General features: G+C 41.2%; 3 protein-coding genes and 1 long non-coding RNA gene across 8 annotated transcripts; 2 read left to right on the top strand and 2 right to left on the bottom strand.

Moving 5' to 3' along the window:
• ERP27 (endoplasmic reticulum protein 27) lies at nt 36256–63397 on the bottom strand. 3 transcript variants are annotated; one of them, XM_001926542.5, is made up of 7 exons: nt 62712–63397; nt 62226–62323; nt 59821–59958; nt 44929–45045; nt 39860–39985; nt 37718–37915; nt 36256–37007 (listed from the first exon to the last, which is right to left on the bottom strand). In XM_001926542.5, the coding sequence occupies exons 1-7, from the start codon at nt 62803–62805 to the stop codon at nt 36960–36962; spliced, it is 819 nt and encodes a 272-aa protein (XP_001926577.2). In that variant the 5' UTR covers nt 62806–63397; the 3' UTR covers nt 36256–36959. The 3 variants fall into 3 exon arrangements, with proteins under 3 accessions (XP_001926577.2, XP_013853262.1, XP_013853264.1); XM_013997808.2 differs by having other exon boundaries at nt 62226–63397; XM_013997810.2 differs by lacking the exon at nt 37718–37915 and having other exon boundaries at nt 62226–63397.
• On the top strand, nt 45054–69855 carry LOC110260734. Its single transcript, XR_002344098.1, has 3 exons — nt 45054–45517; nt 54144–54228; nt 68471–69855. It is a non-coding gene; the product is annotated as an uncharacterized LOC110260734 (long non-coding RNA).
• Nucleotides 64499–86140, bottom strand: ARHGDIB (Rho GDP dissociation inhibitor beta). Its single transcript, NM_001244240.1, has 6 exons — nt 86057–86140; nt 76190–76373; nt 75276–75359; nt 72316–72392; nt 67806–67869; nt 64499–65246 (listed from the first exon to the last, which is right to left on the bottom strand). The coding sequence occupies exons 2-6, from the start codon at nt 76365–76367 to the stop codon at nt 65047–65049; spliced, it is 603 nt and encodes a 200-aa protein (NP_001231169.1). The 5' UTR covers nt 76368–76373; nt 86057–86140; the 3' UTR covers nt 64499–65046.
• Nucleotides 80570–107446, top strand: PDE6H (phosphodiesterase 6H). 3 transcript variants are annotated; one of them, XM_021090956.1, is made up of 5 exons: nt 80570–80795; nt 82161–82265; nt 101604–101778; nt 103148–103188; nt 106663–107446. In XM_021090956.1, the coding sequence occupies exons 3-5, from the start codon at nt 101645–101647 to the stop codon at nt 106737–106739; spliced, it is 252 nt and encodes an 83-aa protein (XP_020946615.1). In that variant the 5' UTR covers nt 80570–80795; nt 82161–82265; nt 101604–101644; the 3' UTR covers nt 106740–107446. The 3 variants fall into 3 exon arrangements, with proteins under 3 accessions (XP_020946615.1, XP_020946614.1, NP_001231173.1); XM_021090955.1 differs by lacking the exon at nt 80570–80795 and adding an exon at nt 81122–81194; NM_001244244.1 differs by lacking the exons at nt 80570–80795; nt 82161–82265 and having other exon boundaries at nt 101645–101778; nt 106663–106745.

The following is a 144179-nucleotide window of genomic DNA, read 5'->3' as shown; positions in this document are numbered from 1 at the left end:
TACACCACAGCTCACGGCAATACCGGATCCTTAACCCAATGAGCAAGGGCAAGGACTGAACACGCAACCTCATGGTTCCTAGTCGGATTCGTTAACCACTGCGTCACAATGGGAACTTCTGCCATGGCTTATTCATACAACATTTGTTATGTTACCCTGGTTTAGTCGCTAATCCCCAATCATTAAGACTTGAAACAAGTTCACTTCCAATGTTTCACCTTAAAATGAGTAGCTACTTACCTCTCACCCCCACCCCATCTCCAGAATTAAAGAGGAGTCTCTCTTCTCCAGCCACAAACATGTGCTTTGTAATGTACATTAGTTTGATCTTTGCCCCCAATTCTCTTTACTCCCAAGTTCAAATGGCAACTGTGCTTTGTCAAGCCTTCTGTCTTCAGAATTGTTTATTTTTTTACATTCTCTAAATCCAAACTTGAAAATCTTATAACTTCTCTTTTCAACTTAAGCTTCACCCTTTTCATGAGTCATTTTAAACACTGCTGCCACCGGATTTTCTAAACTTTTAAGCGTTTGTCTTTATTGCCTTGCTTTTGTAAGGCTAATACTTTCTGTTAGAAACTGTCTCTCACAAGTCCCTCACCTTTCCTTTCCATGGTTTCCATCTATTCCTGGGTTTTTCTATGCTCCATCCCATTTACATGTGACTTATAAAAATTATTAACAGGTGTGAGAATTCAGAGCTCTTCTTTTTCTCTCCTCCCATATCACTCCAGATCTCAAAGACAGTTTTGTGTGTGCCGTCTCCAACCATGTGTTCTTGTGAAGAAGATTTGGGCTAACTTGATGGGGCCCTTGTAATCAGAAAAGGCCAGATTGACTCATCAGAGAGAAGTGAGAGAGAAAAAGTGGAAGTAGAAAAAAAGTGGAGGGAGAGAAATGAGATCTTTGTAGAATTGGTTTGCTGGATGGGGAAGTTTTATGATGAGAATGAGTTGTAGAGACAAAAGCTTTGAGGCAGCTGCAGGACAGGAAATGTTAAAAGTGAGACATGGGAAAAGATAAGTAAGAATGGATTTGGTTATGAATAGCATTGTTTAAGATTATACATATATATATTTTTTTCTTTTTTCTTTCTTGATTTTAGGGCCGCACTCATGGCATATGAAGTTCCCAGGCTAGGGGTCTAATCGGAGCTACAGCTGCTGGCCTATGCCACAGCCACAGCGATGCCAGATCCAAGTAGCATCTGCAACCTACACCATGGCCCATGGCAACACCAGATCCTTAACCCACTGAGTGAGGCTAGGGATAGAACCCATAACCTCATGGTTGGTAGCGTTTCCCCTGCACCAGGACGGGAACTCCTGTTTGGGATTATAAAATGTTGCTTGAGAATTGCCAAAAAAATCGAAATTTTAAAAAAATTAATGTTGACTGCTAGTTTGTATTTTCTTAAGTTGGAAAACCTATAAAGACTAGAGCACACAAAGCTTTAATTTATATTTGTATTTTAGATAATTATGAAAAACATTTAAGCAGATATTACCCCCTAACTCAGGAGAAATATTTTTTTTTTGGTCTCTTTTTTTTAGGACTGCATCCACAGCATATGGAAGTTCCCAGGCTAAGGGTCTAAGGGTCTAATCAGAACTGTAGCTGCTGACCTATGCCACAGCCATAACAATGCAGGATCTGAGCCACGTCTGCAACTTACACCACAGTTCATGGCAATGCCGGATTCTTAACCCACTGAACAATGCCAGGGATCGAACCTGCATCCTCATAGATACTAGTTGGATTCATTTCCACTGTGCCACCACGGGAACTCTGAAGAGACATATTCTTTAGTTAAGAGAATATTTGAAGATACTCCCAGAAGTGACAGCAAAGCTATGAGAGAGTTAATGATATGATTGCCAGATTTTTTAAGATTGTATGGGAATTTCCTCATGCGAGTTTTGCAGTGTGGTATAACCCAGGCAACAGAAGCCAAAATGCAATACAAAGTCTCCTATTCCACCTGCCCTCAGAAAGAAAAGAGAAGCATGGCCACACCTTCCAGAGCCATTCTTCCATCCATCCATTCGTTCTATCCATCCATGCATCCAGTCAGCCAGCCAGCCAGCCAACTATCCATTCATCCAATTATCAATCCATCTTACAAATGTTTTGAGCATTTACTATGTGTCAACTCTAAGCTGGAAATATAGTGAAGAAAAATGTAGGTATGGACCCTACTCTCACAAATAAGTGTGTTCTTAGGTCATAAATCAGGGGTTCTTCTTTAAAATATTTGTTTAGGCAGCCCATTGGCCCTAGAGAAGACCGAGTGATATGCTTTCTCATTGGACTGACCTATTTATGGACACTCAGGAGTACCTTTGTTTGCAGAACATTACAAAAAGGACAGATGACAAGCTCAGAGTTCAGGGAGAGAATGGAGAAGGGGGATGGGTAGCACAGCTGCTAGGAATTACTGTGGGGAGAAGCTTCTCAGAGCATATACTAAAAGAATTGTCCCTCTTCTATAGTATTTCTGTGACTAAAACAAAGATACAGTAATAATAAAGTTAGTATATTTCCCCACAAACTCTACATCTTCCTCTCTCCGATCTTTCTTATCCCTTCTCTAATGCCTTTTTAGACCTTGAGGCATTTGTCTTTTTGAGAAATTTTCCTGGCTCCAGTTAGAAATTTTTTTTTCTATTCCCTGAGATTCAGCTTTATTTACAGAATGTTGGTTTTATGAGTGCATGTTATTATTTTACTGGCAGCACTAAAATCCTTACTCTTGTCATAAAGGAAAAAGGCAAAGAAGAGGAATTAGGAATCAGCAGCCCTGAAAATAAAGGCAGAAATCACTTTCTAGGACCTCAAAAGGCAGTTAATTGAGATAAATCTAGCCAGCTTCATGGGACAGTGCCAACCTCTTCATTCTCATCTTTTAATGGAAGCTCCTCAAATGGATTCTACATCTCAGATTTATTGATTGGCACAGCTTCCCATGCATCCAGCCCCTCAACAATCCTTTTCTTAATTTGTCTTGGCTGAACTAAGTGAAAATCAATGTTTGTCAAACTCAAGAGTGGGAGGAGCATCTAGGGAAGCCTGGGCACAAACGTCTGGGAAAAAAGTGAAGAAATATTGATATTAAATACACTGGACTCCTGGTTGGGAAGAGCTATTATTTTTTTTCTATTTTTTCCAAAAAAGATGATTTCCCCTACCCTTTTCTTTTCTAGTAAAAGTTTCATTTTTAAATTTATTTTTTATTAAAGTATAGTTGATTTACAATGTTTCTTCAATTTATGTTGTCCAGCAAAGTCACTCAAATCACACACAGTTCCTCGTACTGTGCAGTAGGACCCCATTGTCCATCCATTCCAAATGTTACAGTTTATATCCACTGAACCCAGACTCCCCATCTATTCCACTCTCTCCCAAACCTGCCCCACCCCAGCAACCGTAAGTCTGCTCTCCATGTTTGTGATCTGTTTCTGTTTTATAGATAGGATCATTAGGATCATCTGTGCCATATTTTAGATTCCACATATAAGTGATATCATATGGTATTTGCCTTTCTCTTTCTGACTTACTTCACTTAGTATGAGAATCTCTAGTTCCATCCATGTTGGTGCAAATGGCATTATTTTGCCCATTTTTATGGCAGAGTAATATTTCATTGTGTATATGCACCACAACTTCTTAATCCATTCATCTGTTGATAGATATTTAGGTTGTTTCTAAGTCTTGGCTATTGTGAATAGTGCTGTAATGAACAAATGAAAGTTTTTGAATGAAAGTTTTGTCTGGATATATGCCCAGGAGTACAATTTTTAAGTACCATAGAAGATGTCAAATAAAAGTATACAACTATCCAAATAATAGTATCCTACTTCAAGCCTTTGCTACATACTAGGTACTATACAATCCCTTTTTATTCACCATGTTCTTTACTTCTCATAATAAGACCATAAATTGTGTAGACTTATTCACTTGTATATAAGAAAATGAAGACTAAAAGCCAAGTAATAATTAATTATTTGTGTGTTATGTGTGAGAAAATTAAGACTCAAAGAGGTTACATATTTAATTCAAGCCCACAAAGCAATTAAGTGACAAAGATGGGATTCAAACACATGCATGTTTGATTTTGAAGAATATGATTTTAACTACTGATCCAATCATGCAATATTCCCTAATGCTCTGACACTTGCTTAAATAATTCTGTGATTATGTTTACAGAGATCCTTGAGTTCCAAGTTTCAGAGCTAAAGATAGAATTATACAAAGATATACATATTTAATATAAAAATTTCCTCACTGTTCTTTATTTTTATTTTTTGAGTCTTTTTTAGGGCTGCAGCTGTGGCATATGGGGTTTCCAGTCTAGGGGTTGAATTGGAACTGTGGCCCCCGGCCTATGCCACAGCCACAACAATGGCTATTGTGAATTGTGCTGGCAACAGATCATGGCAACACCGGGTCCTTAACCCACTGAGCGAGGTCAGGAATTGAACCTATGTCCTCATGGGTGCTAGTCAGATTTGTTTCTAAGTCACAATGGGAACTCCTCAATGTTCTTTAAAATCATAGGAATTCATGATATGCATATTGCCACTTAATCCCATTTAGTTAAATGACTTGTAAAATCAGAGAAAGGAATGGGTTTGATTTTGGTACCCAGGTCCCTGACTTCTCCATCCAGTGCTCTGCACACTAAATTTTCTATCCAAACAAGCTACAGCTCAAATATGTTGCTTTCCGGAACCTTTGAGCTTACCTCAGGCATCACCAAGTCTCATTCCAGTTTATGAATGCATGTTTGCTGACTGTCATTTGGTTTGGTATAAGAATACAGGCTCCACAGCCTCTACAAAGCCTATTTCTACAGTTACTTAGACTCCAGCAAAACCGGAAATGTAGGCTCAATTTTCAAGATGCTCCTTCAACTCAAAGCAAAATAGAAAACAGCTAGTCTCTTCCAGCCTGGCTAGAGATGATGTTGGGAAAGCCTGGCCATTTACTCATCAGATCCTAGCTGCTTCCTCCAGGAGAGATGTGAAGTTAATGTCTGGGGAATTTCTCCCCTGGTACCACAGCCTTAGCTGGAAGGGAAAGGGGATTTTTATTTTTTTATTTTAGTTTTGTCTTTTTGCCTTTTCTAGGGCTGCTTCCCTTAGCATATGGAAGTTCCCAGGCTAGGGGTTGAATCAGAGCTGTAGCCACTGGCCTACGCCAGAGCCACAGCAACTCGGGATCCGAGCCAAGTCTGCGACCTACACCACAGCTCACGGCAATACCGGATCCCTAACCCACTGAGCAAGGCCAGGGATAGAACCTGCCACTTCATGGTTCCTAGTCGGATTCGTTAACCACTGTGCCACGACGGGAACTCTGGGAACGGGGATTTTTAGTTTGATTCTCCTGTCATCCCACACTCTGCCATATCTTTGCATTCTCCTTTCCTTATTCCAACTCTCCAACATGAAAATACTCCTTCCTGTAGTCAGGAAATTGACAACTTGTAGTCACTTACTGGAACTGAAGGAGATATTGGTGACTGGCAGAAACAGGAGGCTTGAAGATGAGACTGTGAGAATGGGATTATGAGAAGGATGAAGGGTGTCTCTATGTGTCAGATGGAAGCAGAGTAGGGGCCTGTTAACCATTTGTTACGATATGAAGGGAAGGGAGTGGAGGATAGCTTTGTTCACCAAATCACAGTACTTAAGAACTTGAGGGAGTTCCCCTTGTGGCTTATCAGGATGTGAACCTGATTAGTATCCATGAGGATGTGGGTTCAATCCCTGGCTCTGCTCAGTGGGTTAAGGATCTGGTGTTGCCTTGAGCTGTGGCATACACCGCAAACGCGGCTTGGATCCTGTACTGCTGTGGCTGTGGCGAAGGCTGGCAGCTGCAGCTCCAAGTCTACCACTAGCCCGGAAACTTCCATGTGCCATGGGATTGGCTCTGAAAACAACCAACCAACCAAACTTCAGAGCACCGGTTAAATTTTAAAAAGTAGTTTTAGGGGTGATAGAACCTTAGCCTTAAACAGTGGTGAATGATTCCAGGGAAATTTAAGTAAACATAATAATGATAGCATTAGTTATTAAGAGAATTTAGGGTTTACTCCTTTAAAAATTTTTATTGGAGTCTAGTCGACTTACATGTTGTGTTTGTTTCATGTGTACAGCTAAGCAACTCAGTTATACACATACTTCTATCCATCCCTTTTCAGATCCTTTTCAAATATATGTTATTACACAGTATTCAGTAGATTTCCCTGTGCTATACAGTAGGTTCTCTTTACTTAACTATTTTCTGTTTAGTAGTGTGTATATGTTCACCCCAACCTCCTAATTTACCTCTCCCCCGAACAACCCATGTTTCCCCTTTGGTAACCATAAGTTTGGTTTTGAAATCTTTGAGTCTGCTTCTGTTTGGTAAGTTCTTTTGTATCATTTTTTTCTCTTTTTAGGCTGAAATTTCCCAGGCCAGGGATTGAATTTGAGCTAGAGCTGCAACCTACACCACAGCTGTAGCAACACCATGTCCTCAACCCACTGTGCCACAGTGGGAACTCCTATATCATTTTTTATTAAATTCCACATATTAGTGCTCTCAAAAAATTTACTTAAAATGAATGAAAATTTAGTTTGGAAAGATTATAAGGGATTTTTATAATGCCACCTAACTTTGGAACATTTTAAAGAATCCTGAAGCAGGAGATCAGAATAAGTGGCTGAGAGCTGCATTGACAACAAAAAGATGATGCATTTTTCCTTAATGACAAGTTCTGAGTACGGCAATCCTAAATGTGTCCATTTTCTCCTCAGTAGATCATAAGATTGTGATTACTAAAAGATGATTTTTGAAACTAACTTTGTAAAGCAAAAAGAGAGAGAGAATTTAAAAGTAGCCACTTTTTAATGTTTTTACATTTTAGGGGTGCACCTGAAGCATATGGAAGTTCCCAGGCTAGGGGGTGAATTGGAGCTTCAGTTGCCAGCCTACACCACAGTCACAGCAATGCCAGATTTGAGCCGCATCTGCAACCTATGCTGCAGCTTGCTGTAATGGCAGATCCTTAACCCACTGAGGGAGGCCAGGGATCAAACCCACATCCTCCTGGATACTAGTCAGGTTAGTAATCTGCTGAGCCATAAAGGGAACTCCAAAGTGGCCAGTTTTAAAGTTGACATGAGAAGTAAACACATGTTCTTCTTTGAACCCCCTCAGTCAGAGGTAGCTATCTGGATGGACCTTGTTTCTAATCCAAAGGTACCTCATTTAAATGGACATTTAAATCATCCTTAAAGTGATTTTAACTTTAGGTAACAGATAGTAGAGGAAAGTCTGGTAGCTGAATGATTCAAATCTACCAAACTTTCTATACGCCAGCCTGAATCTTTTTCACCTGATCTTTCATTGTTTCCTCAACCAAAACAAATCAATTGGGAGGAGTGACAACCCCCCATCTTTTTTTTTTTTTTTTTTTTTTTGTCTTTTGCCATTTCTTGGGCCGCTCCCGCGGCATGTGGAGGTTCCCAGGCTAGGGGTCTAATTGGAGCTGTAGCCACCGGCCTATGCCAGAGCCACAGCAATGTGGGATCCGAGCCGAGTCTGCGACCTACACCACAGTTCATGGCAATGCCAGATCCTTAACTCACTGAGCAAGGGCAGGGACCGAACCCGCAACCTCATGGTTCCTAGTCGGCTTCGTTAACCACTGAGCCATGACGGGAACTCCAACAACCCCCCATCTTTATTCCATCTCGGGGTTCCCTCTATACTTTTGGTACTTCCGCAGTCAAATCATTATCTTACAAGCTAGACTGAAATCTGAAGATAGGTCCTGTAGAGGGTAAATAGCCATCCTGGCTGAGGGATAAGATCTTTGGAAACAACCTAAGTGTCCATCAACACATGCCTGGATAAAGCGAATGTGGTATTTATACAATGGAGTATTATTGTGTGACATTCCACAAATCATTTCAGTTCCTGAGCCTCACATTTCTCAGTGACACAGTTAGGGATTATAAAACTTGACAGGACTGTTGGATGGATTAAATAAGACAAAACATGGAGATGGAGGGCCGTGTCCAGTGCTGCAGGGCAACAGGGAATCCTGGAAGAGGGACTCCAGGCGGTGTGGTATAACAAAACACACAAGACTCTTACATTAAGAAAATGGGGGACCAGGAGGCACTCTGTTCTGCAGAACAAAGGCACCTAGGCCTTTGTTAGCCCACATGACTTTTATTAAGGAAGGTGACAAGATTAGTGGGGGAGGTGACGAGATTAGTATTAGTGGGATTAAGGAGGACATTAGAGGGCTAGAATGGCATAGGCAATGAAGAGGTCTTAGTGATATCAAAGGGGTGTACCCCTAGGACATAGTTCAGCTGTTTATAGAATAACGTGGTTAATGCATCAGTCCCTTATCTTGTCTTTGAAGGAGACCTGTACTTTAGAACTTTGCATCCACAAATATTTGCCTTCTTCAGAGTTCAGCTGTTTAGTGGTCTCCAACAACGGAGACCCTTAATGGCTGGCATGTAATGCTATAGTTTATATACACACACACAGAATGTTGTTTTCAAAAAATTTGTTTAACTCTATTGGTTTAGTGTTGTTTTGATTTTCTCACAAGAGTCAAGGAATAGATTCTTTTCTTTCTTTCTTTCTCCCCTTTACACTGAGAAGATGGCTTATGTATAAATGTATGACATGTACAACTGAAACTGACACAACACTGTAAATCAACTATACTCTGATTAAAAAAAAAAAAAAAAAACGAAAAATAAACCTCCTAGCTGCGAATATTAGCATGAACTCTTAGCGAAAGTACCCCATGGCAAAAAATAAAAAATAAAAATAAAAGGAATAGATTCTTAACAATGACCAAAGTGGGAGCTCCTGTTGCAGCTCAGTGGGTTAAGAACCTGACTAGTATTCATGAGGATGCAGGTTCGAACCCTGGCCTCACTGGTTTAAGGATCCAGCATTGCTGCAGCCAAGGTGTAGGTCACAGATGTGGCTGGGATCTGGTGTTGCTGTGGCTGCTGCCTAGGCCTGCAGCTGTAGCTCTAGCTCTGATTCAACCCCTAGTCTGGGAACTTCCATATGCTGCAGGTGCAGCCTTTAAAAAAAAGAAAAGAAAAGAAAAGAAAAAAGTCAAGAAAATGTATGAATAAAAAATCAATTAAGAGAATTCTGTTAAAAAAAAAAAAAAAGAATGAGCAAAGAGGAGAAGGCAAAAAGTGGGAGTGATTGAATCGGCAAGGTCTCATCCAATGGGAACCAAATTGGGAGCTGGAAGAACTCAAGTTAGTTCTAACACTGCCATGTAATGCCTGTGTGACTTTTGAACACGTTGTTTAATTCTCTTTCCGAGCATGAGTTGGAATAGGCTTCAATAATTTTGTGTTTCTAGATTATTTCATCCTTGAAATAAACAAGATAGAGAAATAATTATATAATCCAGTGTTTGAAGGAACACTGTGTTCTTAATGCTATTTTGCAAGTGGTTCTTCCAGGACTGACTGGTGTTTACATGTCCACCCCTAGGCTTGAAAACCACTAGCAAGATGCCTTGCAAAAACTTCACTCAAATCACTGCCTCCCAGTAGGCCTTGTCTGCTGTCATTACCCAGTGTTGTCAAATAACTTCATTAATTCATTCAAGTTGGGCCTCGATAATGCATTGAAATTCTTCAGACAGAAAAGACAGTCTTTTTAGCCAGGATGTGGTCAGTAGAGAAAAATCTCATGGCAGAGAACTGAAGCTCTGCAATTCCTCTCCTATGTTTCATCATCACTGTAAACCCCTGGAAGTGGGAAGAAATTCAGAAAAAGAAAGTTGAAAGAGGACATAAAGGAAAAATATCTAGCTTAATAGCAGGGAGAGTAGAATGTGGAACATATCTTTGCTGATCAAGCTAAAGGTGAACAGGGTGGGAGTTTCTGATATAGCTTGGCGGGTTAAGAACCTGACAGTGTCCATGAGGATGTGGGTTCGATCCCTGGTCTTGCTCAATGGATTAAGGATCTGATGTTGCCTCAAGCTGTGGTATATGTCACAGATGCAGCTTGGATCCACTGCTGCTGTGGCTGTGGTGTTAGGCCTGCAGCTGCAGTTCCAATTCGACTCCTAGCTTGGGAACTTCCATGTACTGTAGGTGTGGCCATAAAAAGAAAATTTAAAAAGGGAAAAAAGGAAGTGAACAGGCTGTGAAATAAGAGATTAATTCCATATCTGACTTCTCCTTGATAGAACTGGGATGGAAAACATTGCAATGAAATGGTGGGTTGGGATGACCTATAGAAATTTAATTCCACCTGTCTGTTGTCGTTCACTTAAATGGTCCTCTAACAAGTGCTTGTCTGAATTTTGATGCCTTCATCCCTGACTCTGATGCTTCCAATTTATCCTTCTCCCTGTTTCACATCTTTTTCAGAATCCTAGATTATTTCTTTCCTGCCAGTATGAAATTTTGGAAGAGACTTGTTTTGTTGAGGAGATGAAAGACTTTTTCCCTGGAGTTCTTTCTCTGACTTTTGGTAAGAGATAAATGAGAGGAAGAAAGGGATCAAAAGGAAGGGAAGATAAACTGAAAGGAACAAGATGTAATGTAATTTTTGGTCTAGTTTGATTTTGAGGGAGCCACAGAAGGGCAGGTGAAATGGATATGGGTGTGGCTGAGTGAGGATGAAAGTCAGGCATGAACACTTGTTTGTCTGCTTTCCCACCAGACTGGGAGGGGTTTGAGGTTAGCTGCTGGATCTTATTCATCTTTAAAACATGACACCAGCTGCCCAGTGCATGAACTGAGCTTATCCCTCTTATATCCCTAATTCTCTAGTTTACTTGACAGATAAGGGAAAAGAGCATGGACTTTGGAGTCAGCAGAATGAATGTGAATTCTGCTCTGTTCCTTAATGATCTCTGCCAGGTCTCAAATTCTCATTTTTTTTATCTTAAAAAAAAAAAAAATGGTGGTGCTAATGGAAAGAAGCTCTAGGGTTGTAGTGAGGATTAAATGAGATAATGCATGTGAGTCTTGTGAATGCCTAGCAGGCACAGTGCTGGCATTTAGTGAGTATTCCACGAATGTAGCTCTTATCATTATTACTAACTAGCTCTGTGACCCTGGATAAGTTATTTCCTCACTGTAGTGTACGAGATGACAACTGTTACATAATTTTTGCAGAGATTTAATGAGATATTCCTTGTAGAATAAGCAATAAGTGTCTGTGGTACAGCAGTTGCTCATTAAATGTCAGTTCCTTTCATATTCCCAGCCATCTATTCCAGTCTCTTCTTTCACTTTTCCCCTGCATATAACCAATCTTGTAGCCAAACCGAGCAACTTGTTCCAAGAGGTCCCTCGGTGTTTGACATCCCATCTTTGTTCATTCTGCTGCATATTCTCTTTTTCTGCTTTCCCCTTCAGTCTTTGGCAACCTTGGGCACCTTTTAAGGCCTATCTCAAACACCACCTCTTTTTTTTTTTTTTTTTTTTTTTGTCTTTTGTTGTTGTTGTTGTTGCTATTTCTTGGGCCGCTCCCTCGGCATCTTTTTTTTTTTTGATAAATAAAACCAAATGTTTATTTACACCAAAGAATTCCAACACTGGATCTTTCACATATGAAGGACAAAGTATTATATATATATACACACAGCAAGGGGTGGCAGGGCTGTAACAAGAGAGTTTAGTTTTCCCACAATTACAGGTCTACCATTTCAGTTTCACTGGAGATAGTGGCTCTGCTCCTACCTCTCAGCTACATTTACAAGACTGAGGGGCAGGTCTTCTCACCGGATGTGGCATGTGAGGGAAGGGGAAGGTAGGAGGAAAAGAAGGTAGAAAGCCTAAAATAAAATTCGGTGTGGCCACATCTCTCATTAGTTCTTAAAGAATTGCTAGCATGAAACATACATAGATGATTTTTTTTTCCTTTTGTCAAAAGCAATAAGTTATGCCCAGTAACTAACTGAAATCAAAATGGCTGAGTCAAAGAAAACTGAAAAAGACTTTGCCTTCCCCTCTCCTACCAGCGTGTTGGGAGATGAAAGGGGAGAGGACTAAGGTAAGGAGCCTGGGAGGTACAGTATTAAAGTTTGAAACCAAACTGAAACTAAATTATGAGTTGAATTTAGAGTTAGGTCAATAAGACATGATTCACTTATTACATAAGTAAGCTTCCCAACTGGGTTATTTCTCCTTGCTTTAAATACTCCCTCAGCTTTCTGTTTTATTTCTTTACTAGCACATCCCTTCTTCCTTTTTGAATGACAGGTATTTCTGTTCTCTGTATTTGCCACACCCCCTCTCCTCAACTCTTAATAGTCCCATCTGAGGTCTCCTCCTTTTCCACTCCAGACACAGTTAATCACCAGACTCCAACTTATTATCTAGGAAACTGTCATCTCTAGAAAGATGACGTCTTACTTTCTTGCTGAATTCACACATTGAGTTAAATGCCTCTGGTGTGTTCTCGGTGTAACCCTAGGATACCCTTTCATAAATTACACCCAATTGCATTGCAAAATACTAAAATCATGGCTCTGTTTACCTGACTGTGTCCTATACTGAATTGTAAGCTCCACAAGGGAAGTCAGGGCATGTATTCTATTCATCTTTGAAGCCCTGGCCCCATATACATTTTCTTATTGCAAACCATGCTCAGTGCTTGAAAACCATAAGAGCTCAGTGAAGTTATGCTTAATAATCCGCCCCAGCAGTCTCATGACACACAGTCAATATGTCCCTGCCATTTAGTTGAAGTATACATTTAATTTCTTGTAAAGTTAGGAAACTGCTATAATTTGAAACACTAAATAATTATAAGTATGCTTAAAGAAGGAAAAAATAATATTTCACTCATTTTTCCTACCTTTGACTTATATGGTAATCCAACTTTTTTTTTTTTTTTTTTTTGTCTTTTTGCTATTTCTTTGGGCCGCTCCCGTGGCATATGGAGGTTCCCAGGCTAGGAGTCGAATCGGAGCTGTAGCCACTGGCCTGCGCCAGAGCCACAGCAACGCGGGATCCGAGCTGCGACTGCGACCTACACCACAGCTCACGGCAATGCCGGATCGTTAACCCACTGAGCAAGGGCAGGGACTGAACCCGCAACCTCATAGTTCCTAGTCAGATTTGTTAACCACTGCGCCACGACGGGAACTCCGTAATCCAGCTATTTACATTAACCTATTATCCTCTTTTGTGTGTGTATCTTTTTAGGGCTGCACCCACAGCATATGGAAGTTCCCAGGCTAGGGGCTGAATCAGAGCTGCAGCTTCTGGCCTACACCATAGTTCACAGCAACCCAGATCCTAAAACCACTGAGTGGGACCAGGGATCGAACCCGCATCCTCATGGGTACTAGTCGGGTTTGTTACTGCTGAGCCACAACAGGAACTCCCTATTATACTCTCTATGAAATAGCAATATTCCTGAAAATTTTCCAATTGATAACATTGTAAAATTAAGTTATGGTGAAAATAGATGAAAAAGTATACTCTCTCTTCAAGGAAAATCATTTGAATAGCAAGAATTCCTCTGGAAGAGTGAAACAAGACATGTACCTTACTGTGTATGCTTTAAGTTTTCTTCTTATGTGTTTTTCTTTTTCTTCCTTCCTTTTTTTTTTTTTTTAAATTTTATGGTTGTACCCATGGCATATATAAGGAAGTTCCCAGGACAGGGGTTGAATCTGAGCCACAGCTGTGATGTATGCTTCCCCTGAGGCAATGCTGGATCCTTTAACCCACTGCCCTGGGCCAGGGATCTAACCCATACCTCTGTAGCTATCCAAGCTGCTGCAGTCAGATTCTTAACCCACTGCGCTACTGCAGGATCTCCTATGTGTTTGTCTTTACATCTAGATTTTTTACATATTGATCTACTAGAGCACTGTGCATGTAAATTGAAGTCATATAAAGAAAGTGACTCCATTTATAGCGCCAAATGCCGGCAGATTATGGATATAAGAAGTTCAGTGGTGGAGTTCCTGTTCGTGGTGCAGTGGAAATGAATCCCACTAGGAACCATGAGGTTGCAAGTTCAATCCCTGGCCTCGCTCAGTGGGTTAAGGATCCAGCAATGCTGTGAGTTGTGGTGTTGATCACTGATGTGGCTCGGATCTGGTGTTGCTGTGGCTCTGGCTGTAGGCAGGCAGCTACAGCTCTGATTAGACCCCCAGCCTGGGAACCTCCACATGCTGTGAGTGCAGCCATAAAGGACAAAAAGCCAAAAAAAAAAAAAAAAAAGTTCAATGGACAGAAAACTAGAATATATGAAAGACTGCCAAAAGGAAGAATTAAGTAATTAAATAAATTCATTAAGTTAAAATGAATGATTAATATTTATTAATTAAAAAGTGTTTCCTTTCTTTTTTGCCCTCATTTTTTGCTGGTTCACCAAAACAAGCCTGTCATCTATGCCAAATAACTTAAAACAAAGCATACTTTTTGTTTGAAAAGGAAGCATAGGACTGTCTTACCTATAAGTAATATACAAAAAGTTAATTCATGAAAAAGAGAGAGTGAGGCTATCCAAAATCTTCTTTCTCTCTATGAATTTTTTTTTTTTTTGGCACATTCACTGAACATTTGCTGAGTAGCAGAAATTAAGAAAATTTTGTACCATTTTCCCTTTTCCCAGAAGTTGTGCTGTATTTCTTGGAATGAATTTCAGTACTTTCTTTCCATCTTCAGACGACAATGATATATGAACTTTCTCACAAGGTCAGCAGCCTGAGCTGGAGGATTTGTGCGGATACATATTTTGAAGCCAAAAATTCTTGGGAATGAGAAGGAACTTGAGCAGATACTGGCTGTTCTCTATACCATGGACTCTCGAGAAAAGCAGTGCTTAAGTACTTAATATTTTGGTGCCAGAAATAAATCAGATGGGTTTGATTTGATTTATTAAATCCCACTGGTGGTGCAAAAGTAAAAGTGTTCCTGGAACAACTGGAGGTCAATCTTGACTTTAGCTAGTCTGGCAACTTCAACTTGGATTTCTCAGCCCCACATTTGGTCTACATATTATGCTTTGTACCTAGACTCACCCCTTCAAGGGCCAAGCACAGTTCATCTGGCTGGGATTTTTCCTGTGTATGCTCAAAGATAAGTACAAAAACTGACTCACTGCTCTTCTGGCCAGAGTGCCTTCTGTTGCACAAAAAGAAAGCAACGACATGGGCTGCCACGAATAGATTTGGCCAGGGTGGCTTGTAGAGATGATTTCCATATGGTGTAAAATTAGAATTAATTATTCAAACAAGGGTAGTTAAAAAGGCCTCAGGCATTTTGAGTGTTCTGAAAAAAAAAAAAATCAAGGAAGAAAAAGATACTACAACATTGGAGTTCCTGTCACAGTGCAGTGGAAACAAATCCGACTAGGAGCCATGAGGTTGCAGGTTCGATCCTTGGCCTTGCTCAAGGGTTAAGGATCTGGTCTTGCCATGAGCTGTGGTGGAGGTCACAGACACGGCTCGGATCCTGTGGGCTGTGGCTGTGGCACAGGCCAGCAACTGTAGCTCCGATTGAACCCTAGCCTGGGAACCTCCATATGCCAAGGGTGCGGCCCTAAAAAAAGCAAAAAAAAAAAAAAAAAAAAGAAGAAGACACACCACAACTTTTCAGTACTACTAAATAAATGTATACAGGCCCTGGCATAGAGCCTATTAAACTATCTAGGACTGAAATGACATTTTAAGGAAAAAATTCCCACTAATGGCATGCACAAAAATTGAAAAAAAAATAGAATATATACATCAACAAAGAAGCAAGTCTTAGTACTCATCAGAGAGGTTCAGAGAGGAATAAAAGCAACTGAGCAAGGCTATAGGAAAAATTCACCTTTGCACCTGAACACAAAATATAGTCCAAAATGTTATCTCTATAAAAAGAGAATATAGTTTATTTTTATGAAGTTCTTATGGGGAAAGGGATGCTCGGAGCTGCCAACTGACCTGTCCAAAAGGGTACCGTGGGTGTGGATGCCTTGGGCTCTTTTTGACTTTCAAAAGTTCTCTGTGTGCATATTTATATGTGACTGTATGTGTCATTTGTATTGGATTATATATTTTTTAGATTATAGGTTTCTAAAGAGTGAAGATAATGTATTCTAATACACATAATATCTATATTAAAATGGCACATGGCTTGTTGCCTGGCAAATAGGAAGCACTTAATAATTACTTGCTAAATAGAATTTATAAAAACAAGTTAACATATTACTGATAAGGCAAATTCTAAGTACAAAAATGGTAATTCAATTGTCTGTTAATTTTTTTCTATGAATACTTTTAAACTGTCTATTTTATTCCAGATACTGTATTAATTAGAATTCATAGCTGTCCTCAAGAAAATTATAGTTCATAGAGAGATAGGAAGATATATAAACAAATAATTACAAATACTGTGAGAAAGTCTTTAATCAGTTATGTAAAAAGTATGTTTCTGTAGAAAACGGTCTTAATAACATGATAATTCTAGTTAATGTAAATGGGCCAAACTCACCAATTAACATATAGATTATTAGAATAAATTTTTAAGGAGACTTCTAATAATATGTGTTCTCTCAAGACACATTTAGGATAAAAGATACAGGAAAGTTTGAAAGAATGAAAAAATTATTTTGAGCAAATATAAGCTCACAGAAAGTATCAGTCTTAATGTCTGACAAAATAGAAGCTAAGAAAAAATGTTATAAAGAAAAATGGAGTATTTTTTTCCTGGAAAAAAACGCCAGTAGAGTCGAAAAAATAAAAACTTCTTGAACATGAGTGCACCAAAAATTTCAACACATCTACATCCAACCATGCAAGCTGAGAACAGATCAAGCAATAAATTTCAAAAGTTCAGGGATAAACATATAAATTCTAAAACTGGATTTTTAGCATACCTTCTTTGAAATTCAGAAACTGTTACCAAATTAAGAATACTCATTGTTTTTCTACCATATTTTCAAAAAAATTTGTATCATGCTGCAAAGAAAACTTCACTAAATTCCAAAGTAGTATCAATAGCAGATAAGCTATATTTTATGATGAAAATGCAATATAATTAGAAATTAATGTCAAAAGGATAGCAATAAATCCCTCACCAATTAGAAAATAAAAATGTACTTCTAAATAATCCCTAGAATAAAATGAAATAAAGAATGAAAGGGAATCAAGAATGCTTAGATCTGAAATATGAGGAGGCACATTTCGAAATTTGTGAGAGTCAAATTAGGGCTGAGAGATGAGTGCATAGTTTTATACATATTAAGTAGAAAATAAGTGAGTTAAGTAAGCAACTCAAGAAGTTCAAAAAAAAGAGCAACAGAATAACTCAAAAAAAGGAGTGAAATAGTAAAGATATAGTAGGAAAACAATAAAATAGGGAACGAAAATATAATCTAGAAGACGTGTAGAAATTTATTGTTTGGAAAATCAATGAGAGCTACCTCTGCAAATACAAAAGCATTAGACCCAACACTGGCACAAGAAGAAAGAGAAAATTTGGACAGGTTAGAAAAGTCAAAGAAACTAAAATGTCAGCCAAATTCCTCCCTTCCAAAGTCCCCCATGCCTGAATGGCTTTACGGTTCAGACCTACAGATCTTTTGAGACTGAATTTCTATTGTATATAAGTTATTACACACACACACACACACACACACACACACACACACACAGTTGAAGATGTTAATTTCATTTTATAAGACTAGTGAACTTTGATTTTTTTTCTTCTCCCTCTGAGTCTGAGCTATCCTTCTCTCTTTCTCTCTCTCTCTCTTTTTTTTTTTTTGCTCTTTTTAGGGCCCAGCATGAGTCACAGGGGTTGAATCCTAGCTGCAAGTGCTGGCCCATGCCTCAGCCACAGCAATCGAGATCTGAGCGGCATCTGCTATCTACACCACAGCTCACAGCAACAGTGGATCCTTAACCCACTGATTGAGGCCAGGGCTCAAACCCGTATCCTCGTGGATACTAGTTGGGTTCGTTACCGCTGAGCCACAATGGGAACTCCTTGAGTCTGAGCTCTTGATATTAAAGCCAGATAAAAACTACTGAAGAAAACAAAATTATAGGCCTGTTTCAGTTATGAATGTGGATACTGGAATCCTAAATAAAATAGCTAATGTATTCTGAAAAAGTATTAAAAATATTCATAATGATCAGCAATGATCAGGGGTGCAAGCATTTTTAACAGCTAAAAATAGATCATTGTTATCCATGGCAATCATAGGTCAAAAGAAAAAATTGTTAAATCTTGATGCAGAAAAAGCATTTCATGTAAGTCCTTTGATTTTATATATATTCTACATCTCGATTTTATATTTATGTATTAAACTATATATTTATATAATGTAATACATTTATAAGTAATAGTAAACATATAAACATTTATATAGATTATAATATATGTATATAGTATATATCAAATCTTATCAAATTAGGATAGATGGAAAATTCTTTTCTTTTTTGTTTTTTTGTCTTTTCTAGGGCTGCACCCACAGCATATGAAGGTTCCCAGGCTAGTGGTCTAATCGGAGCTGTAGCCTCCGGCCTATACCACAGCCACAGCAACGAGGGATCTGAGCTGCATCTGCGACCTACACCACAGCTCATGGCAATGCTGGATCCTTAACCTACTTAGCAAGGCCAGGGATCGAACCCACAACCTCATGGTTCCTAGATGGATTCATTAACCACTGAGCTACGACAGGAACTCCTAGATGGGAAATTCTTCAAATTGGTAAAGGTTTTACCAATTGGTAAATTGGGATGCCAAAAATTTAGAGCAAACATTGTTTAATGGGGAAAGTTAAAAATCATTTCCCTTCAAAGTAGGAATAGGAAAAAAATGCTCACTGTTAGCACTAATAGTTATTATAGGATTGGAAGGCCTGGCCAATGTTAGATGGAGAGGAAAGAAATAAAACTTGCTAGGCCTAGAAAGGAAGATATAAACAACCTTGTAATAAGACAAAATTATCTAAATAACAAAAAATAATCATCCAATTGACAAACAATTAGAATCAGTGAGAGGTTAGCAAACTTACCTATACAAAAACAATTCATAAAAGCAGTAGCATTGCTCTTCATTGGCAGTATCTAATTGGAAAATATATTTGGAAATAGAATACATTTCATAACAAGTATGTTATGTGGAAAATTATCTTGGATAATTAAAAATTAAATTATTAAAAATCCAAAAATAATTATAAAATATCCAAATATCTTCGAATTACTTTAACCAAGAATACATACAATCTCTATGAAGAAAATTCAAAGACTTCAACAATAATTATGGAAGATAATCTGAATGGATGGAAATTTTTATTTTTTACACCCAGATATAGCAAGCATCCATGCAATTTCTCTCTGCTGCTCGAAGAATTTTTTTTCCTAGTCACTTATTAACTTGTTTTTTCTTTTTTTCTTTCTTCTTCTTCTTCTTCTTTTTTTTTTTTTTTAGCTTTTTTAGGGCTGTACTGTGGCATATGGAAGTTCCCAGGCAAGGGATCAAATTGGAGCTGTACCTGCCAGCCTACACCACAGTCACAGCAACACACCAGATCTGAGTCAGGTCTGTGACCTCTACTACAGCTTAGGGCAAAGTAAGATCCTTAATCCACTGAGCAAGGCCAGGGATTGAACTCACATCCTCATGGATACTGGTTGGATTTGTTACCCCGAGCCATGACGGGAACTCCCTGATTTGGTTTTTCAACAATATTTATTACTTATTAACTATGTGCTATTATATTGCATATTAACACCCTGTGCTCAGTGCTACCTGTTTTCAGTCAAATATATACCTGACACAGACATCAAGAAACCTGGAATGGAGTTCCCTGGTAGCTCAGTGGGTTAAGGCTCCAGCACTGTCACTGCTGTGGCTCAGCTTGCTGCTGCGGCAAGGGTTTGAGCCCTGCCCCAGGAACTTCTGCATGCCATGGGAACTGCCAAATATATGTATCTTATGTGTGTATATATATATATATGTATTTGCATGAACATCCCTGGTCCACAGAAGCTGCTCATTTCTCTAGCCTCTAAGAAGTCCCATAGCTCAACCAAACCTAGAATAATGACCCCAACCTGTCCTCCTAGTTCATAGGCCAGAGCAGTTATAAAATTTAGGCTGCTTCAAATGTATAAAAGGGTTGGACAGATATTAGAGGCTCACTCTTCACTGAAGTGGTTAAATGGGGGTGAGGACCTCAAAAGATCATACAGCTTCTTTACTTCTCTGTCTATTATTAGTTAGTTTTACTAATCCATAGCTTTGGAGTGATGATAATGATGATGATGATGAAAGCTTACAAAGATGTATTCGACAACTGTACAGTTGTAACCACACACGCACAGCTTCTTCTATGCCTAGTGCCCCCTCCATAGTTATCTTTCTACTTATTCCCACTTTCCAGTCATACATAGTATTCTCAGACACTGACCAGCCTTATACATTTAGACTGGTTTCTAATTAAAGACATAATTTCCTTCTTTCCTAGGGCACACATTCATTTTTTGACCTAAGAGTCACTTCTTTTGACTAGGCTCTTTAAAACCATTTTTTTAAAAAATTTCAGCATGAAATTCACTTTCCTTTATTGCTCAAATCATTTATTTATCAAGTCACTACTACATATAGGTACAGGTCTAGCTGCTGAGAATACACCACTGAGCAAAGCAGGAAAAAACCCTGCTTCCATGGAAATTAATTCTAGCAGAGGAGACGGGCAATAATACAAGTGAATAAATAATTTCATATGGGAGCGTGGTAAATGCTAAGAGTAAATGGAAAGATTTTAGGAATGGTTTTGAGGGTCTGTACCTCTTCTACACCCCCTGCAGTTCACCTATTCATATTTAGATGTTTCTTTGGATTAACCCACCTCCCTGTGCCCCCAAAACATATTCATTAATGTGTTGTCCTTTGCTAATGAGCAAGATGGATAGACTTTTACCTTTGCAGAATGGAGTTTTATGGAATGAGATAATCATGAAAATGCATGATTATTGATTTTGATAAATATCATGAAGGAAAAATCTGTGAGTTAAGAAACTGTATGACAGAGGATCCAGACTTAGTTCAAGGGGTTTGGGAACAAAGTTCTTGAAGAAGCTTTGATCTGCAATTTGAAGTATAAGTAGGAGTCAAATGTGTAAAAGGGGCAGTAAGAGCAATAATTAACTAAGTTGTAAGGTGGAATGTACATTTTAAAGGACACAGGTCTTAAGTGTTCTCACCACACACACACAGACACACACACACACACACACACACACACAAACACAGAGTAGCTATGTGAGGTGAAAATAGGTTAATTTAGTTGATTATGGTAATCATTTCACACATTGTACACGTCAAAAATCACATTGTACCGTCTAAATGTATACTTTTTAGTTTTTGATCATAACTCAGTAAAACTGGGGAAAAAAACACAAGACAAGGCTGGGGAATGAGGCAGGGCCATGTGAAAATGCCAAAGATCTAACTTCTTTTAATCTTAAAGGTAATTGAAAACCATTGAAAAACTTTAAAAAGAAGTGACATAATCATGTTGTTTTAAAAAAATGAGTCTGGCTTCAGCAAAGAGAATAGATTGGAAAGGAACAAGAGGATGTGGGAAAGGAAGAAAGGAAGAGAGAGATGAAACATTTTTAAAAGGTCATCTATACCCACTCTTGTGGGATAACCTCTAAGGGAAAATATCTGAAAAAGAACAGATGTGTGTATATGTATAACTGAATCACTTTTTTGTACAGCATAGATGATCACAACATTGTAAATCACTATACTTCAATATAACTTAGAAAAAAAAGAAGGTGATGCTGAGCCAATGAAGGTAGAGGTAAAGTTGTGGGCCCAAAGATGGCTCCTTTTTTGATTGGTTTGCACAGTTGGTGCTGATTTAGAGCAGTTCCCCTTTTGTGGGAGAAACGAAAATGGGTATGAGCTGACATGCTTTTGTGCTATCTAGCTAGAAATATAGAGGAAGTTGTTGGGCTTCAGTGTCTGAGCTGAACTGGAAATTCAAATTTGGGAGTCATGAGCCCATGTAAATAAAATGCTTACATTTATTTTTCAAAATAAATGAAAATAGGAGTTCCTGTTGTGGCTTAGCTGGTTAGGGACCCAATGTTGTCTCTGTGAGGATGAGGGTTTGATCTCTGGCCTCGCTCAGTGGGTTAAGGATCCGGTGTTGGTACAAGCTGCGGTACAGTTGCAGCTGCAACTCTACTTCGACCTCCAGCCAGGGAACTTAGGCTGCAGGTGTGGCAGTAGAAAGAAAAAAATAAATGAATACACACCTTTTCTTTCTTTCATAGAATGAACATCTTTGTACTCAGGGACGGATGAAGGGGATGAGCCCTTAGTTGTAAGTGAATGTTATTTCCTTTTGCTTACTATTTTTCAACTCTTTATGAGTAATAATAATAAACCAAATAATAATAGTAATAATAACAAAACCAAACAATATATTGCACAGTCTCAACAAAATCGAGCTTTATATGGAGTTTAAACCACATAACTCCATTGGGATGATTTGCTTAGAGTAGGCGATCAATACAATATTTGCTGTTTGACCAAGTCACACTGAAAGTATTGCTAAATCAGTTTTATAATGATGGCCTATAATTGAGTTTGTTGTAAGCAACTTAACTGTGACCATAAATACTTTGACACTCCCATTTGAGAAGACAAGAAAAATCCCTTCCCACTCTGGAAAGGCTGACTTTGGCTACATACAGTGACCTAGCATAACCTCAGACCCAAAGTTTCAGTCTGTCACTTAGTCTCTGTGGGGCCATGATCCTTCTGGCATACACAGAGTGTTTTAGGAGAAAGGCAAAATGGAAAGAACTTGGTAATTTTACAAAAGATTTTGCCAATCTTTTTAACCACTTACCTTCCCAAATACTCTGCCTCAGTCAAATTAATTTACAAAGATCTTGTATTTTCCATGTCTTTTTCCATCTCCTCTCTAGGGACCAAGGACTTGGCATGAACCCTAGCTCTAGTAGCTCCATGGGATCAGACTGAATAGTCATCTGGAAGAACCAGAAAAAGACACTGTAAGAGACAAGCTCAAATTATTATCAAGGAAAGGAAGTCAAGGGGTAAAACCAGAAGAGACAGTATATTATACATTGGGTCCTAGGGTAGAGTTTGGAGCAGTAGACAGGAAATGAAGCAAGAAATCAAGAGATCAGTAATAGGTCTCCCAGCCTGGTGCAAGAATACTACAATATATATTTAAAAAATGTTTAGCATGTAGTTGTGAATAAAGCAAGGGTGTCAGGAGTTTCTTTTATTGGAGCTGGGAGGATGGTGGCATTTAAAAGCTCAGGATCATTTCAGATACATGTGTCCTTTTGCATCACACCCCTCCTTCCTTTTGGAAACCTTCCTTCTTCCTTTACCTACCTAAATCCTTTCTATTTTCCGTGGAGCAGCTCACATCCTATGTCTTGTGTAACCATTTATGTAATATTTAATTGTTCCTGAGAACCAGTGGGCAAAAATCTATTTCCTAATAAAAATGCCAAGTTGTTGTAGTATGTTCGTTTTAGGGGTAGTTTTTGCCATTTTTATGTGTCCTAAAGCATTTTGTTCCCTTTTCCCCAGAACTTTCAGGGAGTTTTTCTCTTCTCTCACTTTTGAAAAAATTCAATTTTCAGGAAATAATTACTGAAGATTTTTAGTAGATTATACTTAATGTATCATACACTTATTGCTTATAAACACCTTAAAGTTAATAATCATGTTTAACTTATATTGCTTTATACACTTTTAATAATAATACTATCTATTATTTATGAAGTACCTATTATATTCCAGATATTTCACCTTTATTACTTCTAATTTTCATAAAACTCTTCCATATATGCATGTCACTCCCATTTTGGGTTTAGAAAGATTAATTTGCTCAAAGATTGAACCAGTAAAGGTTGGGGTTGAGATCAGAACTCAGATTTGAGTTCTTTCTACTACCCCAGGCTGTCTGGGAATATTTGTTGATTTGATGAATCTGAATTGTTGATTATTTAGTTTATATTCTCCATTTCCTACAGCTTCTGTGACCATCTCTAGAGTCAGCCTACACAGGAGCCAATGAGAGAAAGTGAGAGAGAGTGAGAAAGAGAGAGAGAGATTTTGTGTCTCCCCATTTCAGATGAGAAAAATTTTAGTTTCTTTCCTGTTCATTGATTTTCTGTCTTTTATGCCTTCACTATTCTTTGTCCTTTTACTTGTCCATAAACATTCATTTATTTAAAAAGAAGAATTTTCTCAGAGTTCCCATTGTGGCTCAGTGGGTTAAGAACCTGATGTTGTTTCTTTGAAGATGTAGGTTCAATACCTGGCCTCACTCAATGAGTTAAGGATGTGGCCTTGCCCCAAGGTGCAGCATGGGTCATGGATGCAGCTCAGATCTGGTGTTGCCATGACTGCAGTGTAGGCCTCAGCTACAGCGGCCACACAGCCCATAGCCCAGGAACTTCCATATGCTGCAGGTATGGCTGTAAAAATAAAAAATAAATATATAAGGAGTTTTCTTATATTTCAACCCTTCTTCCCATCTCCCTGATGGAATTTTCCATCAGTAGATGCCTGATTATTCTATACTTAGGATTTTCCAAAGGCTCTTTATGTCACTAGCTAAATTTCAAAAAGTTAATTTTGTTCAGCAGGGGCTGCTAATTTGTATGGCTTTCCTAGGGGGAAAAACATACATATAGTTTCTTAGAGGAGAAAACCAATAGGTTCCCCTGCAAATTTATTCTTGGAGGCAACCAAGCTAATTTTCTAAACCAAATAGATAAGCTCTGTGAGTCTCTTGATTTGTTCAGATCTGGTCCTGAGTCTTAAAGCCCTACTTGCTGTGCTCCAACACTGAGTGCCAAAACCTTCTGTGTGCCCCAGGTAGCTCTGTCCCTTCTCATGGCTGCTGTCATGTGCTCATACATTTTTGACTCAGCATAGATGTGGTGGTGGAGAGAAGCTGTTGAAAACAGGTTTGGGGACATAGTCCAGAGACATCTAAATTATGTATTGAGTTCTCAGTGTGTACTATATGCTATATGTATGTGTATATGTGTGCTATATGCTATATATATGTATATATATGCATATATATATTAATTAATAGTGGCAATAAGATGTGCCCAATGCTATATTATTCAAGGCATATACCATGTGCTGGGGAACCCAGAAACCCAAGGAAATCTCCACAGAGACCCATTTGAAGGGGGACCTTAATGGCAGATGAGGGGCTGCCAGCTAGGGAAGGTGGGTGGACATTCTAGGTAAAATGAACAGCTAGTACCTTAGCACAAACCAGGGAAAGAAAGGAAAAACAAAGAAAGCTTGTGAAGTGAGTGACATCTGTCCACTTTGGAGTATTTCTCAAGTATGATAGTCAATGCTTGCTCCGTGCCAAGTCCTTAAATTGTGCTATTTCTTTGAATCTTCACAATCAATCTATGAGGTTAGTTCTGTTATTTTTCCTACTACTACTTTTTTTTTTTTTTTTAAATAACTGTGCTTACAGCATATGGAAGTTCCCAGGCCAGGGATTGAATCCAAGCCACAGCTGCGACCTACCCCACAACTTCAGCTATGCCAGATCCTTTAACCTATGGTGCAGGGCCAGGGATCATATCAAAACCATGCCTCCAAAGTGACCTGAGCCACTGCAGTCAGATTCTCAACCCACTGTGCCACAGTGGGAACTCCTATTTTTCCTATTTTACATTGTAGAAATAGAGGCACAGAGAAACCAGGAAAGCTGTGAAAGTTCACACTTTCATTACACTGTTAATGAGTAGTAGAATCACATCATCTGACCCCAGAGTCTATGTGATCAAAGCCGTGTTATTCTCCCTTCTACCAGGTCCTTCCAAGCATTTTTTAAAGAACTAGAAATAACTATTAGTGGGGTTCCTTTTGTGGATCACTGTGTCCTTCACTAATCAGAAACCTTAATACTTTAACAGCACTTCACAAAATCTCCTGGGGAGAAAAAAAAAGCAGGGGGGTCAGACCCAAAAGGAAAAGGGAACCCTTAAAGGTAGAGGGAGAGGACTGAAACAAACGCAATCCTGGCTTTAGTTGCAGGTTTGAATAGAGTGTTGGGACAGGAAGTGATAGAGGTCACCATCCTTAGTTAAAACTAGAAGGGCAGTGAGTGCCAAAGAACATAGAATGCAAGATTCAGACAAAAATGTGCTTCATTCAGTGGGATTAATATGACAACTTTTACAAAAGGAAGATAAAATATCCTACTAGGATCCAGGTGATTAGCGTTTTGTCATGTCCAACTTGTGTCATAGTCAGCTGCCTTTAGGAACCTCCTGTGTTCTTGGTTTTATTATTCATGGAGGTGCTGCATACATAGACCCAAGGCAACAAGCACATGTTGGAGCCCCAGATTCCAAGAGCTTTGGGGAGCAGATTTGTGAGAAAAGTGTAGAAAGGAAGTGAGGAGGAGGATGTTTATTTTTAATAAAGAGACCCTGCCCTAACTTCCTGAACTCAAACCAGTCTAGACTTGTTTTTTTCCATTTTGCACAATGTTCGCAACAACAGAATAAATTTATTAAAACCAAACAAACCGGGGGTTGAGTTTTGGCATGGACTATCAGACAGAAATAGAATCAGCTGCTTTTGAGTTGAGTCTAGTGATTGATTTACAGACCAGTGGTAGATTAAGACTGCGTTGGCCTGAATTGAACCCAAGTTATTTTCATTATGAGGAGACAATGGGAAGGCAAAATGTTTGGCCTGGTGCCCAGCACATGCACTCGCCAGTCCATCAGTTCTGCCCTCCTTTGCCTTCAATTTTCAAAACTCAAAATGTTAGTTAAAGAACCCTTATGGCCATTTTTCCTCATCACTTTATTTTGTGTGGCAGGACCTGGGACTCTGAGAAGTAAGACGTCTTCTTTCCTTCTTAGCATTGGATCAGAACAGTGTATCACTAAGTGCCCAAACAGTACCTATAAAGGGGAAGTTTCAGCTTGGGTTCTTCTGGATTGAGAAATAAATGTGGGAACAATTCGATTTGCACCCAGTTGAACATAAGTTCTCAGAATCAGCTCTTTATCAATTGATAGGCTCTGTGTTTGGGGATTTTTCAGTTTTCTCCTTTTTTTCTTTCTTAGTCATCTGAGGCTGCCTTTTATGGTGCATCTGGACAAGGGTGCATGTGTGTTTGTGGAGGGCTAGAATTTCTGAGTACAGGCCAAAGTCAATGTGTATTTTTATATCTCAGAATGCTTTCCATTCCTCATCTCATTTTATCCCGACTATATACTTATGAGGAGATAGAAAGTTACTCTTAACTTCATTTTACATGTAGGGAAAATGAGATCCAGTGATGTTCCCAAGACAAAGTGCTGAATGTAATGGCCAAGTCCAGATTCCGACCCGAATAGTTCCTCTGACTTCAGTTTTCCTAACAGCAGGCCCCTCTCCCACCATGCCCTCCCATTCATATGAACTAGAGAAACTGTCTAATAAAGGAATGCTAGAAGGTATTTGTGTGCTCCTGTGATCATTTTCACAAAAGAGGTTTCTGGTGACCTTGTTCTGTGTGTTGGGCTAACTTTTGAAGAGCATTTGAAATCCTAAAAGTCTCTTCTTTTTTGGACTCCATTGTTTTAAAATTTAACTCCAGGTCTAGTCTAAAGAGACAGAGTCTTTCATAGACATCTTTGTGGTTCAACTCTTCTGGCAGACAATTATTTCACTCTAACAGCTTGTAGAAGACTAGGTGTCTCTTTTTTTGGCCATGCTCATGCCGGAGCAGCGGCCCAAGCTGCTGCAGTGACAATGCCAGATCCTTAACTGATGGCACCGCAAGAGAACTCCAAGACTAGATGTCCTAAATAAACAAAACCTTTGATAGTTTTTTAAGTGCCGAGCAAAGGAATCACTGATGAAAGGCACAGCAGCTTGGAGAAGTGACTTTTTCCTTAAAGAGATTTCCTGTTCCCTTGGAGTTTCTTCCCTTTTAAACAACGGTGACCACTTCACTCAGATCTTAGAGGCTCAATCTCTCTATAGAAAAAATAATAAAACCTTTTGTCTTGATGGGTTTTTGAGTATCTGTTTACTTATGTGTGCGTTCCTCACAGGAACATGGTGGGGAATTTGTAGAGGTGCATGAGAAATGAATGTTGGCTTCACAGATGAAGGTTACTGTGGTTTGGGTTCTATTCTGTTTTTTGGTGACTAAGAGCTACAACTATGATATGGTCTGTTTGAAATGCATCCCTTTTAAGATCCCGCTTGATGGTTATCACAGCTCTCCTCATTCATTCCTCACTTATCTAGCAGTAAAGTCCTTTAAAGTTTCTTCTCAAAAATTTCTCTCTCTTCTTGGAACTTGAGAACACTGTGTTTAAGACCAGACATTTTGAGAACTATATGAAAATTGTGTTTTGTGACTTGGGCTTTTCAGAAATGGCTTGTGTTAGGGTACTGACTAGGATCACACGGGTTAGAGAATGGTGACTTTCTTCCTGAAGAAACCCTTGAATATTCTGTAATTTAGCAATTTGGAAAATGAGACGGTGGAAGGAGAAATAGAGGGTCATAAGCTGATGGCAATTCTAAAACTGTAACCATTAGTAAATTGCCATTTTAACACTTGGTCTGGCTTCCATAATTATATTCAGCCTTAACCTCAATGACTGCCATTCTTTCCCAAAACACTAGCTGGCCCCAACAGAGCAATAGTTTTCTGACGCTTTAGCCCTTGCCTTATAAACTGACATCCCATCCTTGACCACTACCATTCTTGCATTTCACAATCATGTGAATACTTTACCACAAACCACCTGCCTGCCCACAAACACCTAACATTTTCACTTGTTGACTGACTTAGCCTCCTCCCTTCTCTAGCCCTTGTGTATTATTAGTGGTGTGAAGGGAAAAGTGCGAGTGGAGGGAAAAGAATGAGTCAATCCAAGTAATTATCTCCCACTTTCATTCTGTGGCATGTTTGCCTAAGTGCAGGGGAGTGGCCTTTGGGACCAGTAAGATTCTCATGGTCATGGTGAAAAAGGTAGTGAAGGACAGGGCAGAACTTTGAATATACTGTTCAATAGGTATCTACTTCCTTCCCTGACTATGTGCTCAGCCCTTACACTAACTCCTCCTGCCTCAACCTCTCTCCCATGTAGTCACCTGGAGCAACATCCCAGGAATAGGTAAAGATGGAGGAAGAAGTAGAAACAGGGTCCATGAATTGGTCGGAGAGTAATAAAAGATCAACCCCAGGATGAATAATTATTAGCAATAAAGTGGATATACCAGAGAGTGTGAGGAGCAGGAAGTGGGACAGGAAGGTCAGCATCTGACCTTGAACATAAAGGGAAATGATATTTAACAAGAAATATCAAAAAAAAAAAAAAGGAGTTCCCGTTGTAGTTCAGTGGTTAATAAATCTGACTAGGAACCATGAGGTTGCTGGTTCGATCCCTGCCCTTGCTCAGTGGGTTAGGGATTGGGTGTTGCCATGAGCTGTGGTGTAGCTTGCAGACGCGGCTCTGATTCTGCATTGCTGTGGCTCTGGCGTAGGTCGGCGGCTACAGCTCCGATTAGAGCCCTAGCCTAGAGACCTCCATATGCCGCAAGTGTGGCCCTGGAAAAAGACAAAAAGACAAAAAAAAAAAAAAAAAAAAAAAAAAAAAAAAAAAAAAAAAAAAGAAAAGAAAAGAAATATGATAGTGTTTATGAAATTTAGTTGGTATAAGTAAGCATTATGGTGAGAATATAAAATTAAATCTAATGTCGCTTTTTGCTCACTCACAAATTACTGTTCAAGACTTCACTTTCCCTTTATTGGGCATACATCATTATCATCAACATCATTAAAATATTTGAAGAGTAACTGAGTATATTAGAAATTCAGATCACGTTGGAAGAAGTCATTGAGAGGACATTGATCTGTGAGTGGGACCTGGGCAATGGAAGGCTCCTCATCCCCTCCTCTGTCCTTGGAATGTATGTTCCACCCACTGTTCCCACAGCTGGAGCCCTTTCAAGGTCACAGCCTTGAGAGAGTAATGCGTTATTGAGCCCATCTGGACTGTATATGTGGCTGAACCCTGTTAAGACCTCTCTAAAAACTTCTAGGATTCTGGTGGGGGTAGGTGTGCAGATATCTACTAGTCTCTTGGCCACCCCAAACCAGCCGTGTATGCCAGTTCCGTTGCTGATTAAAACTGCCACCTAGCCACCTGAGTGGTCTGCCTCTTTCTTCCATCTCTCCTTGCTCTTAGTGTACAAAGGCCAATTTCAGATTTTACCTGGGGAGCGCTCAGATTTGAGAACCAATAGACGAAATCCCCAGTTAACTTCATATTTGTCCTCCACTGGGAAACCAGATGGCTGGGAATGGGAAGGGTAAAATCAACATTATGGGATTTGCTCTGGTTTCTGATACATCTTCATCTCATGGTAGACTCAAAACATGCTTGATGAAGGGATGCATGGGTCAGTGACTATACAAACTATTAGAAGCCTGCCCTAATCCTTTTTGTAAAGATAACACATTCTCTCCCAATCCCAGTTCAGTGAAGGTGCTCCATATTATATCTGATAAAATAAATTCAGTCTTTGCTCATTCTTTGACATAGCATTGGTGAAGTGATGACAGTAGCCTGGAAGAAGATAGGGTGTTTGCTACATGTGGTGAATGTTGTGGGGAGCAGATCACCCCCAACTTCTTTACATCGGAAGCACTCGTCTCACATATCTTTGGGCGTTCAGACTGCTATATCAAAATACCACAGACCAAGTGGCTTATAAATAACAGAAATTTATTTTTCATGGTTCTGGAGGCCAGAAATCTGAGGTCAGGGTGCCAGCATGTTTGAGTGAAATCCCTCACCTGGGTTGCAAACTTTTAATAGTACCTTCACAGGGGTGTCTGTTTTTTTTGCTTTTTGGTTTTGTTTTAAAGAGGAAGGGACTAATGTTTATTAAACCTCTAAAGGCTTTGTGCTAAGATTTTTTTTCATTTTTAAAGTTAACAATGTTGTGATAATTTTTGCTGTACGACAATGTGACTCAGTTGTACATGAACACACATCCATTCTCTTTCATCTGGGGTCTCTTAGAAAGGGATTAATTCCATTCATAAAGGCTCTGACCTAATCACCTCCCATCTCCTAATTCCATTATGTTGGGACTTGGAATTTAATATACGAACACTGGGGACACACAAATATTCAGATCACAGCACCCCAGCTGCTGGGTGTATTGACAGAGGACTGCTATTAGCTGCATTCCCCTCACACTAATTTCAAATCCAGAAATTTCCCTCTGCTAAGAAGAATCACTTTGCCCATGATCCTAGCCTCTTTGTGCATGTGTGTCACCTGCATCAAATGATCAACATCAGGGTAAAAAGGCCCCGTCTCCATTCTCCAATTTGGGAAATTCTGCAAGGACATTCTGCAAGGATATCCCCTTGGGCTAATAGAGTCTTCGTGTGACTAGAACATATCCCAGCTTTTCCTTCTGTCCAATCTCACGTTCTTCATTTCCTCACAGGTTCTAGGAGCACACGTCCAACCCCCCACACCAATAAACTTCCCATGAGGAAATTCAGTCTCAGAGTCTTCTTCCCAAGAAATACGATCTGTAATACAACATACGTGTTAAATTCTTACTTCACTACAGCTGGAATTACATCCAAGTTCATCTTTATTTTGCCTTTTTAGGGCTGCACCCATGGCATATGGAAGTTCCCAGGCTAGGAGTTCTGCTGGAGCTGCAGCTGCCAGCCTGCACCACAGCCACAGCAACCAGATTCTTAATCCACTGAGTGAGGCCAGGATCAAACCCGCATCCTCAAGGATACTAGTCGGATTCGTTACCACTGAGCCACCATGTGAACTCCTAATCTCATCTATTTTTAATTCATCAAACCTAGGCTAAATCCATGTTAACATATTAAGGAAAAGTGGGCCTAAGGTGGAAGTTGGGTCCTGCTATTAAGACTTAGCAACAACACATTCAAGCCTGGATTCCACAAAACTGTTCATAACCTACACAGGTAGCTTAACCCTCTCATTCTCAACTTTCCCTAATCTTCTGCTCCGAGTGTCATTCAGTTCATTGTGACACTCACAGAAGCAATGACCTCTGGCTGCAGAATGAAAAGAAAAGAATGACACACTGGTCTGCCTTAGAAGTGATTCGAATAAGGATGAAATATGATTTTTTTTTTTTTGAGGATGAAGTATGATTTTAAAAAGCATTTGTTTCACTGGTTTCTCAAGTACCTTTTTTCCCAAGGTTCAAAACTCAAGAGATGTTTTAAAGCCCTTCCTTTTCTATTCTTAGGTCTCTCTACGTAAAAGCGCTATAATTAAAAGCATGTGCCACACACATCCCACTTCCTGTTTTGTTTACCTAGGAAACCTGAGCCTTTCAGAAAGGTGAATTAATCAATTGTGAAATAAAGTTTCTTTGTGATGAGCCTCTTCCCTTTCGGGGGTTAGACTCTGTCTTTTTGTCATTTCTCTTCCCCCAACTCTAGGGCTTTCTCAGCCACAGCCAGCCTCCTACCCATGCCTCTCTATAGCACTCCCTTCTCCTTTATCCAACTTTCCCTCCTTTGCTAGTCTCTTTTCAAGACCCAAATCAATCCTATGGCTTCCTGTTGTCACTACAATGGAAACTTCCCTGTTCTACAGCTTTTTGCTCAAGGCCAACTTTTGCTCTCTAGGAGGTGCTTTTGCCTGACATCCTTGTATTTGATCCGTAAGTATTTAAATGGATGAATGAAGCCATGAGTAAATGAACTGCTCTCTCATTACACACCACTTAGCACCCATCCTCTGCCTCTATACCCAAGATATATGGGTACTAATAGGGGCCTGATAAAGACAGTGTTCCTTCCTTTGTAGCAAGAACAGACCAGGTGAGTTGGGAGAGAAATCTCATGACAGGTGGGTATTCAGAGTATTGTATTAACCATGTGTTTCTGATGCTTTGACATCTGGAGCCTTGCCGACCCTGGAGAGGTTGCTCTTCCCAGAGCTAGCCAATTCCTAGAGATCATGAACAACTCCCTCCCTAGAGTTTCTTTCATATGCAAACCAACAAATCCATATCCCAAGCTCCAACCACCTCCTTTGCTGAGCTCTCACAGGGTTTCCACATTCTGGGATGAAATGCCCTAATAACACTAGGGCCAGGTTCTAGACAACTAGGGACAGCTCTTATGCCCTAGACCCTGCTGAAATTATTCAGACCAGCCAATCCTGCTTACCCTGCCTTGACAAAAAAGGCTCTTGCTCACATTTCCTTTTGCTCCTTCTGTCTTCTGACCAACCTTGGTGCTGCCCCATGTGGCCCTTTGTGACATGGCTTGTTCCCTCCTCTTGGGAACTGTGAATAATGACTATCTTTTCAATAGCAATCACCTCATATCTGTTGGCTTCCCTATACATATAATAATAAAGTCTACATTTTAAAAGTTCTTTCAAATACTTTTCCAATCTCAAGTGCTCATGAGGCCTCCCATGCTAATTTGTTTAAGATCCTGAAGGAAATTTCTCCTTTGCCCTAAGTTCTGATGACTGAAGAAACAACTGTCACCCAGAGAAGGCAGGATAGCATTAAATCAAAAAATAAAAGTGATGACAAACTTTAAATGTATAATCACCCTGGGATCTCAGAAAATCCTATGAATTATTATTGTATTTATCCTCGGCAAACTGAAGTTCTAAGATAGAAGTGGTTTTTTCCAAGGTCACAGAGCCACAGACACAGAAGAGATGAGACTCAAAAACAAATGTTCCTGGCATCCTCTGACCCAGGTTCTTCTCCCACTTCTTCCTTCCATCATAGTCTTCCAAACCTTCCAATAGCTTTTATGAAGTTCTATTGCATAACATTGCCACTTCCTTCATGGTCTAAGGAAAAAATATGGCAGTCTTGTTAGCTAAGACCAATGAATGACTCCGCAGGGAAAAATAGTTGTGATATATCTAGATATTTCAACAATCGCCTTGGGGAAATGGAGGAAGAGTCCTAGGAAGGTATTACCCAAAGACGGAGAAGACCTAGAAATTACAGAAGTTTGTAAGTCTGATCTCTAGTGAGTGAATGAGAACTTTTATAAATCTCTTCTTACTAAAGAAGTTCCATTCTTTGGTTAAAAGTATCCCACAAAGAACAGGATTTGCTATGAAGAAGACAGACAAAAATATGTTTCAGTTTTGGAGAAACACATTGAGAAGGAATAATTAATTTAAATACCATAAAGATAAAAATAAACATACAAAGTATAATGTATAATACGAATATGGAGGGGAAGGATGGACTGGGAGTTTGGGGATTGGCATATGCACACTGTAGTATATGGAATGGTTGGCCAGTGAGGGACCTGCTGTATAGCACAGAGAACTCTACCCAATATTCTGTGATAATCTGTATGAGAAAAGAATCTGAAAAAGAATGGATGTGTGTGTGTGCATATATATATGTATATATACATGCATATATCTGAATCACTTTGTTGTATAGCAGAAATTATCCCAACAATGTAAATCAACTACTGTACTTCAGTAAAAGTTTAAAAAATGAAAACAATTATCTTTCAACTTTGGGGAAACATAAACTGAAAAGGAATACTTAAAAATACCATAGGAGTTCCCGTCATGGCGCAGTGGTTAACGAATCCGACTAGGAACCATGAGGTTTCGGCTTCGATCCCTGGTCTTGCTCAGTGGGTTAAGGATCTGGCGTTGCTGTGAGCTGTGGTGTGTAGGTTGCAGACTCGGCTCGGATCCCTCATTGCTGTGGCTCTGGTGTAGGCTGGCAGTTACAGCTTTGATTCGACCCTTAGCCTGGGAACCTCCATATGCCGCGGGAGCAGCCCAAGAAATGGCGAAAGACAAAAAAAATAACAATAATAAATAAATAAATTAATTAATTAAATTAAATAAATACCATAAAGCTAAAAATAAACATATCAAGTACAGTTATGAAAAATTGGTATCGAATGTCAACAAGCAGCAAAATACAGTGTAAAACTATTAAGACCCATGTAGTCAGCATTGACCATTGTTATTAGGGGGAAGACATCAAGTAAAATAACTGAAAAATGAACCCCATGTTAAACAAACTATAGCTCATAGGAGGTTATACTATAGCATTTACTAAATTCCTACCATAGCTTGGAATCCCATGATTTTAAGCAAGAAAGAGGGAAATCTGAGGAAGAGGTAAGAGAGAAAACAATAAAGTAAATCGAATGGCTTGGAGAAAAATGTTTAAAGGTTGAAAAGTTTGTGTTGTGAGTATGGAGGAGAGAAGACTGGCAAAGAGGACCTACGAGCAAACAGCAAGGAGTTAAAGGTATCATTTAGAGATAGTGACTGGCAGCCGTTAAGAATTTCCAGGCAGTAGAGGTAAGAAGACCCGAGCTTGTGTGGCTAGTGGACCTCAGCTGGATATCAGGAAGAATTTCCTGACTGTAAATGTCAAGAGCTCTGGTTTGCAGGATCAAAGGGATACTGCTGGGATGTGCCTATCCCAGGAATATTTTTCAGCCTCAAGCAAGAGACTGTTTGGGTGGTTTTCAGCAGCCCTGTGGATGGAGGGACGGCCTCCTCACCAGCCACTGGCCTCATGCTGCCAAGGGGTGTGCAGTACACAGCTGCTTTCACAGTGGTGTTCATGCCAGCAGCTGACTCCCAGCTCAGGGGCCGTGGAGTTTTCTCCACAGAAAGGAACAACTAAGTCTTTCAGTCTCCGTTCCCCACTTGGACCAGTCCTTAGGTATACACTGTGGTTTTTCAGCTCTTCGGCACTTAGGTACTTTCCTTCAGAGCCAAGAGCCTTCCGGGAACAATGCAGCATCTGTGTGTTGACAGTAACAGCCTGTGGGCCAGAGACACGCAGCCAAACTCTCCCTCCGTCCCACATGGGCTAAATTGCATAGCTCACCTGCAATAATCCACACTGAGCTCCAGCTCGCCCCCGGGGCCAAGGGCCCCCCTCTCCTCCCACCCCTTCCCCAACCTTTTACCTAATTCTGTTCCTGCTCCTCAGCTGTGTTTATGCCAATCTTCATTCAGGATCATATCCCCCAGCTCCCATCCTGCCCACAGGGTGAACAACACCACATCAGTGGCTCATAGCCTGACCCTAAATGGTGGGCACTGAGGGGTGGGTCCGCAATGCTGAGTTGGGCAGTGCAGTATTTGCAAGAAGTTTGGTCTGCAAAAAGAGCCCAGTCTTTTCCTATAACATGATTGCCTTTTATTTATCATGCGGTTGTTGATTTATATGGGGAGTTAGGAACGCTAAACAAGCACAGAGTTTTGACATGGCCTGTTTCTGCCGAGTTCAGAGGCTTGGAAACATCATTTGACTTCTGGAAAAAAGACATTTCCAGAGAGGTGTAAAAAGCCATATTTTTGTCCTTGGCCCTGAATCAGAGAGGGACACAGGCATAGGAGGAAGGCAGAGTTTCAACCCTTAGGCGACTCTATAAGAGGCTGAGTGTGAGTCACATGCCGTATATGAATTCAATATTAAAGGACACATCAGAACCATCTCCCTCTAGGAATGTTGCCGCTTCATAGCAGGAGCACAGTATTTCTCTTAAAGCTTCCATCTTGTGGCATTTATGACAGTGTATGGGCCAAATCAGTATGGACACATAAGAAAAAATTGGATGGGTAGTGAGAGAGGTAGTGTCTTTAAAAGAAAAGACAAGAAGAGTAAATAAGATTTTAAGGAATGATCTAGAGCTGTGTGTATATTGTCTGTGCATTTGCATGTGTGTGTGTGAGTATGTGTGTGTGTGTGTGTGTGTGTATCTCTGTGTGTGTATATGTGAGCCTGGTGACCCTGTTGTTTAGTGTCTCCGAGGTTTGAGTTACCCCTTTTTATTTGGCATGAAGTAGCTTGGTAGCACATTGAAGAATCAGGGAGAAATCAGAGTTCCACCTTCGAAGTCGTTTCTTCTGATTCATGGTTTTCTCTCTGAAAAACATCATGACACTGATATTTAGACTTGGAGTCCACTCTTGTTTATGAACTCTGAGATTGGCAAATCGAGCTGTTTAATTCCTACTTAAAAATCCTAAATCCATCTTCAACTTTTATCTCAGGACCTCTTTACATGGAATTTGATTTATTTTCCCACTGATATTGTACACAGAATGGTAAAATCCCAAATTCACCTCCTTTGAATATGCAAGACCTTTCCAAACATGCTTTTGGAGTTCTGTTTCCATGATTATATCCTAGAAAGAATACCACCTCTGACCACCATATCCTCCCATTCCTTTACTCTTAATCAAATCCAGTGGAGGTCAAAGAATTTTTTTTTTCTTTTTATGGTCACACCCACAGCATATTGAAGTTCCATACTGGGGGTCAAATTGGAGCCACATATGCAACATATGCCACTGCTTGTGGCAATGTCATATCCTTAACCCACTGAGCAAGGCCAGGGATCAAACCTACATCCTTATGGAGGCTATGTTGGGTTCTTAACCAGCTGAGCCAGAAGGAGAACCCTTCCTCTTCTTCTTCTTCTTCTTCTTCTTCTTCTTCTTCTTCTTCTTCTTCTTCTTCTTCTTCTTCTTCTTCTTCTTCTTCTTTTTTAAGAGTTTTTATTCAAAAAGAAATTAAAGGGACAGAGAGACAAAGAAAACCTCCACTTGCTCTACCAGGAGTCTCACACTTACCGACCCCTTTCCTTTTAGGAATCCATCACAGAAGTTTTGCACATGCTCTACTGAGACTTCTCTTATGGGCAGCGTATCCCACTCATCATCCAGGGTCTGGTAAATTGCCAAGGCAGGCAATTGAGACTTCTTTAGTTTGAAAAATGAGATCACCTTCCCATTTTCTTTCTGACCACTGTCCACCAAGATGAAAAGAATCTGCAGTCAGAGATGTTTGAAAGAGAAAGATCTATCTGAGGTCCTGGGGAGAAAGATACACGTTATGATTGCTGCAGTTTATACTGATGGAATGTATGGTCTGTGCCACACAATGGAAATATCCATTGAGTTAAAATGAATTCCTCCTTCTCCTTCTTCTCCTCTCCTTCTCTTCCTCCCCTCCCCCTCCTCCCCCTCCTCCTGTTCCTCTTCCTGCTCCTCCTTCTCCTTCTTCTTTTTTGTCTTTTTAGGGCTTCAGGTGCAGCATATGGAAGTTCTCAGTCTAAGAGTCGAAATGGAGCTACAGCTTCTGGCCTACACCACAGCTACAGCAATGCCGGATTCTTAACCCACTGATCAGGGCCAGGGATTGAACTTGCATCCTTGTGGATACTAGTTGGGTTTGTTACCCCTGAGACACAGTGAGTACTCCAAAAGGAATTCCTTCTTATTTGGCATTATTCTGGTTTTTTATCCCTTGGATCAGGTTTATTTAATTTTAGGAACATGGAATTGGAAGAGAATTTGGTGATTAGCTAAGGGAGAAAGTATGGCCTAATGGCTAAAAGCGGAGAATTCTTTTAAAATGTTTCCTCTAGTGCTTTCTAGCTGTGTGACTTTGGGGACACTATTCAGCCTCTTTGAGATTTGGTGTTCTCATTGGAAAAATGGGCTTTTGTTGACAGGGATTAAACAGGAGAATGGATTTAATATTTCTAGTTTGGGCATATACAGCATGCTTGATAAATGTTCATTATTTTATATTATTAAATCAAACCTTCTACACAAAGTAGAAATCTTATTTATAATATTTTGGTTAGAGGATCATCTATATTTAGTAACACTGAAAACTTCCAGTATTAGGGAAACAATCATTGGAAAATCAGCTTGTTTTATAACAAGACAACCCTCATCATTGAACAGGCCTCTAGTTCAGCGCAGTGGCTTTGAAGTAGTTGAAGTTTTACTATTTCAGTCATATCAAGTAGAAATACACAGGCTAGGGAAGGGAAAGAAATAAATACTTATTGGCTATCCAATAGGCACTCGCTACACAAGCATTTTATTTGAGAAATAAGCCCCAGAGTTCTTACCATGGCACAGTGGCTAAGAATTCGACTGCAGTGGCTCGGGTCACTGTGGAAGCTCTGCTTGGATCCTCAGCCCAGCACAGTGGGTTAAGGATCTGGTGTTGCCACCACTGTGGCGCAGGTTGCAGTTGCAGCTCAGATTCACTCCCCAGCTCAGGAAGACTTTCATATGCCGCAGTGTGGCCATAAAAATAAAAAATTAAAAAAAAAAAAAAAAGAGAAAGAACCACTGAGGTCTAAAACTTTAGAGTTTATAGCAAGGAGTAAACAAATCATGACTACATGGATTTCTCGTCATGGCGCAGTGGTTAACGAATCTGACTAGGAACTATGAGGTTGCGGGTTCGGTCCCTGCCCTTGCTCAGTGGGTTAACGATCCGGCGTTGCTGTGAGCTGTGGTGTAGGTTGCAGACTCGGCTCGGATCCCGCATTGCTGTGGCTCTGGCATAGGCCAGTGGCTACAGCTCTGATTTGACCCCTAGCCTGGGAACCTCCATATGCCGTGGGAGCGACCCAAAGAAATGGCAAAAAGACGAAAAAAAAAAAAAATCATGACTACTAAGTGATTTTTATTTTCAGTATCTTTGGGTCTCTATTTTCTTTCCACCCATTGATGTATTAAAAAAATTAGATGTATTGCTAATGGAAGATATGACTATATGCGTCTTTAATAGTATAAAATACATCTTTATTTTTACATCAGAGTAATGTGATTTATTATGCTCCACTTCTCACTTTGTTATCTCTTAACCACTATTTTTCCCCCATTTATCTCTCTTCCCTGTCCCCACCTCCCCTTTACTAGTGTCCTGTTGCTGCGTATTCCAAGGGGTATCTCCCAGTCCAGACTTACCTTCCCCTGGAAGAGCTTAGCTGCCTTCTGGTATCTGTGCATGCTTTCTTCAAACTCTGGGGAGGTCTTGTGCATTATCAGTAGAAGATGAATTGGAACAATACTGTTTAAAAGGCCAACCGCAGTCTGGCAAATTGAAATGTATTAAGATAGAATGAAAGAAAGAAGGAGGAAAAAAAAAACCCCATTAGTGGGAGTTCCTGTTGTGGCTCAGCAGTAATAAGCCCAACTAGTATCCATGTGGATTCAGGTTTGATCCCTGACCTCACTTAGTGGGTTAAGGATCCAGCGTTGCCATGAGCTGTGGTGTAGGTCACAGACACAGATCAGATCCTGAGTTGCTGTGGCTGTGGTGTAGGCCGGCAGCTGTAGCTCCAATTTAACCCCTGGCCTGGAAACTTTCATATGCTACAAGTATGGCCCTAAAAGAAAAGCAAAAGCAAACTAACAAAACAAAAAAAATATTAATGGCAACCAGTGAATAGGTACAGTAGAACATAAATGAGACCTGTGCATCCATAACACCAATGGCAACTCCTGCAGGATGGCTCTGAATTAGTCTCACCCTCTGTTTTTCCTGCAACTGTGTAGCTCCCTCCTCCCCACACTGAACAGGATTAGCTGAGTAACCAGTGGGATATTGCAGTAATGACAGAGTGTGTCTTCCAAGGTTAGGCCAAGGAAGACATAGTGGCTTCTGCCTTGCTCTCTCTTATGTCACTTACTCTCTTATGCTGGACATTCAAGCAGCCCTGTGAAGAGCTTCACATGGCAAGGAACTAAAGCCTCCTGCTAACAGCCAGCACTGACTGGCCAGCCATGTGATCGAGCCATTGTGGAGGCAGATCCTCCAGCCCCAGTCGAACCTTCAGATGACTGCTTCCCTGACCAGTGACTGCAACTTCACAAGTGTCCCTGGATTAGAAACACCTAGCCCCTGCCATTACCAAATTGTTGACTCACAGAAATTGTGTGAGATAATCAATTTTTACTTTTTTAAGTTAAGTTTTTTTTTTTTGTCTTTTTGTCATTTCTTGGGCTGCGCCCACAGCATGTGGAGGTTCTCAGGCTAGGGGTCTAATCAGAGCTGTAGACGCCAGCCTATGCCAGAGCCACAGCAATACGGGATCTGAGCTGCTTTTGCAACCTATACCACAGCTCACGGCAATGCCGGATCCTTAACCCACTGAGTGAGGCCATTGATCAAACCTGCAACCTCATGGTTCCTAGTCGGAGTCATTAACCACTGCACCAGGAAGGGAACTCCTAAGCTGTTAAATTTTAGAGTAAGCTGTCATGCATCAGTAGATAACAAACACATCGTGTAACATTTTAGTCACTTTTTCAACCCTTTTTCATGTTGCAAGTTGCACTTACAATGTGGCCTTTGACTGCATCTTAGAGTGCCTACTTTTGAGTGCTTACTAGTATCAGGTCTTTACATGTAATAACCAATCCTCAAAGTCCCAGTTTTCTAAGTGAAGCAATTGAGGCACAAGATCTCCTAAAGTCACAGAAGTGGTGAGCTGGGATGCATAGCCAGCAATGTGTCTACAGAGTCCATGCTCTTGACCACCAAGATACTGCCTCCTGCACAGCTGATTGCAAAACCCCATCTAAACCAATTCAACCCTAAGCATGGTTGAATCAGTCTACTTCAGGTTAGCAATAAAGTAAGCTCTTCGGGAGACCAGAAGCATCGTGTCCTTTTTTGGTGATTAGAGATGGTGGTTCCCCATGAAGTTGTTGGTGATGGTGGGGAGGGAAGAGCTATGAAGCAGGGGGAGGTGAGAAGAGATGGTGTGAAACTATGGCACTGGCTCCCTTCATTTCCCTTTCCTGAAAGGGTCTCTATTAATTTTTTTTTGGCCATGCCCACATTATGCTAAATTTCCCAGGCCAGGAATTGAACCTGAGACACGGCAATGGCAACAGTGGATCCTCAACCCACTAACCACCAGGGAACTCCCAGGGATCTCTCTTTTAAATAACTCCCTTTCCTTTTGACGTCTCTCTTCTAAATCTGCAAGCATTTCTGTAAAACAAGCTTGTACACAGGAAGAAAGTGTGAATCTTTGGGCAGGGTCCCAGGATGGCAGGGAGGGAAGCAATGAGGTAAGATCCTTCCAGAAGCTGCACGCTGCTCTGTAGAGATTTTCCAGCTCTACTGGCCAACACGTAGTCAAGGAGGGTCCAATGAGTTCTTTCTCCCTGGAGTTTAAAACCAGGTCTTAGATTTTATTTATTTATTTTTTTTGGCTTTGCTGTTTCTTGGGCCACTCCCGCGGCATATGGAGGTTCCCAGGCTAGGGGTCAAATCGGAGCTGTAGCCACCGGCCTACGCCAGAGCCACAGCAATTCGGGATCCGAGCTGCGTCTGCAACCTACACCACAGCTCACGGCAACCCCAGATCATTAACCCACTGAGCAAGGGCAGGGACCGAACCCTCAACCTCATGGTTCCTAGTCGGATTTGTTAACGACTGCGCCACGACGGGAACTCCGTGAGATTTTTTTTTTTTTTTTTTTTTTTTTTTTTTTTTTTTTTGTCTTTTTGCCATTTCTTGGGCCGCTCCTGCGGCATATGGAGGTTCCCAGGCTAGGGATCTAATCCGAACTGTAGTCACCGGCCTATGCCAGAGCCACAGCAACACGGGATCTGAGCCGCGTCTGCAACGCCAGATCCTTAACCCACTGATCAAGGGCAGGGATCGAACCCGCAACCTCATGGTTCTTAGTCGGATCTATTAACCACTGTGCCACGATGAGAACTCCGAGATTTTAAATTTGGAATATTGGATGTTAAATAATTGTCTCTTGTTTCAGTAGATCCTGCTTCTTAAATTTAGATTATGCATCTATCCTCCTAGAGCAGAGATGGAGGATAAATTTTGGGAATAGTTTGAGTTCCTGCTGTGGTGCAGCAGTTAAGGTTCCAGCATTGTCTCTGCCTCAGTGAGGGTTTGATCCCCAGCCCTGGGTACAGTGGGTTAAGGATCCATCATTGCTGCAGCTGCGGCATAGGTCACAGCTGCAGCTTGGATTCAATCCCTGGCCTGGGAACTTCCATAGGCTGCAGGTGTGCCTAGAAAGAAAAAAAAAATGTCTTAGAAAGAGTCAAAAAAATTCAAAGCTAAAGAGTCAAATGATATAGTTGTTTTAGCAGAAAGGATTGGACACAGCAGAAGTGATTAGTTTAATCCTAATAGACATATCCAGATTTTCATCTTGAAACAAGTATTGAGTGTGTGCATTAAAAGTGCAGAGGAAGTCAATTATGTGGCTGTGAATTTCTGTCCAGTTGCAACTGGTACAAATCTCTGCACCAGCCACGAATGAGAAACGACTATAATGATATAAGCAGATGTCCAAATGAGAAAAACACTATGTCAGGCAAATAAAAAAAGTCAGAGTTGAACTTGCTTCTCTAAAGAAATTCTTTCCTAATTTCTTCTTCATATGATTTGCTATCACTATGAATGTGGAATTTCACAAAATATGTCATTGTTCTATGAGATGAGAGATGGACCAGGCATGAAAACTCATGAAAGCTGGTCCAGGACCTTGAGGCCATAAACCTAGGGACTAGAAGGTCATCCCTTCAGGTCTCACATGCACTCCTGGCAGCTTTATAGACACAATGACCAGAATGATGATGGTCTAGGAGAAAAATGCCTTTTCAGTTATTACTGCCAACACCCCTGGGGTGTGTGTGTTTGGAATCTCAGCAGAAGTGGAAATGGAGTCACCACCCCATGGTGACAAACATGCTGTGAGAGGTGGACAGGAATTTAGTCAACAGGAAAAGGGGTGTTTTCTGTTGAAGGCTGTGTGGGGCAATGGGAAAACCACAGGACTCCGTCAGACAGACCAGCCATGAAAAAAGCAGGGGACAAGGAGCTGTCACTGAAGCTCAAATGACCAGTCATATGGCCTTGAGGAAGTTATTTCACTTTTCTGACCTCCCATTTCCTTTCCAGTAAAATGGAAATAGACAAAATGAGCTAATGCATCATCAGTTAAGTTTCTTGCCTTAAATGATGCCTTTTCTACTTACTGTGTAATTTGAATGTATTTGGGTCTTGAACGTTCTCCTCTATAAAATGGGCATAATAATTTTCTCTCTTCAACCTTGAAAAAAATCACTCTGGGTATTAAATGAGAAAATGATGTGAAAGGGCCTTGTAAGTTCTAAAAATCATGATGGTTATTAGGGAATGTACAGCATTTCCAAGATGGTGCAGATCACTGGAAGTTAACTCTCCATCATAAGATGATATATGTTGGGGAAGGTAAAAGGCAGGACATATAAGGGAATTCTATAAGCTGTAGAGTGTTAGAAGGCCAGAAGATTATCTGGATGGATGGACCAACACTCCCATCCAGGTTGCAAGTAGCAGGTACCACCCAAGGAAAGAAAGCTAAGGCTCCATGAAGGTCTAGAGACCTGGCGATGGTGCCAGACTGAGAACGGCTAGTTACTAGTCCACAAAGCAATAGGCACAGATACTGGGAATAAGTGTGTAAAACTTTTTAGAAATTTTACCTTGCTGCAGCCTCCAAATATGTGAACAGTGGGCTTTGTTTTTAAGCATCTCATTTGTCTATTAATTTACTTCTTTTGCAGTTTACAAAAGTACTGGTTATCAATGCTTTAGGGGGAAAAAATGAGCCCTCGGTATTTTCGTAGTTGCAGCCAGCAAGCTTGCAATCTTGTTTGAGAAGCATGGTCTAGATTATTGCTGGAATCAGAGAACTTTGCTGAACTCTCTCAGGCGACCAAACCCAGACATTTTAACTAGTCGCCTTAACTTTGCACTCTGATTTTCTTACTAGTCATGTGACACATCATTTAATTTTTCCATTTCTTTCTTTGTTGGGTAGGGGAAAGTCCATCAATCTTAAATGTTGTTATAAAGATAGCAACACAAACAACTGGGTGTTCAGTTAATGGTGGTTAATGCTATTATTGGTCAAAGGATCAGAACTCTTGAGAAAAAGGATTTCTGCTATGAAGCAAGTGCCCTCCCTGATGTAGGGACTTAAGATTCTAGAGAGGAGCTATTTACCACAGGGTTGTATTCTGTCACCAAGTGGAGGTTGTTGCTCTCAATGAAATAGCTTAATTTGGTGGCATCCATCCTTTCAATGTCTTCACTCTTTAAATCCAGTTGTTTGTCATCCACCTGGGTCAAACAAAAAGGGTGAAACTGTCACAGCTCTGTCTTCATTCATTGATCAGTGTTTCTGGACTCTTTGCCACATGTCAGGCACTAACTGAAGCTCTAAAGACAGAAAGGTAAATAGGAAATGTTCCCTGCCCTCTAGGAACACACTGTCCTGTGGACACAGAGAAGTAAACAGAAACATCCCACAGATTGTGGCAAGTGTCCTCCCAAGGGAATGTCACCCGAAGAAGAGCAGAAAAGCTTCCAGGAAGATGCAGCTCTTGAAGGCTAAACTTGGTCAGACGGTGGAGGATGGGGGTGGGAATTTTAAATAAAGAACAGTATTTGCAAAAGGCAAAAAGATGAAAGATGCCCCGTTTCTAGAAGTTGCAGTTCGCTTGACTATAGCAGTAGCTAATAAGTGAAGGTAGGAGAGAGACAAGGGCAGTGGGGTAGGCAGAGCACATTTCCAAAGAGCCTTGAAGTCAAGGTGAGTAGATGAAACTCTAACCTGGGGGGGGGGGCGTTTACAGGATCAGATTTATGTTTTATTGATGCACTTTTTCAATGAGAAATAAAACACACATACAGAGAAAAGCACAGAACAGAAGATATAAACCTCAGTAAATTAACACAGAGCAAACAACTGTAGAACAACCTCTCAGGTAAAGAAGTAGAATATTGTCAGAAGGCCTAAAGCCCTCTGTGATCTGTTCTAATCAATAATCCATTCCTTTTTTTTGCCAAAGGTCATTATCCTGACTTTTATGATGAGGATTTTCATCCTTTCCTTTATAGCTTTACCATGTAAAAATGCATCTCTTAATGTTATACTTTAGTTTCATCTTTTAAAAAACATTATGTCTGTGGAAACAAACTATGTTCTTTTGTATGTGTATCTTGATTCTTTTGCTTAAAATTTTGTTTACGAGGGTCGTTCTTGTTATTGCACATAGCTATAATTTGTTCATTTTCTTTTCTGTATAATATCTCGTTGTATCACTATGCAAAACACTTACTCATTTTACTACTGGTGGTTATTTAGAGTGTTTTCAACTTCTGGTTATTAAAATAATGCTGCAGTGAACATTCTCATTCATTTATCTTAGTACTCATGCCTCTGTGTATGTTGAGCATGTATCTAGGATTGGGACTTTTAATTTTTTTGGCCATGCTTATGGCATGCAGAAGCTTTCAGACCAGGGGTTGAACCCAAGCTACAGCAGTGACAATGCTAAATCCTTAACCCACTTAGCCACCAGGGAACTCCTAGGATTGGGATTTTTGATTATAGAATGGTATGTTTTTGACAGGCATTCTGATGTGTATTTGGGAGACAATGCCAACCTATTTTCTAAAATGAAAAAGAATGTATATCTGTCCCCGTACTATTTGAAAGGTCCCATTGCTCCACATCCTTGTCAACACTTGGTATTATCAGCCTTTCTAATTTTACTCATTTTGGTGAATATCCGGTAGTAGCTCATAATAGATTTACTCTTACTTCCTTGATTAACCAGGTATATATCCTCTTTCTGAAGTGTCTGTTCCAGCCATTTGCCTACTTTTCTATTGAATTCATCATTTTCTTACTGATTTGAAAAGGTTTTATATATTCTGGATATAAGCCCTTTGATGGTTCTAAAATTACGTATCTTTTCCCGCTGGGGACTTCCTTTTTAATGGTGATCGTATATGAACAGATGGTGATTTCAGTCAAGTTATCGATCTTTTCCTTTTATCTACTGTGTATTTTTGCTTTTTTTTTTTTTTTTTTTTTTTTTTTTGCTTTCTTTGAGTATGCCAAAGTCTTGCGGAAACATTATTATTTTGTCTCTTATGATAGATATAAAATCTGCCTGGGACTTATTTTTTCTTTCTTCTTAAAATGCTTAGGTTCTTGATTTTTTAGCATTATTCTTCTCTAAAATACACAGTAAAATCTCCACATTTCCCTTTTAGAAGGCTATAGATGCATCCATAAATTTCATGTGTAGATTTTATCATTCAGCTCAAAATGTTTTCTAATTTTGGTTCTTATTTCTTCTCTAACCTATAGATTATTTAGAAATATATCTCAATTTAAAAATGTTAAGATTTTCTGGCTCTATTCCTGTTAGTGATTTCTAGCTGAAATTTACATTTTATTTTTATTATTTGTCAGCTTCTAGATATATGTGTCAAGTTATATGTATTCTATAGTCTTAAATACAGTATTCTATATATGTGCATCAGGGTATTTGGTTAATTTTATTTTATTTTTAAAATATTTATTTATTTGTATTTATTTATTTTTCATTGTTATTTCTGCAATACAATTTTTTTTCCTACTGTACGGCATGGTGACTCAGTTATACATACATGTACACATTCTATTTTCACACATTATCATGCTCCATCATAAGTGACTAGACATAGTTCCAGGTACTACACAGCAGGTTAATTTTAAAGTTCAAATTTTCTATATTCTTACTGGTTATTTTTTAACCAGCATATTCTATCAAAAGAGGGCTGTCAACATCTCCCATTCTGATTGTGTATTTAACCATTTTTTTTCTTACAGTCCTGTCAGTTTCTGCTTATATATTCTCAGGTTATACCTGAAAATTTAGAATAGTTAAATCCTTTGGGAAAATTGAAATTTTATCATTATGTAGAGAGTCCTTCTTTATCTCTAGGGATGCTCATTGCCTAAAAGCCCACTTTATTTTATTAATATACTTATACCAGTGTTCTTTTGGAAGTGTCATCATGGTATATTTCCATCCCTTTATTTTCAATCTATGTTTATATCTTACACATATCCCTATGTTTTGGAACATTGCATCCCTTGTAGAAAGCGCATAGTTTTATTTTTAAATCCAGTCTGATAATCTTTTCCTTTTAATTAGATTATTTTATATCATTAATTACTAATATATTTAATTAAATATGCATTTTCTATTGGTTCTGTCTGTTCCAAATCCCACTTTCGTTCATCTCTGGCCTACTTTGAATCAACTGAGAACTTTCTATTATGCCCTCTTTTTCTTTATCAACTCAGAAGTTACACACACTGTAATTATTCTTTTAAGGATCACCAGCATGCATTACTACATGCATACTTTGCTTATCAGAATCTAATGCAAACTAGCAATTTTACCCTCTTCTTGGGCAATGCAGGCATTAGGACATTCTTTTTTAAATTTTTTAAATGATTTTTATCTTTTCCATTATAGTTGGTTTACAGTGTTCTTTCAGTTTTCTACTGTACAGCAAAGTGACCCAGTTGTACTTACATACACACATTTTTTTTTCTCACATTATCCTCCATCAGGTTCCATCACAAGTGACTGAATATAGTTCCCAGTGCTATACAGCAGGATCTCATTGTTTATCTCCAAATGCAAGAGTTTGCATCTATTAACCCCAGACTCCCAGTCCATCCCATTCCCTCCGCCTCCTCTTTGACAACCACAAGTCTGATCTCCAAGTCCATGAGTTTTTTTTCCTGTGGAAAGGTTCACTTGTGCTGAATATTAGATTCTAGATATAAGTGATATCATATGGGACATTAGGACATTCTAATATGCTTTTCCTCCTTCCAACTCTAAATCCCTGGCCCAAACTCACAATTTACAGGTGATTATTGTTGCGTATTTCAATTCTATTTATTTATTTATTTTTGTCTTTTTACCATTTCTTGGGCTGCTCCCGTGGCATATGAAGGTTCCCAGGCTAGGGGTTGAATAGGAGCCATAGCCCCCGGCCTACACCAGAGCCACAGCAACTCGGGATCTGAGCCACGTCTGCAACCTACACCACAGCTCACAGCAACAGCAGATCCTTAACCCACTGAGCAAGGCCAGGGATCGAACCCGCAACCTCATGGTTCCTAGTCAGATTTGTTAACCACTGAGCCACGACAGGAACTCCTGTGTTTTTCAATTCTAAATCTCACCAGACATTGATATTATTGTTAAATAGTCAATATACATTTACACTTATGCACATATTGACATTTTAGTTTCTCTTCATTTCTTCCAGCATTTTTGAGTTTTGTCTGGGATTTTGTCTTTCTGCCTATAGAACATATTTAATATTCCCTTTAGAATGAGTTAGATTTGTCCAATGACATATTCTTTCAGTTTAATTGTTTGAAATAACCTTTATTTCACTTTTATTTTTGAGGCTATTTTTGCCATGGGGTAGCATTCTTAGTTGAGAGTTATTTTCTTTCTGTTTCTGAAAGACGTAATTATTTACAGTCTGCATTTCACTCTTTCTGTTGAGAAGGCATCTGTGAATCTTAGTTTTACCCCTTTGAGGTTACTTTGAGGGTAATATTTTTTTCTCTGATTTAAGGGTTTTTCTCTTTCCCTTTGACCTTCAGTTATTATACTATGGCAGGACTAAGGGTAAATTATAAACATGAAACATATATATAATTATAAATGTGTGCAGGTCTATGTAGTGTATGTATATATGTATATGTGTAAGTATGTGGTGTGTTTATTTATATATATTCATATATGATCATTCTAATCAATTTCAGGGACTGAGGTGACTTGAATCAGTGCTGCAGACCTTGGGAGGGCCAATATACTTATGGTTCATCTTTGATTGGAGGCTATCACTCTTTAGCGTCCAAAATGGAACAAAAGGAATTTTTCTGGATTTACCTCCTATTTCCTCTTGTGGTCCCCAAATGCCAACATTTACTTTTCTGGCACCTTGAGGATATCCAGTGTGCTAATAAACCTCTCAGCCTCTCTGCTATTCCTATTAGAACTGGCTAAGCCCCCCCGCCCCGATGAAAAGTAGTCTCAGTATGGGCTCCATTTTTTGAGGTGTTCATTTTATTTTAGATCTTAGCCTAGACATTTCCCCTCTCTTGCTGGTTCTTCAATGCCCCTTTAAAATAATTGTGGGGTTTTTGGTGTGTTTGTTTGTGGGTTTTTTTTTTGTTTGTTTGTTTGTTTTTGCTCAGCTTAAAAAAAAAAATTATCTTTGGTGGAAGGGATTGAGGAGTTACCTGGGTCTGTTATCCCAGACTCACATTTTAGAACCACCTCTTCACGATATCTAGATATAGTAAAAGATAGTACTCCACACTGCCAAACATTGTTCCCCAATTTGCCATTCCCCTCCCCTCATCTCCTCATGCCCGTAAAGACATAAGATAAAGCTTCAGTTACCCACAGCAACTATGCTTACAGACGAAATGATCAGGGCTGATTCCTGAACAATTCTGTCTGTTTCCTAAAACAGTCTGAATCACTCTTGAGATCCCTGGGTCACAAACTCTTGACCATCTCCTTAACCCTCCCCCCCCCTTTTTTTTTGGTCTTTTTGCCATTTCTAGGGCCACTCCCGCCGCATGTGGAGGTTCCCAGGCTAGGGGTCGAATAGGAGCTGTAGCCACCAGCCTACGCCAGAGCCACAGCAATGCGGGATCCGAGCCGAGTCTGCAACCTACACCATAGGTCACGGCAACGCGGGATCCTTAACCCACTGAGCAAGGGCAGGGACCCAACCCGCAACCTCATGGTTCCTAGTCGGCTTCGTTAACCACTGCGCCACGACAGGAACTCCAACCCTTTCCCCTTATATCTGCTATCTTATAAAGGTCTTCCCCAATCAGATCTTGCCCCGTTCCAGAACCATTTTCTGCTCCCAAGATACCTTCTCCTGGTCTAGCCAGCAGAGGCAGACATAAATCTCATTTAAGTTTATGCAGGAGGGAACTCAGTCGAAGCTAAATTACAGTTACTCAACAGTAAAAATCCAAGATATTTCATTATTGACATCCCCAGTATAACCCCTGTTGTCTATTTTTGCTTTGTTTTGTTCAAGGTGGCCTCTCACTGGGTTAGTTAACCTCCAAGAAACCAAATACTCTCTTTATGGTTAATTTTATTAATTCTGAATATATCGAGTCACATTTGGATATATCTCTTGTAATCCATTTGTGTTGAATTATTTGTTGAGTCCCTAGTATACGTCAGGCACTGATGCCCGGAAGAGCTGACATTCACTCAGGTAGCAACTTAAGCTTTTTATTTTATGAGTTTTTATTTTATGACCGTCTTTCACAGCTCAAACATACGAAATACATACATGCCAAGATACAGAAAATGTTTGTATTTTCAAAAAAGAATTCTGAAAAAAAATTCATTAAAACCTCTGGATATTTTAAAATGTGAACTCCCTTTGCCTATTTAATTGTTTCAAAATTCACACAGTTTGAGTAGAAAACTTGGGGCAGGAGTCTAAAAGCAGGAGAAAAAGTCTTCCTAGGACTCCTTCTTGTCCATCCTTCTCCCTTCCCCCTCCAGCAGACCAAAGAGGGAGGAGAGAAAGAAAATAAATGCACACTGTCTTTAAAGCTGCTTAAGGCTTGCTTTGCCACTGGCACATCTCCTTCATAGGGCTTTTTTTTTTTTTTTAATTAAAGTATAGTTGATTTACATTGTTCCTTCAATTTCTGCTGTACAGCTAAGTGACCCAGTGATACATACATATACAATCTTTTTTTTCATACTATCTTCCATCATGTTCTAACCCAAGAGACTGGATAAGGTTCCCTGGGGCTGTACAGTAAGACTTCATTGCTTATCCATTCTAAATGTAATAGAGTTACTACTAGCAACTCCAAACTCCCAGTCCATCCCACTCCCTCCCCTCTCCCCCTTGACAAACATGAGTCTGCTCTCTAGTCCATGGTGATTTGTTTCTGTTTTGTAGGTAGGATCATTTGGGCCATTATTTTAGATTCCGCATATAAGTGATATCATATGGTATTTGTCTTTCTCTTTCTGACTGACTTCATTCACTTAGTATGAGAATCTCTAGTTGCATTCACGATGCTGCAAATGGCATTGCTACTTGCGCAACCATCAAAACCATCATGACAACCACAATCAGAGTTGTTTTGGTATTTAATATGTCTAAATATTTCCAGATCATTTTTCTAGAAACTTGCGGGCTGGGGGCCTGTGCTTCGGCATTCAGAGCTGTGCTTTGGGCCAGGAGCTCCCCCCTTTAGGCTCCCTTTGCCAGGCAACCCCTCACATTTCCCAGAATCGGGAGGACAGGAAACATCAGCCACTCCAGGTGTTTTTGGACTTAAAGAATGTGATATAAGGCAGCCAGAAAATGTTGGGCAGGTGATAACATTCTCTAAGAAGCAAAGAGCTTTAGTAAAAACCACCCTCCCAAAGCCTCAGGCTGGCCACGCTTCTTTGAACAAAACATGCTTGACTATTTCGCTATTTCTTAAACCAATAAACTCTGGACTGTTCATGTGGAGGGTTCCTGGAAACAACCTTTGAACAGGAAATCTCCCTTCTGTAAAGGGAATTTATTTGCATAATGCACTGGAAAGAAAATTCTACCCTGGGATCAAGAATGGGGAAAAAAATTTATATATTTTTTCCAGTTTCGGGAAAGAATTGTCCTTGAAAAATCATATTCTTTTCCTCCCCAAGAAAAGAGGCACGAGAAGAAAACCAGAAACAGTAAACCAGAAGGGTTGTCACCTTACAATGTAATTTTGAGGTTCCCCAAGAGTATCAGATGTAGAATAGTTTATATTTCAGACACTGTATCATACCAATGGATTTAATCACTCCTTTTCTGTTTTTTGTTTTTTGTGGGTTTTTTTTTTTTTGTATTTCAGCAATATTCTTTTGAATTTAGATAGATTTCTCTAATTAACAAACCAGATTTTCACATAACATATTAAAGTTGTCATGGTTTACATCAATTGCAATATAAAATATCTTGGCTAGCACTGGGAAGTCACTTGTTAAACAAATGTCCTCATGTCTCTGGGTTTGTTTTTTATAACCTGCTTAGCCTCGCCATGTATTTGGTAAATACATATTTTAGAAAAAAGTATTTTAAAATTCAACATATCTTACTTTTTGCATTTTTTAATCAGCTTATTTTTATGCACTGGTTCCTTCTGAGTTTCTGCTTGGCAAGGTGCCTTTCTTAAATTGTGGTATCCAAGGAATAATTGTGAAAAGCATGAAAATACCTCTTCTGTGTTTCCATTACTATCCTTTTGGGTCAAAGTTAAGTTTGGCTATATATATTTGGCTGCACTCATGGCACAGAATTTCCCGGGACAGGTATCAAACCTGAGTCATAGCAGCAACCCAAGCTGCTGCAAGGACAATGCCATATCCTTAACCCACTGAGCCACCAGGGAACTCCTAGTTCTGTTTCTTAAAAGAGAAGTCATTGAGAATACTCAAAACAAGGTAAACATTCAAATAATATCTGAAATTCCACTGTAAGACAGGCTCATGGTTTATTCAGCAAGGATCACATCTTTGTTAGGGCCAGAGTAAGGGTCCTATTGGCAGTGGGGAGGGCCTTCCAGCTGTGACACTAACAAAAGACAAGTTGTGTCCTAGAGCAGAGAGGATGTCATACACGACCTACTATCACTCCATTTTACTTAAATTTTTTCCCGATTGCATTTATGTAGATGGCCCACATTATTTTTGGAGAGGGATGTGTTCCATAAATACAGTATTTCCCACCCTTTTAGTGCACCATCATAGCTGTCAACTCACATTTCCACTTATTATTTCAGCTTATCTCTAAATATGTTCCTGCAGAGGAAACGTACTATATGTGTAAATTCTGAATGTCTTTGCCAAAATATGTAATGCCTAGATTAAATCTTAAGAAATAATTCTAGAATTTGATTAAATAGTGCCAGGGAAATAGACGGTTTAGAAGAAAGCGATATTTTGAAAAGGCTTCAGCATGGGGAGTAGATGGAATCTGGAGTACGAATGAAGGTTTGCTTCAGGATTAAGTGCTGTAGAAAGTCACTATGGTAGAGGAGAAATGGTCACAGAATCTATAGTTGTGAGAGTCTGGACAACTCTGTTTCAGGGAACTTTAGTGTCCTTATTGATAATGCACAGATAATAATTTTTATCGCATCAGATTCTGGTGAGATTGGAATGGTAGAACATCTGGAAACACCTGGGCTAGTGCCGATCATAAATTAAGCACAAAGTCAAACGGATGAAATTATAGATCTGAGATGAAGGTAGGTATTATAAAACTTGCACCTGGCTCATATTTCTTGATGTAAAAAAGAACATTTTTAGTTGCAGACTCAAAGGGCCTCTTGACGGACCTACGCAGAAGCACAGAGACCAACTGGCAGGAATCACCGAAGACCACATCCATCCTGTAAGGTCATCCCTTTGCTCCCACACCACTCCTGCTGGACTTGGGAATTGACCATTGTTCCTAAATACTGGGCTCACCTTCTGAGGAGCATGATGGCATTGAATGATATGTTTGAATGTGTTAAAACTATGAGTTTGGAGTTCCCATGGTGGCTCAGTGGGTTAGGAACCCGACATAGCGTCTGTAAGGATGCAGGTTCAATCCCTGGCCTTGCTCAGTAGGTTAAAGGATCTGGCATTGCCGTGAGCTGTGGCGTAGATTGTAGACAAGGCTCAGATCCCCCATTGCTGTGGTGTAGACCTCGGCTGCCATTCCAATTTGACCCCTCGCCTAGGAACTTCCATATGCTGTGGAAAGGCCCTAAAAAGAAAAATAATAAGTATTAGTTTGTTCAATGCAAACATTTTAAATACACTACAAATGAAAAACCTTAAAAAATAGTTTGGGTTGATTTTTTTTAAGGCTACTCCAATCTCCTGAATAATAGCACTATTAAAATTTGGACTGAATTTTCATAAGTGTAAACTGAGGGGAAAAAAATGTTTATCTAAAAGCTTTCATTGCATGAGCTGAACCTCTCCCAGACCTGCCAGTGGAGCAGGACAGGAACCAGTGTGCTTGTTTTTGGTAAGGACCCTTTCCACAGAGGTCCCAGGAGTTCATTCAGAGGAGGTCTGTCAAGTGGTAAACAAAAAACAGATCCTAAAGAAGAGCCAGCAGCTCTGGGAGGTCATCAACAGGGCTTTGTAGAGAATAAATTGTAAACAAAGTGAATACACCCTTTAGAGGTTGTAAAGCCTGTAGAGACAGTGGAAGCAAGAGCACTTGTTTTTCTTCCCCACATGTGTATCTGGGTAGTACTGAGACTTTCAAACCAGACTTTCATAGAGCAACAAATAATAAACTGGGAAAGAAGTACTTGAGGATCGGTAGTGAATTAGAATTTTTGTATTGGTAGGTTGCTACAAATAGTTCAACAGTAACATGAAAGACATTCGTGTAACCTTTCATAGCGTTCTTTAAAAAAAATGTTTTTAATTGAAGTATAGTTGATTTACAATGTTGTGTTAGTTTTTGCAGTACAAAGTGATTCAGGTATACCTATACACAGACACATATACATGTTCTTTTTCATATTTTTCTGTTATGATTTATTATAGGAGAGTGAATATAGTTCCCTGTGCTATACAGTAGGACTCTATTTTTCTATTTTATATATAGTATGTATCTCTCTCACTGAAGCTTTTTACAGAAGAGTTTGACTTAATCCTATGTGACAGTGCAAACCCACAACTGTGGTCCAGGTGGGGGAAGAATTGCTGAAAGGACCCGTGTACCTTCAGACACACTTTGGTGTGTGAGTCAGTTCCCCGAACACTTTCTGAATGTCTTCTAGGTACTGGGGACATCTTGCAGGTTTTGGAATTCAAAGATGAATGGGTCATGGTTCCTGTCCTTGACTGGCTCATGATCTGGGGTGGGGATGGGAGTGAAAGATGAGATAGACACAGAAATACACGACATGCACTAAAAAGTGGTCAATGAAAACAGGGATGTGGAAGTAGAGAGGAATAGTTAGGCCGGTTTGGAGATTCCAGGGAGGCTTTCTGAAGGATAAGATGCTTGAACTGCGGGGAGTTCCCATTGTGGTACAGTGGAAATAAATCTGACTAGAAGCCATGAGGTTCCAAGTTCGATCCCTGACCTTGCTCAGTAGGTTAAGCATCCGGCGTTGACGTGAGCTGTGGTGTAGGCTGCAGACGCAGCTCAGACCCTGCATTGCTGTGGCTGTGGCATAGGCCAGCAGCTATAGCTCCAATTGAACCCCTAGCCTGGGAACCTCCATATGCTGCAAGTGCAGCTCTAAAAAGAAAAAAAAGAAAAAAAAAAAAAAGATGCTTGAACTGATTCACTGGAATTCAAGGAGTTGGCTGAGTGAGGCTGAGTGAAGGGTGTCAGTTGGCATTCTAGGCAGAAAAATAGCCTGTGTGACAGAACGAAATTGTGTCCTGATGCTGTGTGTAGTTAGGTGGTCAGAGATAGAGTCCAGGGTGGGAATGTGCTAGGAAAGGGAATAGAGAAGCATTTAGTGGCCAGGTCACTTTTTAAAAACTCCATGATTACATACCTTGATTTTCTTCTCATAAGCAATGAGGAATATTGAAGAGTTTTTAAAAAGGAGATGCCATGGTCAAATTTGCATTTAAAATTCTTCATTGTGGAGATTCTCTTGTGGCTCAGCTGATTAAGAACCTGACTAGTTTCCATGAGGATGCGTGCTCGATCCCTGGCCTCCCTCAGTGGGTTAAGGATCTGGGATTGCCGTGAGCTGTGGTGTAGGTCAGCAGCTGCAGTTCTGATGTGACCCTTAGCCTGGGAACTTCCATATGTCTCAGGTGCACCTCCCCCTCCCCCAAATAAGACAAAAGACAAAAAAAAAAAAAATCCTTCATTGTGATATCAATCTGGAAACAGGATAAGTGGTAATAAAGGGAAATCTATTTGAAGTTAGTAGATGCAAACTCTTCCATTTAGAATGGATATGCAGTGAGGTCCTACTCCACAGCACAGGCAACTATATCCAGTCTCTTGAGATAGAACATGATGGAAGAAAATATAAGATAAGGAATGTGTGTGTATATATAAGGCTGTGTCACTTTGCTGAACAGCAGAAATTGGTACGACACTGTAAATCAATTAATTTAATCAAAAATAAATAAAAAAGAAGATATTGAAAATGTTTATGACAAAGACACTCTGAGTCTATTCAAGGAACGAAAGAGAAAGATTGGAGGAGAATAAAAGGAGGTAAGATTGACAACAATTAGAGACTGAACGAACATAGCCATTCAGTAAAACAGTGTTTTTGTGGGAAGGATATGATTCAGTGGGTGTAGATGACAAATTCAATATTGATCAAGTTAAGACTGTAGTGCTTATAAGGGCATCCAAATAGTTGTATCCAGCAAGCATTTGAATCATGAGTGGTCCAGACTAGCGATAAAACACTCCAGATATTCAACAAGCATATAATGGTTATCATGAGAACCAATTACATTACTTAAGGTTTACACCTTCATTCATTCACTAATTCATTCACAGGAAAAGTACAGAGGAATTTTAGGGCTGTAAAAATACTGGGATAACATAATGATAGGTTCATGTCATTATGCATTTGTCCAAAATGATAGAATGTAAAACTCCAAGAGTGAACCATGATGTAAACTATGGAGTTTGGGCAGTGATGATGTTTTAATGTAGTTTCATCATTTGTGACAAATGTACCACTCTGATGTGGGAGGCTACATATGAATGGGGCAGGAGATATATGAGGACTCTCTGTATCTTCCTCTCGATTTTGGCATGGCAGGAACATTTAAGTGCTCAGTGGTTGAAGTAATGAACAAAATAGCCTTTGCTTCCAAGGCATGTGGATCCTATGACCTAGACTGGGAAGAGCATTGAGTCAGGCAGTCGTGTGGATGAGGTAAAGAAGGTCTCAAGGACTCATAAAAAAAGCGGGGGAGCAGGAGAGGTAGGCTTTCAGGTCAAGGAAAGAGAAAGTATTAAAGAGAAAAGCATGGCCAACACTTTCAAATATGGCCAAAATGTTCAGTAACATAAAACCTAAGCAGTGTTCACTGGATTTGGAAACAGGGAACCCACGAGGACCAGGTGAAAACCATTTTAATGGCGTGATGCACAAACGAGATAATGATGTATCAAGAGCTTAAAGAAAGTTGGAGATATTGAAGATAGAATACATTTAAAATGAAGTTTGGATGAAAGTATAAGAGATAGATAGGATGGAGGTGAGAGAGGGAGAACATTCAGTCCAGAAATCTTGGAATTTTAACTTTCGCTCAGTTTCTCATTTCCAGTGGACTCTGGTCATCTTCACCTTGATATTCCATCAACAATACAAACTCGACAACCAACTAAAGCATCAGAAATCCCTCCTTCTGTTACACCCTCACTATTCCTAGGCACTCTGGCTTTAAACCTTGCCTCTTTTCCATAATTTTTTTTTTAATGGCCGCACCCGTGGCATATGGAAATTCCTGGGCCAGGGATGGAATCCAAGCCACAGCTGTGACCTACCTACACCACAGCTGTGGCGACACTGGCTCCTTAACCCATTGCACCGGGCCAGGGATCAAACCCGAGCCTCTGCAGCAACACGAGCCACTGCAGTTAGATCCTTAACCCACTGTGCCACAGCAGGAACTTCCTATAATTTTGATATCTAATTATCACAGGACCTACCTTTTCTTTATTTTCTATTGTCACTTCTTTGCTACAGCTCCTTAGTACATGACCTATTTTATTCTCCTTATAAAGGTTCTCTTTCCTCTTTTTTTTTTTTTTTTGCCTAACAATCCATCCTATTCATTACTGCCAAAATAATCTTGTGAAAACACATTTCTGTTCATGTTTTCTGATCTGAAGACTGGAGGGCTGGTCAGTGCCAACCAACTTAAGTGCAAACCCATTAAACTGGTATTCAAATTTCTCCGCAATATGGTTCCAATCAAGTTGCTCTGTCTCATACTCATTTGCCCAAAACATGTTCCCTGAGACCCAGTCAACTTGGCCTCACCACTGTTTCCTAAGTTTAATTTTTTTCCCCCATTTTGGCCATGAATTCTCCTCTATTTTGTCCAAGTTTTATCTGTTCTTTAAGTCCCAGTTCAGTTGTCTCCTTCATAATTTATTTTGGTCAGAATTCCTACCTTGCTTTTATCATGTGGAACCCTTGTAGTATTTTATCTGTGGTGATGCTCTTTGTATTTGCACATTATGTTAACAATTTCTACTCCATTTTAAGATCTACAACAGGGGAGAATATACTTTATATACTTTTTATTATCAACATCTTGTGTAGGCCACAGAGCAGTTGTCTCACTTAGGTTTGATCAATCTAAGTGAACTCTCAAAGACAGGAAAGGATAAAATTTTAGAGCTCAAAAAGACCTTACAGCTGATATGGTCAAATCTTTCTTTTTATTTATTATTATTATTATTATTATTTGTCTTTTTGCCATTTCTTGGGCTGCTCCCACAGCATATAGAGGTTCCCAGGCTAGGGGTCCAATCGGAGCTGTAGCCGCCTGCCTACGCCAGAACCACAGCAACTTGGGATGTGAGTCGCATCTGTGACCTACACCACAGCTCAAGGCAACGCCGGATCCTTAACCCACTGAGCAAGGGCAGGGATTGAACCCGAAACCTCATGGTTCCTAGTCGGATTTATTAACCACTGAGCCGCAACGGGAACTCCAAATCTTTCTTTTTTAATAGAGGAAAGAATGGAAGCCAAAAAAATGGTCAGTGGCCTGCCCACTCATGTGGCTGATGGTTGGCAAATGTCATCTCCTGACTCTGTCCGGGTCTCTTTCCACTTTATGATAGCATCTGTTTAGGAAGCACAAGTTGAAGCTTGAGTCGAACCATCATTCTTGTCATCATGGTTCCTGACTCTGGCATCACCGTTAGTGTTCAAGACCTAGACTCCTTTCTGGTCTCAGAAGTCTGTGCAGCCACAACCTAAGGAAAACCTGCAAGAAGACTGGAGCTGTCCAGCTGACTTACCAGCCGAAAGAGGGAAATGGTGCTCCCGGTGACATTGTAGTGGGCCAGAACCTCAGCAGCAGTGCTGATTCCAAAGGACACGTCTTGGAAATTTGGCACCATGCTATGGAACATAGACACCGCTGGTACTTCTAAATCCTAAAAAGAAGAGGAAGAGAACCCCACAGATTGTTTTTGGAGGAGAGAGACTTAGAAACAGATTATGGGAATTCCTGTCATGGCGCAGTGGAAATGAATCAGACTAGGAACCATGAAGTTGCAAGTTTGATTCCCCGCCTCACTCAGTGGGTTAAGCATATGGCGTTACCATGAGCTGTGGTGTAGGTTGCAGACACGGCTTGGATCTGGTGTTGCTGTGCCTGTGGTGTAGGCAGGTGGCTACAGCTCTGATTAGACCCCTAGCCTGGGAACCTCCATATGCCGCGGGTGCAGCCCTAAAAAGATAAAAAGACAAAAAACCAAACAAACAAAAAACAGATTAGGGACTAGAAAGGTGCTCCCTCAATCAGAAATCATAGTGTCCAATGAGACAACATTGACCTCTAAAAATGAAGGCTGAATTTTCCAGGCTGGGTGGGTTAATAGGTAACTCTCAAATTGTTGCTAAGCCTGGGACTTCTATCTGGTTTTACCATAGAACTGGCAGTTTATTAGTAGTTGAGATGGGGCTCAAAATCAGAGAGGCCTGCTGAACTGGACTGCTTTGTTATTGGGATAACAGAGAAGACAAATGTTTGGGGAATAATTTGTGGAGGAGAGAAGAAAGGCAAAAATAAGTAATAAATGCTGTCTAAAGGGCCAAGGGGAAAAAAAAAAAAAGAAAGAAAGAAAAGAAATTAGAGTGGAAGCTTAGAAGGTTTTTATTTTTAACAAAGGCTTTTGTAGGACAGGAACAAATAGTCCTCTTTCCACTGCGTGTAAGCTATTGAACACACTGTTTGTGCATTTCTCCACTCTAGAACCCAGGCCTGCAGGAGGGAGCATGGAAGCCTCTTCTGAGGATTCCAGTCTTTCTATAGCAAGCTGGCATTATTTCCCTGCTGTCACAGGACGCTTGCCCATAGCAGTTCCAGGCAGTGAACAGGAGTGAATATATTCTTTCCTGACATCTCTCTGGCTGAATGAAGAGACATGCTAAGAAAAAAGATTATGATTAACCTTGCATCTGGGGTCAAGCAGAAGGAGTTGGCACCTTGTTCATCCCAAAGGGTGTATGGAGTTCATTTGAGGCTATGAACAATTGTTCCTCAAGGCGTCCTCTTTTTTTTTTTTTTTAATTCTGATCCTTGGAATGGGACTTTCATGCTGCTCCTTAGAATGGGATAGGACCGCGACACCTTATGGCCATTTCTGTTACTGCACCTTCCTCCAGTTCTACTTTCTTCCCACTCCCAGCCTGTGGAAGGGTGGCTCTTTTTGTCTACAGCTCAGATCTCTCATCACTGAAAAATGTGCTCCCCTCGGGTCCTCCCCCTGCTCATATCTCATCGAGGCCATTTCCAGCTGTGTGCACAGAAAAGACAGGGTGATGGTGAGTTGGAATTATGAAACAGACAAGAAGGTCTGCAAGGAGAGAGTAGGGGCTTGATCAGCTGTGAGAATCACCAGATGTCACCTCCAGAGAAAAAGAAAAATGCTGGAATGATGCTCTCTCATTTATGGCTGCTTTTATTACCCAGGCAGCCGATCTGGAAGATGGAGGCTAATGCCTTCAATAGACAAAATGCCAACCTTATTAACATTACGAAGCAAACAGGAGTTCCCACTGTGGCTCAGTGGGTTAAGAACCTGACTAGTATCCATGAGGATGCTGGTTCGATCCCTGGCCTTGCTCAGTGGGTTAAGGTCTGGCGTTGCCACAAGCTGTGGTGTAGGTCGCAGATGCGGCTTGGATCTGGCGTGCTGTAGCTGTGGCTCCGATATGACCCCTAGCCTGGGAATTTCCTTATGCTGCAGTTGCAGCCCTAAAAAAAAAAAACAAAAAACAAAAAACAAAAAACAAACCCAAAACATTACAGAGAAAATAAAAAGAAAGAAGAATGAGGGATTACCTATTTGGTTAGAGGCTCTAGACTGGAGGTAACAATTGACAAATGTGTTGTTTGGATGATAGAAGTTAGTTTTGCTCTGGCCCCTGCCTCAGAATTCAGATATTGACTGAAGCTTCAAAGCACGGGAAGACCTAGTTGACAGCCTCAGAACTTCTGAAGCAGGTATGAGACATAATTCAGAGACCGGGAATGTCTAGATTGAGAACTCTTGATTGACAAGCTAAAAGCAGACTCGGGGGCCTTTTGGCTTCTAAGGCAGTGTCATCTGGCCAGCAGGTGACTAACTTGTCTCCTTTAAGGTAGACTATTTCTGGTTCTTTGGGGGTAACAACAGGTGGGGGTATCTGGACAAACCTGGAAGAAGCCTATGACAGCCACCTCAGCAGCAGCGATGAATTCCACGGCAGCTGCGACGTCTCTGAGCGATGCCGGTTTCTGGGTCCAGGGGCCATCTAGACAGAAATAGAGGAGGGTTGGTGGGGGAGATGGAGAGTGAGAGAAAGGCAGGAAGTTTGGGGTCACTGAGTAGAGAAGCAGCAGCTCTAAACAATGAGACATCTCTATTTTTCTCTTTAGACTAAGGCCGAAGAGATTTATGGATGCAGTTATCATTCCAAGGCTTTATTTTTCTAACTTGTGGAGTAAGGACCTCATGTAATAGCCTATTTCTGAAGGATAATGTCAGACTTCCCTCTTCTACTCCGGCAAGAGTTTTACCCAGCATTTCCTGGAAAGTTTCCCTGGTTTGGAGGAAAACTACCCACTGTACTACCATGTTCCCTTCCCGACTGCTAACAACCCTTTTACCCTCTGGGTCACTCAAATGCTTTTTTCTTTTACCTGAGGATTCCTGAACTTCTGCAGCAACTTCTGGGGATAGCTTGCATGTGAAGAGAAAGAATAGAAGCAGGCGGCTGGACCACATGGCTTCCATTGTCTTTCTCCTTCTCCTGCTCCTGCTCCAAGCCCTGGACCTGGTGTTTGCAGATGCCTATCCAGGGAAATCTACTCTGTGGTTAATTGACTGTGGTGTTATTCATGCTCTGGGAACGTTGCAGCTGGCTCCGGGGTGTGGGGTGGGGGGACCTTCAAATTCTGAGATAAGAGGTCGAGTTCAGGAACAGGGCCTCCATAAGCCAGGAAGAAAGTCAGGTCAGTTCATTTAAATAAAATATTCGGTGCCAGGTATTGACTTATGCAATAGGGATACAGGATGACTGTGACCTGACCAGCTTCTCCCAACTTGGAGTGTTAATGTGAGAGATGGATAAATCAACAGATCATTTAAATAAAAAATGGAAAGTCATAAAAGACTGGGAAACTCATAGGGTGCTGTGAGAAGACAGACACATTGCCGGCTGTGAATACCAGCTCACTTTTGTGACTTGAGATCTTATGCCTCGGTTGCTTCACTTATAAAACTGGGACTTTGATGGAGTTCCCATTGTGGCTCAGTGGTTAACGAATTCGACTAGGAACGTGAGGTTGCAGATTTGATCCCTGGCCTTGCTCAGTGGGTTAAGGATCCAGCATTGCCGTGAGCTGTGGTATAGGTCGCAGATGCGGCTCAGATCCCGCCTTGCTGTGGCTCTGGTGTAGGCCGGTGGCTATAGCTCCGATTAGACCCCTAACCTGGGAACCTCCATATGCTGCGGGAGCAGCCCAAGAAATGGCAAAAAGACAATAAATAAATAAATAAATAAATAAATAAATAAATAAAACTGGGACTTTGAGGATTAAATCAGTTATTATATGTAAAGACCTGAAAATAGTAAGTACCCAAGAGTAGGCGCCCTAAGATGTGGTCAAAGGCCGCATTGTAAGTGCATCTTGCAACATGAAAATGGGTTGAATAAAGTGACTAAAATGTTACACTGTGTGTTTGTTGTCTACTGATGCATGACAGCTTACTCTAAAACTTAACCACTTAAAATAGTAAAAATTGATTCTCTCACGCAGTTTCCATGAGTCAACAATTTGGTAATGAGAGGACAGACTAAGGAACTTTTGGATAACAGTAGGGTCCAGTAAAGGCTTTCTTTCTGTAGGGGATGCTCAGGTAGAGACCTGGGTAAATAAAATTTTGGCAGGCAATGAAGATGGAAAGGGAGTTTCGTGTAAAGAGCAAAGGTACAGAGAGACAAATGTAATGTGTGAGAAGACTATTAATAATTGAGAATTACCAGATAAAGGGAACAATAAATCCTGGCAGAAAGTTGTGCTGGGGCAAGGTTGCAGGGAGCCTTATACACTAAGTGTAGGAGCTTCAATTTTGTTTTGTAGGTGATGGGAAGCCATTGAAGGATCTTAAGCAGGAGAGAAACAATGCTTGATTCAGCCCAGGTGCTTATGGAAATCCAAGAGATTCTTATCGGCAGAGGGATATACAAATTTCTAGCTTAGGAGAAACTTCTATATAAAATTATTTAATAAAATAAATTGAGGCTCTCTACCATGCCTATTCTGAAAGCTCATTGCCCACTGCACTGCACCAGCACAGGAGAGCAGAACTCTTCCTGACAATGGAAACACCTCCTGTGCTGTGCTCTGCCCCGACCTCCTCTGAGCAAACCCATGAATGGGAACCATGCAGCTACTTATTTGTTGGAAGGAAGAAAGCAAAGATGTTCTCAGTCAGATCATACAATTCTTTTATTCTGATTCCCTTGTGCTGTTTACAGTGTCTCCCAGAAAGGCAGAACCCCAGTTAGCAGGAAATGTGATTAAGGACCTTCACTGAGCCAGCAGCAACCACAGAAAAATCCAGGGGTGGGAATGAGATCCTGGAACCCAATGCAAAGGACTGCTAGTGATAGCTTGCCCATTTCCTGGCTACTAGTTGCTTGAATGGGAATAAAAGAGGGAAAAAGTAAATGATCTTAGGTTGGGACCAAGAACTTCGGAAATCTGGCCATGACAGGGGATCGGAAGGGTGGGGCAGGATGAAAGCCCAGGTTTGAAGAAGCATCTTGTGCAGGGGTGGGAGGAGGTTGCACGGTGGGGGACAGTGTAGAGGAGGACGCAGCAATAACGAAGGTGGGAACGTAGGGAGGGGAGTGCTGGGGAAGGGGCCCTGCCGCGATGGTGAGGCGGGGAGGGATGGGGCAGTGGGCGGCGACCATGACTGTGGGCTCTTCCGATGGCAAGTGTGAGGGGAAGGGATGGGCAGAGGTGCTCATTCCGTCCAGTCCTTCTTAATGGACAGGTTCCACTCCCAGGTAAGGTGGTCGTGCTTGTCATCATCGGTAAAGAAGGACTTGTTGTGGTAGGTGCCTCGGGCCAGCATGCCCTTGGGGGCCTCTTCGGTTGGAGTCAGAAATTCATACTCCTCTGGTCGAGGCCCGTAGCTGCCAACCATGAATGTTGCTTTATCCACTGGAAGAAAGAAAAGTTCCTGAGGGTGAAAGTCTGATAGAGGGAAAACAAACACTGCAAATAGGAGAGCTTGGAGCACGGCATATAGTGTGATCAAAGCCAAGAGAAATAGTTCCCAAGCCTGGTTACACATCAGTTTTACCTGGGGCAACATTTTTTTTCCCCTTAAAAACATATTTAAATAAAAAAAAATCGGAGTGCCTCTTCACACAGTATCCTTTGACCTACTTCCAAAGATCATGGTTAGTAATTTGCTATGGGTCCCAAGAATCAGTGTCTTTAAAATACATCCCAGCTGATTCTGAGTATCAAGAAGCTGGGGAATCAGGGCCCTAAACTGATGGGGGATCAGATTCTTTTTATGAAGATGTAGCAGATTATACCATAAAAATAACCCAGGTGGTCAAATGGTACAGACTTCCAGCTATAAGATAGGTAAGTCCTGGGGGTGTCACCAACAGCCTAGTGATGACAGTTAACAATACTCTGTTGTATATTTGAAAGTTGCTGAGAGAGTTGCTCTTAAATGTTCACATCACAAGAAAAAAAAAACTTTAACTATGTGGTGTGATGGCTGGTAACTAAACTTATCACTGTGATCATTTCGCAGTATATACATATATCAAATCATTATGCCGTATGACTAATACAATGTGATATGTCAGTTACATCTCAATTAAAAAAGATACTAAGTGAAATAAGCCAGAAAGAAAAAGACAAACACCACAAGTGGAATCTGAAATATGGCACAGATGATCCTACCTACAAAATAGAAACCGATCACAGCCAAGGAAAGTAGACTTGTGGTTCCCGGATGGAAGGAAGAGGGACTGGGATGGATGGGCAGTTTGGGGGTTTTGGATGCAAACCCTTATGTTTGGAATGGATGGGCAATGGGGCTCTACTGTACAGCACAGGGAACTGTGTGTGATTGGGTCACTGCTGTACAACAAAAATTCAAGAAACATTGTAAATCAACTATACTTTAATAAGAAAAACAAGAACAAAACAAAACAATAATAATAAAAAAAAAATCCTCGAACTAGTTGAGAGTTCTGGTGTCAGCTCTGCAACTACCGAATAATTTTGGAGCCTCAGTTTCCTTTCTATAGACTGAACTTCAAGAATCTTCTTTCTACAAACTACCATTCTATGAACATATCTATTGGGGGAGGTAAGGTAACAACTGGTGATCAGAATGAAGAGAATTCATGGATGGAATAATTAGATGAAAAGGGAAATCAATAATCTGACTATAAAATTATAATTTTAATATCTAAATATATAATTATGATTAGATTACAATAATTAGAAGAAAAGGGGAAAACAATAATATGGTTAAAAGAAAAGTGAAGTACTGGGACAGGTGGTGAGAGTAGCCAACCAAAGTTATTAGTAGGTGAGTAACTGGGATATATATTAAGAAAAGTAGGGATTAGAAAGTAGGGATTAGAAACTCAAGGTAGGCAGGCAGGTGACATTTAGTTGGCTGTTATTTTGAGTAAGTTTGGAGGAACCTGTACAGACACATAATTGACCTCTTCCCTAAGAGAGGCAATCCAGTCTTTACGCCCAAAGGAAAATAAGAAACTGAGCTGTTTTTTCATGAGACGAGGTGTTGGAAAGGCCAGTGGAGATCTTTCAGGTTAGCAGTCTTCTGTGGGATTTGAGTAATTGAGGTTCTCTGTGTCATGCAAATTGATCCGTGTCTTCCCTAGCCCCCATTTATTGATTTGGCTGAACTGACCCATACATTACTATTTCACACCTCTGGGGGGCGCTGTTTCACACCTTCAGATAAAAGGGAACCATAAAAGTGCTTCCATCAGCTTTCCACCTTTCCCTTCTCCCTGCCCCTGTTGATGCAAGAGGACAGGTTCCCAGGACATGATGTACCATTTAGGTATAACTTGTCAAGGACAACTGCAGGTTAAGTAATGTGATATTATTTCTTTCAGTAGGAAAGCTTTTCTCAATCTAGAAAGAGTACTTTTTTTTGCCTGTTTCTTTGTTTAGGAAATTGAGTCCTGCCCCCTACCACTCCACCCACATGCTGCTACCACCTCCCATTGGATAGCTCTCTCTCATCTTGGACTTCTCTGACACTGGGGTTTTATGCATGTAAACTGCATTTTTTTTTTTTTTTTTGGCAGTGGTATGCAGGGACTAGATGTGGGATCTCAGTTCCCAGACTAAAGATCGAACCTAGCCCACAGCGGTGAAAACGCTAAATCCCAATGACTGGGTCACCAGGGAACTCCCTGAACTACATTTTTTAAATTTTAAGAGTACATTTATGTACTTTGATTCAAACTTATCTTGGTTATTCTCCCCCTTTATAAGTAATAAAGTTGAATTCCAGAAGCTGAATGTTGAAGGTTTGCCGAATGCAGACCTTGCCGTTAATATGCAGGTTAGAGGTCTCTGCATGCCTCTCCTAGGCTGTGTCCACAGCCTTCCTCAGATTCTTAAATGAACCTAACACTAAAAATTGCTAATAACCAGAAGTCTGTCAGTGAGAAGCAGAGTTTGGGACAGTAGCAAGTATGGACAATTTACCTTTCACTCCAGTCCGGTAGGTGTGTTGAACATATTTCAGGCCTGACACAATATCCTTGTTTACCTGCGGGTGGGAAGGATCCAAGCAATTCAGATTAAAGCGGCTCTTTCATTTTTGCACATCTTTCCTGCTGATCCTACCTAGCTGAGCCTTCTCTGAGGATGAAAGGACTCAAGATTTAGTTCGGAATAAGTGTTATTATTATTATTACTATATATATATATATATATATATATATATATATTTTGCCTTTTTTAAGGGTGCACCCACAGCATATGGAAGTTCCTAGTATAGGGGTCGAATTGGCTTTACAGCTGCCAGCTTACGCCACAGTCACAGCAAAGTGGGATCTGATCCGAGTCTGCAACCTACATCACAGCTCACGACAATGCTGGGTCATTAACCCACACTGAGCGAGGCCAAAAATCAAACTTGCATCATCATGGATACTAGTTGGATTTGTTTCTGCTGCACTACAATGGGAACTCCAGAATAAGTGTTATTATCATTCAGCAGGGAGGCAGAAGTTGGAGAGAGGAAGTCTCAAGACTCAACATTGCCAATCTGGTTTTAATCATCAAATACTGGGATTTTTTGGTTGGGGGAGGGGCTGGTTAATTAAAGGGCTGTCTCAATATTCTCCATTATATTTTTCTTTCTTCAGTGTTCCGAAGAATGGTCTTGAGCTCCCCCTCCTCGATGCAACTGGCCGGAAGACCATCCTTGTCTTAGGAAAGGTTACAAAGGTACCATTGGAAATTACCACGTAAATATCCCCAAATCCTAACCTCAGAAATGATCCACCTAGCATATGAAAAACAAACCAGGAGAAAAGCTGTAATGGAAAATTAGGTCTAGAAGATGGTTTTGCCTGTAATGTAACTGTGATTGGAGTCTAGAGGTGAGCAGATGGGTCACACAAAAACATCCCTCCCATATATAAATAATGGGTGGACTCCATTTGCCTCTGACAAGTATTTTGTCATGTTCAGATGTTGTCTGAGGACTTGCCACTTTCCCAAGCCTTTCAAAGAACGTTCACTAAAGAAGAACAAAAATACAGACACCCAAGCACTTTGTTTTTCCATGATTCACTTTACCCAGGACTGAACTGGGTTGGCCATTAATTTTATACCATGGTCATGTTTATACAGACAAATTAAAGTGGACATGGCACCATTAGCTGGATGGCTTGGTTCATTGTTCGCCAATGTAAAAATTACAGCATCTTCCAATAGTTTCTCCGAACAATAATTAGGGCTCCCATTTTATTTTGGACAGAATAATTAAAGCAATCTGTCACTGCTGCATTTTGTTTTGCTGGCAATGAGGTAGCAGAGCAGTGAATACTGCCAGCTGAGGTTCTAGACGTGTCACTCAGGAAAAGTCTGTAGCAAAAACCTATCAAAGGCTGGAGGAATGAAAACAGCTTCATTGAAGAAACTGATAAAATGAAATCTAAACTTTCTAATTACTCTGACTTGCACATGTGGGTCATGGAAGTAGGAAAAAAATGACTGCATCTTTCTAGAAGTCCCTGAGCTTGTCCCCTGGGCCCAGTAGGAGTTGGAGTCTGGTGGGAAAAAGACCAAAAAACAGGAGTGGTGGTAGATTAGTAATAAGGACTTCACAACCAAGAGACCCCTGTTTTTCTCCTGTTTCACAGAGGGTCCATTTAATATGAGTATGGTTGAGATGGACAAAGAAAAGTGTGAATATTCCTAGTTATTCTCTTCCTCTGTCTGCACATCCCTCCTGTTTGGCTCTTGCACCCCAGGAGGAAGAAGCCTTGGGAATGTGAATAAAAGAGCTGTGGACATCATATATCCCACATCTCCTTGGGAGGCAGAAGGAATAAGGGGATAAATTAAGAGGACCGTCCCAATTTTTGGAGAGGGTTAAGTTTGTGGGGAGAAAGAGAAGAACATTGAGAACAGCTAAGTGACATAACGAAAGAGGATTCTAGGACATGTTGCTGCTGTTATGAATGTAAACTTCCTCAGCCTTTTTTTTTTTTTTTTTTTTTTTTTTTTTGGTCTTTTTAGGGCTGCACCCACGGCAGGCATATGGAGGTTTCCAGGCTAGGGGTCGAATTGGAGCTGTAGCCACTGGCCTATGCGACAGTCACAGCAACACCACATCAGAGCTGTGTCCGAGACCTACACCACAGCTCACCACAATGCTGAAGCCTTAACCCACTGAGCAAGGAAAGGGATCGAACCAGCATCCTCATGGAAACTAGTCAGATTCATTTCCGCTACACCACAAAGGGAACTCCTCTTGGCCATTTTTCAAGAGACATCAGTTCAGATTTAACTTGCTTTTCAAGTAACATATTTTCAATTTTGAACTGGTGTTTCTTCTCTCCACATTGGGACAGGCCACAGGGTGGGTCAACTTTATGTGAGTGATCTTTCCATTAGAGACAAGGCAAAACCTCGGAAGTGGATGGGATTTAACTCCCCCTCCACCCCCGATGTGCCCTTAACCTCCATCACCTTCATGTGTAACTTCTGACCCATGCCCTGGCCTTCCCACCCATGGCAGAAGCACATGCTCCAGACCTTTCCCATTTAGTCACACTGAAAGTTACCAGCTATGTTTCATTTGATAAATACTGTCTTATAAAATGGACAAATTGAAGTCATGGCATTAATGTTTGTTTGTTTTGTTTTTGTTTTGTCTTTTCTAGAGCTGCACCCATGGCATATGGAGGTGCCCAGGCCAGGGGGTCCAATCAGAGCTGTAGCCGAGATCCTACTCCCCAGCCACAGCAGTGAGGGATCTGAGCCATGTCTGCGACCTACACACAGCTCATGGCAATGCCAGATCTTAACCCACTGAGCGAGGCCAGGGATCGAACCTGCAACCTCATGGTTCCTTGTTGGATTCGTTAACCACTGAGCCACCACGGGAACTCAAAAGCCATGGCATTAATGATTAAAAAATGGACTGATGAGAAATCCATTTGAGTCATATTAGGATACAGTGCCTTTCCAAACTCTCAGGTACTTTGGTAAGAAATACAGGAAACCAGAGCTCAGTGTCTATTGTAGAGTAGGCATCAACAAATATTTTCAGAAGGAAATTATTTTGAGGCATGTTTGTATATGGTGGGGAAGGACTTTCCTTCAACCCTGAATCATATCCTGCACTTTAGGGTGAGAGAAGGGCTGATGTGCAAACAAAGAGGGCAGATGGGGTGTTTTTTGGTGGAGCCCAGGCCCTGGAGGAAGAGACTGAGTGGGAGTGAGGGGCAACCGAAGTACATACAAGCAGTTAAGAGCAAACGGTGAATTTCTAACCCATTTGTTTTCAGAGGCAAGCTTGCTTTTCTCCTTGATTTTGGCTGCTCGTTGGGATGTGGGCATGTTCGTTCCACGTCGGTTTATCTCCTATTTAGTGTTGCTCGTACTTGTTTACTGGCTCCACAACTAAATGGTAATTTCCAGATACTTACTAAGGACCACACTGCCTGGATTTACATATCATGGAGCAATGAGAGCTGAGGCTCTCTCTGTTCTTTTTTTTCTTTCCCTATTCATTCATTCATTCATTCATTCATTTATCTCTTTCTCAATTAAAAGTCACTAAATAGCTACCGTTTACAAAGTTTGGTGTGAAACATTGCAAAGAAGGGATTAGAATCTCTCCCTGTGTCAAGGTGCCTAGGCGGAATAGGGGAGAAACGACTCAAATGGTGCCATACATAGCAATGTGTGCCTTGTGGATGGGAGAATTAGGTCACAGGAGAGAGATCCTGTTGGCTTAAGTGATCAATAGAGAGTTCAAGGGGAGGATTCCGGTTGGGAAAAGGCGTGGAGCAAAGGTGAGTCTTTTTTTTTTTGTCTCTTTGCCATTTCTTGGGCCGCTCCCGCAGCATATGGAGGTTCGCAAGCTAGGGGTCCAATCAGAGCTGTAGCCACTGGCCTACACCAGAGCCACAGCAATGTGGGATCTGAGCCGAGTCTGCGACCTACACCACAGCTCACGGCAATGCCGGATCCTTAACCCACTGAGCGAGGCCAGTGATCGAACCTGTAACCTAATGGTTCCTAGTCGGATTCGCTAACCACTGAGCCACAACGGGAACTCCAAAGGTGAGTCTTAATAGGGCAGAGCTCAAAATTGGGGAGAGAACAGTCCAGGTCCAAGGGCAAAAAAGAATCACACAAAAAACATGACAACAAGGGAGAACCCGACTAGGATCCATGAGAACGATGGTTCAATCCCTGGCCTTGCTCAGTGGATTAAGGATCTGGCCTTGCCGTGAGCTGTGGTATAGGTTGCAGATGTGGCTCAGATCTGGCGTGTTGCTGTGGCTGTGGTGTAGGCCCAGCTACAGCTCTGATTGGATTCCTAGCCTGGGAACCTCCATATGCCTCGGATGCGGCCCTAAAAAGAAAGAAAAAAAACAACAACAAGATGATGCAGGAAATTAGATTTCTCTTTCCTCTGATTAAAGGAAGGATTTAAACTTTATGAAAACATACAGGGTCAAATACTTACTTTGAAGTGAATTTTGACTCTATATTCGACCCCCTCCTTCAGCACAAAAGTTTCTTTTTTGAGGGCTTCCAGATCCCCTGTAGAAGTAGAGAGAGAAAGAGACAGCTCTTCTCAGAAGAAGCTTCACAAGGAGATGAGTGAAGTTTAAGCTCCAGAGCCATTTGCTGGCCCCTCGGAGCACCATGGTCCATATGGCCCTTGAGTAAGAGTGTTTGAGATTAGTTGCTACACAAACACACATTTGAGGAGTTCCTGTCGCTGCTCAGTGGAAACGAACCTGACTACCATCCAAGAGGATACAGGTTCTGATCCCTGGCCTTGCTTAGTGGGTTAAGGGTCCACCATTGCCAGGAGCTGTGGTGTAGGTCGCAGATGCTGTGGCTGTGGTGTAGGCCGGCAGCTACAGCTCTGATTCGACCCCTAGCCTGGGAAACTCCATATGCCTCTGGTGAGGCCCTAAAAAGACAACAAACAAACAAACAAACAAACAAACACACAAACACACACACGTTTGAAATGCCTGAAATCTTACAGCTAGAAATGAAAGACATATGACTGAGCTTTTCCCCACATTTGACTGCAACCCTAAGAATATGCAAGATATTGTGATTAAAGACTGCCCCCACCCCTCAAACAGAGACATATAAGGAAAAACGTTGTATAAGAGTAACAGCTTACTCAGTTTTTATAGGTTTGTTAACCTTTATGATGTTTTCTAGCTTTTAATAGTGGTCTCCTTTGGTTCCCTTTTTTTTTAATTTAATTTTATTTTATTTTCCCACTGTACAGCAAGGGGATCAAGTTATCCTTACATGTATACATTACATTTTTTCCCCACCCTTTGTTCTGTTGCAACATGAGTATCTAGACAAAGTTCTCAATGCTACTCAGCAGGATCTGCTTGTAAATCTATTCTAAGTTGTGTCTGATAAGCCCAAGCTCCCGATCCCTCCCACTCCCTCCCCCTCCCATCAGGCAGCCACAAGTCTTTTTTCCAAGTGGTTCCCTTTTTATCTTTCTAAGTAAATAATTACGTTGGTATTTAATTTCGCTTTTGGGTTTGCAAGTTCATGTCATTTTTCTTAAGGAAAGTCCCTGAAGTGATAAAAGCTTTAGGCTCTGTAACACTGAGATCTGCCCCTCATTGCTGTTCCCTGGTTAGAGAGGTGATTTTTCTCTGTTCCTCTCCCAATGTGACCCTGTGTAATTTGACATTTGGAGTGACTGTGTGTGTGTGTGTTTTGTACATGTCTATGTAGATGCTTCAAACACAGAGCTGGTACCAACATGCTATGTAATTACCTGGGATTCATCTCAACAGCTTTTTTTTTTTTTGTCTTTTTTAGGGCTACACCTGCAGCATAGGGAAGTTCCCAGGCTAGGAGTGGAATTCTCTGCCACAGCCATAGCAATGTGGGATCCAAGCTGAGTCTGCGACCTATACTGCAGCTCATGGCAACGCCAGATCCTTAACCCACTGAGTGAGGCCTGGGATCGAACCCACATCTTCATGGATACCAGCCAGGTTCTTTACCATTGAGCCACAATGGGAACTCAATAGCTTTTTTTGTGTGTGACAGAAAATGAAATTTGTATTTCTTACTGCTGGGACAAGGGACAGAGACCAAGCATTTCTGGCAATTTCATCCAGCCCTTCTGAACAGAACAGATTTCCTTAGTGCTAATTCAGACCTGACCATGCAAAATGATAACGACATGCAATTTCACACAGGAAGAGGTCCAAGAGCACCGTGAGAGAGAGGGAGGGAGTTCTCTCCTGGAGAAATGCTAGAATGTGGGGGTGGTTGAGTTTGTGAGCCTGAACTAGTGATTTCAGTTGAACAGGAAGTATGTCTTCTCAGCCTCCAATTTCCTCCCTGTGACAAAAAAGCCCGTATAAGGTAAAGCATGGCTGCATCCTGTGAGAGCAGAACCAACTCACTGTCAAGCCTGCTGTTCTAGAGTCACGCTTTGCTCTGTCTCATGGGTCCAGTTTTTGAATCTGGTAATAATGTTTTCTTTTTTCACTAAAAACCTGCCTTTGAGGCTTCCAACCTCTAGCTCAGTGGCTCTTTTCTCATCCCTTTCCGTTGCCCATTTCTCCCTCAACAGCCACATTCTCAGCCTTTCCTTATTCTCCTCCAGACCTATGTCTCAGGAGAGAACTTGACCCTTGTCACAAGAAAGTGAAAGAGAATAACATCTTAACTTGCCCATCTTTTGTGGCAGAATTTGCTTCTCTAAAAGAATCAGAGCTTTAAGCTAAACTAATAAGCATTTAACAGTGGAATTCCTGGCATTCCTCAGGAGGTCTTAGACTGCTTCTTGCCTTCAGGTAAGTTCTATAGCTGATATAAGATCAATATTTTTGGAGTTCCCATCATGGTTCAGTGGTTAACAAATCCAACTATGAACCATGAGGTTGCGGGTTCGATCCCTGGCCTCACTCAGTGGGTTAAAGATCTAGCATTGCTGTGGCTGTGGTGTAGGCCGGTGGCTACAGCTCCAATTGGACCGCTAGCCTGGAACCTTCATGTGCCATAGAAGCGGCCCAAGAAATGGCAAAAAAAAAAAAAAAATCAATATTTTCTCTGGTGTTTAGATTGTATAAATATTACAATATCAGAGGCACACAGCTTGCTCTTTAGTATTTCCATCAGCAGTCTTTTTACATGAATGATCAGTTTTCTGCTATCATGTGATGATAAAAATCTGAAGGAAATATGATTCAAGTACTTATGCCAGCTCATTTTTCCGTGAAATAGAGACAGAGGTTGGGCTTTTCATTAAGCACGATAAATATTGTGTACTCTGAGAGCAATGACCTGTGAACCAGTCCCAAGAGAACTTATTAGAAATCACCTTACTGGGGTTTGCTTTTGTGGGGACAGGGGACAAAGGCCAAATTTTCCCAGTGATACCATTAGGCCCCGCTGAACAGAACAGATGTGTCCACTTACCCGTGAGGTCCATGGTGATCGGTCCTGGGGCACTTTCACAAACCAGGGTGAGGCGGGTGACAGTGACATTGGGGGCCGAAGGGTCTGCAGGGTTCAAAAGGGAATGTGAGCACAGAGAAGAGGCATATACACTGTGTGTGTGTGTGTGTGTGTGTGTGTGCGCGCGCGCGCGCACCCATTTCAAATAGAATAGAGAGAGAGAAAAGGAAAAGGGACATCTCTGTCTGGAGAAGAAATAGAAAAGGAAGTGGCAGATTCACCATGCTTGATCTTAGTGATTTTTGTTAATTCCAGTGATGCTATTTCTGCTTCCAGGGCTTGTAGGTCCATTTTAATCATCAATAGCAAACATTGCCTGAGTGGTTATGGGTAAGGTACTCCGATGGTTGAGCATGGCCCATGCATATCTTTAGGCCATGTCTTAGTCTGCCATTGTGTATGTGGAAGAGATGGATGGTTAAGTACAAGTGAGAAGGAGAAAGAGAAGAAAGAGAGAGAATGAGAGATATCATGAAGAAAATACAATTCTGAGTGGTAGTATGCAATGCTTTTTTTTTTTTTTTTTTACTTTTTTTTACTTTTTATGCATCCATTGTATGCATAAATTCCCAGGCTAGAAGTGGTGACAACACTGGGTCTTACCCCACTGAGCCACCAGAGAACTCCTGGTTTGAAATTCTTTCTAAATCCTCACTATGTGTTATTTTTGTCTCTCTCAATGGCAACTTGCACCTTATCTCCAAAGTACACTTAATTATCCAGTCCCTAACTTGATCCAGCACATAGAGGTTGTATCTCACTCAGTTAACCCTGAAAGCACTTGGTACCCTGTCCTTTGCACCTGCTCCTGAATAGCTGAAATACATGCCTCGTTTGTGCCGCTCTGCCCGCCCCACATCTCCAAACACACACACCTGCTACTACAGGACCGTCCCCCAGGAGCGTTTTCTTGTACTTAGTTAGACTTTCATCATCTTTGTCCATCTCTTGCAGCTCCTTCAGGGACTTCTGAGGTGGAGGCTTATAATTGAGCTTGCCATCTAGCTCATCGTCGTCCTCCTCCAGGTGTGGTTCTGGGTCCTTTTCAGTCATTTTGATCTAGAGAGAGAGAGGGAGCGAGATAATATGATGATCTATTAGGCTGTCGATGGATAAGAACAATATTTATGGGTCTGCTGTTAGCATTATCTCTGCCCTAATGAACTTCTCTAATTGTCAGTGACTTTCCAGGAAAATTTCCCCTAATTCAGCCTCATTCCCATTCATGAAATAAGAATATAATGTTTCCAGTCTTTTCTCTGATATGCCTATATTTTCCTGTACTGGGATGAGTCTCTCCTGTTCATTGAAGAAATCTGACAAAAAACAAAAACAAAAACAAACTCATTTGTGAAGTCTGTAATACAAGTGAAACAACACAGCACAAGCACAAACTGTTCTGAACACTCAATGAATGGCCCCAGTTCATAGAGTTACAGAGATGGTCACAGTTCTTCAAATCCAGCCAGCCTTGCCAGCGTCAAAGCTCTCAGCATCCTGGTTATGACGGTTTCAAGTGCTTGCTAAAGAGAGTTAGCTTTCTCACATTCATTGAATCTTTCCCTGAACCCCTGCAAGGGCTCAAAGGCAACTCATGAGAAGTTGTGGGCTTCTATGATACCTGCCTGAGTATCTGAATTGTTTCTGTCCAACACTGCCAATAATTCCTTGAGGGCAGGTGCTAAGTTATGTGTTTCCTTTGAATCTCCCCAAACACTTGAATGGTTCAGCCATTTTCTAAGCATTCATTGATTGACTTACTAGGCTCCATCTATAAAGATCTTCTGTTCTTTTGAAATGACACAAAATAGCAAAGGACTCTAAATTCCTCCAAATTGTAACTATGTCTTTAGTACCCTTCCATTTAGCTCCACCTCCTTTTTTTAGTATGTCCCTCCATCTCCAGGTTTCCTGTGACCTCACCTGGGCATTCCTTGGGGTCTGTCTTCTTTATTATCTACATTTCTTTGTTTTGTGTTAAAACATCAAGGAAAGAGCTACTAGAATTATTCACAATTAAGTGTTTTGTTTTGTTTTTTTCTTTTCGTTTCGGCTGCTCCTGTAGCATATGGAATTTCCCAGGCCAGGGATCAAACCTGTGCCATAGCAGTGATAATGCCAGTTCCTGGTTCCTTAACCCACTGAACCACCAGGGAACTCCAAATTATTCACACTTAAGTGTTGATGACTGAATAATAGATTTAAAAATTCTTCCTCTTAGGGCATGTATAGTCAGAGCTTTTCAGAGCTGAAATGAACCTTTTCAGAGCTGTTATGTTCCTACCCTTCCTTTAATCCTTGAGAAAATTGAAACCCAGAGGTTGAGAGAATTGCCCAAGTTCACGTAGCTGGATGAGATGCAGTGTCCTAAGAGAGAGGAAGAATCTCTCCTGGAAGAATTTCAGGCCCTGTGGCAAGTAGCAGGGAAGCTATTTTTGGGGGAAACAAGGGAGATATTTGGCCAAGGAGATAATTTCCTCACTTCCCTTTTTTCTACTCTGAGGGTAACTCTCTTTCCTGCCTTGGGAAAATGCTTCATTGCTCTTAAGTGGCAGAACTCTAAGACAACATCTATCATATCTCATCCTGTGTGACTCTGCAAACCTCTCTAAAGTCCCCTGAGAGTGAAGCTATCTCTGGCTGAAATCAGTTGTGGTTTTGAGTTTCATGTCACTATTATTGGCAACGGGAAGAAAAATAATTTGGAAGTGACGCCAAATGAAAGCAATTTTAACAGAAAAAAAGAAAAGGCAAAGAAAGGCTATCTCTTGGCTCATCCATTGTCTTCCAGCAAAATAACAAGCCAAACACTATGAGTCTTGACCAGCTCTGAAAACAGCATTGCAATGCCCAGGTCCACTTCCTGTGCAGCAAAGAAGAAAGTGGGCCTGTTCCCAAGGCAACTCTTGCTTCAGCTGAAGAACCAGCCCTCTGGGAGCTGAGCCTCCAGAGAACAGCACAATAAACAGTGACTAACTCAACTCATATTCCAAACCACACTCAGGGAGTGAATGAACTGCTTGGAAAGACAAAGAAGGATGCAGTGGGTGGAGGTTGTAGGTGGTGGGTCGTTTAAGGACAGCCATTAAGTAACAGATAAAGAGTAACACAGATGAGACTAATCAGATGAGACAGGTTCTCCTCTGGTGACACCCAGGAGCCTGACCAGATACCCAGAGTAGAGGTTATGTAAGAAACCAACCAGACAGGGCATCAGGAAAGCTATCTACAGATGAAGACATCTCAGCTCCTATGGACAAACCTTTCTGGAATGGGTTGTTTGGTTCTAACAAGTCATGTGCTTGAAGTTTGACTATGAGATGATGACATCACATCCAGCCACTAAGTACCTCAAGGAATTACAATAACCTGCAGGGAATTGTGATTCCACATCCTCAAATCTCAAATTTGAAAGGAGAGAGAGAGAGAGAGGAGGGGGAAGGTTTGGTCTGGAATACCATTTGCTAACTTCTAACAGTGTGTGTGATCATTGGCAAGTCAATTTATCTGTCTTCTAGATCTTAATGCTTTCATTAGTAAATCTGAAGTCATTTCTAAATTTCCTTGGTTCATTGCAAACAGATACAAGAATTGGTGTATACAAATGAGCCACAAATTTATTTAAAGACATCAAAGAGTGGAGGATAAGGTGGGATTACTGTATCTTCTAGAGGAGGAAATCCGGGACCACATGGAAAAAATTTTATCTCACTATGTAGCATAAGAAAAAGAGATATGGAGTTCCCATCGTGGCTCAGTGGTTAACGAATCCAATTAGCAACCATGAGGTTTTGCATTTGATCCCTGGCCTTGCTCAGTGGGTTAAGGATCTGGTGTTGCCATGAGCTGTGGTGTAGGTCGCAGACATGGCTTGGATCTGGCTTTGCTGTGCTGTGGCGTAGGCCGGCAGCTACAGCTCTGATTGGACCCCTAGCCTGGGAACCTCCCTATGCCGCAGGAGGTTCTAGGAGTGGCCCTAGAAAAGGCAAAAAGACAAAAAAAAAAAAAAAAAAAAAAAGAAAGAAAGAAAGAAAAAGAGATATGAAGTCAAATGAGCCCAAATCAGCTTACTCTAGAAAGCTTATTGGAAAAAGATAAAAATGTCATAATATGGCAATAAAGAGCCAGAAAGCACTTCTCAGGGAAAGCCTTTTTAAAAGCAAAATTAAGGTCACAAATATTTGAAGTGCTACAAAAGACACTTTACTTCAGTACGCACTGATGTTTAAGTTACCCTCCAAAGTGGAGAAAATTTGGAGGCTGAGCAATCTAGCCATACAACCTGGCTGGGTTGATGGATGGTTCTTTATCTTTCTGGAGATTGTAAGTCTCTTTAAAAATCTGCTAAGAGCCATGCATGGTCCTTATAAAAGGAAGAATGGGATAAGCCCATGACATTGTGCATTCAATACAGGTGTTCTTGGGCCCCTGAAGTTCTTCAGAGACTTTATTGGAGTCCAACGTTAGGAGCCTGACTTTGTCACTTTTGGAAACATGAAGCAGACTGCTGAGTGTCAAAAAGGAAGCTTGCTTCTCTCTGAGGCTGGGCCTGGCCAAGGACACAACTCGACCTCAAGCCAAGGATCCTGTCTGTGAACCTGAAACACGGGATATGTAGAAGGAGGAGGAGATACTGGGTAACATCTGGAGCTGGGGGAGCAGGACCACCAAGCCTGGCAGAAGAGCAACAGGGCACAGCGAGCAGCTTTTAGGAGAAAAGTTCTGTGTCAATCTACTTGATTCTGCATCATCATCTCCTCGCTGCACTAGACCTCACCATGCATGGTTTTTCTGCTGGCTTTGCTGCTCACTAGCTGAGACCCCGCTACCCCACCCCGGGCCAAATGTTCCAACCCCTGTGATCTTCCTTTCCACTTGGGAAGTGAGGGGTTAGGGCAGACCCCTAAGCACCTCTAGGTGCTTTCCTTTTCTAAGGCCTCTGCCTGCACGTTTTTTCCCGACCTGTAGTCAGGTGTCAGCTAAGTTGCTGTTTGGTTACCTTATGTCATCTGTATAAATGAGAAACTCTCTCTGTTTTATTATTTCACATTTAGGTGATTTTCCCAAAGATGCTGCATTTTTGATTTCACAGTTCATCTCTGGGGCACTTCAGAGTCTCTCAAAGCCCCAGCCATAACTTGTCTATAGAGCTTGGTCACGATTTCCCAAACCACATGTGTGTACGTTTAACCGCAAATATCCTTTTTCTATTAATCCTCCCATTGGATAGGTGCTTGCTGGGGTGAGACCAGGCATTTTATGGAACATCCAGACTCTTTTCTAATCTCATGGTCTAAAGAATAGCAGGTCTTATTATTGATGTTAGTAATTCTAAAAGTTATATACAGTGCTAAATGCTGTCATATGGATAATCTCATTGAGTCCTCACTACAGCCTTAAGGACCAGACCTTATCATCATTCTCTTCTGCAGATCAGGAGACTATAGCTGAAGTGAATAACAGCCCGAGAAGACCTGTTAGGTAAGCGTTGGTATGACTCTCGGAGCTTGGGTGGTCTGACCTTAGGCACTCCGCTCCGTTGCTCTAGCTGTCCTTATTAAGAAGTAACAATGAAATTAGAGAGCTCGCTGGTCATCTTGGGAATCTCCCCTGGGGGTGCACAGGCAGAGGTAAATGCTTCTTTGCAAAACTCTGCAGGGAGGATTTTAGCAAGTAAGGGAAGTGTCACCTAAAGAGGGTTTTGGTGCAACTTGGCCAGAGTCTCCTTGCGCAAGTCACTGAACCTCCGCTCTAGTTCTGTCCTCGGCAAAATGAAATCATTGCATTGAAAGATCGCTGAGGCCTCTTTTAATTCAATGACTCTAATGCTCCTAGATGTAAAAAAGCCTGTGAATGGAGAAAGGGAAAGAGGAAGTGGAGGTGAGGTCCGGGTGAACCCAGCTCATCAGAATAGAACATGCTGGTTGGGCTGGTCTCTTTTTCCTCTGCAGCTCACCCCCTGGTCCATCAAGAGGAGGGTTATTTTCTTTGTTTGCTTCTTTGTACGTTGTTGATGACTGGTTCTTTCCACAGTAAAAGAGAAATGGGGAATTATCAGTTATATATTTAACAAGATTAGTGTGGACTCTGTCAGGCCCCAAGGCATGTCTGCTTTTTTTTTTTTTTTCTTCTTTATAATGTGCTTACCACTCTAGTTATCTCCATTTCCTGCTTCACAGATGCCTACACAGGTGAATTTTCACAGTGAACCGTCACACCCCCATGTTTGCTGTTCATTAAAACCCTGTCAAGCATTAGACAGGCTGAGGCAGGAACTTAATCTTCTCAGGCTCAATTAAAATGTCATATTAAATTAGGTTGGGGCCTCATGGCATGAGTATGAGCTGACACAGATTGGGCTTTTCTCTTTTTCAAATTCAGTGAAATTTTCAAGATGCTGAAAGTGAAATGCCCTTAACTATTTACCCATCTCAGGCTAGAGCATACTTGTCTGGCTCATTAATGCAGTTTCAAATAAGTTGAAAGCAAAGAAAGATAACATTCTTGAATTTAGATGACGCAAATCACCTGGTTAACTCATAGGAAGGAATTTATACCTCCTGGAAATTGAGCATTGGGTCCAATGGACCAGAGATGCAAAATGTGTATCCGCAATTGACGATGAGTGGGTACAGTCAAAACAGGACTTAAGGGAGTTAATTTTGCGGAGCCCAAGTTTTTACACCAGTCGAGTGGGAACAATGATCTTTTTTTATGGAGTTGAAATGTTGGAGAAAACATGAGACATTCTAGGACTATCCTGGCTAAGAGTAAGTGTTCAATAACTACATTTACCCATCCTTGCTGCCCTTCTCTGTGACACTGCCTGTTTTTCTCTACTTCCAGCTTCATCTGGGTATCTGACCGCCAGCAGTGAGGCTCTCCTTTGGATCTGCAGTGTTGACAAGGTCCCCTCCTGCCTTCTTAAAAATAGGCTTGTTTCTTTGAGAGGTAAGGAAGAAACGAGACGTTCTGGGAATTGCAAGGATTGTTTATGGACTGAATCAGCCTTAAAATGGCCGTCTTATATGTCTTTAAAAAGCTTCCTCATGAGCAATTTAATTTTAGATTCTATTTTTTGCTCCCTTTCCTAAGGGAAGCCAGAGGTCACCCGGTGAATGACGGGAAAGGGTAGGACACGCAGGCACAGCTAATGCAGAGAATGCCCTCTGGCTCTAGAGCAAAGGACAGTGGCGATGCAATTCATGGCCCAACATTGCCGGATCATATGTTTGGGTGCCCAGGCTGGGAGTATTAGATAGAAGAGGTAGAGTTGACGGTGGGGGAGAGAGAGGAATGTGGAAGTACCAGGAGCAGGGGATTTCCATCAGAGAAGTACCTATGCCAGCATCAGCATTTGGTCGCCCCTGACAACTTCACTTCCCGATGGCCAGGACATGCCTGCTTTCCCCCATTCTGGGGTCCATAGCTCTACAGCACATTGTAGAGAGCTGGGCCAGCTCCCAAGTCACACTGACATTTCAGAGCTAGTCAAGGAGGAGGATTTGGGTCTGCTTTGTGCAGATTATATTTGGTGAGTCAGTTCATTTGGGGAAGCCAAGCTTACCCCTGGGGACACCAGAAGCTGCCTTGGTTCTGGATTCCTTTGTGAGGTGTCACTACTCCCTAGTGACCCAAAGGCATCGGCGCTTCCTGGGCCCCTCAGAGCTGCTCTCTGCCACCTCAGCCCCACCACCACATCTGAAACTGCAGCTGGCTGAGGGGAACAGACCCAGTGCCCGACGGGGAAGTCTTGTCACAGACAATAAACATTAAGATCAATCCAGAGGGGGAATGCAGATTCCTAGAAGCAGAATTCTTTAGCATTTCCCTTTGGTGAGAAAAAGGATGCATTATTTCTCTCCTGAGCATTCACAGTGCAGTTGAGCCTCCATTGATACCGAGGGTTGGAAACTCAGAGCATCCGTGGATTTTGGTACCAAGGAGGAAGAGGGTGGTCCTGGAACCAATGCCCCATGGACACCCAGATTCACATGCAAAAAGAGAGAGAACTCAATGGATGGATTAAGCTTTTCTGAGTGTTTACTGTGTGAAGTCACTGCACTAGGTACTTTCACAGATAGTCATTTTAAATAATCCTCCCAGAAAATTGCATTAAGGCAGCCATTTGGCGGCAAAAGGCTACACTGCAATTACTTAATCCATCGACAGAGGTTTTAAATTAAGCACAAAAAGTTAGACAGACATGGAGACAGTTTTTTATGAGCACAAGTGGTGAGCGAATATCAACCCCTCTGAGAAAACCCAAGTGAATTTTTGCCAACTCAGGCTGAGGAAAACAGGGTGTGTGAAAACCTGAGAGGGACTCAGGAATTGTTCACTGAACAGAGAAATGCTGACGTTTCAGGAGCAATATAAGACTCATCTCTGGGGGACCCAGTATGGATTCTATTTTTCTTTTTAGGGCAGAACCTGTGGCATATGGAGGTTCCCAGGCTAGAGGTTGAATCAGAGATGCAACTGCGACCTACACCACAGCCACAGCAACCCCAGATCTGAGCAGGGCCAGGGATTGAACCTGTGTCTTCATAGATACCAATTGGGTTCTTAACCCTCTAAGCCATGGTGGGAACTCTTAGTATGGATTCTAACCAGGGTCCTGGGTGATAATAGCATTGACTCAAGAATAAGAATGTTGGAGTTCCCGTCGTGGCGCAGTGGTTAACGAATCTGACTAGGAACCATGAGGTTGTGAGTTCAGTCCCTGGCCTTGCTCAGTGGGTTAAGGATCCGGCATTGCCGTGAGCTGTGGTGTAGGTCACAGACTCAGCTCAGATCCCGTGCTGCTGTGGCTCTGGCATAGGTCAGTGGCTACAGCTCCAATTGGACCCCTAGCCTGGGAACCTCCATATGCTGTGGAAGCGGTCCTAGAAAAGGGAAAAAGACCCCCCCCCCAAAAAGAATAAGGATGTTGAGAATGTGGGATTAAAGAAAATTTCTTCATGGGGACATTTCCCCAAATGTCCTCCTAAGACATTGCAGCTACAGTTTCTTCTTTTGCACCAGTGTGTGACTTTAGTCATTTAACACTTGTTGAGCCTCTTTGTCCTCCCTGTGTCCTCTCAGAATTCAAATGCATATCTAAGGCCAGGCCTGACGCATAGGAGGCCCTCCTCATAAACTGGTACTCTTTCCCTATCTGATTAATTTTTACCCATTGAAAACAGAATCTTGATATCATTCGGAGCATCCTTCCTGAGGGACAAACTCATGCTCTCCCAGATAAGGAAGGACCAGATTCCAGTGCCTGGAAGATGCCAGCCTTTGCTTGCCTGTAACCTGGTTATTCTACACATGCAGGATCTGTGCAGCACAGACTGAGAATCAACTATTCTCTTAGAATTCCACCCATCTCACAAAAGAATAAGATGGTTTGGGTCATAGCTGGACTTGGGAAGGATCTATCCTTATAAATGCAATGAAACAAAGCAGAGGCAAAGATGGACGGTGGCAGCCTGTGACTGAAGCCCGTGGGGCCAGCCCAGACCTCTTGGTTTCCCTTGCTTGATCATTCTTGCACTGAGGATGCAACATGCTGACCCTGAATTCAGGGGTTCCTGGTTGCTATGGGAAGGGGAAGCTCTGGGACCTCCAGGTGAGAGTGCCCTGGAACAGCTCAGAGTTTATCAGACCCAAGCCACAAGTCACCTGAGGTCCAGAATTTAATTACAGACTTTGTTTGTAAAACATGCTGCCTGGGACACCCTCTAAAAAGGAAGCAAGTATTTCAGGTGATACCTAAAGCACTTCTTAGGGTGGCTAAATTCAGACCCTGATATCTTTTTTGAGGGCTGCACCCTCAGCTTATGGAAGTTCCCTGCACCATAGCAGTGACCACGTCAGATCCTTAACCCACTGCACCACAGGGGAACTCCTAGACCCTGATATTTTGACAGCCCACTGACTGGGTAGCCTAGCTGGGCCACTTGGATTTTTCTAAAACTCAAATTATTCAGTGTCTTCTGTGTTTGCTTTCAGTTCTCTCAGATGTAAAGAGCTAGTCTCTGGCAACAACCTAGCACTTACATTTCTGCCCACGTAGCACTGCCTGAATGTAATACCTGGCTTTTGTTTGTGGTAGAAACGCTATCCCTGTACTGGCTGGTGAATAAACAGCAATGCACTCCGCCCTACTTCCCCCAGGATGCTTAAATCCCACAACACCCTAAGGGAGGCTTTCATGATGACTTTCTCTCCTATCACCAGCAAATTCTTCAGTGAAAAACAGTTTAATGTTTGACAACTTTAAACAATTTTTTCCCCTTTTCAACCAGTCTCTTCAAGTCGGCTTCAAAACAGGAAACCACACATCTCCACCCAGCACTAACCCACCATCCACCAACGCGCTTGGTATCAGTTTGGATCTTTTTTGCTTCAGCGTTTGGCCAGGTTCCAGCTCCGACCTTGCAGGAAACAGTCCAGGCACTGCCAGTGGTTCCATTCATAGTCCTGCTCCAGGACATCCAGGACTGGTCCACTGGGCAGCAGGGCAGAGCCTCCCTCACCCGGCAGTCTCCCTTGAGTCATTGCTGCCCTTCCCTGCTCTGACTTCCCCCTTCTCTGCAGCTTCCTCCGTCCTCTCTTACTGTAAAATTTCTTTAAAAGAGGCACAGACCCTCTCAAAAGATAAACTGCGGAGGGCCATGGCCTGGGGTAGAGATTTCTGCCATCTCTCCGTATTCACCTGTAGCCACCCCCACCCCGAAGGTATTTCAACTTACATTCAGTGGTTCACGTCTCCGTCCTGGGTGCTTCTGCCTCTCAAGGCTGACTTCTGAGCACTGGCAGTTAGAACAGGAAGGAAGTTGTGAGAAAAGAAAAAAAAAAAAAAAAATGTTTTAAATCTACCCGAAGAGGAAACCCGGGGCTGTCTCAAATCCTGTTCCTTTGCTCTGCGTATCTCTTGATCAGCCAAGCCTGAGCAGCATTCTTGACAATTAATGGCACCTATGAGGGCCTGACCACCCTGGGAGCCCAGATAGGCCTGGATGTTCAGACAAGGGTCTGGAGCCCATAGCCGTGAGTGCTGTGAATAATTGTGTGCATATGTCTAAAAATCAAGTCATTTCAGTGCATAAGCTTCTGAGGAAAGCAGTCTAAAACCAGTAGCAGAAAATTCACAGAGGCCTTACTTTCTATCACTAGCTTCTGTTCCTATGGGGCCTCTGCCAGTTTCCTTATCAGCCAGATATGTTGAAAGTCTGCTGGCAGTGTATACAGGCAGGGTGCTAAGAAATTATGAATTTTAACTACATGTATTTGGCCTTAAATTATAGCATTTGTCCTCCAACAGATTTTTAGAGCTTTGTTGGTCACAATTTCAAGATGTAGCTTGTATTGCAGCACAAACCATCAAATGATATTTATTGTAGTGTTCATGAATTTTTCTTTTAAATTAAAAAAAAAGCCAAAGCACTGTTTTGATTAAACCTAGGAATGCAGATTACAAAATAAAGTAAAACTTCATTAATTCATAGTCTTCTCACAACTTGCTATAATTTAACACGTGCTAAAATTGACTTCATATCATATTTGAGGAAATGTTTTGTGAAGTAATTTAAATGGGAACAAGCTGCAGAGGCCACATTGAAATCATTGGAGGGAACAGTTTTTAAAGCACACGAGGCCACAGTTCTGCTCTGCATTTCCATAGCTGCTGCCAGTAACAAATGCTTGTTTACACTAATATTTCAATATTCGGTATCTATATTGTTAAAATATGTTCAGAGCCAACAAATGATGCAAAATATTTGGAGGAACTAACATGTATTTTGTTGTCGTTTAACTGTAGTGCATTTTGTTCACTTCATTTTATAAACTGATGCCACCAGCTCAATCTTAACCTTAGTTAATGGCACCGAAATCATCAAGGAGATGGTCCTTTGGCTGGAGAAAAGGGATTCATCCAGGAAAATTTAAAAAGGAAAATAGTGTAGAATTAAAATTAGTAAAAGCATTGAAAACCTTATTTAGTAAATACATTTCAAAATGATGTGGATAGAAGAAAGCCCTCGTAACAAAGTATCGGACTGTATTATAAATAAAAGCAAATATTAATTTACACAGAAGATAGTAAACTTTGTAGTTCAGAACTCTCAAGAGAGGATATTTCTTCTTTCAATAACATTGGTTGAGCACATAATTCCTCCAGGTGCTGTGCTAGACACTGCATCTAGATACATTTCATACAAATAGATGATATTTAGATAAAGCAGTAGACAACAGACGTGATCTCAAAATCTCTAATCTCTTGTGGAATTTATGTTCTCAGGGAGACAGACAATTCAGAAACTTAGGTAGAGTTACCATACCATCTAGCAATCCCATTCTTGGATATATATCTGGAAAAGAAGAAAATTATAATTTGAGAAGATACATGCACCCCAATGTTCGTAGCAGCACTATTTACGAAAACATAGAAACAACCTAAATGCCCATTTATAGATAAGTGGCTAAAGGGGTTGTGGTATTTATATATATATAAATAAGTACATTTAAATATAAGTAAATAAATATTTAAAACAGTATATAAATAAATATATATACAAAACAGTAGAATATTACTCAGCCATAAAAAGGATGGGATAATGCCCTTTGTAGCAACATGGATGGACCTGAGATTATCATACTAAGTGAAGTAAGTCCGACAGATTCCCCCTTCTAGCCCATGCTGACAATGATGTGCTGTGTACCAAGGCTCCCATCTCCATATCTGTGCTCCCACCCATGCAAGGAAATAGCTGTCATGGCAGTAAGATGCTCTTACTCTAAGGACCTGAACCCTGTAGTGCCAAGTGAAATCAATACAACTGGGAAATAGAAACGTGAATTTCCAGAAAAATGATGAGTTTTCTTTGTTGATATAGGGGTACTTACAGGTAAATTCTAGGCAAACCTTCCATGATACCTTCACCATGAGCTTGAAAAAGTGACAAAGGAGGCAGACTGATAAAATTTCCCCTTTCTGCACAGACAAATTTATTGGAAGCTATAAGTATGGACAGCAGAATCTTAGGGAAGATTTTCTGCCGTTAGAGCTATTCATTCTGCAACATGTGCTTGAGGCTCAAACAATACCTGGGATGGAAGGTGTTGCTGCAGTCCAGGTAGATATCCTGGTTCTGTCTCTTCCTCCCCCTGTATCCTTAGAACAACGTTTTTTTGTTTGTTTGTTTGTTTGGTCTTTTTGCCATTTCTTGGGCCGCTCCCGCGGCATATGGAGGTTCCCAGGCTAGGGGTCAAATCGGAGCTGCAGCCGCCAGCCTACACCACGTGGGATCCGAGCTGCGTCTGCAACCTACAGCACAGCTCACGGCAATGCCGGATCGTCAACCCACTGAGCAAGGGCAGGGATTGAACCCACAACCTCATGGTTCCTAGTTGGATTCGTCAACTACTGCGCCACGACGGGAATTCCAGGACAATATTTTAACTTCTCTGAGCCTTAGTTTTCCCCTCTGTAAAAGGGGGATGCTATCAGTCTTCAGCTTTGCTGGCAGTATTGGAAATAATGTGTGAGAAATGACACAGCAGAGTCCCTACTCAGTAAGTGCTCAATAAATGGTCCAGGCTAAGAGAATCATCACCACCGCCATCATTTCCCCATCACATTTTAACACTTATTTCTGCAGAACAAATATTAAAATAACTGGAAAGCAGTCGTTTACACCTCAGTGCTTATAATTAGCCTGCATGAATACCCAAGATAACCTCTTCCTTCTTTGAACTTTTCTACCACCGCTGATCCAAAAGAAGTGTGTCATTTTTTCTGAATCCCTAGAGTGTGCACTGTTTATATAACATAATTCTATATTTTAGTAAACAAGGCTGTGTATTATCTAGTGATTATTTTATGAATGTTGATCTTATTTCTCCACCCAAATTTAAACTGCATGAAGAATGGTCTGTGTTTTACACACCCTGTAAGTCTTTGGAATGCCCAGTGTAAGACTTGACCAAATCATGCCAGAGTTCTTTGGTAGAAGTGTATCTATTTAAACTAGACAGAAATGCCTACCTTCTGCTTCCCACGCATCTCTTCCCTATGGTGAGAATATTGCCTTGGGGAGGGATGAATATGGGGATGATCACCTGTCTGCAGGGGTCATTGAGACCAACCTTGCTTTTTCTTTTGTTCTTTTATATATAAAATTTCACAGTCTTGGCATGAAAGGCTTGCTTGCTTTTCTTTCTTTCTTTCTTCTTCTTTTTTTTTTTTTTTTTTGGTCTTTTTTATCTTTTTTAGGGCCACACCTGCAACATATGGAGGTTCCCAGGCTAGGGGTTGAATCCAAGCTGTAGCCGCTGGCCTACACCACAAAGGCTCATTTCTTAATTCAACAAACCCTTAATCATTCCCAGTGACATGCCAGGACCTGTGCCCAGGTGCAGAGATAAACAAGACACAGTCTTAGACCTCGAGTTGTCAATGATGTAATGGGGTGCAGGGGAGACAGAAGTAAACAAATATAAAACTTTCTGTGGGGAGATCCCATTGTGGCTCAGTGGTTAACGAATCCGACTAGGAACCATGAGGTTGTGGGTTTGATCCCTGGCCTGGCTCAGTGGGTTAAGGATCCAGCATTGCTGTGAGCTGTGGTGTAGGTTGCAGACGCGGCTCAGATCCCGAGTTGCTGTGGCTCTGGTGTAGGCCGGTGGCTACAGCTCTGATTTGACCCCTAGCCTGGGAACGTCCATATGCCACAGGAGCAGCCCAAGAAATGGCAAAACAAAACAAAACAAAACACACACACACACACACACACACACAAAACACTTTCTGTGATCTTAGGAAAAGAAATGTACATGAGGTATTATGAGAGCACTAAGTGAGACTATCAAAGAAGGCTTCTTGGAGGAAGTGACCCCAGCCCTCCGTCTCAAAGGATAGGTGTTGGGTAGTTGACATGGGAAGAGTTGGAAGTGGAGAGGAAGGAGTTTGAGGAATGGGAAGCATGAGCATAGTCCTGGTATCCTAAACTCATGTCGTGTCTGTGGGGAATCACACTACATAGAGGTCAAGGTGGCTGGACTTCAAAGCATACATGACACAAGGATATGAATCCTGCCAGGAGGAGGACGGGCACAGGGTCCCAGTCACAGTGGATCCCTTACGCTAAGTAAACAAGGAACTTGGCCTGAATCCTGTTGGGGATTCAGAGCCATTGAAAATGAAGGAGACCATGATTGATGATGTGTTTTACTCTGTGGTTTACCCTGACAGCTGTGTGGACGGATTTGATGGGGACGGCACCAGCTAAAAGAGTTTAGGCCCAACCTAGAGCACTCATAGTAGAGACAGAGGGGATCAGATAAGATTTAATTGAAATTGGCATGACTTGGTGATTAGTGAGATGTGACGGATGGAGGAGGAGGGGTGAGGAATCACAGGTGACTTTTCTCACTAGGATGAGTGGGTCCTTGGTAGGAACACCAGCTAAAGCAGAGAATATGAAAGGAGTAAAGGTATCAGGGGAAACAATGACTTGAGTCTGGATATGTTGAGTGTTGAATCTGAAAAGCATTGTGTCCCATTTGGGATGTATTAGCAATGAGCTCCTGCTGTATGGCACAGGGAACTATATCCAATCACGTGTGATAGAATATGATAGAAGATAATATGAGAAAAAAAATGCACATATATATGTATAACTGGGGTGCTTTGCTATACAGCAGAAATTGACAGATTACTGTAAGTCAACTACAGTAAAAATTTTTATTAAAAAATGAAAAACATTTTGTCATGTCTAGGCAGTAATTTCAGACAGTAAATAAGATATATGAAACTGGATTTCAATCCAAAATTGATTATTTACGCTTCATCAGGTTCTGGGCAGTAGTTTAAACTAAGTTACCCAAAGTATGGTCTGTGGATTAGCAGCTCAGCATCACCTAGGTATTTGCGTTAGAAATGCGAATTCTTAGGCCTGACCTGACATCAGACCTATTGTATCAGACTCTTGGGGTTGGTGCCAGGAAGCTCTTTTGAAAAACTCTGCAGGTAAATTGTAAAGTTTGAGAAACAAGGCTTCAAACTACACCCATGGTTAAGATCACCCATTGCTGAACTCATTTACTAATTTTAGGAGGGTTTTAAGATACAGACTCCTTAGGATTTTCTATGCAGATAGTCATATCATCTATGAATAGAAAACAGGTTTTTTCCTTCAGTTCTACTCTTTATGGTTTGTATTTATTTATTTATTTTTCTTTTTAGGGCTGCACCTGTGGCATCTGGAATTTCCCAGTCTAAGAGGCCAGTTAGAGCTGCGGCTGTCGGCCTGTGCCACAGAGATACCATATCACAGCTGCATCTGCGACCTATGCCACAGCTTGCAACACTGCTGGACCCTTAACCCACTGACTGGTGCCAGGAATTTAACCCGCATCCTCACGAACATGATGTCAGGTCCTTAACACACTGAGCCACAGTGGGAACCCCTGGTTTCTATTTCTTTATGCCTGACTGCATTTGCCAGAACTTTCAGTACTGTGTTGATAAGAGCTCTGAGAACCAAAATCCTTAACTTGTTCCTAATCTTAGAGAGAAAGCATTCAACCTTTCCCAATTAAATGTTAAATGTAGGTTTTTTTCTAGATGCTCTTTTTGGTTTCCCTCTATTTCTAGTTTGTTGAGAGTTTGTATCATGACCGGGTGAATTCTTTTCTGCATCAATTAATATGCTCATACAATTTTTCTCCTCTTGTCTGTTGATATAGTGCATTATGTTGATTGAGTTTTGGATATTGCACAAATATTGTATATATGGGATAAATCCCACTTGGTCTTGATATATTAGTATTTTTATATAATGCTATATTAGATACTAAAATTTTATAAATACTAAACTTTGTAAATATACACTAAAATTTTACAAATAAATTTATGGGATATATCGGTCAGTCTTTTTCTTTTTATTCTCTTTGATTTTGGTATCAGAAAATGTTATAAGGGCATGAGTGAAGTGATTAACTATATGGTGGTAGATAGTAGCTAGACTAGTGGTGATCACTTTATAGTGTATACAGATGCTCAATTATAATTCTGTACACCTGACTCTCGATAATAATTTTTAAAATGCACAAGGTTAAAACTGGCCTCATAAAATGAGTTGAGAAATGTTCCCTTCTTTGCATTTTCTGAAAGTGAATATTGTATTTTTAAATTTTTTCCCCCCAAGATTAATAATGTTCTGGAGAATCCCTCAGCATTGTGGGATGTTAAGGGAATTAAAAGCCAGCCTTGTACACTCCCCCTTCCCATTCAGAGTGTTCCTCAGTGGAGTCCACTGTGCATTAGCCAGAACAGGAAGCTTAGACTAGAAGATTCAGACTGTGGAGGAGATGTGACTTTGATGTGTATCTTCGACTCACTGGTATTTTAAGAAACTCTAAAGGAAGATTAGAGATTAACACTTGTGTAAGCAGCTTATAGGACAGCTAAAATGTTAATTACTCTCTAATTACTTGGTAACTGCCCTTTAACTCTTTTCCTGGATATATCTAGTAAATAACACTTCTCCATCAGTCAGAAAGGATCAAGAATCAAGGATTATAGAGTTAGAGAACAATTTTTTTTTAAGTATTCTATAGTGTTTAGATTTTAAATTGGCATAGAGGAAAACTCACTCTCTATGGTGTACAATTTTGTAAGTTGACAAATGCATAGAGTTGTGAACCTACCTTTACAATAAAGATACCAAATAATTCCATCATCCTTCAACAATTCCTTTCATTTCCCTCTAGGGTCTACTCCTCCTCTCAAGCCCTGGCAACCACTGGTCTGTTTTCCAGTCCTACAGTTTTGCCTTTTCCAGAACATCATAAATGAAATCACACAGTATAGAGCCTTTTGACTTTGGATTCTTTCCCTTAGAAAAATGTGTTTAATATTCAACTATAGAAGAATGTCATTACATTCACGTCACTTAATCCATCTGTCAGCTCTTTCTCTCTTTTCCTTTTCCCCCTTGGTTCCTGCTTGCTATATTTATCTTTTCTGTGAAATCCAGACACACCCAAGTTTCTTCCAGAAAAATTACTTGATCTTTGATCACCTTATTTAAACTCTGTGACCCTGTTACCTGGTTGACAAGATCAGAGATAGATCACTGACCAACAGTTAGCCACACTCGGCAAGGCAATGACCAATGAAGTGACCTGGTAGAAGAGCTGTGTCCGACAGAGGCAGGTGGGGACTGACTGGCTACTCTGCGCCAAGCCTCTAAGACTCAATGGCAGCAGGAGTAACAGAGCAGAGACAGAAAGAGCAGCCACTTGCAACAGGGAAGACTGGATACACTTTCTGAAGATAGGAGGTGACCAGATCTTCACAGTATCTTGAACAATGTTTCATTCTCCAGAAAGCCTTGCTGAGGCTGGTTGAGCTCCCTGTCTTCCAAGCTCCTCCTTGCCATATTTTTACCCTTTTCGCTGTTGTTTCTTTCTAGATGTTCAAAATTTTCTTCTTTGTTCAATTCCTTTCTGTTTCAAGAACCTCCTCCACTGAGTAGCACGGGAACTATAGCCAATCTCCTGGGATGGACCATGATGGAAAATAATATTTAAAAAAATAGAATGTATATACTTGTATGACTGAGACACACACACATATATATGTATACACATACATATATAGATTACGTATAGCAGAAATTGGTACAACACTGTAAATCAACTATAAGTAAGTAAATAAATAAATAACAATTATAACAGAGGGAGTGCCAAGTCACTCACACAAACAAGAACCTCCTTTATTATTCTCTTAGAGTATTCTCGTGATAGTTTCTTGATCTTCCTTTGAGGATGTCTTTATTCCACCTTTGTTCTTGAAGGATCAATTCACTTGATGATAGAATTCAGAGTTGGCAGCTCCATTCTTTCAGGGCTTGAAAAATGTGCTACTTCCTTCTGGCCCCCGCTGGGTCTGATGAGAAATCTTCTGTCTTTCACCAAAGAAGTGGAGAATGTAGAAGAATTGAACAGAGAAGCATCAAAACATCCATGGACCTCAGAAGTTCCCACTGCAGCTCAGCAGTAATGAGCCTGACTAGTATCCATGAGGATGCAGATTTGATCCATGGTCTTGCCCAATTGGTTAAGGTTCCAGTGTTGCCATGAGGTGTGGTGTAGGTAGAAGACGTGGCTTGAATCCTGGTTGCTGTAGCTGTGGTGTAGGCCAGCAGCTGTAGCTCTGATTCGACCCCTAGCCTGGGAACTCTCATATGCTTCTGTGTGGCTCTAAAAAGAAAAAGAAAAAAACATCCACAGACCTGATGTGTAGGGGTAGAGACAAGGAGGTGCATAATAATGGAGACAAAGGCGGGAGCGGAAAGAACCCACCAGAGACAAAAACCTCTACTGGTTCTGCAAGCTGTTTGCTGCCTTCAAAACTGTAATTTTGGTAAACACCAAGGGAAATCTTACTGAAAAAACCCTTCAAGCTGGTTAGCTGCCATGTAATCTGCTTGGGGCTACAGGTTAAGAATCTCTCGCTGCCTGCAAAGGATAAATTGACCTTCTTTCTCTGTAATCTTATGGGGTACAATTTAGAGAAGCGCAGTGCAATTCACTAACAATGCATGAGAGGGACCAGCAACACAGACATCTTGACCCAGGTCTGCTTCACTGTAGCATAGTAGAAAGACAGCTGAATATGCCAGGTTGTTGCAGGTATGGGCTTTGCTCCTGGATCCCCTATTAACTTCATAAGCAGTCTTGAAAAAAAAATCATTTAATTCCTCTCTGACAAACCTGTCAAAAGAGCTTAACGATCCTGGCATATGAACTAAGGTCTAAAGTCAGAGTTCCATGTGGCTTAGTGGGTTACAAACCTGACTAGGATCCATGAGGATGTGGGTTCAATTCCTGGCCTCACTCAGTGGGTTAAGGCTCCAGTGTTGCCTTGAGCTGTGGTGTGGGTTGCAGATATGGCTCAGATCCCCGTTGCTGTGGCTGTGGTGTAGGCTGGAAACTGCAGCTCCAATTCAACCCCTAGCCTGGGAATTTCCATATGCTGTGGGTGCAGCCCTAAAAAACAAAAATATATATATATATAACTAAAAAGTGAGGTACAGACTAATAAGAGGGGCTCAAGGCAATTGGAAGACCAAAGCCACGGGTTCCACCGAATGGGATTGCAGCCCAGGCTGTACACCCTAAAGATTCTGGAAGTGGAAAAACCAGCAATCAACTCTCAAATAAATGTCATCAGTTAAGGGTTCCCAGCCAGCACTTGGGCTCTTTGTCTGTTCTGTCACTGAGTTTTAGTTTATTCCTATTTTGTGATTTCATCTCTCTGAGAAAATAATTTTTTTTTTTTTTTTTTTTGGTCTTTTTGCCTTTTCTAGGGCTAATCCCGCAGCACATGGAGGTTCCCAGGCTAGGGGTCGAATCAGAGCTGTAGCCGCCGGCCTACACCACAGCCACAGCAACGCCAGATCCAAGCTGTGTCTGCGACCTACACCATAGCTCATGGCAACGCCAGATCCTTAACCCACTGAGCAAGGCCAGGGATTGAACCCGCAACCTCATGGTTGCTAGTTGGATTCGTTAACCACTGAGCCACGAAGGGAACTCCTGAGAAAATACTTACAATATCAGTTAGGGAGAGAGATTGGTACTTCTCCATGACACTGTTCACTTGATTCAGCCCATCCCCACTGAAGCAGGGGATGCTGTGGTTAACCCTCTTCTTTCCAGCTGTCTAGCGTCCCTAAGAATTACATGATGTGGTGTGTGTGTGTGTGTGTGTATGAGAAGAGACAGAGACAGAGAGAGTGTGCATGGGTGCGTGTTTATCAGGGAAAGGAAAGATGGCAGGTAGCGAAGACTAAAGGGGACAAAAGATATTGGATCACAATCTACAACTCCCTCCTTGGCCATCAACACTGTGCATGTGTTTGTGAATTCAATACCTATTTATTGACAGGGGAGAGCCCAAATCAGGTTGTAAGAGAATCCACTTATCAGAAAAGCCTGTCCCAGTCTCACCCCAACACTCTTCCAACTTCTTTGCCCGTGGGCTGATGCTCTTAAGACTATGACGACAGGATTAAGCAGCATGTGGGTATTACAGAGAGATAAATCTCGATGCAAAGATCGTTTATTCACCTTCTGTGAAGCAGGCAACTGGACAACTTATAGGAGAAACATTCAGCTCTGTTGTGAGTATTTCTCAACTTCTGGAGAGTTTAAGCAGGATATTATCAGAAGGCTTTTGCAGTGGGGTGGGGTTGGGGGTTGACCCTGCTCTAAAACAAAGAAATGGAAGAGGAGAACATGCTCAGCCCATGGACCTGGACCAGGGCTTGGGAATGGAGATGGGAGAAAATATGGAGGAAATACACCCAAACTTCCTCATCAGGCCATATGACAAGCTACTATGTGAAATGATTTATTACAAGGCCACTGCAAACCTTGATGACTAAATTCATCTCCAAGGAACCCCCAACTGACTCTCCCTTTTGGTGGCTCCAAAGCAAATAGTTTTCTGGGAAAGGAGGGATCTGGGCCACTGCATAACCACAGAGAAAACAGTTCTCTACTCCCAGGACATGCTTGAAAACTTGGTCCAGGCACGAGAGGCTGACATGAGAGTGGGAGGAAGAAGGGAAAGAGCAGAGAGCCAGGAGGGGAGTGACTGCAGTGCAGGGCAGGGTAGGGCCCTGCAGAGCAAGGTTAAAGTGTTTGTTTGTGTCTAGTTGAGGAAAGGTACTTGCTGGATATTTGCTTCTGGTGTTTTTTTTTTTTTTTTTTTTTCCCCATGGCTTAGGTTTTCGACTTCCTTGTCTCTCTGATTTATTTGATTTTCTCTGCCTCAGTGGGACCCCAGGTGACATTGAGGGGTCCCACCTTGTCAGTGGAAGCAACTATATCCCCATCTATATCCGCCCTATCTTAGTCCATCAACAATGGAATTGTCTATCTGCCCATATCTTTGCTGAGAAAGAGGGATTTTGAAGCCTAGGGTGACAAATAGTAGGATTAGAGAGTTTGACTCAAGAATCTTCAGCATCTGCCCTTCCTTAGCTAGAATTTATGGAGCGGCATCCTCTGCAGCTTCCTACAGCCAAGCTCTGCTGCCTGGGGTATAATGGAACGCTAACCCCAGATCCCTGGAAAACTGTGTCTTGAAATAATACATTGCCGTATCCACGTCTTTCTGCAGAAGAAGAGTTTGTAATCTTCAAAAGGGGAAGGTCTAACATTGCTTTAAAAACAGGAAAATACTCTGCCTCACAAAGGCATGAATTACTTGATACTTTTGGACGCAAAAGTATGAACCCCACTCCTATAGCTAAAATCAGGTCTCGTACTAGGTTCAGGATTATTGCAGGATGCCCTTGGAATTCCTAGGAAAACAAGGTCAGGATAAGATCAGCCCAAGGTGACATCTGTGACTAACAGGCATGACTTCCAAGTCAGGACAAGGTCATATCTGTTCTGCTCCTCCCAATGGTTTTACAGGGAGAACTGGAGGGAAAGTCTATGACAGAAACATCCTATGGATTGGTTGACTGTCCTAAGTACTCCAAAAAGTGAAATGTACATGAAATGTACAGTACAATAAACACAATAAAAATTGTTAGCCATAGTGCAAATCCCGAGGGCCCTGTGGACCCAGGGATTAGCCAGGCAACTGCTATGTAACTCTTTCCTAGGAGAATTCTTTTACATAATACATCACACTTAGACATGCACTCTAAGTCTAGAGCTGCAACTTCAGAACTACATAAACATGGAGTTCCCATTGTGGAGCAGTGGAAGTGAATCCAACTAGTATCCATGAGGATGCAGGTTTGATCCCTGGCCTTGTTCAGTGCGTTGGGGATCCATTGCTGCTGTGAGCTGTGATGTAGGTCGCAGACACAGCTCGGATCCCACTTTGCTGTGGCTGTGACGTAAGCTGGCAGCTACAGCTCTGATTCGACCCCTAACCTGGGAACTTCCATATGCCACAGACTCAGCACCCCCCCAAAAAAAAATTGTATAAACATGCAAAAGAAACTTGCCAGAGAAAAGGGAAGTGTAATCAGGAGTACAGGGAAGTCAAGGGTAATTGTTAAGTTCATTGGGGTTGCCATTGGGAGTGTCAAAGGAATTCAAGGAAAGCTTCTTAAGAAAGAATTTCGAGACCAGAAATAAATTAATCGTTGGGGTGTTTGACGGAGGAAGAGGATTACCTAGCAAGTTGCAGATGACAGTTCCCTCTCTGGTGCACGACAAGGACTTGTCAGCAGATGGTCCAGGAGAAGTGGTGTGGGAGTCCCAGTGAAGCTGTGTTGCAGTCATGAATTTGTTTGCATGGCTTCTTAGACTGTCAGAAGTTCAATGGCAGAGTTACTCTTTTTTGTGTACTTTTCACTAAACTCTACATTCATTCCCCTTATTTTCCCCATTATCCTACAAAGAAGATATTTGATTCATTTTATAGATGGAATGAGGCCTAGAGAGGTTATGCAATTTATTCAAGAACACACTGTTTTGTGGAGCAGGAATTTGAAATGGTTTGCTTTCGATCCTAAAGTATCTACTCTTTGCACTGGTTTGCCCCCCTGCTTAGGGTTACCTTAGATCTTCCTATTATAGACTTTAGATTTGACATAATAGGATCCCAGTTGGAGGTGCCAGATAACAAAGAAGATGTCCAGTTATATTTGAATTTCAGATCAACAACAACAACAAAAGTTTCTAAGTATATACCATGAAATATTTAGGATAGACTTATACTTAAAAATCACTTGTTGTTTATCTGAAATTCAAATTCAACTGGATGTCCTGTATTTTTATCTGTGAATCTGGCAATCCTAATCTCAGGAGGCTCTCTAGATTAGAGGAGGGGATGTTTGTAGTTTCTTATTGCTTTGAAAGGGTTGGGAAGGCCCAAAGATTTGATCTGAGAGTTTCTCTAGTTTTCCTTTGTGGCTTTGTCAGAGCTGGGATATACCCATTACTGGTGGCACAACTCTGAGGGCAATGCTGTTCTTGGCTACCCGCCAGCCATTCCCATGGTCCCAGCCGCTCTTGGCAGAGGCATCGTCTTTGCCTGTTTACAAGGGCAGGAGAGGGCCCTCAGCACAAGCATTGGATTCAGTGAGCAGAGGAGCTATCAGTACATTTCCTAAAACCACTGAGGGTTTAGGTCAAGATCAGCTGATGCCTTCCCTGTGGTTTGATGGAGAAGGTCAAGGGTTCAGGATCTTATAACCTAAGGTTCAAGGTATTGGTTCAGTCTCTTCAAATATTTGCGCACACATTCAGAAAATATATATGGCATACTTACTATGTTCCAGGTACTGTGGTAGGTTGTGAGGCTACAGAAATGAATAAAGACTGAAAAAGCAACTTCATGAAGCATCTCCTAGTGGGGTGATTAAGACAAAATCCATTGCATGAGCAGGTGATCAAGGCCCTGGCCAGGTTCACCATCACCCTGTTCCAGATCACAGATTAGTCAATGTGTTTCTATTGAACAAGTTGAAGACTGGCAGGAGAGAATGAAAACAGCAATTGGGGAAAAGAAATAAGGGTAGTTATCTTGGAAGTAAGGATTTACTAATTAGCAAGATTTGGAGGGTAATACAGAAAAGGAAAAATATCTTGGAGGCAAGGGTAAATAATTTAACATGATTTTGAGAATAATAAGAAAAAGTTAATACAGTTTAATACAACATAAGACTTGAAGAATGAGCAGTGTGGCAGAGAGATAGAAAGATGGTTAGCACAAGCCAAACATTGTCAGGGAGAATTGAAGTTAAGAATATGAGCATAAACCTATAATGGATGAAATATGGAATTCCATGAAAACAAGCTCCCAGGCCGATTATGGAAGAGGTTGGCTCAAGGTTGGAGATTAAGGCTGGTTGGAAGGCCTTTGGAGTTTTTAAGAATCTTCCTTTCTGGAGTAATTATTATTGACTCTTGTTATAGAAGAGGTACAAGAAAAAAATCCTGTTTATTACATGCTATTGTAACATTGAATAACAATAATTTGTTATGTTCTTTTTTGTTATGTTCTTTCATTTGTTCTTAAAAGAATGACAATGTACATTTCTGAAGCTATAACAAAAGTCTAGGAAAACCAGGTTGGATAGGTCTTGATTTGGGTAGGAGATAATGTTCAAGATTTCTGAGAAATACATGAATACAAAGTTAAAGCATAAACTTGCTATTTAATCACTCTGCATCGATTTCCCTCTGTGTGTGTGTGTGTGTGTGTGTGTGTGTGTGTTTGTTGGGATATGGAATACTTTCATAGTGCTGGTATACCTGGTTCAGTTTCCCCTCTGACAAGATGACAACATTGTCATCCCCTAGAACTAGGAAAGAAGTCTCTGGATCACATGAGGATTAAATAAAATAAGGACCATAAAGAAAAATGGCCATTAAAAAATGGGTCAATAATGGAGTTCCCACTGTGGAACAGTAGGTTAAGGACCTGGCATTGCCACAGCTGTGGCTTAGGTCACCACTGTGGCTCGGATTTGATCCCTGGCCAGGGAACTTCGTATGCTGCAGATGCGGCCAAAAAAATTTTAAAAATGGGTCGATAAACATTTATAGTCAGGTTATTTGACAGCTGGATTGAAAAATACCATGACTTAAAGAACGTTTCAGTGCTGTAGAGACTGTAGATATTCTTTAGTTCTTTCTCTCCCTTTATAGATGGTGGAACTGGTGATCAAAGAGAAGTACCTCATTATAATAAATGCACACAGAAAGCTGGTGGCAGATTTATTGGAAGAACAAATCTACCCAGATTTTTGAAATCTATCCATTTTCATTTTATAGCCCACTATACTGAGTGCTGCCATTGATTTATATCATATATTTTTCTTTTTGTCTTTTTTAGGGCCGCATCCATGGCATATGGATGTTCCCAGGATAGGGGTCTAATCAGAACTATAGCTGCCAGCCTACACCGCAGCCACAGCAACACCAGATCTGAGCCGTGTCTGCGACCTACACCACAGCTAATGGAAACGCTGGATCCTTAACCCACCGAGCGAGGCCAGAGATCAAACCTGCAACCTGATGGTTCCTGGTTGGATTCATTTCCGCTGTGCCATGAAGGGAACACTTATATCATATTTTCTTAAAAATTCCTTGAAAAGATGATAACTTCTCCCTTTTGATGGCAACACAAAGTACTGAGCCTCTTTATCAAGGGGCTTCCCACCCCCCCAAATTTATCCTAAAGGTCTAACAAGGAATGGTCCTCATAACTTGAAGGGTCTTTTTTTTTTTTTTTTTCTCTTACCCTCTAAGGAGCCTCAAAGACAACCACCAGCCACCCAAGAGCATTCAGAATGAGTGACAACACGACATTGGCTCCTCCAACTTCAAACCAGGGTCCCACCACCCCACGCAAAGGGCCCCCCAAGTTCAAGCAGAGGCAGACTCGTCAGTTCAAGAGCAAGCCTCCTAAGAAAGGTGTGAAAGGGTAAGACCCAGAGGAAAAGGAAAATTTCTCCTGTTGTTCCCCCCACTCCCCGCCAAGACTGCTTTGGTTTTGAGAAATAAATGCTCACGATATCAAACAGAGTTTTAAAAATTTTCCATCCCACCCTCTGCTTTTCTCTATAACAGAATCTTTGCTGAATCATGTTTTCAGTCTTGGAATCTTTTCTCGCTCAACTCCTAGATCTCCAGCCAAATTTAACATGGAAAATTGAACCTTTCACAGTGACTTTTGACTTGACCTTCTAGACTTTTCTTTTGTTTTTGGCTGCCTCGCGGCATGTGGAGATCCCCGGCCAGAGATCAGATCTGAGCCACAGCTGTGGCATTGTCAGATCCTTTAACCCACTGTGCCAGGCTGGGGTTTGAACCTGCGTGCTTAAGCTGCATGTTGCTGATCCAGCTGCACCACATCAGGAACTCCAGACCTTCTGGACATTTCTTGACCACTCTTCTTTGCTGACATAACCTGTGCTTTAATCTGGAATAAGGAACCACTCCCAGAAGCTAGTTTGTTTTTATGGCTTTGCATCTTCTCTACTCAGTTCTTTGTGTTTCCCTTTCTCTCCTTGGTGAAATCTTATTTTTCAGCACACACTCATGTTAATTGCTTTTTGAATCCCTTAGACAAATACTGTCTAACTCCCTCAGACAAATACTGTCATTACTTCTATGTTTGCATTTGCCATGGTAAACTTGTATTGTCTTATATTGCATTTATTTACTTTCATCTGTTCCTTGAGACTGAGATCCTGCAAAGAAAATGTGTGCTTGCTTTTTCCTTAACTCCCTGTGCCAAACACAATGCTAAGGACATAGTAGATGATTAATACCCACTTTTGGATAACTAAACAAATGGCAAAATCAAACATTTTTATGCATTTCATATTGCATTGTCATTCCAATTACTTGTTTTCTTTTTTCTTTTCGGCCATGCCTGTGGCATGTGGGAATTCCCAGGCCAGGGGTTGAACCCACAGCGGCAGTAATCCCAGGCCATTGCAAGAAAATGCCAGACCCTAACCTGCTGTGCCACAAGAGAAGCCCTTCAATTTCTATTTTTAAAAATAGAGTTTGACTAAATCGCCCCACTGATCATTTTTTTTCTGGCTCTCAATTGTCTTCGGTTAAGTTTTTACAGAGGGAAATTCTCTCTCCTTTGGGACACTTTGTCTAAAACCTGCCTGAGTGACATTTTCTTTGACTCGGCTCAATGCAAACCAAAGGAGTTTCTCAAATACAAAAACTTAAACCTCTTCTTCTTTCCCTTTGAATAAGGAAACTCCTCACGTAGCTCATTTCAGGATCCTTTCGCTCTGATATCAGCTAATTTCTCTGTGCTTTTTCTGTAGGTTTGGAGATGACATTCCAGGCATGGAGGGGCTAGGAACAGGTGAGACACCCTAAAATTTGAGTGAGAACTTTACCTTTGGAGTTTTACCTTTTTTTCTACTTCAGGCCTCAAGGGGCAGTTGAAAGTCACCAGAAATACCTAAGGCAGCAGATTCTAGAAATGTGGGGTGTTTTTTTGTTTGTTTGTTTTTGCTTTTTGTTTGCTATTTTAGGGCCACACCTGTGGCATATGAGGTTCCCAGGCTAGGGGTCAAATTGGAACTACAGCTGCCAGCCCACACCACAGCCACAGCCACAGCAATGCCAGATCCGAGCCACATCTGCAACCTACACCACAGTTCACAGCAACGCCAGCCAGATCCTTAACCCACTGAGTGAGGCCAGGGATCGAACCCGCATCCCCATGGATACAAGTCGGGTTCATTAACCACTGAGCCACAATGGGAACTCCCTCCCTGGGGCTTTAATTTAACCTCCTAAGTAAGTCTGTGTGTGCCCAGAAGCAAAGACTCTAAAAGAAACCAGGAGTTCCTGTTGTGGTTCGGTGGTAATGAACCTAGCTACTATCCATGAGGATTTGGGGTTTGATCCCTGGCACCACTCAGTGGGTTAAGGATCCAACATTTCCCGGCATCGCCATGAGCTGTGGTGTAGGTTGCAGATATGGCTCGGATCCTGTGTTGCTGTGGCTGTGAAATAGGCTGGCAGCTCCAATTAGACATCTAGGCTGGGAACTTCCATATGCCATAGGAGCAGCTCTAAAAAATAAAATAAAAAATGAAATATAAATAAATAAAAGAAATCAGACTAGGCCCAAAATTTAATGAATCCTCTTGTTTGGTTAAATACCTTTGAGGTCACATGATGGTGAATTGTAGATATTCATGGTAGAAAGTGTCTCAGAGTGAGTCTGGCCCAACATCTTAATTTTTCGGAAGAGAAATCTGAGACTTAGAGGAATTAAGTGACAGTCTGAGGCCACAGACTGAGGTATTGGAAACAGGGGCGGGGCCTGAAGAGCCTTTCCAGTGCATGAGGCAAACCACTCCCTCATCAACTTCCTCTTTCTACACATCCTCTGGCACCCAGAACCAGGGCCCCCTGCCCCCAACACACGAAAATATCAGGTACAATATGTTTTCATTGGCAGGAATTTTTATTTGTTGGACAATGCATGTAAATGGTTGAATGTCCTTTTAAAAAGTTAATAGACATTTTTAAAGCACAGTTTTAGGTTTATAGATAAACTAAGAAAAATTACAGAGTTCCTATACAACCCTCTGCCACCTTCCTCCCCCTGTACATAGTTCCCCCTATTATTAATATCTTGCCTTAATGTGGCCCCTTTGTTAGACTTCATGGACCAGTATTGCTACAGAAACTGAAATAGCTTGTTCACTCTTTGTGTTGTCCATTTCTGTGGGTTTTCACAAATACACAGTATCATATATCCACCATGACATGTTCATACAGAATTGTTTCACTGTCCCACCCTCTCCAATCTCCCTCCCTACAAACTCCTGACAACCACTGATCTTTTTACTTTCTGTATAGTTTGGCCTTTTCCAAATACTCCTACAGCTGAGGTCATATAATATGAGTTCTTTCACTTAGTAACTTTTTTTTTTGTCTTTTTGCCATTTCTTGGGCCACTCCCATGGCATATGGAGGTTCCCAGGCTAGGGGTTGAATCAGAGCCATAGCTGCTGGCCTACGCCAGAGCCACAGCAACACAGGATACGAGCCGCGTCTGTGACCTACACCACAGCTCATGGCAACACCAGATCCTTAACTTACTGAGCAAGGCCAGGGATCAAACCTGCAACCTCATGGTTCCTAGTCAGATTCGCTAACCACTGAGCCACTATGGGAACACCTCACTTAGTAACATTTAACTAAGGTTCCTCGATGTCCTTACATGGCTTGATAGTTCATTTCTTTTCATCGCTGAATACTATTTCATTGCACAGTTGTATCACAATTTATTTATCCTATTGAAGGACATCATGATTGCTTCCAAGTTTTGGCGAGAAAATTGCTATAAACATGCTTGTGAAGGTTTCTTTGTGTGCACAGATTTTCAACTCATCCAATGTACTTTTAAAAGGTTTTAAAAGTATAGTTGATTTACAATGTTCTGTCTATTTCTGCTGTACAGCAAAGTGACTCAGTCATACATTTATATACAATCTTTTTCTCATATTATCTTCCCTCATGGTCTATCCCAAGTGATTGGATATCTCCCTGTGCTATAAAGCAGGACCTCATGGCTTATCCAACACACTTTTGATAAATGGTGATGCCCTTAACAATCAAAGTCTTTAACAGGCAGTTCTCAATATATCTGCTTTTTGTTGTCCAATTCCACTCCTGGGATTCCACATAGAATTTCTATCCACTTTTATAAAATTCATATGCTATTCTTTTTCTTTTCTCTTTTCTTTTGTTTTTTAGGGCCGCACTTGCAGGCACATGGAATTTCCCAGGCTAGGGTTTGAATCGGAGCTATAGCTGCTGGCCACAGCCACAGCCACAGCAACGCCAGATCCGAGCTGTGTCTGCAACCTACACCATAGCTCACAGCAACACCAGATCCTTAACCCACTGATCAAAGACAGGGACCAAATCTTCATCCTCATGGATACCAGATTCCCTTCTGCTGCACCCCAACAGGAACTCCAATTCTTCTAAATCAACTGCTTCTGTATTTTGGCCAGGTGTATATAAGACTAGCAAATACATTTTGGACTCTGAAATATATCCTGAACTCTGCCAACTTATTTGGAATGATGGCAAGAGATTTCTACTGGGGGAAACTCTGAAGTGGTTGACCTGGTTCTAGTCCAATCTCTACAACTATGAGATTTTTTTCCTAGGTGTTTAATCTCTCTGGCTATCAGCCAGCTTCTCCATAACTTGAGAATGATAGTATTTTATTGTTGATGCAAGGGGTCTGGATGAGAGGATGACTTGAGGTCATTTCTCAGAGTGCAATTGGACAGAGGCATTTTGAATGTAAAGAAATTGAAGAGCAGTCAGACAAACCCAAGGAGCACATCTGGACTGGTAGGGAGTAAGGAGAATGGCTTTCGAGACCAGGCAAATTTAAAGCATCCCTATTTCTCATTTTAACCCTTGGCCTCATGAGAATTCCCCCTCTGCTCCCACCTTACTGGTTGGGCTTTGGTGAGACTCCGTGCGATCAGAGAGCTGCAGTCCACAGGATAGCCCCTGTCCAAAGCCTTGGATCACCCCCCTTTCCCCCACCCCCAAAAAGATGCAAAATGAAACCAACACAGATACGGGGGGTGGGGGGCCTCTGTTTAAGGGGCTCTCCAGAGCTCAGCAGAGGATTAATTAAACAACTGGTCTGAACTTTCCTGGGCTGCAGGGCCATTCCAGGTAACTTCCCAGTCACCTGATTAATGGAGAGGAGAGAGGAGTAAACCTTTCGAGCAGAAGAGGTTCTTGTGGGGGTGAGGATGGCTTCTAAGTTCTTGTACTTCTCTTGCAGATATCACGGTGATCTGTCCCTGGGAGGCATTCAGCCACTTGGAATTGCACGAGCTCGCTCAGTTTGGGATCATCTAAGGCACCAGGGGTTTTGCCCCCTCTCAACAGCATCTGCTGTGACTTTGATTACTTCTGCCCTGCTGATCTGCCAGAGTTCTTGACATGCAGCTGCTGAAAGTGGTTTCTTTGGTTTGCACAGTCATTTCCCATAAGTCACTACTAAATGTTCTCTTAGTGTCAGACGCCCATGCAGTGTAGTTAGCTCAGAATAGTGGGTGAAATCAACGTTTGATAGGGCATTTCAAATGTTTCTACTTTGTCCTATCAGCTAGTTAGAAGTCATCACTATTTCTCTAAAGTTGAATCCTTTAAATCTGTCTTTGCTCAGCATTCATGATAATTGGTGGTAGGCTTAAGATACCATTTATGTCATTCCTTGCCCCTTTTTCATTTAATAAAGGAGCTATTTACCTTGAATCTCATGATAAGTTCTATTAAATGCTATATGCAAATATATGATGCCCTGTTCTGAGAACCAGCGAAATAGAGAAAGCAGAGTCACACAAGAAATAAGGACAGGGCATGTGAAAGAGCATAAGGTTAACACTCAAGTCCTGATTCTGCTTTGTAACTTTGTAAATCATGAGCTTTCTGAGTCTAAATTATTTTTTCCTTTTTATGGCAGCACCTGCAGCATATGGACATTCCTGGGCTAGGGGTGGAATCAGAGCTACAGCTAAGGCCTGCGCCACAGGCACAACAGCAGCAGATCTAAGCTGAATCTGTGACCTATGCTTCCGCTTGCTGCAATTCTGGATCCTTAATCCACTGAGTGAGGCCAGGGATCAAACCCACATTTGCACAGAGACAACATTGGATCCTTAACCCACTGAGTCTCAATAGGAACTCCTGGGTCTAAAGTTTGTTGAACTAGGCCATCCCTGAGGTCTGATGCAGTGTTAAATCGTACAGTTCTAAGTTCATGGAAGACTGGAGATTTGGACTCAAGACTCTGACAGAGTGAACCTTCTTTTCAGTGCCTTGATTCAGTTGATTGAAAAGAGTTATATACCTTAAACTTTAGACTCAGATGCCAAAGACAGATATGGAATCCAAAAAATAAAATGGTGGTTTGCTTCACCTTTGAAGTTGTGTCAAATGTCATGTGCACATAGCTATCTTTCCCCAGTATTTTCAAGGCCATTGTGCAATTCGAAGGCTGCCTCTGTCTGACTTGAATGCCTTGGGTACTAGCAGTATTTGTTTCTTCATTTCAGTTTTGTAATTTGTGGTAAAAGAATGGAGTAAATTAACTGAAAACAGAGGCAGGTTGATAGAGAGGAAAGATACTTGGGTTCTAAGCCTGGCTCTGTAATTTTGGGCAAAGATCTCACTCTTTGGATCCTCCAGTTTGTTTGAATTAGATCCTCTAAAGTTCATGGTAGCAACACATTCTGTGATTTTATCTGAGCGCAAGAATGAAAAGAGCTCAGTGCTCGAGAATGATTTGTTCTGCTGCAGGCTCTGCACTGACTGATTTGTACAAACAACATAATTACCTTCTCACCTGAAATCTAGAAGCCCAAGGAACACATCTGGATTGGAATTGGGTAAGGAGTCTGGATTTCTGGATCATGGAATGTAAGGCACAACTTATTTTTCATCTTCACTCTTAGTCCAACTAGAATTTCACTTTGTTCCCTCTTTATGTTACTGAGTCCAAGCTCGTACTGCTCCCTGCATGACAGGCCAATAAACTGAGAGAAGACACGTTGTTGGGGCAATGAATATCGATATTTAAAAAAAAAAAAAAAAAATTGAAGTATAGGAGTTCCCATTTTGGCTCAGTGATAACAAACCCAACTGGTATCCATGAGGGCACAGGTTTGATCCCTGGCCTCATTCGTTGGGTTAAGGAGCTGGCATTGCAGTGAGCTGTGGTATAAGTCACAGGCATGGCTCGGATCCCTTGTTGCTGTGGCTGTGGTGTAGGCCAGCAGCTGTAGCTCCGATTCGACCCCTAGCCTGGGAATTTCCGTATGCCGCAGGTTCGGTCCTAAAAATAAAATAAAATAAAATAAAATAAAATAAAATAAAATAAAATAATAAAATAATAAAATAAAATAAAATAAAATAAAATAGTATAGTTGATTTACAATGTTGTCTTAATTTTAGAAGTACAGCAAACTGATTCAGTCATACACACACATTTCTTCTATTATGTTTTATTCCAGGATATGGAATATAGTTCCCTGTGCTCTATGCCAGGACCTTGTTGTTTGGGTAACTGCCCTCTTAAGGTTGCTGGTGGTGCATCAGTCTTATGATCTGAAGGAATAGTAACTCTATTCCGAAGGTGAGAAGATGGCTGTCTAGTGTCCCCGAGAAACATCTTGCCTGGGTTTGGATGCTAGTTTCTTTTATAGAACAAAGAGGGGGTGAACAAAGAGGCAAAGATGGTGATAAACTGTTGCAAATATTTCCTGGTTCTGGCCAGACTCAGGAGGGTGTGTGTTAATTTCTTGCAGCCTTTCACAGGTGGCGGTGGTCGGGAGGTTTCCTGTGAGCTTCAACAAATGTATTTTAACTTAATGCTCAGGCATGGAAGGCAAGGTTCCTGGAGATGGGCCATCATGTGTACTTTAAGTTATAGATAACATCCCTTTAGTGATTCACTTGTAGCAAAAGCAACAGAAGACAGGCTAAAGTAAAAGAAACACATCCAATGAGAAGTCAGATGTGTTCTTCCCTATTACACTTAGCAGAAAAAATAAAAAAGTGTAACAGAAAAAGGGAGGTATCAATTCAGAAGTGAAACCATGACATGCAAGGAGTGTAGGGGTAAGAATGCTTCCTCTCCAGCAGGAACCTCTGCCTCCACCCACGCGCCTGGTTTCAAGCAGCTGTTCCGTTTGACAGCTGTTCTTTAGGTCTGCCCTTGCTTGTCCCAACGGAAGGGTGTGCCTTTCTCTTAAGGACACCCATGCTCTTCTCCAGCTGAGAGACACTGGGCTTACTTTGCAAATATTTCTCTAAATGTGAGGCAATAATACGCAATAGTAATAACTGGACACAAGAGAATGCATCCAAAGGAGCATAGCCAATGGCCAGGATGGAGAAAGATCTAGAAACCAGGCTATGTGAACTGTGGAAGGAATGCATGATATTTAGTCTGGAAGAGAAAATGATCATTGCCAGCAAATTTTTGAGAAGTTGTAATGAACAGGAGGAAGCAGACCTCTTTCATGTAGCATTCTAGTACTTGGTGGTAGCTAAAATAGGTATAATTTATTTCTCTTTTCTAGTTTTTAAAAAAATAAATTAATTCATTTATTTTTTCTTTTTAGGGCCATACCTGTGGTATATGGAAATTCCCAGGCTAGGGGTTGAATCGGAGCTGGAACTGCCAGCCTACATCACAGCCACAGCAACACAGGACCCAAGCCACATCTGTGACCTACACTGAAGCTTGTGGCAATGCCAGATCCTTAACCCACTGAGCAAGGCCAGGGATTGAACCTGTATCCTCATGGATGCTAGTCGTGTTCCTAAGCAAATGAGTCACAGTGGGAACTCTTACCTTTTCCAGTTTTATTGAAATATAAGTGACATTCAGCACTATGTAAGTTTCAGGTATACAGCATTCAGATTTGACTTACATACATCATGAAATGATTACCTCAGTAAGTTTGGTGAATAGCCATCACCTCATATAGATAGAAAATTAAAGAAATAGAAAAAAATGCTTTTCTTGTGATGAGAACACAGAATTTACTCTCTTAACTTTCATACATATCAAACAGCGGCATTAATTTACCATATTGTACATAATATCCCTCGTACTAATTTAGCTTTTGCCGCAAGTTGGTACCTTTTCACCACCTTCATCCATTTCACTCTCCCCAACCACAAACCTGAGCTATTTTTTCTACAAGTTTATTTGCTTGTTGGCTTGATTTTGAAGTATATTTGACCTATGACACTACATTACACAACATGGTATAGAATAGATATAATTTGAAGCTCATTCAAACTCTAGAATTTCTTTTTTCCTATTCCTAAATTCCAATTCTTTCTCTTCTATTATTTTTACTCAGAATTAAGACAGCCCTTATTACATAAACAGCATCCATGAAAGAGACAAAGGTAGATTATGGTCCCCATCAAAATCCTGGAAGCAGAGATCCCATACTCAGGGTTATCGAGGAAGTTTTAACAAAGGGAATTTTTACAAAGGCATGGGAAGGGTTGAGGAGAACCTACAAAGGATTGCAAGGATAACTTGAGTATAGCAAGAATGTAGATCAATCAACTTAGATCCAGTGGAACCCCAGTAGGTCAGCTCCAAGAAGGGGCCCCCCTGAGAGGGTGCTGGCCTTCAGCAGAGATACACAGCCAACCCACAGAGGATAGTCAGGAGGGGCATGGATGAGGCTAATCAATACTCCCCCAATGTTCTCCCACTCTCTCCTCTTCCGTTGATGCCTCCCATTGGATAAACCCAACCGGAAGTTGGAAGGCAAAGAAGCCCATTGATGCGGTCAGTAGGGTTTATCCGCAACACCAAAGATCAGGGAGACGGAGGTGGAGAGTGGATGTGAAGGGGCAAACTGGAAACATCTGGCATAGCAACAGTGTGAGAATTAACATATGCCTTTTCCATCAAAGGAAGTCTTGGTTACTCCATTTTGTTCCTGCTTTGTCTGAGACACCCTCCTCCACCCCCCTCTTTCCCAACTTGTTTCAAATTAGCCAACCGAGAAGAATGTGCGCCCTGACCTGACAATGGGAAGGGGACAGGTATGCCACCTGCCTTAGGGGTAAATGGGAGGGGTCTTCCCTCTATGGCATGCTTTGTGGGCACTCACGCCCTTCTGCAGAAGTAAAGAGCCTTGTGGAGATCTCCCCGTGTTCATGTGTCTCAGTTTCGAGCACTGATGATCCGAGCCAGAATGACTTTTCCCCAACAACAGTTTCAAAGAGCAGACACAGTTCGTTAGCCAGTGGTCTTCGCTCAGAGCTGGGAAATAGCATGGGTGTATTTAAAACCTCCAAAAGGAGGTGCTAAGGTAAACCCCAGAAGTGGAGGATGCGCAATGTTAAAAGGGAAGAATAAATAGGAAGAACACCATAGACGAAAGGGAACAATTGCAGAAGGGAATTGTTTTTTGAAATCTTTTGAAATCTTCCTCACACTTTCCACTGAGAATCTCTTGTGAAAAAACATACAAAATGTGGGCTCCACCCAGGTTTTCTGAATCAAGGAAAAGATCTTGGAATCAGTATTTTTAATGAGTCCCCACTGATTCTTATATTCGCGCCAGCTTGAAAACACGGGATGTAGTTCAAGCCTACATTTTAAACCTTGGGAATCAGCTACTTCTTAACCTGTTGCCACCCGGTGACCGATTTAACTGGTTTTGCTTGCCCCCATTAAAGTATGTAATCCATGGGAGAACAGGGGCTGACATTCATGTGTTCTGACACTCCCTGTAAAAGAGACATTGCCTCCCTCCTCCACACCTAACCTAATTAAATGCTTCTTCAGTTGCAGAGAGTGTCAGGGAGTTCAGCATCTAAGTGTGGGACTGATTCCAAGAAGCGAGGGCCAAATAGGCACCATTATTCTTGGGGCTGACCTCTTACCATTTCCCTCCCTCATAATAGCACCGTCACTCCCTGTCCTCATCTGCCTCCTCATCTGCAGGAGCGGGGGAACCAAGGAGCGAGGGAGCCTCTTCTGGGCAGATGGAGGCAATGACCTGCCTTTATCCTCCTCCCCTTTCCTGTTTGTTTGCATAGGTGGGTAGGAGTTGGGGGTGATGATGCTTATGATGTAGGCTCCTAGCCGCACAGTCAGAGCAGAAAAACAGTATGAAAGGAGAAAATGCTCCTCTGGTGTGCACACCTGAGGCAAACAGACATAATAGCTATGACGCAACTGCCACTGTGCCATCGACCTTGATTATGAGAAAAGCAAGAATCACCATATACTGAGGAAAGGAGAGCATGTTCTCAACAACCAGAGCTGTGATGGGAAAAGATACACAGACAAGAGTAATCAATAGATCCAATATTCAGTGCAAAAGGAAAAATAATCACGCCAGACTGAATCACAGAAAAATGAATATTATGAGAACTAAGCAAATAAGACACGGAATTATTCCTTATTTTATAGCAATTATTTATTTATTTATTTATTTATTATAGCTGGTTTGCAGTGTTCTGTCAATTTTCTGCTATACAGCATGGTGACCCAGTTACACATGCAAGTATACAATCTTTTTTCTCACATTATCATGCTCCATCACACATGACTAGACATAGTTCCCAGTACTATGAATTATTTCAAAGAGAGAAACAGAAGAAGGCTTATGTTTTATAACAGGCTAAATGGGAAACTTATACAGGTCACAAAATCATGTGTTTGTATAAACTGGCATGTGCTTTTTGCAACTTGAACTGCTTGGCTTTCTCCATACTTCACCAGGACAGGATCAGGCTGCTGAATATTGAAATTTAAAAGCAAGAATTGGAGTTCCCATTGTGGCGCAGTGGTTAACGAATCTGACTAGGAACCATGAGGCTGCAGGTTCGATCCCTGGCCTTGCTCAGTAGGTTAAGGATCTGGCGTTGCTGTGAGCTGTAGTGTAGGTCACAGATGCAGCTCGGATTCTGCGTTGCTGTGGCTCTGGTGTAGGCTGGTGGCTACAGCTCCGATTGGACCCCTAGCCTGGAAACCTCCATATGCCGAGGGAGCGGCCCTAGAAAAGATAGATAAATAAATAAATAAAAGCAAGAATCACGTGGACAGTTGTCCACACCAGTCCCACCATCTCCTTGGGGCAAAACAGTCAGGAGGCCTGGGTTCTGCCCGTTTCTGCTATACAGCACCGGCTAGACAAACAGCTAATTCAGTTGTCCTCTTTGGGCTCAAGGTTTGAGAATTAAAGCAATGATACTGGATTAGATAATTGCCCAGGACCCTTCTAGTATAAAACTCTAAAAGTCAAGTTATAAATTTAAACATATTTCATTTATTTTAAATATGATCATATTCGTGGCATGTAGAAGGGATGGAACCGGCACCTCTGCAGTGACTCAAGCTGCTGCAGTCAGATTCTTAACTCATGGTGCCACAGTGGGAACTCCTAAACGTATTTCAAATATAAACACCCCATTCTCTCTACAGCTAGAGGTCCTAGGGCATTGAGCCTGTTTGCAGCCCTTTTCAGAAAGAATGGTGAAGGACTTCCCTCTTCTCCAGGGCTCACTTAAACCAAATCAGGTACAGTACTGCCACCTGCCGTTTTGAACGAGCACTGCATGAGCCCTCGGAAGACCATTTCTATTAGACTTTTGAGTCCATTAAGCTGATTCTGGATTGTTCCCACTTACTGACCAGTTTAAACTGTTATCCTACTTGGCTGTCCATGCTTATCATGTTTGTCCATGCCCAAGATCAAGATGAAAGGAGTAATATAAGTGAACACAGTACAATGTGAGTCGAGGTTCCTTCTAATGCTCTGCATCCATAATCCAATATGACTTGTCTTTAAGAAAAGGGGAATTTAGACACAGACACAGACATACACAGGCAAAATGGCCATGTAATGATAAAGGCAGAGATTGAATGTATCTTGTCATAGCCAAGAAACGCCTGGAACAACTAAAATCTCGATGAAGCAAGGAAGGATGTTTTTCTAGAGGTTTTGGAGGGAACATGGCCTGATCGGAATCTTCATGTGAGACTTCCACCTTCAAAATTGTGAGAGGAGAAGTTTCTGTGGTTTTAAGTTTCCCAGCTTGTGGTATTTTGTTATAGCAGCCCTATTTGCCTTTGCTATGGTAGTGTATTAGGAAATGAATATACTGTGTTAGGTCTCAAGAGGATTACAAAGGCTATTTATTCATTCCCCATATTGTTTGAACACCAAATTATATCAGGTGTCTGCTAAGTGCTACAGACATAATAAAGAACAAAACCAGATATATTCTCTGGCTTTGTGGGCCCTTACACTCCAGTTGGGAAGAAAGACATTAAAAAATTGACATATAAAAAGGAGTTTCCATGGGGGCGCTGCAGGTTAAGAACCTGACATAGTGTCCATGAGGATGCAGGTTCAACCCCTGGCCTTGCTCAGTGGGAAAAAGATCTGGTGTTGCAGCAAGCTGCAGTGTAGGCGGCAGATGTGGCTTGGATCCAATGTTACCATGGCTATGGTGTAGGCCTGCATCTATAGCTCTGATTGGACCTCTAGCCTTGGAACTTCCATATGCTCTAGGTGCAGCCATTAAAAAAATTTGATATAGGGAGTTCCCGTTGTGGCACAGTGGTTAACGAATCCGACTAGGAACCATGAGGTTTCGGGTTCGATCCCTGCCCTTGCTCAGTGGGTTAAGGATCTGGCGTTGCTGTGAGCTGTGGTGTAGGTCGCAGATATGGCTCGGATCCCACGTTGCTGTGGCCCTGGCATAGGCTGGCAGCTACAGCTCCGATTAGACGCCTAGCCTGGGAATCTCCATATGCCGCAGGAGCGGCCCAAGAAATGGCAAAAAGACCAAAAAAAAAAAAAAAATTGACATAAAAAAACATTTTAACTGTGGTAAGGTCCACAATTATTTGTGGCACATAAATCTATAGGCATATATAATGGGGAAATTACAAGGTAAGTTTGTCAGGATAGGCTTTTTTTTTGCCTATGCCTGTGGCATGTGCAAGTTCCCAGACCAGGGATCCAACCCATGCCACAGCAGCGACCTGAGCCACTGCAGTGAAAATGCCAGATCCTTACCCCACTGAGCCACCAGGAAACTTCTTGGATAGACATTCTTGAAGTGAGATCTGGAGGAAAATAGAATTAGCTAGATAATGGGGCAATGAAGGTGCGGTGGCTAGGAATCCACCAGGCAGTGGGAAGAGCATGTACAAAGCCCCAAGGAAGGTGAGAGGTTGGCAAGTTCAAGGAACTGAGCAGTAGAGGGAAAATTAGCCCTTTATTCATCCATTCTAAGAGAATGGAAGAAAAAGTTTAGTCCAAAGACAATAGCTGGTGGCTGAGGGTGGGTTTGCACATGAATTACATCCTGGGTTCTTCCCACTTAGATTATCCTGTGTCTTGAGACCCAGGGAAGACCATTTGCTGAAATCTGGGGGAAGAAATCAAGAGGACAAAGGAGCACGAGGCTATTCAAGCCCTGGGGAGGAGCCGCAGCTTCAGTAGTTCAGAGGGAGTGTTCTGGAAACACCGCAGGTAAGCAACACCAGCAACACCTGCATCTTTGGGTGCCAATATTATCCCAAATTGCTCCCCACCAAGCCCATTGCGCAAGAGGAAAGGAGAATGGCAAGGAAATTGTGATGGTCAGTTTTACGTATCAACTTGGCAAAGCCACAGTGCTGAGTTATTCAGTCACACACTAGGAATGGCTGTGAAGGCTTTTTGTAGGTATGATTAACATCTACAATCAGTTGATTTAAAAGAGATTATCCTCACTTATGCGGGTGGGCCTGAACCGATTCTTGTAAAGACAAGAGTACAACTGAGATTTCCCTAGAGAAGAAATTTAGCTTGAGGACCACAGCATCAGTTCCTGCCTTCACATTTCCAGCCTGCCCTAAAGATTTCAAACGTGTTGAGTCAGCGCCCCCCCCCCCATCATGTACATCAATTTCTTGCAATATTTTAAAAATGTATTTATACCCTACTTGTTCTGTTTCTCTTGCTGAAAACTGGCTGATACAAAAGGGAAGGTGTTAAGAAGCTTGGTTGGTAAAGAACCTGCCTGGGATCTCAGAAACAGCTGGAAGGGTTTAGGGGAGTGGGCCATGGATTGAATTTCCCAACGTGGGTGCCCCGTTTACACTCAGGCTATTAGGACTTGTGGCAATGCACTTATGCTATTGGAGCGTTTCATGAATGCTTGAAAGTTGGGGGAGACAAGTCTGGTCTCTGGGTGTTTATGGCCATACTGAACTTTTCCTCAAAATATTTTTCTTAGTTCTTTATGCTGTGTGCTTTCTACCAGCAAGACTGGGAGAATTAAGGAAAACAAAATGAGGCACAGCAAAACCAGTCTTTGGCGAGCTGGAGTTAGACTGCCATCTGGTGGCCATCTAACGTCACATTCTTGTGCTAACAAAACAGCATAATCAAATGTTCTTAGGATATGTTAAAGAGACTTTAGATTATTCACTGCTTGTCCTCATTTTACAGAAGAAAAATCTTGAGGTCCAGAGGATGAAATGAACGGTCACTCATGATATTTTCATTTGACCGATCTGCCCGGTCATTCTGATACACCAGCTGCAGGATCCTACCAAGCTCAATAGCGAAAGTGGCCATTAAGTCACAGGTTGGACAGATAGGAGATTTGGTGTGAGAATAAAGGTAGGAATAGGAATGGGGATGAGGTTGAGCAGTGGTTCTTTTTTTGTCTTTCTGCCTTTTCTAGGGCCGCTTCCCGCTGCATACGGAGGTTCCCAGGCTAGGGTCTAACGGGAGCTGTAGCCACTGGCCTACGCGAGAGCCACAGCAACGCGGAATCCGAGCCGCGTCTGCGACCTACACCACAGCTCACAGCAATGCCGGATCGTTAACCCACTGAGCAAGGCCAGGGATTGAACCCACAACCTCATGGTTCCTAGTCGGATTCGTTAACCACTGCGCCACGACGGGAACTCCCTGAGCGGTGGTTCTTAATGTTATTTTATTACAAAATTAATGTAAAACCAGTGTAAAAATACATGTTTAACAAATCTGAAGAGCCTATTCCAAAGAGCAAAGTGCCCATTATACTCTTCTTGTTCTCTACTTCCTAGAGGCAACTTCTTATTTTTGAGGACCACGCCTGTGTCACATGGAGATTCCCAGGCTGGGGGTCAAGTCGGAGCTGCAGCTGCTGGCCTACACCCACAGCCACAGCCATGCCAGACCTGAGTTTCATCTGCAACCTACACCACAGCTCAGGGCAACACTGGATCCTTAACCCACTGTGCAAGGCCAGGGATTGAATCCATATCCTCTCAGATACTAGTTGGGTTCTTAAAGCACTGAGAAAAAATGGGAAGTAGAGGCAACTCTTTATCTGATTTTATTTTTTATCTTCTCATTGTTACTGCTACAACTTTAATAGGTTTATACCTTTATTTAGTTAAATAGTTATAGGCTCCCTGCTGTAACCAATGAGATATTAACTTATACCACTGGCTACTTTCTCTATCCATTCCTATTCCCTAAATTCAATACGTATTAGTTTTATATCTCCTGTTGATTATCACTATAATTTTCATAATAGAGTTCAAGTGATATTTCTTCTTTTTTTTTTTGGCAAAAGAATGATATGCCTGTCATATCCCCAAGTTTATCTAGCATCACAATTATTTCGTTTATCGCACCAAGTCCTCTGACTGTTTTGAGGGGAATCATTCATACCAGAGCCTTTATCCCACTGGACCATTCTGGACTCATTTTCCAGCCTTGTGGCATTGCTGTGTCATCCCAGACACACTCTTTGTTTAGATCATATTTGTGTTTTTCCCTTCTGGAAAGATTTATGATTATCTTTTATCATCGGTGCTCTGAAATTTATAAAGATTTTTCACACATCTCACTCAGCTATCAGGGAACGCTTCTCTGTTGCAAACTTTTGTGGAAGTTTTGGGAATTTTGTTTTTTACCTGTTTCGTTGATAATATCCTCCCCTCCATGCTCTGTTCTCTCTCTCTGGAATTTTAAGTCCAAAGATGGTTTTTCTATTTCTCATATTTTATTTCATATGGTATTTTTCTTTATTATTTTTGCTTACTTTTGGGGATATTTCTGTCCTTTATTTTCCACTATTTTACTGATTATTTTATTCTGTTTCTAACCTCTTTACTGTTCTCTGCTTGCTCCTTTTCCTTCATATCCTACTCAGGGATGTAAAATCTCTTTGTATACAGGAATTCTCTCTTTTCCCTCCCTGTGGTTATGTTTTGCTTTTTGTTAATTTCTTTTTTTTTCTTTATGGTGTTGGTTGTAATCTCATGTCTGGTTATCTCTGGTCTGTCTCTGCATATGTAAGAATGAAGGATGGGACCTGTTGTAGGCATCTGCTCTGTTCTATGGGTTTCCAATGTTGCTTTCCAGATAGACTGTTCCTAGGAGTGGAAACTCTGAGAGGCAGTTCTGTTTACACAGGCAGGAGCTTGTGGAATGGTAGGCTTAGCTTTGAAATGATAGGATGTGGAGATGCCCTTCGGGTGAGGTGCTTTCACAAATCAGAGTGAGGAGTTCCCGTCGTGGCGCAGTGGTTAACTAATCCGACTAGTGAACCATGAGGTTGCGGGTTCGGTCCCTGCCCTTGCTCAGTGGGTTAACGGTCCGGCGTTGCCGTGAGCTGTGGTGTAGGTTGCAGACGCGCCTCGGATCCCGCGTTGCTGTGACCTGTGGTGTAGGTTGCAGACGCGCCTCGGATCCCGCGTTGCTGTGGCTCTGGCGTAGGCTGGTGGCTACAGCTCCGATTCGACCCCTAGCCTGGGAACCTCCATATGCCGCGGGAGCGGCCCAAAGAAATATCAAAAAAGACAAAACAAACAAACAAACAAACAAAAACAAATCAGAGTGAGAAGACTTTACCGTGAGTGCCAACATCACACTAGAAGCCTCAGCTCCCCAGATGGCTTGCAAGTGTCAGTAAGGAGGGAGGTGGAGAGAGGAGAATTTAACTGGTATACCTATTCTCTGTTTCTAGTTTCAATAAATCGGTCTGTTCTGGCTTCAGACCAATCCCTTCCCCTGAGTCCAGGGCCTCCGGGAGATTCTCCTTGGCAGATCCTTGCCCTCCCAACCCTCTATCGCCCCCTCATGGAGCATTCTGGAATATGCCTTCCTTTGCTGTGGTCCCTCAATATACTTCCATCTGTTTTCTGTCTTCTAGCGACTTACTAAAACCTCTTATCTATTGGTTATTCTTGTCCCCTTTCTCTGCTGTTTCCTTGATCTGTGTGTGTGTGTGTGTGTGTGTGTTTCAGAACTATTTCACTGTGTTCTGGGAGGTACAGAATGTAAAGTCATGTAACCAGTCCAGCATCTTGAACAATTTATTAGCTTCCCTTTGATGTTAAATTGTTCTATTTTATTCATGCCAATGTGGTTTTCTGATTCTCAACAAAATACTCTTCCTTTCATTTGTTTTTTAGGATGTTGGTTTCATGATATGGCAGTTATTTCCCATCTACTTTTTAGAGTTGAGATTTACAAAGGAACTTGGAGATAGTTTCTGTTCTTTCCAGTTAACAAGTCAAGGACTGGCTGCAGACCTCTATGTGCTCTGGAACAGGATGTGCACTTTGGTAAACAGAAAATACAGCACATTGTTACTGCCTCCTGGGAGTTAAAATGACAGCTGGGACAAAAATATTCAAGACAAACAGAAGTCAATAAAAGAGATTGCATAATGAAATCCTAAATTGTATTAAATAGGCTGATTGTCCTTTAAGCTCGTTTAGCAGAGTGAGAACCATGAGGTCTGGAGATTACATGGATGGCTCCTTAGGGGAGATAGAACTTGAACTGGCAGGATGTGGGGGGGGGAGACATATTTAGGGAGAAGATGGACAGATGTGAGTGATCAAGGCACAACCTGAGGACCCTACAGAGGCCAGCCTATGATTGTCTGATGAAAGACACAAAACACAATCAAATATATGGAATCACTTCTTCAGTTGGTAAATATTAGTTGAGCATCTCCTATGTGCAAAGTTCTATGTCAGGCACTGGATGAATAAAACAGGAAAAAGAATGTGAAAGTGCAATTGTTGTCCTTTATTAGTTTACATAAATAGACATGGCTGATGAAACCATACATAAAGATGCCTCCCATTTTAGGTTTATCGGTTTCCTCCTTTGTAAAATGAAGAGGTTATATCGGGTGATAGAGTCTCTAAGCCTCCTTCTAAATGTCTTATTCAATAAGTTCTTGGCCTTTCTATCTTTTTTTTTTTTTTTTTTTTTTTTGTCTTTTATCTTTTCAGGGTCACACCCAGGGCATATGGAAGTTCCCAGGCTAGGGGTCTAATCAGAGCGGTAGACTCCAGCCTACACCAGAAACCACAGCAACATCAGATCCAAGCGGAAATCTGTGACCTACACCACAGCTCACGGCAACGCCGGATCCTCAACCCACTGAGCGAGGCCAGGGATCGAAGCCCCAACTTCATGGTTCCTAGTCAGATTCATTTCCGCTGCACCATGATGGGAACTCCCTGTTGGCTTATTTTATTTTGGACCTAAAAGCTTTCAAACTCCTGGAAATAAATGGCAAGATCAAGCAGAGTTGAAGTAGTCAATATTCATTAGTTTTCAATAATAACTATTAATGGATAGAAAGAGGATTAATCTTTAACTACTGTGATTGTTTTGGTAACATTGTAAAAAAGCACTTTTTTTCTAAGTATTAAAGCACTTCTTACTAAGATAGTCTTATTGTGAAAATACAGAAGGGCTATAGTTTTGAACCGAGCTAAATTTATTATTCTTAGTTAATAAAACAGGTGCAAAGGCCACTGGGGAAATGGGAAAGGGAGGGAAATTGTACTCAGAAGCTTGGCAACATTCTCAACAGTGAAAAGGAGTTTAATTAGGTACCTTACTAGCTCGTCTCAGAGCAATGGAGGAGTATATTTCTAAGTCTATTTTTTTTCCTTTTTCAGCAGGGTAGGTTAATTCTTAGTATATATCTAGGAAGGAAATTGTCTAAAGATTGTCTAAAGAAAAAATTCAGAAAACGTACCTTGGTTTTGGACACCCTACTCTTTCAGATCCTTGGATCGGAATTTATTTACATTCCACATTCCCACAATGTGCCTGTCAGAGAGAGTATATTCCAGAATTGTAGAACTTTAATATTTGCTATTTATTGATTAGTAATATGTTCAGCTGCAAGTAACAGGATATTGGTCTGTTAAACCTTTTTTTTTTTAACTTTTGCTTTTTTTTTATCATAAAAAGGGAGAGTGAAAGTGTGTAGATTCTTGTGAAAATTCAGTTGCTCTAAGAAATGCTGGCCTGGATTTTCATGCCTTTTTTTTTTTTTTTTTTTTTTTTTTCATTACTACAAGATGGCTGCTTCAGCACCAACTATCACATTCGTGTTTGAGATAGAATTAGGGAAACTGGGGAAATATTCAAAACAGCCAGGAAACACAATACCCACTTTATTTTCTTCCCAGTAAACTTCTGCTTATGGATCAGAACTGTATTACATGGTCACCTCTAAGTGAAGGGAGCCATAAAGCTTTCCAAGTGCTATACAAGGAGACCACTGGGATGAAAGGGTTGCAAATGACTTGGGTAGCCAGTCACCAAGGTCTGGCCCATTTTTCCATAAATCATCCAGCATACTTTAAACAAATAAATGTTTAATCTTACAGATTTTCTCCACAAGAATTTGCCAAGATTGTTTATGGATTGATATTCATCCACTTATCAACAAGTATGTTAATCTTTACTCTGAGCCAGGCACTATCACATTCATAAACAAATAAGGTAGAGTCTGTTCCCTCAGGGACCCTCCAAGTGTGATGGATAAGCTGGAGTAAAGGGGAGCTCCTAAATCAGCACAAGTTGGAAGGGCACAGAAGGGAGCACGTCATGCCAGGCACTGTCTCATGTATGGGAAATACAAAGACAAAAGAGACTTTGGAAGAAGAAAGATAAGTGGGATAAGGAATCTAATAGAGGTCTCCTTGCTTTAGTTTTTCCAAGATAAAGGAATCGTTGCTTTTCTTATCTTTTTAAAGCAGGAGTCCTTTAGGTGCATTTTTTACAGCTCACAGCTCAGGCCCTCAGAAATAATATTCTTTTAATCTCTACAGGTTTTCCTCATTTAGGTTTTCTGGTAGAAATACACACACACACACACACACACACACACACACACACACACACACACACACACTCTTCCTTTATCCTTTAGTTTTATGCAACTGAAGGTCCCATGTCTTCTTTCTTCATTACGCCTTTTCTTTGACTTGGATATCTTTCCTTCCTTCAATAGTTACCTTAAACTCATGAAGGGGTTTCACGACTCCTTTACCTAGTGTTTGCGTAGCTCTGATATTCAATTGATATGGCCATAGGGAATGTTCAGGCGTTGATATTTCCATAACATAGGCAAGTACCACTCTTGTCCTGAGCCCCCTACGTGTTCCCTGCACTCCCACACCCTAGCTGCTTCACACAGTCAGAAACCAAGGCATTAATGCCTAATGTTGTCTGAGACCTTAAGGACCTCACTCTATGGCCCATGCCTTACAGGTTATTCAATATTTTTAATATCTCTTCTGAGCTGTTGACTAGAATACAGAGCCTGCCAAGCTCAAGTGTCTCTGGGGGCCAGTAAATGATGGAGCTGGGTGAGCCTGGTTGAGCAGAACCAGAGATCATGCTACCTTGTAAAGGACATCTGGGAATTCAAGCCCAGTAGTCTCAGACTCTCAGGAGTCAGAACATGAGCTTTGATGTTAAGTATGAGAAGGAATATGGTGAGAAGAGTTGTCTCAAAAGCACTTATTTTATTGAAATACTGTTGATTTACAATGTTGTGTTAATTTCTGCTATACTGCAAAGTGATTTAGTTATATATATATATTATATTTATATCACATTTTTTTCATATTCTTTTCCATCATGGTTTATCATAGCATATGGAATGTATTTCCCTGTGCTATACAATAGGATTTTGTTGTTGAACCATTCTATATGTAATTTTTGCATCTGCTAATCCCAAACTCCCAATCCTTCCCTCCCCCTGCCTTTCTGCTGGCAGCCACAAGTCTGTTCTTTCTGTCTGTGGGTCTGTTTCTTTTTTGTAGATAAATTCATTTTTGTCCTATTTTGGATTCTACATGTGAGTTCTATCATATGGTATTTCTTTTCTGACTCACCTCACTTAATGTAATAATCTCTAGGTCCATTCACATTGCTGCAAATGACATTATCTCATTCTTTTTTTATGGCTGAGTAGTATTCCATTGTATGAAAATATATGTATATATACACATATATCACATCTTCTTCATTCATTTGTCAATAGACATTTAGGTTGTCTTGGCTATTGTGAATAGTGCTGCAGTGAACCCAGAGCGTATATATATTTCTAAGCTATAGTTTTCCCTGGATACATGCCAAGGAGTGGATTGCAGGATCATATGGCAGAGAAGAGGTTTTTTTGTGGTTTTTTTTTTTTTTTTGGCCACATTCACACTATATGGAAGTTTTCAGGTCAGGAATTAAACCTGAGCTGCTGCAGAGACAACACTGGATCCTTAACCTGACCTGCCACAGTGGGAACTCAGAGGTTTTTTTTAATTGCTCTAAAGATGATTAAGATTTATACCCATGGCATTTTAAACAAGTTAGCCTATATAATCTGCAGATATTGCATTGATTTAAGGATCAGTAAACATATGCTATAACCTCAGTTATTTTGTTCTAACATAGGTTACCACAACACATATGCACACACACACGTAAACTTGACTACATATTTCAATATTCATGGTGCCTAGAAGAAGCAAAAATGTTGGGGTGAAAGCTTCTGTTATATATATTTTTCCCTCAGCAAAAAATAAAATTAAAAATTCTTAAAAAACTGAAAAGACAACTTACAGAATGGGAGAAAATAGTTCCAAACTGACGTGGCTGACAAGGTCTTAATCTCCAAAATATACAAATGACACATGCAACTCAATAGCAAAAAAACCAACCCAACAAAGAAACAAAAAACCCAATCAAAAAACGGGCAGAAGATTGAAATAGACATTTCTCTAAAGAAGACATACGGATGGCCACTGGGCACACGAAAAAATGTTCAACATTACTAATTATCAGAGAAATGCAAATCAAAACTACAATGAGGTACCACATCACACCGGTCAGAATGATTATCATTAATAAGTTACGAATAACAAATGCTGGAGAGGTATGGAGAAAAGGGAACCCTCTTACACTGTTGGTAGGAATGTAAATTGGTAAGCCACCATGGAAAATTGTATGGAGGTTCCTCTGAAAACTAAATATAGAACTACTAAATGATCCAGCAATCCCACTCCTGGGGATATATCTGGACAAAACTTTCATTCAAAAAGATACATGCACCCCTATGTTCATTGCAGCACTACTCAACAGTAGCCAAGACACATAAACATTAGAATGTTTAGATATGTCCATCAGCAGATGAATGGAGTAAGAAGATGTGGTACGTATATACAATGGAATACTACTGAGCCATAAAAAGAACAAAATAATGCCATTTGCAGCAACATGGATGGAACTGAAGATTTTCATACTAAGTGAAGTAAGTCAGCAAGAGAAAGACAAATACCATACGATAGCACTTATATGTGGGATCTAAAATATGGCATAGACAAACCTATCTCCAGAACAGAAACAGACTCACAGACATGGAGAACAGACTTGTGTTTGCCAAGGCGGAGGGGGGAGGGAGTGAGATGGATGGGGATTAGGGGGTTAGTAGATGCAAACAATTATATTTAGAATGGATAGGCAATGAGATCCTGCTGTAAAGCACAGGGAACTGTATACAATCACTTGTGATAGAACACGATGGAAGATAACATGAGAAGAAGAATGCATATGTGTGTATGGTTGGGTCACTTTGCTGTAGAGCAGAATTTGACAGAATATTGTAAATCAACTGCAATAAATTTTTTTTTTAAAAAAGAAAGAAATTAGGAGTTCCCATCATGGTGCAGTGGAAACAGATCTGACTAGGAACCGTGAGGTTGCAGGTTCGATCCCTGGCCTCGCTCAGTGGGTTAAGGATCTGGCATTGCCATGAGCTGTGGTGTAGGTCATAGATGCGGCTCGGATCTAATGTTGCTGTGGCTCTGGCGTAGGCCGGCAGCTGTAGCTCTGATTCGACCCCTAGCCTGGGAACCTCCATATGCTGTGGGTGCAGCCCTAAAAAGACAAAATAATAATAATAAATTAATAAATTAAAAAAAGTAAAAGAAAAAAATTAAGTTAAAATAACCATCTTATTTTATCTAGGCAACTAACTGTACACTATGCTACAAATAGGGGATTTGCCACTAAAGCTTTAAAGGAAGGATGAGTCCCCGAAACATCTCCTCTAGATTTTAATTTCTCCCTCAAAATCTATGCCTGCAGCTCATCAGTAAATCTCATTGAAAAGGATCATTTCAGACACCCACAGGATATGTCTGGGACTCTAGAACTTCCTCAAAAGGAAGGTCCTGCAGCCCACCCAACTCCATGAGCTGGGCTTGAGCTCATGTGTTTGTACTTGGGCTCTTCTCAGAAAGCAATATATCTTAGGTTTTGTTGTTTTTATCAGGGACACTATGTCAATCAGGCTGCTTAATATGAGCTCCTGACAGTTGAAATGACAGCTTATGACAAAAAGAAAGTTAATGAAAAATGCCAATCCAGGTGAACCAGAGCAATTTGCTATTTTTATAAAATTGTCTGTGTCCATCACATTAGAAAAAGAAAGTGGATTGAATACCCTCTGCTCCCCATGGACCAAGAACTACTGGCCATTGCTTTTGTGTGTGTTCCCTGTCCATCTATGCTGTTAGAATGTTAATCCCACAAGGACAGGGGATTTATCTGTCTTGTTCACTATTATAACTGTCTCAGCACCCCGAAAAATGTCTGCAAAGAGAAGGGCATCAATAAATACTTCTTGGGTGAATAAATACAAGAATTAAATGAATGAGATGATGGTGTATATGGATGGTTGCAAAGGTCAATATGGCATAAACAGAGGCATCCTTCTCTAGATGCAGCCATGCTGTTTGTTTGCAAACAGCAGGTGCCAGCTGAAGCTCCTGCTGTGATTTGTGACACTGCCTGAATTTCCTTCAAGGGGTTGTTAAGAAGCTACTGTGCTATTTAGGAAGCTGCCGTCTCTTTACTCCAAATCCACCATTCTACACTCAGCTTTGCGACTCTGGGTCGGGGGGCTAGGAAATGCAGTTTGGGCTTCCTGAAGGAGGAGACATTGGGAGAAAGCTGTGAGGCAGAGGGAGAGAGGGAGGAGATAGAGGGTCCTATTCTTGACAGCAACAGCTCCCAGCAGCAGCTGCCCTGCCTTGGCAGCCGCCCTGCCTTGGCAGCGTGGTTGTACTGGCTCTGTCCTTCAGTTCTTTCTGTGCGCCCTCTACTGTCTGCAGTAGGCAGTGCCTTCTCAGGTTGGCTAGGCTCTTAAGGGCTTCTTCTTAAATTCCACCTTCCCTCTGGTGGTTCCCGCTTCTGGAAGTTATCTGTTTTATCTCAGTGTCCCCTTTTGCACTTTCAGCCCTCTAACACCTATTTGGGCAATTCCTTATAATCTACTGCCATCAATTTATAATAATTTCCATATGTTAATATAATCAGTATATACTTTCAAGTTTTGTGAACTAGACTCTGATGGATAAAGATTCTTACCTACAACTATGGTTGTTTCTACAAATTCTGCATTTCAAAGCTCTAACAAATCATCACAGACTTGCAGGAATTTTTGATATTTAACTTAATTTTAATTGCAGGATTTCTTTTAATTTAAAAATGTTTTTCTGATGGCAGATATCTAAATGCATAAAACAAATTGATGTATGTATAGAATATAAATGCCATAATTTTATTTAACAATTTGAACACATTTCAGTGGGATCAATAGTCTCTTATTTTTATTTATTTTTTTATTATTGTTTTTTCAGGGCCACATGCAGCATATGGAGGTTCCCAGGCTAGGGGTTGAATCAGAGCTGCAGCTGCCGGCCTAGACCACAGCCATAGCCACAGCAGTTCCTGGCTGTGTCTGTGGCCTACACAGGAGTTTACAGCAATGCTGGATCCTTAACCCAGTGAACCTAGGGATTGAAAAAACATCCTCATGGATACTAGTCCAGTTCGTTACTGCTAAGCCACAATGGGATCTCTTCTTACTTTAAAAAAGTACCCATTTAAAAAAATGTTATGTAAAAAACTCAGTGGTCCATGGATTCTGAGATCATCCCTTCCTATCATATTAGAGGGGAGAAAAACTGCCTATGGGTTTATAATTCCATCCTCAGACAGGTGAAATTTTTTCACATGAAGTAATTTGAGGAGTTTTCAGGAATGCCCAGTCTCAGCATCCCAGTTGCTTGCTCCTGCCAGCATCTGCTCAGGGCAAGAAGGGATGCAGGTCCAAGGAGATGGAGCACCACATTTTTCTTCTTTTTTTTTTTGTCTTCTTGCCATTTCTTGGGCTGCTCCCACAGCATATAGAGGTTCACAGGCTAGGGGTCCAATGGGAGCTGTAGCTGCCAGCCTACGCCAGAGCCACAGCAACGCGGGATCGTTAACCCACTGAGCAAGGGCAGGGATCGAACCCACAACTTCATGGTTCCTAGTCTGATTCGTTAACCACTGCGCCATGGCAGGAACTCTGAGACCCACATTTTAAGAAACTCTCCTTTCCTGCTGGGTCAGAGTCAGGGAAGCTTTCCAACAGCTGATTCTTCATTAGAGACATCTGGGCTGGGGCCAGACTCAGGACAGAAGTCACCATCTAAAATGGCTGAAATTCTTTGTAATTCCACATCTATGCCCACAGTAGGCTTTCTGCCTCAGACTTGCTGGTCTAAGATCCAGCAACCAACGTGACTTTGGCTATCACAGCATTTTCTTCTGTTCTGCAATGGATGAAACAGTGATGCCATGGGAAAGTTCAAGCCATCAGCATCGAGTGCTGCTTGTCCAGTGGAGTGGAAATCTGTTTTTCTCCCTCTCACCCATTCTTGTAGCTCCCATCCTTCAAGTGCCTCTTAGATGCAAAGCCCTGACCTAGGGTTTTTACACTTTTTGTCTCTCTTGATTCTCCATAAACCTGTCTTGCAGGTGTTACGATGACATCATTTACCAAGAGACTTGAAACCAGAATTTAATGCCCTACAACTGGGAAGTGGTGAATGTAGTCCTTGATAACATCTAAGCCTAAGGCCTGGTATTTTGCCATTTTCCCCTTCTTCCACCATGTGTACACACATAATCACGAAGGGGCAATTTTCCTGTTGTCCACTAACGAGGGTCACAGAGCTTTTGTATCTTTACTGCTTCTAATTTCTATGTTTCTCACAGCCATTATTTTCCTATTTTTGAAAATAGGTATTATGCAATTTATTATATTTTTCAATAATTTTTATAGTATCAGTATTGATTCTTAAAGGTGTTTCTTAGAATTTTTAGGTCTGACGCTATTAAGCATTCAGACTTCCTCCTCTATTTAATTTTAGTGTCACGTTGGTCTTTGGAATTTCAGGTTTCCCCTTTCCTTTATAAGTAGCTTTCCAGTAGGAGAAGGGTCTTTCCAGTAGAAAGGGTGGGGGAGGCTTCCTTTACTGTTTTTCTAAAGTTATGTAATTTTGTTTAACAAACATTGATAGAGCATTTATTACATGTTTGCTATTATATGTTTGATACTGTATGTTTGATACCAGTGTGCAATTCTTGCTGCAATATTACCTAAATTAGGCAAAAATAGCTCAGTTTATAAGAGAAACCGTGACTTTTGAGGAAATTGCTCAGTGTAACTAGATGAAAAGATAAGTGGAGCCTTGTCTCCAATCCAAGTCTATTCAATGCTGAAAGCTTATCCCCTGAGACACTAAAGTCTGTCTGTCTGTCCTGGCCACTGTGTTCACCATCCCCCAAAGCTTGTCTCAGAGCCATGGTTTACAGAGTACATTCCTCATTTCCCATTGCCTCTGTTTGTTTACTCCAAAGCCAGTGTTGCCATGTTGATGCCTACAGAGCACTGATCTGATGCTAACTGTAAATGACTGTTTGCTTCTGTCCCCTCAACTTGACTGGAAGGGTCTTTTTCACTGTTTCCTTCCAGCACTTGGCATAGTGAGGAACTTGTAGTTAGTATTTACCAAATATTTAGTGAATAAATGGATGAATGATTCTGGGCTCACCAAATACATGCCCACTGTTGCCTCCTATGTCTGCATCTACCTGGAGGAAATTTCCATCTTCTCTCACCACCACCAGATCTCCTTAATTAAGCACGTGATTGTTGTCACATTGGTTATGGATATTTGCTATTGACCAAGCTGATAAACTGATGTCTTTTGTTATCTACAGGAGCTGTGAGAAATGTCCTTGAATGGACATTGTTATAATTGTAGATTTTACTGAGATTTTACTGGCTGTGTCTTCTTTTGCGGCAAGTGACATGGCCCCAGCTCATACTAGCTTAGCAAAAAGGATATTCATGACTTTGAATATTTAGCTGGGAGATGGAATATTGACAGCTGGCTTCAGACCCTGATGGGTCCCAGAGCTGAACAATATTGTTTCTATTTGTCTCGGTGTGCCTGGTCCTTTCTCTGGATTTTGTGTGTCTCTGGCTTCATCCTGCAGAAAGGCTCTCCCCATTTGAGCATCAAGTACCAAGATAGGAGGACCCTAAGTCAGTAGTTCTCAGAGTGCTCCCAGCAGAATCAGCATCACCTGGAATCTGGTTGGAAATGTAAATTCTCAGACCCCATCCCAGCCCTGTCGAATAAGAAACTCTGAAAGTGGGGACCAGTAATCTGTGCTTTTTAAAGCACCCCAGGTTGTTGTGATACATGCCAACTTTTGAGAACCATGGGGTTCAGGATGGAAACTGGGTCCTGAAATGAACAGACGTCACCCAGTGACCATTCACCTATGGAAGTGGAGGAACACAGAGGTGGTCCCAAGTAAGAGATGTGTGCCTGGAATTCATCCGAGGTACAAGGCACTCATTTAAGAGTCTAATTCATTCACCTCAGTTATGTCCTTATCTCTATTTTGAAGTGTCTTCAAAAAGAAGAGGATTTGGAGAAAGTTTAGTCATGGATGATCTTTTGGTAAATCCCATCTTTAAGACTGAACTGGAGGACAGTGGGGTCTGTGCCCCATGCAGGAAAGACATTCAGGGTCAAAAATCCCACTTTCATTAAGAATTTTGGGGATTCTGCAACTTCCCGATTTTACTTTTTGTTTAAAAAGATTTTTTTTTCTTTTTTTTTAAAGGTAGGCACTATTCTTTTACTTTCTAATGATGAGCAATAAAATCCTTGGATGCCGATTATTAGCTTGAGGGTTGTTTGTTAGTTTGAGGAGATAGTACAAAGAGGGAAAGGTCGGGGAGAATTGTGATCCATTCTGTAACCAGTCTTGAGGAAATCCCAGTAGATGAAAACAGAAACCACAACTCAGAGGAGGGGAAAAACTGCCTCAATTCCTTGTACTTCCGAAAATAGAACCTCTCTCTCCCCTACCCTGGGGCCTACAAATGCTCCCCCAGGGACCTTGGTTCCCTTAACCATAGTAATGAGTCATTTTGCAATGCTGTGTTCTGCATTAACGTTCTTTTTGGATTGTACTTGTTTTTAATTCTTGTTTGGTCTTTTATTTTTTTATTCATTTTTTATTTTTTAATTTTTTTTTTTGCTTTTTAGGACCATACCTGTACCAGTGGCATATGGAAGTTCCCAGGCTAGGGGTTGAATCAGAGCTACAGCTGCCAGCCTATGCCACAGACACAGCAATGCCAGATTCTAGCTTCATCTGTGACCTACACTGCAGGTCATGGCACCACTAGATTCTTAACCAGTGAGCTAGGCCAGGGATTGAACCCACATCCTCATGGATACCAATGGGGTTCCTTACCGCTGAGCCACAATGGGAACTTCCTGGTCTTTTGATTTAAATCGAGAGAGAGAGAGAGACAGAGAGAGGGAAGGGGAGAGAGGGAGAAATGGTCCCTCCTGCTAGGGCTATTAGAACTGTCCATACTGTAGTCATAGAAAGAAAGTTGTCAGAATGCCTCTTCAGGACAGTAAAGCTGGTGGCAGTAGTTTGGCAGTCGATGGGCTGAAATAAAGTTAGCAAGAGCTAAATAGTAATTCTAAATAATACAACAATTCAGAATAAAATAATCCTGATAAATATTTTCAATAAAAATAATTCTTGGAGTACCATCGTGGCCTAGCGGGTTAAGGATGGGACAGTGTCACTGCTGTGGTGTGGGTTTGACCCCTGGCCTGGAAACTTCCACATGCCACAGGCACCAAAAAATTTCTAAATAATGATAACAACCTCATAATAGCAAACACTCATTGATCTCTTATGCTGTACTAGGGCCTTTGGATGTATGAACTCATTTAATCTTTGCAACTATTGTCCATTTGACAAATGGAAAACACCTATACAGCTTGTCCAATTCAAAAAGTATTTTGAGGAGTTCCTGCTGTGGCTCAGTAGGTTCAGAACCCAACATAGTGTCCATGAGGTTGCAGGTTTGATCACTGGTCTTGCTCACTGGGTTAAGGATGTGGTGTCACAGCAAGCTGTGGTGTAGATGACAGATGAGGCTGGGATCAGCCTTGCTGCGGCTGTGGTGGAGGCCTGCAGCTGCAGCTCCAATTCAACCCTGAGCCCGGGGGACTTCCATATGCCACAGGTGTGGCCCTAAAAAGAAAAAAATAAAAAAACCAGTGTTTAGATAGAAACCCATGAAGGACTGTCCTCAGAGCTTATGCAGTTTACCATTCTATAACCCTAGCTCTCGCGAGAAAGTGAAGCTCACCCAAGTATACAGATGGTTGCCAACACTGAGGACTCCTTAGTGTTGAGAAGGCCATTTCCAAGTAGTTTTCCTTAGAAGCCCCTCTTGGATGTAGATGGGATCAACCATCACCTTGTCCTTATTTTACACCATTGTTACAGCTAAGACATCAGAGTGGATGTTTACTTCTTACTGAGAAGATGTCAGTCTTCTGACCCTCTGTAGAGGTCAGCACAGCTACCTATGATATATATTCTCTACAGTTCCTTGACCTCTTTGCTGTGAAGGTTAAAGACTCTTTCTAGCTGAATCCTGTATTTTTTTTTTTTTTTTAATGGGAAAATCTAACTTGTAGCTAACTGTGCAAAAACCACCTGAGCATTTGGAGGTTGAGTAACCTGTAATCTGACTGCTTCACAAACAACTGACATTCCCGTGCTGAGTTTTACTGTTAATTTGTCCTGATTCTCGAAGGCTGCTCAGAAGGTTCACTGTATTTTATTTGCTGCTGGCTTAGTTCATGACCTCTGGTTGTTCTCATCTGCACTGTATTAGAGTCTAGCAAGATCTTACAACCGGGATCAATTTATAAGTTTTGTTTACTTCAAGATTCTAGTTGACACATAAATTTAGCAGCTACAGAATTACAGATAGCATGACTGAAAAGCTATTAGCTATTCTCTTAGAGATAATATTTGTAAATGAAATATAATTACCACCTAAAAGCACGCAATTTCCAGAGCTAAAAGCAATAAAACTAGAATAATAAAGAGTTTACAAATAGTTCTCTTGGGAGAAGGAGGCCTCCAATGGAGTGGGAAAGAGACTGGGGTGAGACATGGATTAAGACGGGGAAAGTAGAAAGAAGAGAAGGGAATCAAGAGGAAAACTGGATTTTTCCAGACAGTGGGTATACTACAGGCTGTTCTAAGAGAACAGACACTGGTGCCCACAGAGACTAAAATTCTCTGGTTCTCACTGAGGGAAGGTTTTTTAAAACGCTTTTTCAACCTGAGAGAAACTTTCTCGTGGGAACGCTTTGCTCACAGATGTTTTCCTCAAGATGCTTTCTCTTATTTTCCCAGATGAGTGGACTTTAAGAAAATTTAAATGAATACAACCCCAACAACCTAGATAGTATATAACCCTTGTCCTTGATGTTTAAATTAAGGTCAGTAAGTAATTATTGAGCAACTACTATCTGCAAGATGCTTTTCTAGGTATTTTGAGAGATACCAAGATGAGTAAAATATGAAATGAACCCTGTCCTCAAGAAGCTTAAAATTTTGAAGGACAGGGAAGAAGTGTAATATTGCAATCACTAATATTAGCTACTCTGGGCTAGGTATTGTTCTCAATGCTTTAGACATTATTAACTCATTTAATCCTCACAGCAACTCTATAGGAAGATGGAGTTATTATTATACTAGATGAGGTAGAGCATGATAATATAACTTGATATTAACATGATATAACATGATAATATAACATAACTTTATAATATGATATTGTATGATATGATATATAGTAATATGGCACGATGCTATAATAGGATAACTCGTTGAATGTTACACAGTCAAAAGTAAGTTGAAACTTGAGATAGCAGGAGATGAAGTATTTGCCTTAAAGTCATACAGTAAGTCACTGTCAGAGCATGGGCTATATAATTCTCTTGGAGTCCTCTGACTCTGCACAAGTCTCCTTTTATTAAACTATGAAGTCCTTTTGTTTTTTCCTTCCTTAATAATGAATGGGACTAGAAGGGATTTCCACACTCCATCCAAGACTCCTGCTTGCTTATTCTGAGAAAGCAATTAACTTTAACTAAAACTAAGGGTTTTATGAAACCTTAAGCAAAGAACAGTTTGTACAAATACCATTTTGAAAGCATTTTCTGGCTAGAACTAATATAAACTTACATTTTCTGTTGACTTTAAGAAGGCCTTCATATGAATATCAGTTTTTGAAGTTTATTTATTTTAAAAAATCACTAAAAATGTATGTTTTGGTTTAGCATATCAGAATCAAAGTTTGTTAAATAACGTTTTTATTGGAAAAACTGGCTTTATTTACATAAAATATCTAAAGCATAACTTAAAGGAAATACTCTAATTTTAAAAACATCCTCTAAGCAATTATCATGCTTAATGAAATAAGTCAGAGGAAGACAAACATCATATGTTATCACTTATATGTGGAATCTAAAAATAAAATGAATGAATATAACAAAACAGAAACAGGCTCAGAGGTATAGAGAACAAAGTAGTGGTTACCAGGGAAGGGGAGAGGGGTGAGGTAGGGGTTTGGGATTAAGAGACCCATACTACTACGCATAGAATAAATAAGCAAGATGGATATATTGTACAATACATGGAAGTACAGTCTTTATTTTGTAGTAACTTTAAAAGGAGTATAATCTATAAAAATATTGAATCACTATGTTGTACACCTGAAGTTATTATAGATTAACTGTACCTCCAAAGCATGTTAATTCTTCTAAATGATTTTTAGAAAATCGGTAATTCTGACTACCATCAACTGGGACCCTTAGACAAAAGTGAACAGTAGGCAGTCTGACTTCAATATTGTTTTTTTTGACATGTCCTTTTCATCTTGTCTGCTTTCTCCTCCGTTCCTTGCTTGCTGTATTTGCCATTGCTTATGTATGTGTTTGTGGTCCATCTACTCTGTTAGAATCTTAGCTCTACCAGAATAGAGAATTTATCTGTCTTATTCACTGTTATAACCACCTCAGTTCCCCAAAATGCCTGGGAAGAGAAGGATGTCAATAAATACTCATGGGTGAATAAATACAAGAATAAATGAATGAGAATATGGATGGTTGCGAAAATCAATATGGCATAAACAGAGACATCCCTTCTCTAAATGTAGCTATGCTACCCTTAGCTTACAGATTCTAGGTGCTCTTCAGCCTCTTGGGGTGTCTTGTGCCTATGCTTTCAGCAGCCACTAAAACTTAAGTGTTTCCTATTTCATTCTCAGATTCTGTGCTATTTCAGTGCTCAAGGAGATAATGATACAGATAAATCAGTAGTTTACGAGGGTTACGCTGGTTTCCTAGGGCTGCCGTAACAAAATGCCACAAGATGGGTGGCTTGAAACAGCAGAGATTTAGTCTCTCATGGCTCAGGAGGCTGAAAGTCCAAAGTCAAGGTGTCAGCAGGGCTGCGGTCCTCCCGAAGGCTCTAGGAGAAGAAATTCCCTCATAGCTTCTAGAGGCTCCCAGCAGTCCTTGACTCTTAGCTGCATCACTGCCATCTTTGTTCCCTAAATCTCCTTTTCCTTAGGCCCCCTCTGTGTCTCCCATGCTGAGTCTCCTTCTCCTTTCTTTTATAAAGATATCAGTCATTGGGTTTATACCCCCTGTAATCCAGTACAACATCATCTTAAAGAATTACTTCTGCAAAGACCCAACTTCCAAATAAAGACACATGCTGAAGTTCCAGATGGACATGAACTGAGCAGGGGGACACTATTTTATACAGTACAGTGTGCATTAATACGAAAAGGCAGGAGGCAAAGTCCCCTCCTCCAAACAAATATTGCTTAATTAGAGAGGAATTCTAAGATTTCATCAGCCCAAAATTCTTTCTTCCTCTATTTTGTCATGGTTTCAGTCTCTCTGTATGTCAGGTTGGAAATATCCAATGACCTCCTTGAATTTAACACCAGCTCAAAAAGCCATGGTGACCAATGCAAGTATTCCTCAGGAGAAGAGGGAGCATTACTTTGCTGAGATTAACTCATCAACTTAATTGATTATCTTCCTGAAGAGCCAAGAGAATGAAGCGTATCATGAAAGGAAATGATTATTAGGTAGGAGAAAAGGCAACTCCAACAGTGTGAAAAGAAAGAGTCTTTCGTATTAGACAAAGCTGTTCGAGTCTCAGTGCTGCCTTGTACTACTTTCCTAATCATGGGTAACTCTCTTAGAGGCAATTTCTGGGCAATTAAATTTATATCCAAGGTTGGTTATTTTTTGGATTAAAGAAAGACATAGTAGGTACCAAAAATGATGGCTAGTATATTTCCTACATTCATATAATAATAATGATGATATGCTGCTATCTAAAGAGATGGCAAATGTATTTTACTATTTTACAATTTTTTTTTTTGTTTTTTCTAGGGTCACACCCGTGGCATATGGAGTTTCCCAGACTAGGGGTCTAATCGAAGCTGTAGCTGCCTGCCTACACCACAGCCATAGCAACACAGGATCCAATCCATGTCTGCGACCTACACCACAGCTCATAGCAATGCCGGATCCTTAACCCACTGAGTGAGGCAGGGATCGAACCTGAAACCTCATGGTTCCTAGTAGGATTCATTAACCACTGTGCCACGACGGAACTCCTACATTTTTTTTTTTTTTTAAAGTAGACCTTTTACTAGAGCTATTCTTCTTTTTTTTTTTTTTTTTTTTTTGTCTTGGTGTGCAGCAGCTTGATGTAGACCAGAGAATGAACTTGGGTCACAATGGTGAAAGCCTTGAATCCTAACCACTAGTCCACCAGGGAACTCACCTTTAATTTTGAGAGACTTAATCCTATATTCCATACCCAAGGAGGGGACAGTGGTCTACCTTAGAATGCTGAAACAAAAGATTCATATTTATTGGTGTGGTCAGACCTCCAAAGTCCTTATCTTTTGTAAGCTGTTTCAGCATACCACATCTCACTTCTGGCAGAGTCCCAGTCTCAGACCTGCTAATTTCCCAGACCCACCTGCTTCAAACAGGGCATTAATTTCACTCTGCAGCTCTCCCTTTCCCACCATAATCTTGTTGTATAGAGACAGAAATGTGTGGAAGGTAGAGTATTTCTCAGTAACCAGCCAGCTCTTTCAGATAGGACTCTGATTACATGTGAACTTCAGATTCATTTGTTTACCATCTGCTCATAGGCCAGCTTCTTGCTTATGCCTCTTAATCACTCCAGTTAAGTCCCTGGTTTCCAAAATATAGTGCCTAGTTTATCATGGAGCTTGCCGTGGCTTATGCTGGGCTAGCTTAGTCCACAAATTCTGTTAATGCATCAGAGAAACTTCTGATTGGTAGTCATTCCACACCAGTTTGGGTTTCTGAATTTCTGTCTCAGGCTCTTTGGTGAATTTCCTGCCTCCCTTGAGCCCCTCCACACCACCAGTCCCATCATCATCACTACCAACCTGGCCCCATAGGCTGTGCCCTGCCTTTGGCCTGCAGTACAAATTGTTCAGGCAGAGATGTCTTTTTAACAAATTTTCACTAGGGAGCAGCACATTGAAAGGATTAAAGCCCCTGTAAACCCTTTCACTGGATGGATTCATTTAATCTTCTGACCAGTATTTATGATAAAGATAAAATGTGTACTTTCACATGAAGTTCTTATTTGATGATTTTTTTAAATTAGACTTTCAAGCCAAAAACAGACTGTTAATCATACTGACCTGACACTGGTTACAGAAGTTTAACTAGGCTCTTCGGGACTGTAAAATAATATGGTGTTTGCTTTGCAGAGGTCAAAATACACCTTGTTTTTCTCATCCTAATGATGACTATCCCTCCATTTTGAGGAAAAAGATCAAGAAAAATATTCTGTCACAGAGTTCTCTCAACTTCCTTAGGTCTCTCCTTGTTTGAAATATCTGCTACTGCCAACAGTAAAGGGTTTTCGAAACAAAACAAAAACATGTCCTTGCCAAAGGATGAAAAACAGTCAACCATTGGAAGAGACGCCAATAGTGAATGGAAACCAATACAACCCTAAACCCTTCTTTTCTTTGTATCTTCCTTACGCTTTGAACCTTGAAACGGAAGAGCAAGGGGTCATTGCTTATGCTGTATGTACCACACTAGCCAAGGTCAAGGTAGAAACTTATTTAAGCAAAAGAACTTCTATCACCTATAAATATATGAAAACAATCTCCTTCTTTCTCTTTTTCTCATAGTCTCACACACACACACACACACACACACACACACACCATAATCAGTTTTGTTCAAAACTGATTATGGAAAGGAGAGGTGTTAGGAGAGCTCAAACCTGTTTATCTCAGGGGATGAATCAGACTGTGAAGAGAGGGCTATTGTTAATTGAGATGAAAGCTCAAAATAAATGCTGCTTTCCATGAGTAGAGGCACTTAGAACTTATATAGCCATATAGTTCTGGTTCTACTGTACCCAAGAAAGGAAAACGATGATTTGTGTACATGTGGTGTTTTGGTAACATAAAAAAGCAATAAGAGAGGAAGGATAAAAACAAATGCCTCTGCAGCTGAAACTGGAAAGTGTTCAAGGAAAGAATACAGAAGAGAGTCAAATGAGAGATAAAGGTAAAGAAGGTAGATAACAAAGATTTAGATTTAGCCTGATGGGAGGGGAGACATTTCTTTGGATTGAGAGAATTGGGGTCTGAGTGCAAGAGGTTTAAGGAAAAGGTTCTCTCCAAAAACGTTAGAATTAAGGAAAGAGAGACCATTCAAGATATTGTAAATACATGTCATGGGCATGAAAGTGAACGAACAAGGGGGTGAAAGGATACTTTGTGCTTTGAGTTAGTCCATAGGAGGATAAATAGGAGGAACCAAGAACAAAATTGATGATGTCAGAGAAGAAAGAAAGGAAGCTTGGAGCTGAAAGCAAATTGTTCTTTGTCCTTCAGAAGAAATGGAATTTTGCACTTCTGGTTAGAGGGGTACACGGTACAGGTCTCAGAATGCATTTTTATAAATATTTTATTTTGTAGATGGAGTGGAATTAGATGACCCATGGCTCTGATGGATCCAGACTAGGAAAAGCAGACGGGATTTCACGTTCAAGTTCTCACATCTACCATGCGTTCCTCACCATGAGATGCTACATGAAAAATATTGTTGTCTTTTAATTCTCAAGGCTGCGGCCCATTGCATAATCATTTCATGTAGTTGCCTAGGACTCATTTGCCCAGAACTCATCTCCGGAAGCAGGAAATCCATTGTGGGGTTCACACACACAACAAACCTTGAGTGTCTCTGAAATGGAGAACTCCATGGTCCTATTCATTTTTTTTTGTTTCTCCCTCCTGGCAAGATCCTGCTATGTTGCCAGAAAGCAGCCCTGCAAAGTTAATGGGGCTTTATGGTGTTAAGGATGATCGTTCACCCAATCCAACTAAGCTATTGCTTCTGTGACCTCACAAAAAGCAAGACCACCCCCTCTTGTCACTCCCCATCCCCATTCCATTGAATCCTATTATTTTTTCCAACTGCAATGGAGGCCAAAGGCCTGACATTGGTCTTTCTTTTGTTTAAATGCTTATAATAAATATTGTGGGAAGGGTTATTGCTCTAAGTCAAGATTTTCCAACTTTGATTTTCCAACCACTATTGACATTTGTGGTTAGGGAATTCCTTGTCGTAGGTAACTGTTCTGTGCATTGTAGGATGTTTAGTAGCATCCCTGGCCTCTGCCCATTAGATGCCAGTAGCACAAAATATCTCCAGACATTGCCAAAGCCCCCCTAGGGTACAAAATCATCCTAATTGAGAAGCACTGCCCTAAATGATTGTCTCCATTAGTCACCCTATGAACTGGCACCAAATCATAGCAGGGTATTGAGAAAAGTGAGAGGTTTCTGGAGCTCAGCAGAATCATCAGCTCAAGAATCCTCAGGGAGTGGTTCCTTTATATGGAAGGTGCTAACAGTTGAATTTTACTGTCCTATCTACTCAGATTTACAATCTTTTTTTTTTTTTTTTTTTGGCTTTTTAGGACCACACTCGAGGCATATGGAGGTTCCCAGGCTAGGGGTCCAATTGGAGCTGTAGCTGCTGGCCTACACCACAGCTCACAGCAATGTACCTTCCATATAAAGGAACTAAATATATATATATATATATATATATATATATATACACATATATATGTCTTTTTAAGGCCGTACCCACGGCATATGGAGGTTTCCAGGCTAGTGGTCCGATCAGAGCTGTAGCTGCCTGCCTATTCCAGAGCCACAGCAACACCAGATCTGAGCCGTGTCTTTGACCTACACCACAGCTCACTGCAACGCCATATCCTTAACCCCCTGAGAGGGGCCAGGGATTGATCCCTCATCCTCATGGATGCTAGTCGGGTTCATTAACCACTAAGCCATTAAGGGAACTCCAAGGAACTTCTACTAATCTCAATGTACACTTATGGGTCATCTCAAAGGGGAAAACCTAAATATTAGCAATTAGGCTAAAGAACTGTTTACTTGTGTTCTATGTTGGAAAAAAGAATACTTGCCTGGCAAAAAGTTCAAAATGTATTTTAGGTAACTTCATTCAGAGTAATCATGGAATTTTTTTTTTCTCATAATTTACATGGAGAGCTGATAAAATCTTTCTCAAAACAAAAAAATGGAAAGATGAAGATTGGCTAGTAGACCACAGGAAAAAAAGTGAAAACACCAGGTTGAAAACTTCAGGTAGCAAAACCTTTAGGAACTTCCTAAAAGTTTCTGCTGAGGATCAGCTCAACTTTTAAAGACAGATGTGGTGCTTACTTGCTCAACCCTAGTCAAAGTAACTAAGCATGTGTGCCCTCGGAAGTCTAGACTTTCGTACCTGGCCAAAAGGAAGCACCATATCAGCTAAGATTAACCCAGTTCTTACTGGAATGCATGTGTGGAAGTGTCACAAGACGTGTTTCTACAATATTTTCTTAGCTTCTTTGCTGAAAACTCCATCTTGTCCTCTTTACTTTACCCCATCTTCCTGCTTGAAAAGCAGTCGCAGTGCTGGTGAATGACTTCAGCTTAAGCACAAAGACCTAAAGGCATAAGTTATTCATAGGGTCAGCTGAATGAAGACACAATGCGTTGGTCTAGGCATGCCGGACCTGTGCAGATTGGCACGTTGTTTGCACAGCATGATATGTCCTCTAAAGAATAAGAGAAAGAGGAGCCTCATGGCCCCAAGGGGTTTATGAGGGGTCGTTAGCAGGATATGCATTAGCAAGGAGAACAGAGGTGCAAACCTAGGCACGCTATCTGCAGAAGCACAATGGTGATTCTCTAGATGTTATGCATAGATAGTTGACGCCAAGCTTCCTCAAATGCTAATGATTGTTAAATGCCTAAAGGTCAGAAAAAAAGCTTAATCAGCAACCGGCTCTGTGACTTTTAAAATAACTTAAAAAAACCTATATCCTGCACTTACAACCCCCTCCTCACTCTTCATAATCCTCAAGAGCACATAAAAAGCAATGTGGTTTCTTGAGGTGGTGCTCTTGGTCCCTGAGACCTTGAGTCCCCTGGTTCCCACCTTTACTTAAGATACATGTCTCTATGTCTTGTTTTATGTTAACTTTTTTCCTTATGTTTCACAGCACCCGTTCTTCAGCGCCAACCTGCTGAGCTGGTCTCGGCATGGAAGAACTGAGCAGTGTACTTTTAAACATAGTGACTATTATTATTTCCATCTTCTCTTTATGAAGGATACTGGGCACCATCCTTTCTCATTTTCAAATTTTCTGTTGAACAAACTACAAACGAAAATGTGTGGAATATGCTTTGGGCTTTCTATATCTGGAATGCTTTTGGAAATTGCCGTTGTACAAAGTTGGATGCTGAGAGCTTAATTATAGTAAAATCTAGTCGTGTAGGAGGTAACCATTAGCAGCTGAGGCAGCAGACTTGTTTTTTCTTCCTGTCTGGTCTTTGGGGATGAATTCTAACCTCCCTCTTTTATACCTCTCCCTCCTTTCATTCTGCCAAACCAGAGAGTTAAACGTATTTGCAAAACATTGTTTCTTCAGTTTTGTCTCACGGGAGATAATTAATAAGTAACCACAGTTTAATGATACAAGGAATAGACTGCTAGTTGCCGGAAAGACAAAGGTGACTTGAACGTTGTGAGGTTTTGAGGAGAATCAGTGTTCCAAACTTGCCTTAGATAGCTGTTTTATTTCTATCAAATTCTAGCATTTCAATAAATGCATTTCCAGCACAGTATAGAGAGTAGAGTTCATTTTCAATGGTGAGGTGTATTGAAATGTGGGGTAGGTACCCTCAAAGTTAGTGGGTTCCATATCACTGAATGGTTTGTTCCCTGTTAAGGAAACTCACAAAACTGATAAACACTCATGATTCCTACTTAACTTGAAATTGTATGCTTTACATGTGGTATTGGATTCTTAGAACTTTCGGGAGAAAGATATTGAAACATTTGAATTATTTCAATAGACACATTAGTTTCCACTCACCTAGGCTTGACTTTCCTTAATTCAGCTGACACATTGCTATCAGGATGACCTTACCATGCAAATCTGATTATGTTGTTGTCTCTGTACAAAATTCTTTAATAGTTCCCCATTATGCATAAGGTAAAATCTTTCCACTTTTGTGTGTTTTTTGAGTTCTCTCTTGGTCCTCTTCTTTTTTTTTTTGTCTTTTTAGGGCTGCACCCGCAGCATATGAAGGTTCCCAGGCTAGGAGTCGAATTGGAGCTGTAGCCACCAGCCTACGCCACAGCCACAGCAATGCCAGATCCGAGCCATGTCTGTGACCTACACCACAGCTCTCAGTAACGCCAGATCCTTGACCCACTGAGCGAGGCCAGGGATGGAACCTGCAACCTCATGGTTCCTAGTCGGATTCGTTAACCACCGAGCCATGACAGGAACTCCTCTTGGTCCTCTTCTTAAGCATCATCTCTTACTTATATGACCTCTGCATCCCATCCTCAAGCAGAATTGAATCTTTGGTTTAAGACCACACCAAGCTTGCTTTCACTCCTGTGCCACCATGGCAGGTTATGTCCTTTGACTGGAATACTCTCTGAAAACTGGTCTGGTGAGTTCTTTTACAAAAGAGATGCATTTTCTTTGCCAGATTGAATCTTATTTGTAACTGGCTCATGACTATTATTTTCTTATTTTATTGATTTTAAAAGTACACAATTACATAACTCTCTTCTTTCTGCTCAATATTCCCATAATCCTAAAATGACTCAAAAATAAAATCTACTATATATTTAAAAAGTATACCCCAGGAGTTCCTGTTGTGGTGCAGCAGAAACAAATCCAACTAGTATCCATGAGATATGAGTTTGATCCCTGGCCTTGCTCAGTGGGTCAGGGATCCAGTGTTGCCTTGAGCTGTGGTGTAGGTTGCAGACATGGCTTGGATCCGCGTGGCTGTGGCTTTGGCGTAGACCGGCAGCTGAGCTCTGATTCGACCCCTAGCCATATGCTGTGGGTGCAGCCTAAAAAGAAAAAAATATATACCCCAATTCCTGAAAACAGGCAAGTTATTAGTTTACCTTTTATGTCTGCTTTAGTAAGCACTTTTCCCTATGACACTGAACATAAGAATATTAAGAAACTAAAGGAAAGATGATACTGGGAAACACAGGCAGATACTTTTTTCTTGGCATCGTTAGTGCCAGGCATGGCAGGGGAAGAACTGGTGATTTTCAGGACACTCAGGAAAATTTTTCTTTCTTTTTTCTTTTTTGTCTTTTTGCCTTTTCTAGGGCCGCTCCCGTGGCATATGGAGGTTGCCAGGCTAGGGGTCTAATCAGAGCTATAGCCGCCGCCCTACGCCAGAGCCACAGCAATGCAGGATCTGCCACGTCTGTGACCTACACCACAGCTCACAGCAATGCCGCATCCTTAACCCACTGAGAAAGGCCAGGGATCGAACCCGCAACCTCACGGTTCCTAGTTGGATTTGTTAACCACTGAGCCACGACGGGAACTCCAGGAAAGTTTTGTCTTTCTATGAAGTGGGACAGTTTGTCAAATGAACCAGCACTGCCATATTCGTGGAAACAAATGAATAATCTGCTATTTAAAGAAAGGAAAAAAGTAGTTCTATAACAGCTGTATGTCATCTAAGAAGAGAATTTTAATAACCACAACATCATTTTTGAAAAAATAGACTTAATGCTAC

This window comes from Sus scrofa, chromosome 5, assembly GCF_000003025.6.
Source record: "Sus scrofa isolate TJ Tabasco breed Duroc chromosome 5, Sscrofa11.1, whole genome shotgun sequence".
NCBI lineage: Eukaryota > Metazoa > Chordata > Mammalia > Artiodactyla > Suidae > Sus > Sus scrofa.
The sequence above is the reverse complement of the archived record's forward strand: the minus strand, read 5'-3'. Positions and strand labels throughout refer to the sequence as shown.

Excerpts from the sequence above, each read along its gene's own strand:
- ARHGDIB (NM_001244240.1), bottom strand. The coding sequence starts at position 76,367 with ATGACTGAAAAGGACCCAGAACCACACCTGGAGGAGGACGACGATGAG. Across the intron at positions 72,393-75,275 it reads GATCACCATGGACCTCACGG|GGGATCTGGAAGCCCTCAAA; the intron begins GTAAGTGGACAC and ends CTACTTCTACAG. Across the intron at positions 67,870-72,315 it reads GAGTCAAAATTCACTTCAAA|GTAAACAAGGATATTGTGTC; the intron begins GTAAGTATTTGA and ends TCCCACCCGCAG.
- PDE6H (XM_021090955.1), top strand. The coding sequence starts at position 81,131 with ATGACTCTAATGCTCCTAGATGTAAAAAAGCCTGTGAATGGAGAAAGG. Across the intron at positions 101,779-103,147 it reads CCTAAGAAAGGTGTGAAAGG|GTTTGGAGATGACATTCCAG; the intron begins GTAAGACCCAGA and ends CTTTTTCTGTAG. Across the intron at positions 103,189-106,662 it reads CATGGAGGGGCTAGGAACAG|ATATCACGGTGATCTGTCCC; the intron begins GTGAGACACCCT and ends CTTCTCTTGCAG.
- ERP27 (XM_013997808.2), bottom strand. The coding sequence starts at position 62,483 with ATGATAACTGCATCCATAAATCTCTTCGGCCTTAGTCTAAAGAGAAAA. Across the intron at positions 59,959-62,225 it reads CTGTCATAGGCTTCTTCCAG|GATTTAGAAGTACCAGCGGT; the intron begins GTTTGTCCAGAT and ends TCTTCTTTTTAG. Across the intron at positions 37,916-39,859 it reads CTAAGCTCTTCCAGGGGAAG|ATTCTTTTCATCTTGGTGGA; the intron begins GTAAGTCTGGAC and ends CTCTGACTGCAG.